The sequence below is a fragment of the Rhinatrema bivittatum genome, chromosome 15 (genome assembly GCF_901001135.1).
Source record: "Rhinatrema bivittatum chromosome 15, aRhiBiv1.1, whole genome shotgun sequence".
NCBI lineage: Eukaryota > Metazoa > Chordata > Amphibia > Gymnophiona > Rhinatrematidae > Rhinatrema > Rhinatrema bivittatum.
In genome coordinates, this window is record NC_042629.1 from 39,940,582 (window position 1) to 40,084,760 (window position 144,179).

Below are 144,179 nucleotides of genomic sequence, written 5' to 3' on the forward strand. Positions count from 1 at the left end.
AATGAGACAGAAATACCGGGCAGCCAAAGTGACTCTAGAGTCTGGTTCAGAAACCATAATTAGAAATGCAATTACAGGTTCTTTTTGCAGATGCTTGAAATTTCTTTCAGGGGGTTTCTTGCTCATCAAAGCTGGATGTCATTGAGAATTTTTTTTTTCTGTAGTCTCCTGTTTCCCTGACAACAGGTTGGTGATGCAGGATGCTGGAATGTGCTGCGTCTTCTTCTCTACTATGTGGCAATGCTGGTACAGTCGCTGACATACTCCAAACGCCAGCTGTGATGAATGCTGTGTTCTGCCAAACAGCCCTTGCCGCTGTTTCTATAAATGATGTAGAAAACATAAAAGCCTCGGATGAAACTTTTACCCTAGGCTTATTTGGAAACCATGCTGTCTTTTTGTAGTTAATAGTGTCTCTAGTTTTGAAATTGAGATATTTCAGTAGTCACAGACATACGTCTTGCATGATAGGGTTTAGATCAGCAGTTACAAGTAGGAAGATTGTCTCTGTCATAACCTAATGGATTCTGGAGTAACGTTTCTCATCTGTGGAGTATGGTGTTAGGCACATCTCCACCACCTCCAAAAAAACTAAGTACACAGTTCTCACTGGATAATACTCTGGACCAGAGGCAGACTACTGCTTGCTTGGGTCATCTACTGCTCTTGATAACAATAATGATAAACAGTACTGTTACAGTACTGCAGTCATAACGGTGATGGTGGAAAACATCAAGGCACAGAACACCAGTGCGACAACATTACCAATGGTGAAGATCCATTTTTCCTTCTCGGTTTCACAGCCAGTCTTGGATTTAAGCACAGGCAATACTGGCAACTGCCTAGGGCCCAAATGTTGAAGGACAAAATGGAGCCTGCTCCCGCTTGCTTTAGGGCCGTGCATGGTCGCTGTTTCCAAAATGGAGCTGTCGTTGCCCTCTGACCAGCTTCCTCCACATGCCCCCTCTCCCGGATCTCCAGTCTCCAAGGACTACCTACCTCTCACCCTCCTGAACTCTCCAGTTCTGTATAAGAGCACCAAAATCTTAAATCCAACTTAGTCCACATCTGTATAACTAATTTGTTGGTACTGACTGGTACCTGCTTAGTTCCAGTTCCTATCTGTACATCACATCAATTTGTTGTAGGAGGAGGCAAATGATTTCTCACAATTTTCTCCTGATGTATCCCTTGATAAATGGTGGGAGATCCCTACTGCTGGAGGAACACCAAGGTTAACTTCTTCTAACAATTCATTATTTTTTACATCAAATCCTGGTTGCCAGTGGGGTGAGGAGGGAGGGTGCTTAACTGACTTTCTTATTATTCTTTCACCCTCCTGTTTTGTTTTGAACAGTAGACTTCAAATAAAAAAAGGACAATTAAAAGATTATATGTGGAAAGGGAATGAACATAATCAACAGAGAAGATAGGTTTCCTCCTTGTATGCTGGCATATATTGCAACAGAAGAGTGCCTCTGGGATTCATTTCTACAATAGAAAGAAATACCTCCCTATAAAACAAGGATTTCTAAAATACAAGAAAGGCAGCATTGCGCATTTGATTACATTTTTTATTACTCTAATGTAGGAGGAAATCACATAGTTACATGGTTGGTTAGTTTAAAATAAGACCAGAGGTCAGTGGAGTCCAGTCTTCTAATTGTTGCATAGATTTCCACATGGTGATCCGGAGGGAGGCCCACATGCCTCTACCAGTTCTGCAGAACTCTGTTAAACTGAGCAGTATAGTAAAACTTTAGAATTTATTTTACAGCATATAATATAGAAAAATAAGGAAAGGTAAAACATGTTATAAGTCTATCAACCCCAGTAACAGGAAGTATAATTCAAATCAGAGGTAGTATCCGCAGCTCCCAGGCAGATAGGGTGCCTGGCTGTCACTCTGCAGTGACACCTGCTGGCCAGTACAAAGTGCACGTGTATAGGACTCCAAAGGGAGCCAATGTCCATGTCTGCGATGACCAGGTGAGAAGGAGGATGGGTGGGAGTAGAAAAATTAGGGGGGGGGGGGAAATCCTGCGGCTGATGGCAGATGGCCCGAGAACAAAATTTTACAGCACTCAAGAAGTTCTCCAGAGCCAAAGAGCCCAACAACGGGTGGTAGGAAGCTGCAGGTAGTAAACAGAATGGGGTACAAATGAAATGCCATTGAAATGATCTCCTATGTGGACTGGGGGAAAATCAATTCAAAAGATAAACTATTTAATTAGATGGCAACAAAATACTTGAGGTTTAAGCCTATCCAAGCAGCTTTTCAAAAGCAGCGGGCATGCACAAGTGGGCCCAGTGAAAACAGCAGGGCCCACTGCATCTTTCTGTGTACAACAGGGATGTGATTTTGTTTGAAATGAAATTTTCTATTTTGTTTTTGAAAAATGAAACAAAAGAAAAAAAAGCAAACTAAATTTCATTCAGTTTTTGTTTTAAAGTCAAGAGCAGCCAGCCCGGGAGCCCCACCCCCCCTCCCCCGTTCCCTGCTGCAAAAATCACAATTCTAAAAAAAAGTAAAAGCCCCGCTGGGCCTTTTCCCTGTCCCCCTGTCCCCCTACCCACCTAGACCCCTTACCCCAACCACACCCGCCTTACCCACAATCGTAAGCATCATCAGAGGGCAGGAGTGATCCCCAGACGCTCCTGCTCCCCCCCCTGCCCTCTGATGATGCTTACGATTGTGGGTAAGGCGGGTGTGGTTGGGGTAAGGGATCTAGGTGGGTAGGGGGACAGGGAAAAGGCCCAGCGGGGCTTTATGTTTCAGAATTATGAATTTTGCAGCAGGGGAGAGGGCTCTGGGACTGGCTGCTACTGCCTTTTTAAACTTAACAACATGATTAATGATAGGTGGAATAAAGAATTTTGATGTGCAGCTTGTATAGATGGGGGGGGGGGGGGGGGGGGGGGAGGACAGATGTATCTCAGGCAAAATCAGTTTTCAGCAGGGAAGTAATGAGAAGTCTCCATAGAGTTCTCTTTTTGTTTTCTGCACAGAAAGAATCTATGAAAGCTATAATTTGTTGCATGCTGAGAAAATTTCACATCTGTTCTAATAATAATATTGCCCTGGATTGAACAGTGTTTAGAAGATGAGAAAGAACAGACAAATCTTCCCATTTTCAATTGCACCCGTTTAATTTGCATTGAGGATTTTTTTTTTCCTAGTGGTCAGTTAAATGTGAAGCAACAGGTTTTTTCCAACCTGTAATACTGGACTACCCCCCAAAATATGTGTGTCTGAAACATAGAAGCATACGTGACAACGGCTAGTCCTTGGTAAGAGAGGCTAACAGGAACATGCCAGCAATCGGGAGCAGTGCATGATAGAAGGGTTCTTCCCTAGGCACTGGGAGGAGATCTCTGGAGTCTGATTAGGAGGTGGCAGTGTTGGGTTTTGCACAGAGTGGGCGCAGGGCGGGGCAGCAAGGAGCTGTGTCCTAGCTTGGAGGTTCCAGTTTTGCATCTGGAAGCGAGAGAGAGGATCTCTTCTGCAAGAGGCGAAGGTTGGCTCGAGAATGTAAGTCCACAAGATCTGTCTTGGGCCGGCCAGCCAGCCAGTTTGTGAGTACTTTGAGAAACTTCAAGGACACTCTTGTTTCAGCCTTAGCGGTGGGCCGGGGCAGGGAGTTTAAGCAGAAGAAACAAAAGACTGGCGAGAAATTGTAAGGGGTCCAGTGATTAAGCAGGGTAGGAACTGTGTCTGCACAAGTGATTTTGGAAGTTTTCCTTGTATTTGCTGGAATGCTTGACCATTATCATTTTTTTTCCAGTAAACTTTCCTTCTATCTTGGAACACAAATTTTGGAGCAGACTGTTTTAATTTTGTGGACTGTCTGAACCCCTTAGTGGTCCTGCCAGGTATATTCCTACTCCCCAGTCCACAGAACCTGTGTCCCCTGGACTGCACCGAGTGATTCAGTGCTCTGCAGCACTGAAAGTCCCGGTGCAGTGGGCATTTACACACAGAATGCGATGGCAAATAAGGATTGTGAGGCCCATCCAGTCTGTCCCATGTAATTCCTGGTGCAGTTGCATAGCCTCCAATTGATCTCTGGCTTACCCTGGCTTCTTCACAGCTAAGGCTCCTCTGTGCTTATCACGTGCTTTGTTGAATTCTCTTACATGCCTCCATTACCTCCACTCTTAAATACTATCCCATGTAATATAAACATTAGAAACATAGAAATGATGGCAGAAGAAGACCAAACGGTCCATCCAGTCTGCCCAGCAAGCTTTCACACTTATTTTTTTTTCATACTTTTTTGTTACTCTTTTTTGGTTCTATTTCCCTTCCACCCCTGCCATTGTAGATAGCAGTGCTGGATCTGCATCTAAGTGAAGTATCCAGCTAATTGGTTTGGGGTAATAACCGCCGTAATAAGCAAGCTACTCCCATGCTTGTTTACCCAGCCTGTGCAACTCAGTCCTTGTTGGTTGTTTGAATACAAATCCTCTTTTCTTCATTCCCCCTGCCATTGAAGCAGTGAGCTGCGCTGGATATGTATTCTAAGTGAAGTATCAGGCTTGATTCGGAGTAGTAAACGCCGTAACAAGCAAGCTACACCCATGCTTATTTGTTTTACCCAGACTAATTCAGACCTTGTTGGTAGTTGTCTGAATATAAATCATCTTTTCTTTGGTGGGGAGGGGAAGGGGGGAGAAGCAAGCAGGGGAATTGCCCAAGGGCTCCAATGCCTCCTGCCCAATTTGAATGATGTCACAGAAGTAGAGCTTCACGGTGCCTGTTACTGGCCAAAACCACTCCTTAGTTTCTGCCCTGGGCCCCGCTGTGTCCACACCAGCTCTGACAAGAATTAAAATCAGTGTTATCCAGTTTTAGAGGCTTTTTCTTAATGCTTTGAAAGCTGAGGGAGGGTAAATTTTTAAAAACATTCCTGTGGGTAAAGCCCACAGTGGTTCTGCCCCTTACAAACATGCAATCTGTGGCTTCAGATGGCCCTCAGTCTGTGACAGAGGTCTCACTAGGCCTTGCCGTAATGGGACATCAGAGTGTGTCAGGGAGGTGTACCACTCCCCCATTGGGAAGGGGTGTGAGCAGGATATTTATTTATTTAAAAACTTTTCTATACCGTTGTTAAGTACCATCACAACGGTTTACAGTAAAGTACATAAATTAATGCTGAATAAGTGTATAGAACCATATAATCTAAACAGGTGCCATAAAAGTTCGGTTCATAATTTTGTGATAAATACTATTTGGTGAATGTGATAAATCTTGTCCTTTTATAGCTGTATCATATTTAATAACAAGTATAATTTTAAAAACTGAATCTTTCTTTTAGTAATGAGATAAAATAAAAAAAATACGCACATATTGGGTTAGGTGCTGTGCGTGGATGTTCTACTGCCCGCTCCCTACTCCTTCCTGTTTTCTATTCTCCATTTTCTTTGTGATAAGCTTGTTTAAAGAGCCAGGTTTTTAAACAAGTTTTGATGTCTCTTTGTAATCTGATCTCTAGAGGCATGGTGTTCCATAGTATAGGTCCTGCTAATGATAATGCCCTTTCTCTTACTTGGGTTAGTTTTGCTGTTCTGACGGAAGGTACAGTTAGCAGTGCTTTGTTGGCTGATCTCAGGTTTCTATGAGGGACATGTACACGAAATGCTGTGTTCAACCATTCTGCTTTTTCGTTATGTATTAATTTGTGTATAGTGCATAGTGTTTTGTACTGTATTCTGTGCTCAATGGGTAACCAGTGTAATTCAGCCAGGGTTTTGGTAATGTGGTCTCTGCACCCATGCAATGCAAGAGGAGCACTCAGGAGCGAGAAAGGAGTCCAAGAACCAGGGCTCTGCTTGGCTGATGTCTCTTCAGAGTGGTGCCAGTGCCCCTGTTCCTCCACAGAGGAAGGTTAGAAAGGAAGAGAAGGTGGCTGGGATTTGAGGAAGAGATTGGCCAGGCCTTACTAAGAGGAAGGAGTTCCAGAGAGTTTTAAGGGAAGAATCGCTCCTGAAGAAAAATCGGAGAGATGTATTCCTTGGGATATGTAGGATGAGGGTACTGGGAGATTTCAGGAGGAAGCCTGCCCGGGAAAATCCAGAGTGCTTGCCCGATCGAGAAAAACCTGCCACAGCTCATTAAGGGGGTCATTTTTCAAAGCGATTGCACGCGAAAAGTCCCTTTTCGCATGCGATCACTAAAAAGGGGCGGCGTCAAGACCGGAACAGGAGGAGTCGGGGCGGCACCAGGGCGGACGCCGCAAAGACATGGCGGACAGCGAAAAGGTAAGAACCCTTTTTGCTGCCTATTTCGCGCCCAATAGTGCCACCTTTTATGATGGCGCTATTGGGTGCGAAAGCCGGCAGCGGTCACACCGCAGAGGCGCTATCGCAGCCAGCTTTCACAGGCCCGCCCCCCCGCTTCGCCTCCCTGCCCCCCTGTACCGCGTGATTCACGCCGCCGCGGTGTCTTAGAAAATCTAGGCCTAAGAGAAGAGGAACAGAGAAAAGAAAAGATCTGCAATACCCAAAAGGTACCGGAATGACCCAGGGTGGAAGGGTAACTGGCTCTAGGAGCTTACCTGTTTGGGGAGAGTGGGGAAAAGAGAGGGGACTGTATCTGGATCTTTGAGTTGCTGGAGTGCACCTTTTATTTATTTATTTATTTAAAGACTTTCATTTAAACAACACCCGCGGGAGAGGAGAGCGGTGTGTGGAGTGAAGAGAACGAAATTCTAAGGGCCTTGAACAGACTGGCTTTTTTCCCCTGTCCGGGAACCCTGGGAGGTCAAGGGGCTGAGCACTGTATTTGACCCTTTCCATGTGCCCCTGTGCTCAGAGCCAGCCGGGACAGGGGCTACACTTTCTAAAGTATCATAAGATGTAGAAAATGAAAGTTTTAGGAAAGTGTGATTGCTGTGCTAGTCCAATACGTACAATTAAAGATCAACTAACAAAAAAAATACTTGAGGAGGTACTATTTTTTTTTTATTGGGCTAGCTTATTACATTTCTTGATTAGCTTTCGGAAGCGTAGCCGAAAGCTAGTCAAGAAATGTAATAAGTTTGTCCAATAAAAAGGTATCATCTTATATATATATATATATATATATTTTTTTTTTTTTTGTTTGCTGATCTTTCTTTCTGGATATTATTTAGAAATCACTAACACAGTGCTCTGCCTACATAGAAGGACACGCAAAGTAAATCAGACCTCATAACAGACGTTCACTGAATCCACTGCAGTCTGCTCCTCGGAGTTGTAATAGCTTCAGGCTCAGTTGCAGCTCAGTTCTGCAAACCGTCTCTCTTGCAATGGCCTTAATGGGGCCTTCCTAGGCTTCTAAAGTGACTTAGCTATAAACATGTTCCTTTGCAGCATGAAAAAAGCTAAAAGCGCGCTTTCCCCTTTGATCAGGAGCGAAGTTGCTGCTGATTTAGCAAAAGCACGCCCAGTGTGTGACAATTTTCTGATTCTTTCATTTTGTGTCCTCACCTCATTCCATTTCGGTTTTTCGAGCTGTGTTTGCCTTTTCATTTTCCCTTGCATAGAGTTTGTTTCTTTGCATTATGAAGTCAATATTCAAAATGGTTTGTCCGGTTAATTTCAAGACTTAGCCAGACAAACCTGGTGGTTTTAAAAATTTCTCCCTGCCGACCAGATGGGTAATGATTTACTCAGCTAAAACCTAACTAATGCTTATCCGTATAAAAAAAAAACCAAAACAGAGGAGTTCCAGGGATGAAGTTTAAACTTATGGGGGTAATGTTCAATATCAACATTTTCCAACTAAATTTATCTGGTTAACTCTGATCAGCTCAGAGAAGGTCTAAAGTCATCAAGGTATGTGTACCCCGATAAATTTATCCGTAATCAGCTATATTCAGAAAATTTCACCAATAAAAGATAAGTACTTGTTTATGTGCAAAAATGTCAAAAAAATATGAAAGGATTGGAGCTGTGATTATTTATAAAGCTAAGGAAGCACATGTATGCTGATAGAGCCTAATATGAGGTCCAAACAGAATAATTTTTGTTGGAGATAACTTTGTTGGAGATAATGTTGGTTGTTAAAAAGTTTTATCACACTACAATAACTAGAGGATTTCCTGCATACATATACACACACACATACATCCCTTGGGTCTGACATTTTGTATAATTAGAATAAAATAACCCTTCCAGATATTGTTACATTTTAGGGAAAAATTCAGCTGTATTTGTATTAGGGATGTGAATCGTTTTTGAACGATTAAAATTATCGTCCGATAATTTTAAAATCGTTCTAAACCGTTAGAGTACACGGTACAATACAAATGCCCACGATTTATCGTCAGAAGCATTTATATTGTATCGTTAAATAGGGCACGGGAATTATTTGGGGAAGGGTGGGAAAACCGGCACACCAACACAACCTCTAAACCCACCCCGACCTTTTAAAACAAATTCCTTACAGTCCCCCACCCTCCCGAACCCCCCCAAAATGTTAAATTACCTGGTGGTCCGGGGGGGGGGGGGTCCCCGGCGCGATCTCCCGCTCTCGGGCCATCGGCGCCATTTTGGCTACCACTGATAAAAAGGCACCGATGGCCCGAAAAAAACCCCCACCCCGACCCTTTTCAAATTACCCCTTTGCTTCTCCCACCCTCCCGACCCCCCCAAAAACCTTTTAGATGTACCTGGTGGTCTAGCGGGGGGTCCAGGAGCTATCCCTTCAATTGTGCCGGTGCCGGTGCTGGAGGTTTCAAAATGGCGCCAATCGCCTTTGCCCTTAACTTGTCACAGGGAGCGACCGTCGCTCCAGTATGAACTGCACTTGGTACTATACTCAAAAACATTTAAGAAAATGTTAAAAACCTATTTATTTAATTCTGTATTTGGATGATGCCTGTTCTTATTTTTTTTTAATTTTATGTACCATTTTATTTTTTAACTTTTTATGACGTTTTTAGTAATTTAATGTACTTGAGCAAATTTTATCTGTTTTTTAATTTTTTTCTGTCAAGTTTGTATTAAATATTTTGAATGTTTTATTATGTGAACCGCCCTGAGTTGTAGCAGGGGGCGGTATATAAATTTTAATAAAGATAAAGATGTATTTATTTAACATAGTAAATACCAGCAGAAAATGACGCAAATGGCCCATACTTTACATAGAAACATAGAAATGACGGCAGAAGAAGACCAAATGGCCCATCCAGTCTGCCCAGCAAGTTTTGCACTTTTTTTTTTTCTCATTCTTATCTGGTAACTGCTGCTGTGTACAGGTTACACCCAGACCTTCTGTTTAAGCTTGTAACTGCCCCTCCGCGCCTGTTAGTCCGGCGTTTCATTATCATCTTGCACATCTTTCCTCTCCTCTTAAAGACCCATCCTCACACCCTCGCCATCTCCCAACTTCCAAACATTCACTAGAACCGTAGCTTTTCTTTTCTCCTGTGCCATTAAAAATTGAGAAAGATTACTACTTTCACGGTGTTTCCAAATCCCAGTTGAAAACCCCTCATTTCCCCATTGAGGTCCGGTGCTCCCCATTGCCCTTCCTGAAATGGCTGCATGGTCTGGTGGCAGTAAAGTTCTTGGTCAGCCACCACCGTGGCTCCTGGCATCTTTTGAAATCCAAAATGTGAGCTAGATGGTTTGTTATATTTTATATGACATATTTGTTACACAGGCTTTTACAGAAATATGTGTGTGTAGGCATCCCTGTCTCTCCCAGGAGCTCTATGATGAGCTCTGCAAGGGTTCTTTCCATAGGGGGCAAGCTACAGCTCCTAGGATTTACTGCTGAATACATTTCATATCTTGGCTCTACATGCAGATCGAGACATCGAGTCTCTGTATTCTCAAAGATTTTTTTATTTTTTTTTTATTATTCAATTAACTCCAACAACAAGTAAGGTGCAGTAGACAACAGAGAGAGGCAGAATCATCTAAGCTTAGTTGTGGGATAAGAATGTCCTTAAAAAATGATCTTTTACAGGCAGCAGGAATCGGTTGTGCCTTTTCTTTATTCACACTTCTGGAAGGTGACACAGATATCAGATAATGGTATAGAAATCTCTTATTTTCCATTCCTTGGAACACAGCTAGCCAATCAAGGTTTCAGGATATCCACTGTGAATATTCATGAGGTAGTTTTGCATATAGTGAGAATAGTGCATGCAGATCTGTTCCATGCATCTTTATTGTGGATATCCTGAAAACCAGACATGTTTGTGGCTCTGGAGGACCGGAATTGGCCGCCCCTTGCACTAGAGGTTGTAACACCCACAGCAAGTTACCGGGATATCCTTCAGTGTATTGCGCTTGCTGCCTTCCTTGCAGGCAAGTCCACAAAGATGGTACATTTGAACTCCGGAGTTTGTATTGGGTTTAATCAAACTCCTACTTGAGATTTCGGCTCTTTTTCCTCTTCTTCAGCAGCTTCCCCCGGGACCTGCTGAAGAAGTCTCCTTACAGGGAACTGGGTTTTTGCCAGCGATTTCTGACTTGCAGCACACTCCAGGGAGCTGCTGGAGAGCTCTCCTTACCCCTCGCTGGCTAGAGGGAAACCACTTACTACCCTCTATGCCTCTTTACTTCCAAAAGGGAGGGTTTCCAGCCCTCTTAGCCTCTTCCTGGAGGATCAAGCATGCTCCCTTCTCTGCTTCTTTTTGTGTTCCTAAGGCAACAGCTACTCTAGGGGGTCTCTATTCCTCCTCCTAATGTCACAGATCATTTACACCCCTGCAGCAGGGACGCATCAACTCAAGCAATGTCGTTTCTCACCTGGCTCTGCATGGGACACTTCACTGCTAGTAAGGACACTGGGTCTCTCCATATACGTGTGTGTGTGTGTGTGAGTGAGTGTGTGTGTGAGAGAGAGAGAGAGAGAGAGAGAAAAAAAAATGAGAATAGCCTAGTGGTTAGAGCAGTGGGCTACAAAACCAGGAGACCAGCGTTCAAGTCCTGCTATTGCTCCTTGTGACCTTGGGCAAGTCACTTTACCCTCGATTGCCTCAGGTACAACAACCCTTGTAAGTCCCTCTGGGGATAGGGAAATACCTACAGTACCTAAATGTAAAACTGATGTGATATCTCAGATCAAATGTCAGTAAATAAAAATAATAAATAAAATATTCTAAATTATTGATTCTCATCCAGTTGCAACTATGGCAAAGTGTTGAAACTTCAGACTGGTTTCCCCATGCTGAAAGTATTTGTACGGTTTTTAAACTGATTCCCCATTGGGCAGGCCTCGCAGCATTCTTTTTTAAATCTCGCTATAGGATGATGGTGGGGGGAGAGAGCGCATTAACAAAAGGATAAAGAAAGCTTGTGTCCAAGCTGGGGCCTTAGCTCTCAGGTCACCATACTGACTGCTTTTGCTACTGCCACTTTTGGGCAGAAGGACTGAATCGTAAACCACAGAGAGTGATGTCGGAGAGAATAGTGGCCAAAAGGTGTGCAGGTGACTAAGAGACGGGTTTCTTTAAAATGTTTGCCTGTGGGAACCAGCCACCCAGCTTAGGCAGGCCCTGAAACTGAAAAAAAAACCCTGCACTTTCACCCAGTGTACATACCACTGTTTCTCAAGCTACTTGGAGTAACCAGTCACTAGCCAGTGCGATTTTCACATAACCTCAATAAATATGCATGAAATAGATCTACAAGCAATAGGAGAAGTGTGTGCAAATCTATCTCATTCATAGTCATTGTAGATATCCTGGACACCAGACTGGCTAGGAGGTATTCCAGGATTGACTTGACAAATACTACCGTGCACATCATATGATGCCACAAACTGGAAGACAAATTTTTCTCCTGCTCCTCCCCATCAGGCACCTCCTTTTTCTGTTCCCCTTCTCTATTAGGCACCCCTCATCTCCTATTCCCCTCTCCACCCACTTACCCCATCAGGTACACCACCAACCTCATAAGAGACTCCCCCCCATCCCATATTAAGCACTCTCTTTCTCCTCTCCTTCCCCCTTTTCTGCCCCATCAGACACTCCTCCTCCCCCCCAACCTTCTCCATCAGGCACTCCGTATCCTCCTCCTCATGGAGTTTTTGCCTCTGTTTTCCCCTTCACTGTTCCAGCATTAGAAGAATGCCGCAGCTCTCATGTGATCCAATGACCTTTGAACTGTGTGGGGCTCTGGTACTTATGGAGCCAAGCATAGGTCAAACAGAATATCATTGAACTACATGGGAGGAGGAGATAGCAGCAATGATGCCTTCCAGACTTGCTCTTCCTCCCCACTGAGGAAATCCATGAGTGCCGCTGAACTCCCACACACTGGGGAACTACATGCAGTGACCGACAGTGGGGCATCGTGCTAGGGCACCTTTCCTGCACCAGGACCTAGTACCAAGGCCATATTGGCCATAGGCAATCTACAGAACTGGCTGGAGTTAGGCCTTTTAAGTTTGTTACTGAGAGTCAGTAACTTTGTAAAACTTCCGGACTTTTCCATAAAGGAATCATCGCATACATTTTGCACTGAACTTCCAAGTCCTTGGCTGCCTTTTATTGCCTCCAGGAACAAAAAGGAGGCTTTTAGGTAGGCGGGGGATATGCCCTCCCCACTCATCCTATTCTATTGAGCTCTTTATTTTGTACCAAGAGGACCCCTAGAAACAGAATGCACTGAGATCAGAATTATGAAACAATGAATTAATTTATTGTTCCTGGTGAGACACCATCAATTTGGTCAACTAGCTAAAATAACAAAGATTTCATCTGTCCAAAGATTTTATGATTTGGATTTATTTCAACAGAGAAACCAGACTACTGTTAATACCACAATGCTTGGAGATAGCACTTTGAAAATTCAGGAAGATCCCTGGTAGCTGGGCCGCTACCCAACACATCTAATACCTTGTATAGGACAATTTGGCAGTCTTAGTATTAAGAAAAAAAAACCAAACCCAAAATGCTGCTTTTATGTTTTCACAAGTTTCTCTCTGTTCCTTTCCAGCTGGCCTAGTATATAAAGTGCTAAACCAAGCTGGTAATATCGTTCGCTACTGAAAATCCTGCAAATTCAATAGAACCCTGAGCGAGTTTAGCTCCACGCCTCGAATGGCTCAGTATATGGAGCTGAAGCATTCCACCAAAGAGAGAGAAAAAATACTGCAGGGAGATGTCACACACTCTGAAAAAAAAAAAGGCATTCAAATATTCAATAAAGATAATTTAGAAATAATATTTATAAGGCATGATTTTATATGTAAGGCCGTGATTAATCAATTAAGGTTTGTTTGTAGAGAGCTCTGAATAGCTTTGCTGCTGCTGCTCCTGCTCATTTTCCTGCCAGATCATGCAGCTGCTTCACCCATCTTTGCCTTTCCATGGCTACTCTATGATTAACTGTTAGGGTGCCAGGCTGCTGGCAAATAACTAGTAGGGCGGCAGGTTGATGGGTAGGGGAGAAGGGCAAGTAGGAAGGCCAGAGACTCTCAATCGAGGAGAACCTTGCTTTGGATTCATTCCTGTCTTTCCATATTTATCTAGTCTGTCTGTGCCATTAAAGCATATAAATCTCCCCTTTCTATATAACAGGACATCTTTCGTCTGTTACTTAATCACAGTTAACTGATATGTAATCTTTCTGAGTCATCCAGGTCTGATATTTAGGAAGGTGCAGTGATGGAAATCTATGGGCATGGATGATGCGGGAAAGAGGTACTTTAGCAGGAAATACCATTGAGCTCTATAGGGGTGGAATCAGGCCGCTGTAAGGGTATTAGGCGCCCTGAATCTTCAGCCATTTTTCCCTCTCCTCCCCTGTTGCAGAAGTGGACTCTTGAGCCAAGGGGGATTTGGCGCAACCTGCAGGGAGGAGCCCTGCAGGTCCCCACTGTCAGCAGGCAGAGCTGGCTAAAGCAGAGGCCCAAATGGAGCTTCACCACTACCTGCCCTCGTTCCCCTTAGGTTGAGCCCTCGGTGCCAGGACCAGCTGAACTTAGGCGCTGGCCTCTGTGGGGGTGAAGATTCGTCGGATGAAGCTGTGGTGGCTAGCAAAGGAAAGTGGAGTCCGTTTGGGCAGAGGTTGGGACAGGCAGCAGGCAAATAGAATAGGTTCAGGCTGAGGTCAAGGTAGGCAGAGTACACTCAGGGTTGAGGTCCAAGCAGAGGATGAGGCCAGGTGGAGTTCAGTCAACAATGAAAAACAAGCAGGGATCAGAGGCAGGTGGAGATAATTTCTAAATTATCTATTGAATATTTGAATGCCTATTTTTTTTTCCAGAGTGTGTGACAACTTCCTGCAGTATTTTTTTTCTCTCTTTGGTAACGGGGTGGAATGCTTCAGCTCCATTTACTGAGCCATTCGTGCCGTGGAACTAAACTCACTCCAGGTTTTATTGAATTTGCAGGAATTTCAGTAGCGAATGATTTTACCAACTTGTTTTAGCACTTTCTATTCTAGGCCAGTGGGAAAAAAAAAAGAGAGAAACTTGTGAAAACATATAAGCAACATTTTGTTTTTCTTTCTTAAGACTGCCAAATGATCCTATACAAGGTATCAGATGTGTTGGTAGCAGCCCAGCTACCAGGGTTCTTCCTGACTTTTCAAAGTACTATCTCCAAGCAAAGTCAAGTCCAAGCCGAGGTCAAGCCAGAAGTCCAATCTGAGCAGATGAAGAAACGAAAGGAGAACAAGGAGTCACAGGAACAAAGAGGAACACTGAAGGCAGACAAGGAGAACTGACCAGGAAGACAAGAACTCAGGACCAAGCACAGGAATATAGGAGCACAGCAGGAACCAGGAACAGACATCAGGAGTGAGGAACGCTGAGGCAAAGCACTATTCCAAAGAGGTGACCTATTGCCGTGGCATTGGAGGGGCATCCAAGAAGGCCTTTTATCCCATAGGAGCTTTGATGTCATCAGGAGTCATCTCTGCTGTATTCCCCACCACTAGCCCTTTAAGGGAGCTCAGTCGGGCACCCATGCGCCTATGGGAAGCCCAGGAGGCAGCGCTGGAGGAAGGTTATCGGCATCGGAAGCATTGCGACAGGTCCCAGGGCTGGCAGCACCTCCACTGTGGATGGTGATGCAGCACACAGGGATCCACCCCCAGGTACCGGGACGCAGCACACCCGCATGGCCAGCCAGGTGGTGAGAGTGGTGGTCCGCGGGAATAATCTTGGACCACCAAGCATAACATCCCCTGAGTTGTTTTTTTTTTAAACTCTTTATGACTTTTCCAAACTTGACAACTCATTAGTACATAGAAAAAGAGGAACCTCAGGTAACACAGCAAGCATTATAAAGAAAACATTCACCATCCTAGTACAAAAAAGAAAAACAAAGTAGGCAAACTATCCACTCTCCTGCCACACCCAGTATGGCCCCCAAATATCTTGATATCTCTCCGACTGTTTTTTTCACAGAGAAAGTAAGCTTCTCCATAAGAGCAATACCCATTATCTTAGATTCCCGACAGGAGGGAGTAGGAGAACTCTTCCATTGATGGACCACCGTCAAATGTGCAGCATCTAGCAGGTGACCCACCAACGTTTTGCAGCCACACATTTCCCATCTACTAGACCATTGCCCCATCAAAAAAAGGGCCATTTGTGGCCGCACCTCCTGGCCACAAATGGCAGAGATACCTGCTGCCACATGAGCCCAGAACTCCTGAATAGCTGGGCACGCCCACCACATGTGTAGAAAGTGCCTGAAAAACCACAACAAGCTGAACTGACATTACTAAACTTAGCATAAAAAGCTGGAGTGCGATAAAGTCTGTTCAACAATTTATATTGCATCTCTTGCCCCTTGTAACAGATAGTTATTTATTTGTTGGGATCTTTTCCAATTAGATTTCCAATCTATACTATACAAAACAACATCCATATCCTCATTCCATAACTGAATAAGCTTGGGTGAGGAGTCCTTTACCACACAGAATAGCCTGAATGGAGGCTGATGCAAGTGGAATCTATGAAGATGAATGATAGGGTCAAGAGGAGGAAATAAATAAATAAATACTACCGAAGTCTCTAGAGGCGAATGACATGGTGACGATGGAGATGAAATTAAGCCGATTGAGTTGCATGACGTGGTTAGAAGGGAATCAAAGATTAACAAATAAAATGAAAAAAATATGTAAGCAATACCTTTTTATTGGACTAATCTAATACATTTCTTGACTAGCTTTCGGGAGCTAATTCTCTTCTTCTTAGGTCAGAATAGAATGAGCTAAAGGTGACATTATCAAAAACTATAAGTGAATTATTAAAGACATTTCAATGTTAATTGTAGAGATGAAGGATGTGGTTAGGAAAAGAATGCCACTGAATTCCCTGGAAGTTAATGGCATTATTAGGAGGGTGTTACCACTGAAGTTTGTGGAAGTGAATGATGTGGTTGGGAGGGTGATACCTTTCTCTGGCCATATTCAACTTCAATCTAAAACTCATCTTTTTTAGGTTGCTTCTAATCCTGAACGCTTCTCTACAATAAATACACTTCCTGTACACTCTTACTTCTCATACATATTTATCTTGACTAGACTGTAAGCTCCACAGGGAAGGGACCGTCTCATGTGTGTGTCCTTACAGCATTGTGAATATGACTAGTAATGCTTTCGAGATGATATATAGTAATAGTGGAATGCCATTAATGTATACAAAGAAGAATGATGTGACGTGGCGGGCAGGTGTCTTAATGAAAGTGAGCTGCTAGAGATAAAACTATCAGTTCCAAGTATATTCCTACAGCATAAACATGTATAATTTTACTCATAAATAAATAACTCCTGGTTTCAAGTACTAGTGATAATCATTTTCAAGCCATGAAAGGAATAAATAAAACACACATGTGACTTTTTGGAGTCATGTATTCCAAATATCTTGTACAGTGTGTGTTTACATTGAAACATGAAAGCAGAAAACAACATATGACCTATCTAGTCTGTCCAGCCACACAACTGCCACTCCTTCAGAGATCCTCTGTGGTTTATCTCATACTTTTTTGAATTCAGATGTCATCCTGGTCCCCACCACATCTGCTGGGAAGGCTGCACCTTGCACCCACCACCCTCTCTGTAAAGAAATATTTCTTTAGGTTACTCCTGAGTCTACCCCCTTTTACCTCATCCCATGACCTCTCATTCCAGAGACTTTTCTATTGAAAGAGACTCACCTCCTGTACATTTATGCCCTGGAGGTATTTAAATATTTCTGTCCTCTCTCTCCTTTCTTGCCTTTCCTGCCTTTCCTCTAAGGCATACGTGTTTCGCTTTTTAAGTTTCTCATCATGTGCTTTACAATAAAGATCAACACTAATAATGCTGCTTTGTGTTATGAAATTAAGACACTCTAAATGTTTATAAAGTATTAGTACAAAGCTGATATTTGATTTCTGATTGTGATTTCTGGTAAGCATCTAGATAAGGCACAATTTACCCTTTCTACCTGGCTGCATATTGAGGCCAGAAGAAGGATGATTGCCTGATGAGTGGCTAGAAAAAGCAAAAAGGTCCTGATGCTCAGTTGAAAGCAACCATGGTTTGTGCAGAGCTGTTCTGTAGGTAGCAGTCTAAGGGTGTCATTTATCAAAATGCACTAAGGCTTTTTTGCATGTGATGCAAATAGGAGGTGAGGTTTGCCTGTCTGTGAAGAGCTATTGCACAGACTTAATGTGTGATAGCTGCTGTAAGGTTTTATTCCCTTGTACAAGAAGAGAAAGAGAGAGAGAGTGTGAGAGAGCAAGTGAGTGAGCCTAACCATAATGTCACCTCCCTAGATAGGTATTTGTATCCCTATAGTAGGCCCACCTAGTAACTCGAGATGAGGTTTAGGTATCAGTGTAGGGGTTAGAGGTTCCTTTGACATTCAATGTGAGACGTACGAACAGAACAGTGGTCTCTTGTGAACATTTGATGACCCTCGGAGGGGGGAAACTCACTCCAAGATGAGATTTGTACAATGTTCTCGCCACCTAGCTTGATGTTACCCAGGTAGAGAGTCCATCAAGCTAGGTGGAGAGAACACTGTACAAATCTCATCTTGGAGTGAGTTTCCTCACTCCGAGGGTCATCAAATGTTCAGAGACCACTGTTCTGTTCATACATCTAACATTGAATGTCAAAGGGGCCCCTAACCCCCTACACTGATACCTAAACCTCACCTCGAGTTACTAGGTGGGCCTACTATAGGGATACAAATACCTATCTAGGGAGGTGACATTATGGCCATGCTCACTCACTTGCTCTCTCACACTTTCTCCCTTCCTATCACAAAACCTGATAATGTTATCACAATTTGCACTAACTTAGCTCTTTGCATAGGCAATTAGCACAAATTGTAATAAAATGAATATTTGCATAAACCACACCCCTTTTGCTATCACATGCAATACTTACCACATTTTGATAAATACAGGCCTAAGAAGCCAACCCCATCTATTCCTCCTCCCCAAAGTGGGTGCATGTCTAACAACGGGATGTACTCCTGAGTTCAGCAAATATTAACTGAACAAAAATATGTTATTTGAAATTCATAGAAGGTCTTGTTTCTGCAGACCAGCACGGAAGGGTCACCACTCTGCTGCACTTCAAAGAGCACAGACTAATACAGGCCTGGTTGCATTTATTCCTCTGTGTGCCATTCATTTCCTCATATTTAGATTTAAAAGCCTAATTTTTTTTTAGCTTATCCTTATAATTTCCACATATTTCAGTTCCTTTTTTGCTGAGGCCCCAGTCTTCGGTTTTATTTGACGTTTCATTTTAATTGTTCCTTGGGGGAAGGCACTGTTTGCTTCCCCCTATGCACTAGCTGCAGCCTCTCCCTTCCTCCCATGGTTAGCTTTAGGGTTTCTTACCTTTGAGGTCAAAAGCACCAGAGAGAGGCCCCAATGCAAAAAAACCCCAAAAAACAGCAGCAAGTGTGCCTCTCCCAAACCTCCCTCCTCTTTGGTCCCCCTCCTCGGCAGTTGCTAGCACTCCAGCTGTTGCAAGGCTCTCTACTCAAAAATCATTTGTACCTTTGGAGGCCAAGATCATCGTTATCCTGATATTGCTAGGACCCGCACTGTCAATACCATCAAAGCACACCCCTACACCCTCAGCATGACTGCAGACACCCACCACACTGAAACAACCCATAGCGGGTTATCAGAGATCCCCCAGAGCAGGGATGGGCAATTCCGGTCCTCGAGGGCTGCAAACCGGTCGGGTTTTCAGGATATCCCTAATGAATATGCATGAAAAAGATTTACATATGATTGAGGCAGAGTGCATGCAAATCTCTCTCGTGCATATTCATTAGCGCTATCCTGAAAACCTGACCGGTTTGCGGCCCTCGAGGACTGGAATTGCCCATCCCTGCCCCAGAGTCACCACAGGTGCACCTTCTGCTGCTGCTTCTGATGGTAAAGTGGTAATTTTCCTGCATACCCAAGAAAGCAAATCAGGAAGACAAACAGGGCGTGCTAGAATGAGTATAAGTTTGCAGTCTGTCCATCTACTACCTCAAAGAGAACTGCCCATCACCTTAGCATCCCTGAGGAAAGTTGCCCCAGCAAATGTGAAAATGCAGTGGGGATGTGCAGGCCCCAAATTTTCATTTTGGTTCATTTCAGTGGGGCTTTTCGTTTCAGTTTGATATTTTCCAGTTTTTCATTTTCAGCAATTTTTGCGCACTGTTCTGTAGCTTGTACATACATTGTAGTTGCATGCACAATATGTACTGAACTGTGTGCACAAATTGCCAAAAACAAATGAAAAAAGTTTTCATTCCATTTAGGCGCACTGGCCATTCTGGTCATCCCATTCTAGAACAAACTATAAATGGCCAATTTTGTTTTGAATTAATCATTCGTTTTAAATGAATGCACATTACTAAAATGCAGCAGGCTCTCTAGTGATGTCACATAAGAGGAGCTATGCAGGGTCAGACCAAGGTCTATCGAGCCCAGCATCCTGTTTCCGACAATGATCAGTCCGGATCACAAGTACCCAGAAGGTCCCAAAAAGTTTCTTATTACACCCTCCCTGCGATAGCTTTCCCTAGTCTACCTAGCTAATGTGTTATGGACTTTTCTTCCAGTAACTTGTCCAAGCCTCTTTTAAATCCAGCTATGCTAGTTGCCTTGATCAAGTCCTCTGGTAATAGATTCCACAGCTTGACTATGCATTGAGTGAAAATACTTTTTATGATTTGTTTTAAATCTGCTGGTTGTTAGTTTCATGCAACCCCCCCTGTTTTAGTATTATTGGAAAGGGTAAATAACCATCCCCTACTTACCCATTCCACCCCAGTCATTATTTTATAAACTTCTGTCATATCCTCTGTCACGGCTTCTCCAAGCTGAAGAGCCCTAATCTGTTTATCCTTTCTTTATAAAGTTGCTGTTCCATCCCTTTTATTTATTTATTTATTTATTTATTTATTTATTAATTTTCTTGATTTTTCTAAACCGATGTTGGTATAAACCTTCACACCGGTGTACAATGTTTCTTTATAATAAAATCAACATAAAAATACAGAGTTGCAAAACAACAAGGAAAACAATCATAAAATCTAAAACTAACTTAACATAGCATATGGAGTAAAAATTTGATTAAGAACTAAACATTAAGGGGCAGATTTTCAGAGCCCTGCTCGCCTAAATCCGCCCAAAACCGGGCGGATTTAGGCGAGCAGGGCCCTGCGCACCGGTGAGCCTATTTTACATAGGCCTACCGGCGCGCGCAGAGCCCCGGGACTCGGGTAAGTCCCGGGGTTCTCCGAGGGGGGTGTGTCGGGGGCGTGTCGGGGGGGGCGGGCCCGGTCGTCGCTGCGTTTCGGGGGCGTGTCGGCAGCGTTTTGGGGGCAGGTACGGGGGCGTGGCTACGGCCCGGGGCGGTCCGGGGGCGTGGCCACGCCCTCCATACCCGCCCCCAGGTCGTGGCCCGGCGCGCAGGAGGCCCGCTGGCACGCGGGGATTTACTTCTCCCTCCGGGAGGCATAAATCCCCGGAGAAAGGTAAGGGGGGGGGGGTGTAGACAGGGCCGGGCGGGTGGGTTAGATAGAGGAAGGGAGGGGAAGATGAGGGGAGGGCGTTAGAGGATTCCCTCCGAGGCCGCTCCGATTTCAGAGCGGCCTTGGAGGGAATGGGGGTAGGCAGTGCGGCTCGGCGCGCGCCGGCTATACAGAATTCATAGCCTTGCGCGCGCTGATCCAGGATTTTAGTGGATATGCGCGGCTCCGCGCGTATCTACTAAAATCCCGCGTACTTTTGTTGGCGCCTGGAGCGCCAACAAAAGTACGCCAACGCGCCTTGTTTGAAAATCTACCCCTAAATGTACCTAGTAAAATAACATATTAAAATTAAAAATAAAATAAAATGTTAAAACATGATTAATAAAATAATAAGGAAAACATTTTTTTAATTGGCTTCAACTTGGAACGCTTCTGCATATAGCCAGGTTTTTAATACTTTCTTAAACTCTTTCATGTTACTCTGAAGTCTTAATTCAATGGGTAATGCATTCAAAAGGCCTGGGCCTGCCAATGAGAGAGCCCTATCTCTGACGGATGTAAGTCTGGCCGTGGTAACAGAGGGAATGGTAAGAAATCCCTTTCCAGCTGAGCGCAAATTTCGTTGTGGTGTGTGTATGCGTATAACAGCATTCATCCAGTCTACATGATCTGCGTAGATTGTTTTATGGAGAAGGCATAAGGTCTTAAATTTCATTCTGTATAGATCGCTGTCCGCTCAAGTGAGGAAACTGGCGCCCTTGGGTGGCCCCTAGTGCCTGTGCTTCGCGGGCCGGCTGGCCTGGATGTGGGTTCTTGACCGACTCGGTCTTGGTCACCAGGTTGGTGCCACGCACGCATTGTCCAGAGATTCCCTTGGGGTGGTTGGGAGGGGCGGGGGGGGGTGGGAGGGGCATGGGGGGAGATATTGAAAAGCTTTCAGGGTGACACCGCTGTATTGTATTGTTGTTTTGTTTGTTCCTTGTGCCTGATTCACACAATAAATATATTTTGAAAAAAAAAAAAAATTTAATTCTGTATTCTACTAGGAGCCAATGTAGAGCAGCCAAAACGGGAGTAATATGATCTCTTTTATTTGTGCCTGAGAGTAGCCTGGCAGCCGAATTTTACAGAACCTGCAACGGTCTAATAGAAGCCTTTGGGAGACCAAGCAATAAGGAATTGCAGTAATCTACATTCGTAAATATCATTTTTGGTGCCCTTCTCTGCACCTTTTCTAATTCCAATATGTTTTTGTTTTTTTGGGATGGGATGACCAGAACTGTACACAATACTCAAGGTGCGGTTGCACCATGGCTTGATACAGATGAAATATGATATTTCCAGTTTAATTCTCCATTCCTTTTTGGATCATTCTTAACATTCTGTTTGCTTTTTTGACTGCTGCCACACTAAGCTAAAGATTTCAATGTATTGTCCACAAGGACTCTAAGGTCCTTTTCCTAGGTGGTGACTCCCAAAATGAAACTCAGCATTCTGTACCTGTTGTTGGGATTTTTTTCCCCTATGTGTATCAATTTTCACTTTTCCACATTAAATTTCACCTGCCATTCAGATGCCTGCCTCCTAGTCTCGCAAGGTCCTTCTGCAGTTCCTCACAATCAGCTGCTATTTTAACAACTTTGAATAATTTTGTATCTTTTGCAAACTTGATCATCTCACTTGTTGATCCCTTTGCCAGGTCACGTAAGACTGTGTTAAATAGCACAGGTCCCAGTACACATCCCTGAGGTACTCCAATAATGACCTTTCTCCATCTGCAGAGGAGTCAACTACCCCTCCAGTTCCTCTGAGTGCAAGGCTGGCTTTGGCACCCATAGTCATGATTGTAGGGTGAAGGCAGTGCTCCCCCTGTAAACTTGGACAGTGGGAATTTCACCACCAAAGATTGAGGGAAGGGCTGTTTGGCCAGGGTGACAGAATGATGCCTCTTTGAATTGCTAATGGTGCATAAACCTAAAGTAAGCAGAAGAAGGCTTCTCTTAGATCTGGATTTTTGGCACCCTAGGTAGTTGCTTATGTTGTCTATTTCTGAATACCTGAGAGGACAAAACCACCTCTGTTCATGTGGCTGATGCTGAGGAGACAGAGCACAGACAAGAAGTGTCTGAGGTCTCCAGACACATGCAAGTCCTGCCACTATAATACCCCATACCATTCCCCATGGAAATATCCACTTCTCCCAGTTCAAGTCCTGTTCCCTCTCCGCTTGATAATATCTCAACTGACATGAAAGGATGTGAAAAGTAGGGGAAAACAAAGAGATGGAAGACAGGGCAGAGAGATGAGTGTGGGGAAACTGCTGTCCAGAAGGTTGGTAGGAAGTTACTGATCCCTTACAGGATATAAAACTCAAGTTCAGACCTTAGAGTATCCAGGCCCAACTACTAAAAAAGGCCTGAATTTAAGGCCAAGAAGTATCAGTGCCCCAAGCAGATACTCCATCAGAGGTCTGATTCTTGGAACATCATTTCTCCTGGGTGGAAGAAGTCCCCCAGCGGCTATCATTTGTTGACTTCTCCTGATACTTTCATATTCCTTTAGGGGAGAGAATTCTTCTCCAGATGAGACTGCCGAGGGACCAGTTGGCCCATAGGTTTCCAGGCCTTGGGTGGTTGAAGAGGAGAGGGCTGCTAGCTGATTAGGGTGGGAAGTCTGGCCAGACCTCAGTGGTAGATACTAGGGTGGAATTGTTCAGCAGGGCTTATGAGTCCTTGGGAGAGAGAGCCAGAGGGAATGGCTAAAGAGACATTGGTTTTCAGATTCTATGAGACCTCTGACCTGGCCATGGAATCTGGATCCATGGAAGCATCAACTGCTGGGACAAGGGAAAGAGAGAAAACGCCTGCAGCCTCTTTGGAGGTTGCTCCTCCTCTCCCTGGTGAGAATTTATTTATAAATAATTTTTTAATCACCTAACTGATAAATAAATCTTTCTAAATGACGTACAACATGAAGAAAAACAAAATCAGCACAAATCTTATTCAATTACATAACTATTCTCCCAACAAAAAGATCCCTCCTCAGGAATATTACGCAGAAAACAGTTGTTCAAAATAAATAACTCAACCTTCAGAAACATTACTCATGAACTAGGTTTTTAGTAGTTTCTGAAACCTGAAAAGATCTTTCTCTTCCAAGATACCAGTGATATTGACCATGAACCCTCCAGAAGTATTAGTGGAGAGAGTACATTGCTGGAGGCATTCTTCCCAGCAACGGAGGTTTCCAAAGGAAGGGAGGTAGGGGAAGCAGCATGAAGTACATCATCAAGCTCCTGCTGCAATGGCAAGGCCCAGGCTTCAATTAATGGTGGCCTGGTTCAGTCCTGCTGCTTTCACTCCTCAAAATTGTGATGCTCTAGGTGGCTGTCTAATCCGCTTAGTGCTTCCATTGGTACTGCCCCTCATGATTGTTGGAGTTCATCCTATCATGTCTCTAAGAACATAAGAACATAAGAAACTGCCATGCTGGGTCATACCAAGGGTCAATCAAGCCCAGCATCCTGTTTCCAACAGAGGCCAAACCAGGCCACAAGAACCTGGCAATTACCCAAACACCAAGAAGATCCCATGCTACTGATGCAATTAATAGCAGTGGCTATTCCCTAAGTAAACTTGATTAATAGCAGTTAATGGACTTCTCCTCCAAGAACTTATCCAAACCTTTTTTGAACCCAGCTACACTAACTGTACTAACCACATCATTTGGCAAAAAATTCCAGAGCTTTATTGTGCATTGAGTGAAAAAGAATTTTCTCTGATTAGTCTTAAATGTGCTACTTGCTAACTTCTTGGAATGCCCCCTAGTCTGTACTGTGTTAAGGTGGAAACTTTACTCGCTTGTGCTGGTGTGATGCTCTCCTGCCATCTGAGGGCAGGGACCCTCAGTGGGAATCCTTCTATTCTCAGCTGATCCAGAGACCCACTAAAAACAAACTGTAGAATTCGGCAAGGCATAAATATTCATGAAGTTTTAGGCTGATTCATGGACTCCTCACTCTCTTGTCCATTCTGTGGGAAGGCAGAGTTTGTTTTCCAAGTCGTTATTTGAGTTGTACCACACTGCTGCAGCAGTGGTTTCATTTATTCATTTTTGGATGCACCATGTCCAGAATCCCAGTGTACAGAGCAAGGGACCTCCCCTTGGCTCATGCGAAGATGACAATTTACAAGACTAGGAGGCAGCTCTGGACAGAGAGAAGCCCTTGGATTGCAAAGTCCTGTTCCAGGAGTGATGATGCGCTTGCATCTGAGTGGGGCAAGACATTTCAGTGACTACTGCTTTCAGTGGATGCCTTCATTGATCAGTGTGCACTGAATGGCATGATCTGCTCAGCCCCCATCTCCCAGGATTATGTTTTGAAGTTAAATATTTAATTTTCCCCTTGCACTGTATTTCTTTATTTGAATTGCAATCACATTCTCACTGCTTTTCATTTTTACTTAGTTTAGACTGATTCTTTTTGGTTTTTTTCCTCCCTAAGGGAACTCAATTGATGTTCATGACTGGTCCCATCACCAGATGGGATCAGTTGAAATGGTGTAAAATAGATCTGATTTTCTTTGTGAAAGCAGAGGACAATTAGAACCGCAAGTCCAGGCACTTGATAGGGCAAAAAACCAGGACTGGCTCAGCCTGTTCCTTAGGAGCAGGTGGCAGCCTTGTCTGGATGATGTGCAAACATCATTGTAAAATAAAGCAACAAACATTCACAGGCCAGAAATAGAGACCTCACATGGAAGAATCAGCTCCTTCTAAAATATTCCACATCAAGCTAAAATAGGTCAGACACGGGATGGTTTCTTTTCTGACTATCAGCACCAATGACACAAATTCTCATGCTGTAATTTCAAGGCAGTTCCTATCTATTAAAGATATAGGAAAGGAAAGAATTACCATTCCTGCCTACTCCTGAATTCTGAAGCATGCAGAAGCAGCCTTGGTTTTATCTGCCTCATTCCTTGTCCGTTGTACAGCGACCTCTCAACCCTGTCCTCAAGATCCCACAGCTAGACTGGTTCTCAGAATATCTACCACGAATATGCATGAAATACATTTGTATTACGCTGACCCTCAAGAGTATGCAAATTTTATCTCATGCATATTCATGATGGATATTCTGAGAACTCGACCAGTCGTGGGCTTCCCAGGAGAGCTCTGTGAAGTCCCTGCTGTAGCACAAGTAGGGTTTGTCACCTCACTCAGGTCAGCCCAAATGGGCCAAAGTTGTCCTGGTTTTACTCCATTGCATGCAAGGAGATGTAGCTTTGATTTCCTTAAGAAAAGTAGGGCTACATCTTCATGCATGCAACGGGCCATGGAGGAATGGATCAGCCTCTTTCAGATGATCTGGGTGAGGAGGTAGCAACTCTGGGTACAAGGAGGAAGGTTCCTACCAAACAGGAAGTTGAATACCTGCGCTGTTTAATGCATTCATAAATGATATAGAAATGGGAATAATGTGTGAAATGATTACATTTGTCAATGACACAGAATTATTCAAAGCAGCAGATTGTGAGGAACTGCAGAAGGACCATGTGAGATTAGGAGACTGGGCAACTGAATGGCAGATGAAATTTAATGTAGAAAAGCGCAAAGCAATGTCCATAGAGAAAATATAATCCCAACTACAGGTACATGATGCTTTATTAGGAGTCACCACCCATGAAAGGGACCTCGGAGTTCTTGTGGACAATACGTTGAAATCCTCGGCTCTGTGTGTTCCAGCAGCAGTCAAAATGCTGAGTGTTAGGAATGGAGAATAAAACCGTGAAAATTATATTGCCTCTGTATTGAGCCATATTGCGACTGCACCTTGAGTATTGTGTGCAGATTTGATCACCCCATCTATCACATGATGGGGAAAAGGCTGGTTGATGCCATTTTGTAAGATGACATCGACTGACCCGGAGACTAGGGGGTGCTCTGGGCCCCACTAGACAACAAGGATTTCTTCTAAAGGTATGGGGGGGGAGGGGGCGCACTAGACTACCAGGGACTACGTCTTATGTTGGGATGTTCTTAGGAGGGTAGGATGCCTTTGGAGGGGGAGAGAACCTGAGGGGATTTTTTTCGGAAGGGGAGGGGTTTGGGTAGGGACAGCAGGGTGTTGCCATGTGATTTTAAATGTGAAATTGTGATTTTCTTTTCTTTTAAGCCGCCTCTAGAAGTGGTGAGGTTTGTGGGCGGGGCTCTTCCAAGACCTCTGGGGAAGGGTTTTACACATTGGGGGGGGGGGGGTAGTTTAGAGCCGATGCTAGCCGTTTCAGAAGATGGCGACCCCTTTGCAAAGGGGGCTGCCGTCACAGTTTTTGCCTTTTCCCCACAATACTTTTTATTGCGTTTTTTTTCAGGCCCCCAAGATATTTTTCCCCTCCCATGGTAAAATATGGCATTATAGTAAATGATCCCCTAAGTTTGTATCTGCGTAGGTCAGCAACATGGATAGTTTTACCACGCATCTTCACAGGTGTTCCCGTGGTAAGTTCATGCAGGTACATTTCAGGGGGCAATAATTTTTTTGCAAAACTACCCCCATTCTAGGCCACACTTCCATGTTAATCCATTTTAGAGTCACTGGAACACTGATCCATTGCGACAGGTCCATGTGTGTGTTTGTCCCCCTTCTTTCTTTTTATTTTTTTTTAATTTGGAAGAGAGACTGGTAAGGCTTTCAGTGTTTTCCTAGCCTCTTATTTTGAGCAAACGGGCCATCTCTGTGTCCACACGGCTTGCTTTGTGGAGGTTAATGGGCCACACAACTTTTGTATTAATGTAGGTGTGCCTTGTGCTTGAAAAGGTTGTGAGGCGCTGTTCTATATTATTGAAGCCTAATACATATTTTAATGTTTCTGTCTTAGAAGTGGAGGAGTATCCTAATGATTAGAGCAATGGGCTGCAAAACCAGGGAAGCCAGGGTTCAAATCCCAGATCCTCCTTGTGACCTTGGGCAAAGCCACTTCACCCTCCATTGCCTCAGGTACAAACTAAGGCAGTCATTTACTAAATATTTTTCCCATAGATACAAAATGGGAGAAAAGACGCAGTAGACTGCAAACTCTCTGAGGACAGGGAAATACCTATGGTACCAGGAATGGAATCTACTTTGAAGTGCTTTAAGGCAGATTATAAATAAATATCCCCCCTTTTTCCTTCTTTCCTCCAGTGAGTATGCTTATGAGTTCTTAAGAGTCTGTGGAAGTCAGTAGAATAGTAGATGAGATCAGAAAAAGACCAGTTGCCCAGTCTAGGCTGCACAGTTATTCTAGGCTACATTGCTAAGGAGATACCCTAGCTGCCTGCCCTAGTTTTTCCAGCCTTCCTCTTTGGCTCTCCAGCATTCCAGCCAGACTTGTATATACTGAAAGTTCCTGCACCCAATCCAACACCCATCCCCCCCCCCCCCTTTATCTCATCTCCAAGCCCTGCAACATTCCAAGCAGTTTACCAAAACCAAGGAGTCCACTGCCCAAATATCTGTCATTTTGGTCCTCGAATTGCACAAAGTCACCACCAAACTTCTGGTCGGTTTCTGGGAAACTTGAGCCTGTTGATACCAGCCCAGCTACCCTGTGACTTATGGTATTGTTTGCTCATAGCCTTTTTTCTTTGCCACTTGTTTTCTACTCCTCACCTTGTTGGACAGTAACTGACCACTACCAACCTTGTGGCTGGCTGGTGCCAACTTGGCTACCCCACTACATGCTGTGTCATCAGGTTTACCCAATTCCTACCACTGCCTTCAAAATCTGACCCAAGCATATCCAGGTTCCTTTACATGTAGGGGCAGATTTTAAAAGCCCTACGCACGTAAATCCAGCTGGGGTTATGCGCGCTGAGCCTATTTTGCATAGGCCCGGTGACATGCATATGTCCCGGGGCTTGAAAAAAGGGGTGGGGCGGGGGCGTGGCCAGAGGCCTCCGTAGGGCCTCCAGGCTGGCAGGCGCAACTTGCAAAACAAAGGTTAGGGGTGGGGTTTAGGTAGGGCTGGGGGGCGGGTTAGGTAGGGGAAGGGAGGGGAAGGTGGGGGGGGGGGGGCAGAAGGAAAGTTCCCTCCAAGGCTGCTCCGAAGGGAAAGCCATTGGGGCTCCCCTAGAGCTCGGCATGCGCAAGGTGCACAAGTGTGCACCCCCTTGCGTGCGCCAACTCCGGATTTTATAATATGCGTGCAGCTGCGCACGCATGTTATAAAATCGGGCATAGATTTGTGCACGCATGGGTTGCGCGCACAAATCTACGCCCACGCGTAGGTATTAAAATCTGTCCCGTAATTCCTCCTCCACCTCTGCTGGTAGGATATTCCAAGCTTTCTCATATTCCTCTGATTTTTACAATCATATTTAATTTAGCAATCAGGCACTCTTCCATGTCTTACCAGCAAGTTTTGTAACATTCATAGAGCCACCACAGCTAATGAGGCCATTTTTCAAAATTATCCATCCTCCTCTTGCTCGCTGTTTGGGTTTTAACCGTATGTCTTTCAGGCTCTATATCGTTGTAATAGCCTTTCTCTGAACTGCTTCCATTCTCTCAATGTCCTTCTAAAGTTATGGCCTCCAGAAATGAATACAGTGCTCAAGGTGAGGCCTCACCAGGCACCTTGATAGAGGCAATGTTACCTCCTTTTCCCTACTGATACCTCTACTTATGCACCCAAGCATACTGTTAGCTTCCTCAGTTGCTTTATTACATTGCCTGACAACCTTCATGTCATCTGAGATGATTCTCTTGAGTTCTTTTTCCTGTTTAATAGTTCTTGCCTTAATTGATAAGTGGCTAGTGGATTGTTGTGCCTCTGATATATGATTTTAAACTTTTTTTTTTTTTTTGCATAGTAACGAACCTTCCAAATCTTGGACCATTCTTTCTTTTTTTTTTCCCAAATTGCCTTTTTTTTTTTTCCATCCCTCCAGGGGTGTCTATCGTGTTATAGATTTTTTTTGTATGAATACAATAGCAGCGTAGTTGATAGCACCGTAATCACATTTCTTTATCTTTCCATTATTCTGCCATAGGAATGTCAAAAAATGAATGCAACCATGGTTTGCGGACTTGAAAAAGGATGCATGAAGATTCAGCTGCGTCATTACCCTACGTATGGTCACAGAAACACATGCCTGTTTCACAGCCCTACATCCCACTCCCCTTACCTGTGCACATCACTAAATACACACACACACACATATATATTCACACACACACACACACACTGAAGACTGCATAGCTCTCTTTAATGCAGAAAACTCTGTACTTCCTTGACTCGATTTATGCTTTGACTGGTCTAATGGTAAAGCAGGAGTAATGCAAAATGCAAAAAAAAAAAAAAAAAAAAAAAAAGGGGGGGGGGGTAGATAGGGTGTGGTGGGATGGGGGAATATCCCTGTTCAGTTTCAGTGTATATAGTGGTAACCTCAGTGGGCAACTGGTATAGATTGGAGGTGTTTAAATATTCATGAGGCTAGCAAGGGACAGGGAGTGGGTGGCTGTCTAGAATGGGGTTGGGGGGAGAGAAAGAAGGAGGGGTGCAGTCATTGAGAGCTAGTGAATAAGTCTTGGAAAGATATCGAGAGAGAGAGAGAGAGAGAGAGAGAGAGAGACAGCGTTTGCATGTGTGATGAGCACAGGCAGCGGACCTTACAGTTGCTGCTAACTGCCCTGGTGTATGTGTGTGTGTGCATGTGTGTGTGTGTGTGAAAGAGAGCGAGAAGAAAGGCGTGGAGAGGGGGGAATCAGAAAGGGAGAGTGTGAGGAGGACGCAAGGAAGGAAGAAGAAAGGAAGGGGACAAGACCGATCATGCTGTGCTGTATGAGAAGAACAAAACAGGTAGATGATTTTTGGATTCTCTCTGCTGAGGAGCTGCAAGCTTGGGTGAGGGGACGATGCTGGGGGATCCTTTAACTGCTTCAGAGCTAAAGCACTGCTCGCTCGCTCTCTCTCTCTCCAACTGAGTTAAAGACTCTCAAAAAGACTCGTCTTTTTCTTCATTACCTTTTACGCATTGTCTTTCCTGCATTGGGAAGGTAAATAATTGCAATCCCTGTTTTCAGAAAGGGGTTGAGTCCTTAGATGCGGCTGCCCCGCTATTGAAGCGCTGTGACTTGTCTGCCTGTGGTTTCGGAGGAGGGTGTGGGGTGTGTGGCTGAGGGATGTGAGAATGCAGGCAGAGGTTAGTCTGACTAGGTGTCTCTGTCTTTATGCTGGAGAATCCTGCCCGTGCAGAAAAGAAGCCTGACACCTCCTGTTCTTTTCTTTTTGTGTGGGGTTTTTAATGCATGAATTATATACGAACTGTATATACACGGAGACAGCAGCATGTCTCACTCACTTCCTTTTTGTCTACCTTCTGCCTTTGGAATAGCGAGTTGGTGCTTTAGGAAAGGGTAGGGGCTAAGAGTCTAAAAACCTATTATTTTATTGAGGAAAGAACCGTTAACAGAAAAAAAAACTGCAATTAAAATCAAAATATCTTTAAAACAAGCAGGCTGAATAGCTGGGCAGCAGCTGGTAAAGGCGGACCCCACCCCTATTAACGCTGAGCACGGAGGGAAAGCCCAGTGGGGTACCTGTTGGAAACCAGCTCATTATCTGTACAGGTTCCTGCACTGCACCATTAGTGGGCAGATGCATTTTCAAGGTAAAAGAGGGTTTCTTTCTGCTAATTTAAACAAAGAGCTTGCAACTACGGTTCCACCCGGTTTTTTTTTTTATTGAAGATCTTTTCACTTGCTGAATTCATGGCACGGATGCACAGCTTATATGATGTGCACCTGGGCAGTACCGAGAGCCTGAGTGTGCACGGGGAGGTGGTCCTGGTCTGTATAATTCTTTTAATGTGCCTGTGCAATTGCAGTGTGTGGCGGTCATAGGGGGGGGGGGGGGACGACTCGATTAGAATTCCATATGACTAAAACTGAAGGCGACTATGTTTCAAGATAGCCCTTGCACATCCAGCAGCATTGGGATGGGGAAAAGCCAAGATACAGCAGGAAGGAAGGCAGGCAGGCAGGAAAACAGGACGAAAGGAAAACAAAACCAAAAAGAAGAGTAAGAGAGGGATGGAGGATAGAAGGAACAGAATGCATAGTCCTGTGCACTGTAGCACACTGTACTCTGGATGGCTTGGAAAAGCCCCAGGCTACGTTCTCAGATACTTTGGTCACAGCCTGGCAATCTCCCAGGCTTTTTTTTTTTTTCCTGTCCTTTGATTCTTTAGTTGACAAAAAATGTAGACGTAGAGACAGATAGTTTGGATGAAAAAGGGAGCCATATAGTTGGGGGACAACGAGCTTGGAGGGAGATTCTGCCATGAGGAAAAGGCATCATTCCAGAGCCTTACTGCTCTGTGGCAGAGACAAGAAGACTGAACAGAACTGTATAAGAAAAGTGTTTGAAACTGCCAGAGGGCCCTGCCACCTTCTCTGCCCTGGTACCAACCAATGTCTGATATTGCAAGGTGCTACACCCTGAAAATAAAGACAGGAAACGCATTCATATGTGGGCCCTGTCTTTAAAAGGGCTTCTTCTGTTACGTGCCCATGGGAGAAAACTGTAAGAATATGATATATGCAATATATTATACAATAACTACCTGAATTCCCAAATATATAGACCAATATATTTCATTAGCCTTGCATAAAATACACCAGAAGAAGCAACTTTTGAGATCATTCTTGTATAGAGTCTATACATGAGACTGATATTGTCTACACAGATAAAATATGGATTGATCACAATAGCATGTTTAATTAGATTTATTTTAACATACGATGTTTAATTAAACATGATAAAAGGAGAGAGTGTATGATGAGTATGATACATGCAAGGTCTAGCAATGTTTTAATCTCTTTTTTCCCCCTCCCCAAGGAAGAAAAGGACAGGTTTCCTAGGTTTTATTATATTCACCCTCCCAAAGATTTTCTGATTACAATGGGAAAAGCCCTATGGGAGTGCAAAGGCAATCTTGCACATTGCCACGCCCATGAAATCAAGCAGAAAGGCCCAAATGATGTTTCATGATCTATCCACATGTGTATAGTGAAGAAAAAGATAGAGATAGAGAGAGAGAGAGAGAGCTGCAATAATCCAACTAGCATCTTCTTATGCTGCCTATGGCAGGTGAAATGGCATTAATGTTTCACCAATTAGTCTGCTTGCATGGCATCTATCCATGCCGAGAGAGAGAGAGAGAGAATGTGAGACAGACCCAGAGGCAGCGGGAAAGGGATATGAATTAAGCATCTTTAGTAGCTGGGATTTTATCGCTTCAGGATATAAAATGTCTCCAGCCTCCTCTGGGGATATAAACATAACTTAATCACTCTGCAGATGCTTAACTTGATGATGGTATGTTCTTACCTTTTTATGCTTATAAAATAAATTAACATCTCAGAGGGTTTTTATCCCTTGAAAGATTGCACCAGTTGACCTGAAGTGAAAAGCACCCCTTTGCTTTACTGTACTCTGTTTGTCACAACCATACATCAAAATTATTGGCTGCACTGGAAATATCTGCCTATCTGGCTCCTTAATCTCCATTAGCAAGAAACTGGCTAAAAGGAAGAAAGAGTAGCAGAGTAATCCATGACCAGTTTGGGTTATACAACTCACATTCCAAAACATATTGGAGTTGTCTAGGTCTGCTTAGTTGGTTTGTAAGTAAAGGGCCTGGTTTAGTAAGCTTTATTTCCCGTATTTTACTAAAGCTTTTCTCCCATTCTGTGTCGCGGGGGGGGGAAAGCTTAGCAAATTCAGTCCAGGCAAATGAGAAAGAAATGTTTGGAAATTTGGCAAGACTAGAATCAGGACCCCCCCCCCCCCTTCAAAGAAAAAAAAATATTTCAAATTACATTTCAAGATGTAGTTAGTTGCTCAGCTTAATCAGAAAATGACCTCGCTGTTGGTTTTGGCAAGGTTCGTACTCTGGCTGCTGCCTTGCAACTTGCTGCTCTTTGTCACAAGGGGTCCTCAAGGTCCGCACCACCAATGGCAATTGCTATGGGCGTGTATATGGGAGGAGGGGGGAAGGATGAAAGAATGAGAGAATAAAGGGGATGAAGGAGCTGAGTAGGACAGGTTTTCTACATTTATTACAAAAAAAAAAAAATCAGTACGGAGGATAATTTTGTTTCTCTCCTTCCTTGAATACTGAAATGGGTAGTATGTTTGAAATTTCATTTAAGCCATGGTCTGCTAAAGGGCTAAAGCAGCCTATATTGACCAGATAGAGAGCTGGGGAAGGAAGTAATGGGGGGAGGGGATTGAAAGGAAGTTATTTCAGGTCCTTTTAGCAAAAGCAATGAGAAAAGGCGGGGCAGTAATGTGTTTAATAGGGGAGAGAGCAAGGATGCCTGCTAGACACCATGGACATCCCTAGACTGGATTGGCAGGCAAATGGAGGATAGTAGCAGGGAGGCCCTGGATCCATGTAAAGAAGACCAGACCCTGGTTTGTGATTTAGTATGGTTGACACAACTTAGGAAACATGCAAAAGGTCTAAGTTGGGAAACAGGAAGCCAGTGGTGTGAAATGGTGCACTGGAATAAAACTTTGGCCTGTGTTTTGTACTGTAAGCCATGCTCTCTGAGTGCTTGCTCCAAGGGTGGAGCAGAGGCGGGGCGTGGGGAAAAGGATATATGGAGGATGGGGTGGGAGGGAAAGGGATGTGAAGTAAGACGTGTCAGTGTTATAAATCTTTCTATTCAGCTGTCTTCCCTTACTTTAAAGAAGATCCTGTCCATGATATGGATTTCTCCTCCTCTGCATCATTTAACCAATCACCCACTCCCAATTAACTACAAGCTTCCTGTGCTAAGTAGCCAGAGGCAGTCACAGGGTAATTAAGGAGGCCAGCGATTGCCACTACCTATATGGAAAAACTGCCAGCAGCAGCTGAAGGGTGCTCTATCCTAGTGACATTAAATCCCATTGACAACAGCATTACCCCATCTCATTATTCACCAGATGCACGAGAGCGTCCCTCTCGCTTTCTGTCAGAAGGGAAAAAGCTTAGATCTTTTTTCATGATGACTGAGAAAAAGGTTAACAAATGAACATTTGATTCTGGACTTATTCTGTCCACCCCTTACTTCCTGAGTTTTAGAAAGCTGCTGGTATGATTATAATTTAATCCTCCTCCCCTAAATGTTCTCCTGTCTGATAGAAAGGGCTTTCTGGCTTGTCAAAAAGGCATGGTTTGGTTTCTCTTATCTCATGCCGTAAGACTTATTTTTCAGAGAATGTGGGCTCGACCCCCATAAAATTACTGAGCTATGTAAATGGCTCCTACTGCAAAATAGTTATTTGCTTCTGTCTCCTGTCATCTGCATAACTTTTCACAGTTCTCTAATACAGGCCCTTGAGTTCCACAGCATACCAAGAGGCTTCATTTTTCCTTCCCAGTACTGCTGGTGGAAAGCCAGAATCTTGTAGGTCCCATACTGAAAGGGTGCGTTTCACCCCCTGAGTCCTACCACCTGGCATTTACTGAGATCCAGTGCTTGAACCTATTGCTCTTATCTGTCCCATACTGAGGGAGCTATGTTGAATCCCCGAGTCCCACCAGCCTCATTTTGAGGTTTAACTCCTGAATTCCTTTGACTCATACCGAGTTTATGTCCTTTACCATCTGGTCAGTATTAATGTGGCCTGAGAAGGCATCCAGCAACATATTGTCTTGTCTTCTGGGCCATAATCAGACATAAGTAAAATGTGAGTTGCTTCTGTCCAGTTCCTCAGCAACAGGTGTTCACACAACTACAACTGTTATTGGAGCCAGCACCCTTGTTTGCAGTTTCAGCAAGGATTGAATTGGCCTGGGCCCAGTTTGGCCTTTCCCGCCTTTGAAGCAGTCCTTCCATGTTGTATGCATTCTGTGGATAAACGGAGAATCCCAGCACTTGTCACCAGCACTGATTACATTATCTTTAGGTGGAAAAGAAGGAAGGAAATATTGGCCATTGATAACAGGTGTCCCATATGTATTCAAGTGATTATTATCCTGGCCCGGTTTGTGCTCCTTAGCTTATTTTACTTTTCAGTCTCTGATGTGTTTCCCGCTCAGTAACTGTTCTTATCAGATCGTTATGCCTGTCTCCTCACCTCCCCCAATAACCTTTAAACTGTTCGTCCAGTCTTATTCAAGCTTCTATCATAGACATTAGATCACTTCGTGACCCCAGTACTTAAACTCCCTTTCCTTTTTATTTTCTATAGGGAAACAGGCAAGTTGAAATCTCAGGTAGATCACAGCACATTGTGATGTCATAGCACATTTTGAAAGCTGCCCCCATTGGATGGTAATCATAAACATATTTCTGAACCAAATAAGGAAACTAGACATCATGAAACATTCACCTACCTCCCTGTTTCAGGACAGGATGGTCCATTGCATGTAGGGACTTATAGTTCTGATCTTCCTAAAAGAACGTGGTAACACAATAAAAGATGGTAACACAATAAAAGATGGCAGATAAAGACCAACTGGCTCCTCCTAGTCTGCCCATTTGAGATTCTTCCTTTGGTTTTCTACCATTCTGGGTTTGATGAGTTTACAAATTCCCATTCACCAATCAATATCAGCTGCCACCCCATGTCTTCCACTTGACTTCTCACCACTGTCCTTCTTCAAGTCTGTCCCAAACATTTCCAAAATCTGCCAAAGTTCTAACCTCTATCACCTCTACTGGTGGGCCACGGTATTGAAAGCTGCCAAGAGGTCTAACAGAATCAGTATGAAAGATTGTCCTTTGTCGAGACCCAAAATAAGGTAGTCTGACAGTGATATGAGGAGAGATTCTGTACTGGAAGCTTTGCGGAACCCGTATTGGGAAGGGAAGAGGAGTTTGTTATCTTCGATGTAGTCTGAGATTTGAGTGTTAACTAGTTTTTCCATGATCTTAGCTATGAGAGGTAGGTTGGCGATCGGTCGGAAGTTGTTCGGGTCAGCAGGGTCTAAGTTTGGCTTCTTTAGAAGTGGTTTGAGAGAAGCCAGTTTGAGATTGTCTGGGTAAAAGCCTTGAGATAGAGAGCAGTTTATGATGTCCGCCAGCATTTGAGAGATGGAGTCCGGGATAGTCATGAGAAGTTTGGTAGGGATATGGTCTGCAGGATGAGAGGAGGGCTTCATTTTCTTTAAAAGTGACTGGATCTCTTTGGCTGAGATGGGTTCGAACGAATCAAGATATATAGTTTTGTTGTTTGTTAGTTGGAGTGAACTCAGGTAAGGAAGGGTGGAGTTGGGCAACTGAGTTAAGAGATTAATGATTTTGTTACGGAAGAACAGGGCCAGTTCTTCAGCTTTTGATTATGCTTGATTGATAGGGATAACTGGTGCGTTGATTTGGGTTAGATTGGAAACAAAGGCAAAGAGCGCTTTGGCGTCGAAGACGAGGTCATGGATCTTGTGCGCATAGAAGTTCCTTTTGGATCTGGAGGTGGAGGTCTTGTACTGGTGGAGTGCCAATTTATAGGCGGAGAGTGTGCTCATACATGGGGCTTTACGCCATTTGCTCTCTTTCTGTCTTAAGCTTTGTTTCAGATTTCTGAGTTCGTTGGTAAACCAGGGGTGTCTTTTGGGCGAGTTGGTGTTGGGTTTTTTTGTTACAAGGGGACATAGATTGTTAGCTATGGATTCAGTTATTTTGTTCCAGGATAGGAGAGCTGTGTTGGGGTTGGTAAGATCTATGCGAGTAAGTTGTGAGGTTAGTTGATTGCTGAGGTCTTCCGATGAGCATGCTCGTCTATATTGGAAGGAGGGTTGGGGTACGTGGACCGATATGGTTTCGTTTATTGTGATCCTGGTGGAAATTAGTGTATGGTCTGACCAGGGGACCTTCTTGCAATTCAGATGCGAAGAATGCTTGATGCCTGAGTTGACGAAGATTAGATCCAGCGTATGGCCTGCTTTGTGTGTGGGTTTGTTGACTATCTGATTGAATCCCAAGGCTGATAAGGCAGTGAGGAAAGCTTCGCAGCTGGGTGAGAGAGTGAGGTCATCTACGTGTAGATTGAAATCTCCCAGAATTATTGCTGGGGCGTCCAAATTGATAGTGATAGTGATTAATTCAATGATAGGAGAAGTGTCTGTTTCCAAAAGGCCCGGGGGGGCGTAGACTAAAAGGATTTGAAGATGGTCTGATGTGAAGAAGCCGATTTCTAGTTTAGGGTCTGATATGATCGAGTGTTGAGTGAATCCGAGGCCTTTTTTTTGTTGCTAATAAGATGCCCCCTCCTCTTTTTTTCAGTCTGGGGAGGGAGAAGATGTTGTAGGTCTGTGTTGGTAATTGATTTATTATTGCAGTATCTGTGGGTTTTAGCCATGTTTCAGTTATAGCACATATGTCTGGCTTGGTGTCTAGAAGGTAATCATTGAGTATCAAAGATTTTTTGGTAAGGGATTGCGCATTAAAAAGAGTTAGGGTGAATAGAGTAATGCCTAGAAGTTGAGTGATTGGTGCAATTAGGATAGGCGTAAGGGTTATTAATGAGCGCTGTCGGGCTTGCCTGGTGGGATTACCTGTTGTGGGTGTATGGCGTTGAAGGATAGGGATAGTGGAGGCTGGACGCATTTTGGCTTGTTGTGCCTGAAAGAGGTAGACTGGCTGTGTGGTTCAGTGGAGCGCTGGGCCGAACATGGTAGGTTAAGGTTATATGGCAGTAAAGAAGACTGGAGTAAGTGCTTAAGGGGAGAAATTGTATGCGGTCAGGCAAGGGATGAGATGGCACTACGGTGCTGCATGAAGGGGCGCACAAAGGGGCGCGACGCCTAGCAGCCGCGTGTGTTTAAAGGGCTCCAGGGCTCTCTCCTGATTGGCTGCCCTGCGGATGGTCTGGATTGGTTGCCGGCCCAGAAGTGGGCTGGAGACGATGCGTCTGTGGGCAAATAAGGACTATTTGCCCATCTAGTCTGGCCAATTCACCCCTTGTTGCAATGCCACATAGCCCAGCTGATCTCTGGCTCTCTCCTCACATTTTTTCCACTAGGGATCCTCTGTGTTTATCCCATGTTATTGGTTTTTTTTCTAAAAATTCAGTTAATGTTTAGTCCATTTTGGGTATCCACCATACTTTCCAAGAAGAAATATTTTCTGATGCTGCTCCTCATTCTACTCCTACTAGAGACTCATATTATGGCTTCTTGTCCTAGAGAAATTTTGCTCTGAAAAATTTTCTCTCTCTGTGTCACATTTATATCTTTAACGTATTTGAATGTTTCTATCATATCTGCACTGCCTCTCTTCTCCTCTCCTCTAGGGTGTTCATATTTGTCTCACATCACATGGTTTTTGGTACAGACCTCACATCATTTTGGTAGCCTTTTTGTGGGCCACCTCCAACCTGTCTATATTCTCTTGGAGATACAGCCTCCAGAACTGGATGCAGTATTCTAAGTGAGGTTTCACCCACAATTTATACAGAGGCATTATTACTTCCTTTTTTCTACTGGTTATGCCTCCTTCTATGCATGCTAGCATCCTTCCGGCTCTAGCCATCACCTTATCATGCTGTTATTCTACCTTAAGATCATCAGATATGATCACCCTGCGGCAGGTTTGGTGCTTCCATTAGGCAAACTAGGCAGTCGCCTAGAGCGCCAAAGGTTTGGGGGAAGCAAAATCCCACCCAGAGAGGAAAAGCCAATGCTACCAAAAAAGGGAGTGCTGTGCTGGAGCTGCCACCAATAAGTAAGTTGGAGATACATGACCGAAGCTTTGCCTAGGGCACCAAATACTCTTGTACTGGCCTTGCCCTGCAGTCTCTCATCTGGTCAATGCACAACAGTTTCACATTCCCAAACATGCTCAGCTCCCTTGGATTTCTGCATCCTAAAAGATGACTATACTTTCTTGCACTGAATCTTAACTGCCCATCACTCAAATACTTACTAGATTTTCTCATTCTGACTACTTCCTCAGATGTATCCACTCTGTTACAGATCTTCATATCATCCACAAAAAAGCAAACTTTCCCTTCTAATTCCAAAGAACTGGCCCCAGGACTGATCCCTGATGCATTCCATTACACTATCTATCACTCAACCAGTTTCTAATCCAGTCTACTACCATGGGACCCACCCCTCCATGCTGCTCAGTTTATTTATTATCTTCCTATGCAGGACAATATCAAAAGCTTTGCTGAAATCGAAGTAACCCACATCTACCACATGCCTTTGATCTAATGCTCTAGTCACCCAATCAAAGAAATTTATCAGTTTTTTTTACATGATCCCCCTTAAATAAAACCATACTAATCCAGAATCTGCAACCAGCTAGACTCCATTTATTTCACTATCCTTTTCTTCAGTAGATTCTCCATTAATTTTCCCACCACCCAGGTAAGACTGACTGAGTTGTAGTCTCCACTTTTATAAAGAAGGATTTTCTCCAGTCTCGCAGAACCACTTCCCTTTTCAAATATTTATTGAAGAGTACCTTCAAGTGGACCCTCAAAAACTTCTCTGAACTCCCTAAACATCAAAGAATTTATCTCATCAGGCCCCATGGCTTTGTCCTTTTGCGGTTTTGCTAGCTCTTCGTAAACCCTTTCTTTCATAAATGGTGTTGCAACATCTATTGTCTTTTGGTTGCCAACCACCTCCTCCTCAGGTTGAGCCCTCAGGTGCAGGTAGCCAGTGAGGCATGAGAACAGGGGTAGTCCCTGATACAAACAAGAAGAAAGAAGCCTAAGCAGGAGGCTGGAGCACACCAGAAAACCAGGAACATGAAAGAGATCAAGCAGGATTGCTGAAGGCATCCGAATTCAGGTTAAAAGGATGGAGCCAGAGTACAAGGATCAGGAAGTAGGATCAAGCTCTGGCAACTGACCGATGAAAAGCCTGTCTAGGCAAGAAACCAGATAGCCGCTGGAAGGAAGTGAGGAGGCACAAGGCAGGGAGAACTGGATAGATAGACCGAGCAGCTCACGGCGCCACCTGAAAGCTGGAGGTAAAGTTGGCAATGGATCCTCACAGATGTAGCCTCTACCCCATTATCATATGTACCCCTATCAACAAATCAGCAGCCGATCACCAATCCCTTCTTCAGTAAATACCAAACAAAAGTATTTGTTTAGCATTTCTATGTTTTCTCTATTACACTCAACAGAATTCTCCTTTTTCGCCTCCTATAATCCACCTTTCACTGACCTACCTGAAAAAGTCTTGCAGCCTCATTTTACCATCTTCGATATCCTTTCTTCTGTTTTTGCCTTCATTCTCCTGACCACTTTCACCACTTTGTTCAGCTTTACCAGATATCATATGTTCTTCTTTGTGAGATCCGTTGTACTTTTTTGAATGCTCATCTTTTTGCCCTAACTTTATCAGTCAGCTCTTTGGCAAAACCATGCCAGTTCCTTTTTCTATGACTTTTATTAGTTTTCCTGACATGGGGATTTGTTGTCCTTATTACAACTCCTTTTTATTTAGCCCACTGTTTTTCCAATTTGTCTACCACTCCCAGCCAGCATCTCTTCAAAATGCTTCCCCATTTTACCAAAGTTAGTATTTTTGAAATTCAGTACTTTGAACGTCGTGTGGCTCTCCTCTCTGTCTTAGCCCATTATATCAAATCATACTTTCTGATGATCAGTAGTGCTCAGGCGGGCGCCTATCTGGACAGTAGAAACGCTTTCTGCATTTGTAAGTGACAGATCCAGTACTGAATGTTGCGTCCGTCGGTGCTAGACGGCTTCACCCCATTTGCCTCACCTTGTTCACGGCTCCTCCCGCTTCCCTTGGGAAAATGGCTACCACCGTGTCTACAAGCCGACCTCTCTGGCGTCCCCGGAACGGCTATGGTGCTGCCTCCCACCATGCTCCTCTCAAGGGCCTACGAGGATGCGCGTGTGCATGCCACCCACGTCTTTATTCCAGCATTGGCGCGAACCTCGGGGGCGTTCCCCTCTACTGACTTCACGCCATCCAGGTACATAGCCTGTACTAAGTTGCTAGCTCGTTGAGTTAGCAAAGGATTGGTCTCGGCCAGTCTAAGCTACTCTGCCGCTTCCGTGCTGCCGCTGGAAGCTCTATCTCTGCCCTTCGAGATATTGCTAACCTGGGTACCCGCTCCTCGGGGGCTCTCTGCTTTATTTCAGGTGCCTTACAGGGATCAGGTACTCGCTCCTCAAGGGCCTGCTCTCCCTACCTCGGTGCCTGTACCATCTTTTTCTACCTGGTGGAATCGCATACCTACAGCAACCATCTAGTGAGTAATCTAACTCTCAGTCTATCTCATCCATAGTACTGCCTTGCTGGGAAACCTACACCGGAATTCCCCTATACCAACGAGGTGAGAAGGGTCCCCTCTGCCGAGGGTATCTGAGACTGCTACATCCAGACTACCTCACTACTGCCACCTCTGTTGGTATACTTCAAGCTGTATAAATAGAGAACTAACTCTGTGTTTGTGCATCCTGCGTTTATCCCAGTACTGTGGTGCCTCACAGGGCTCTTCCCCATGGGCGTGGTCATCTGCCACAGTACCCAAGAATCCACCCAAACACCGCTTAACCATAACAGATTGCTAACTCCATGGATTCGGCTCAGCTCACCGCATTGCAGGCGATTCCAGGCCTGGCCCAGCGAATCTCCGAACAGCAGAATGTGCTGGAGAGTTTGACTACTGCATTCAACTTGCTGCACACAGATGAATTTACACACCACCACAGGTAAAGAAGCTACACCGCCAGAAGTGACTGTCAAGACTATTGTACCTCTATCTGCACTTACATGCTTCTTGGGGGAAGTTTGGAGATGCAGAGGTTTTATTAATCAGTGTTGCATGCACTTTTCCCTGCAACCTAGCCATTTCCCCACAGCTTATGCCAAGACCACTTAAATCTTGTCTTATCTGGACGGAAGAGCGTTGACTTGGGCCTCTTCGCTGTGGGAGTGCAAGGATCCTATTCTACATGACACTGAAGGATTCCTCGAGCTGTTCAAATCAGTTTTTGATGACCCTGCCCGGTATACCACTGCAGGATCTTCTTTGGTTCACCCGAAGCAAGATAATAAACCTTTAGCTGACTTCGCTATAGAATTCAAGACACTGGCTTCTGAATTACATTGGGACCCTAAATGCCTGAGGACCCTCTTCTTTGAAGGACTGAACTCTCGTCTGAATGACGAGCTTGCTGCTCGTGAAATGCCTGAGACCTTGGCTGAACTAGTGAAATTGGCAACAAGGATTGATCGCTGACTTTGTGACAAGGTTCAGGAGACCAAGACTCCCAGAAGACTCTTTCAGGGTGAAACTCGAGTTAAGTCCACACCCAGGCCTGTTCCCCCGGTTCCAGTTGCTGGCAAGGAAGAACCAATGCAATTAGGCTGCAGCCATCTGATAGCTAAAGAGAGAAGAACAAGGAAGAAACTGGGGCTGTGTATGTACTGTGGACAAGCTGGCCATGCTGTTCAAACATGCCCTATATGTCCAGGAAACTGGCAGACCTAAGTCCTGCGGGAGGACTCTTCTTAGGTCTTACTGCCCCCTCTCTTCCGTTCTCTCTTCCTGTATCCTTGCTCTGCGGACCTTTAGAGTATCAGACTCTTGGCCTAGTGGACTCGGGGGGGCAGGAGGTAATTTCATTCTTCAGCGATTAGTGGAGCACTTGCGGATTCCCACTACCTTTATGACGTCTCCACTACAATTCATGGAGAGCCCTTGCCGGGCGAAATAACCCAGGTCACAAAACCAGTATGTCTGTGGACTGGTGCTCTCCATTCTGAAACTATCTCCCTCTTTGTTTTAGAGAAGGTAATGCACCCTATAGTACTGGGGCTACCGTGGCTGCAGCAGCATATGCCTCAATTCAATTGGGCTACTCTGGAGCTTTCATGATGGGGCCCAGATTGTCATGGTAAATGCCTGATGGAGGTCGCTCCTATTCCCTGCATGCCAACTACCCCAGTGATGCCAGGGTTGCTGCCTCAATATGCATTGTTCCAAGATGTTTTTTCTAAAGAAGCTGCAGATGTACTACCGCCTCACAGATCCTATGACTACGCTATTAATCTGAAGTCGAACATTGATCCACCCAAGGGATGGGTGTACCCTCTCTCCGTGGCAGAGAATAAAGCCATGTCTGAATATATTCAGGAAAACCTTCAAAAAGGCTTCATAAGACCCTCCAAGTCTCCTGCTGGCGCAGGCTTCTTCTTTGTGGGGAAGAAGGATGGAACATTACGTCCATGTATAGATTACAGAGGTCTCAACGAGATAACTGTGAAAGATCGTTACCCGCTACCTCTCATCTCAGAGCTATTTGACAGACTTCAAGGAGCCAAGATCTTCTCCAAGCTTGATCTTAAAGGAGCCTACAACTTACTTCACATTCGCTCAGGCGACGAATGGAAGACGGCCTTCAACACCCGGGATGGTCACTTTGAATATTTAGTGATGCCCTTTGGCCTGTGCAACGCCTTGACTGTCTTCCAAAATTTAATGAATGACATTTTCAGGGATCTCCTCTACAAATGTGTCGTCATATACTTAGATGACATCTTGATATTCTCCCAAGACATGACCACTCATCTGGAGGATGTCAAAAGAGTGCTGCAAAGACTCCGTGAGAATCATCTATACGCTAAGTTGTCTAAGTGCGAATTCCACAAAGAATCAGTGCCTTTCTTGGGCTACCTTGTTTCCAACCAAGGTTTCCAAATGGATCCACAGAAACTGGAGAGCATAAAAAATTGGGCTCAACCCACTGGTCTGAAAGCTATCAGACATTTCTTAGGTTTCACCAACTATTACAGGATTTTCATCAAGAAATACTCCTCACTCACTGTTCCGCTTACAGCGATGACGAAAAAAGGTACCCATGTTGCTAATTGGTCTATGGAGGCAATAACTGCCTTTCAGAAATTAAAAGACGCCTTCTCGAGCAAGTCATGTCTCCGACACCCAGACCCCACTAAGCCCTTCATCGTTGAGGTCGATGCCTCAGACGTAGGCTTAGGGGCCATGCTAAGCCAGGCTGGTGATTCCAAGGCCTTACACTCATGCTCATTCTTCTCTCGTCGCTTCTCTCCAGCAGAGAAAAATTACGGAATAGGAGATAAAAAGCTCCTGACAATAAAGATGGCATTCGAGGTGTGGCGCCCTTGGCTCGAAGGAGCGCAACATCAAGTCACAGTCTTTACAGACCATAAGAATTTGGAGAACCTCCACCATGCACAGCGCCTAAACCATAGGCAAGCGAGATGGTCTCTGTTTTTCAACAGATTTGACTTTGTGCTGAAATACCGCCCTGGAGATAAAAACATCAAAGCAGATGCCTTATCTCGCTCATTCCTCTCTGAGGATATCCCAGAGGAACTGCAACACATCATCGACCCAAAAAGAGTTATTTTGGCAGCTACTCACTCAGTACCTGCAGGTAAAACTATCATATCCAAGAACCTCAGGAAAAAGCTGTTAGCATGGGCTCACGACTCCAAACTGGCTGGATACCCTGGACAATGCAGAACTCTGTCTAAACTGCAAAGGTTTTACTGGTGGCACACCATGAAGGAAGACACATTCTCCTATGTTGTTTCCTGCGCAAATTGTGCCAGACAGAAGATGCCACCCGGTCGTCCTTGGGGTCTACTCCAACCCTTACGAGCCATGGACACACATTGCTACAGATTTTGTGGTGGACTTACCACTCTCAGGAGGAAACAACACGATTTGGGTAACTGTAGATTGGTTCTCAAAGATGGCTCACTTTGTGGCTCTCCCTGGTTTACCCACAGATATGGAGCTTGCTAAGCTCTTCATCACACACATCTTCAGCCTACACGGCATTCCCAAGCACATAGTCTCCGATCATGGAGTCCAATTCACACCTAAATTCTGGAAGGCATTGTGCAAGAAGTTTGACATTTCTCTCGACTTCACCTCGGCATACCATCCTCAATCTAACGGGCAAACAGAGAGGATGAACAGGACACTCAAGCAGTTCATTTGTGCCTTCGTAAACACTCACCAGAATGATTGGGCAGAACTGTTGCCCTGGGCTGAATTCGCCATCAACTCTCATCCAGCTACATCCACTGGATCAACACCATTCGAAGTGGTTTACGGACTACTATTGCCACCACTGCCACTTCCACTATCAGTGTTGTCCCTGGCAGCTCAATCTACTTCCAAAGATATTCAACAACTCTGGACAGACCAAAGAGATGCTTCTCAAAGCAGGACTTCGAGCTAAGAAAGGATACGATGCTCACCACTGCAAGGCTCCAGATTTCTAGCCTGGTGATAAAGTCTGGCTATCCACTAAGCACTTAAGACTTAAATTACCTTCAGCTCGCTTCGCTCCACGCTTCGTTGGACCTTTTTCTATTCTCCGATGATTAGGCAATCTCACCTATAGTCTTAAGCTACCTCCTACATTGAAGATTCATAATGCGTTCCACATCTCACTATTGAAGCCACTGATCCTTAGTGAGTTCTCTAACAAGACACCAGAACCTACACCAGTAGATGCAGAAGAGGACATCAAGTACAAGGTAGTTGCTGTCCTTGACATAAGAAAAAGGGGCAGAGTATGGGAAAACTTCCTGTCATGGGAAGGTTATGGACCTGAAGATAACTCTTGGACACCTTTGGCTAATATACTGGATAAAGAGATGCTACAAGAATTCCACAAGATGCATCCTCAGAAATCAAGACCAATTAGGAAGTCCGGAGGATGCCCCTTGAAGGGGGTTACTGTTGCGTCTGTCAGTGCTAGACGGCTTTGCCCCATTTGCCTCACCTTGTTCATGGCTCCTCCCGCTTCCCTTGGGAAAATGGCTACCGCCGCGTCTACAAGCCGACCTCTCCGGCATCCCTGGAACAGCTATGGTGCTGCCTCCTGCCATGCTCCTCCCAAGGGCCTACTAGGGTGCGCGCGCACACGCCACCCACGTCTTTACTCCTGCATTGGCGCGAACCTCGGGGGCGTTCCCCTCTACTGACATCACGCCATCTGGGTATATACCCTGTACTAAGTTGCTAGCTCGTTGAGTTAGGAAAGGATTGGTCTCGGCCGGTCTAAGCTACTCTGCCGCTTCCGTGCTTCCGCTGGAAGCTCTCTCTTTGCCCTTCGGGGTATTGCTAACCTGGGTACCCGCTCCTCGGGGGCCCTCTGCTTTATTTTAGGTGCTTTACAGGGATCAGGTACTCGCTCCTCGAGGGCCTGCTCTCCCTGCCTCAGTGCCTGTACCATCTTCTTCTACCTGGTGGAATCGCATACCTACAGCAATCATCTAGTGAGTAATCTAACTCTCAGTCTATCTCATCCACAGTACTGCCTTGCTGGGAAACCTACACCGGAATTCCCCTTTACCAACGGGGTGAGAAGGATCCTCTCTGCCAAGGGTCCTGAGATTGCTACATCCAGACTACTCTGGTGGTATACTTCAAGCTGTATAAATAAAGAACTAACTCTGTGTTTGTGCATCCTGCATTTAGTCCAGTACTGTGGCGCCTCACGGGGCTCCTCCCCATGGGCGCGGTTGTCTGCCACAGTACCCAAGAATCCACCCAAACACTGCTTAACCATAACACTGAACCAGTACTGTACCAAGTTCAGGCCTGCTAAAACAGAAGAACACCTTCCAATCCCTCTAACTCCAGCATCATGGGCGCTGTGCCAGGCTCAGCAACCTGTGCTTGCTTCCAGCCTCCATGGTCAGGTGCTGTAGGCTTACTCTTAGTGGTTTGCAATCAAGCAATATGAGAATCAAGAGATGTTATGATGAGGCAATATGCCCTAGTCATGACTAAAGCCGGCAATCATCTGTTCTGCTGATAGCAGCTCTGTCAAGTGACCTAAAAGAGAGCACAGCAGAAGGGATGTGCAGTGGAAGGTCTGCGTCTATTCCCAGCTGCAGCTCCTTCCTCCTACCATTAGAGGATACCTGACAGTACCTCTTTTTTTTTTATTATTAGACATGAATTAAGTACAATCTGACTGAAGGAACAGCTAAACAAAGCTGAATATTTCTTGCTGCTCAAACTTGCATATCACGTGTCTTAATCCTGAAATACATTGCAGGACATGCTAACTTACTATAGATTGTAAAAACAAATAATAATAATCCATACCAATACATTCACATTATTCTCCTCCCCCCATTCACAAACTGAGCAGTGGAATAGTCCTGGAGATGGAATGTAGGGAAAACATTTCATATGTGCTATAAGGCAACGTTCGTGCACAGAATAAGAGGTCTTCAATTCCAACAAGCTATTAATGTTATTGATTAAGAAGGAAAGCATGATTAATGGTTTGAATGCTATCTTATTGAAAGTTTGATACAATGTAATACCATTTCATTTTCTGTCTGTCTTTAAATACTTGCTACTTGCTTACTCAAACATTCAGACCGATGCAATATCATGCGCAGAGCCTAGCGCACAGGTTAACGACCGCTTGAATGTGCGTTTTGGACGTGCATCCATAACCCCTGATGCAATAAGGGGATCAGTGCGTCCAAAATGCTCTTAGCTAACAGCGCTCATCACATGTAAATTCCCTGTAGATGAGTCTATTAGCTATTACCCCTGCAAAAAAATTCCTGTGTGCCCAACCCGTCAGTCTTCTCACACATCAAGGGCTCACCTTAAAAAAAAAACCAACCAAAAAAACCTTTTCTGTGGTTCTTCCTACTTATTATTGTGATGATGACCATGCAAAAACATTTCTTGACCTAAAAAAAAATAAATTTCAGGGCGCACAATATACACCCACAATATACATGCTCAGGACCATGTATATTGTGAGTGCGTATCATGCAGGAAAATTAGCTGCTGCGGGATAAAATGGACTCAGTTGGTAACCTGCACACACAGGGCACTTAATATTAATTTATTCACTACTTCATTTACTGCCGATTGGTCCATTCACTGTCACATGTCAGTGAAAGGCCAATCCCCTTTCAGAAGGCTGTCAGTGAAAAGGATAAGTAGGGAACGGCCCTGCCAAAGGGTGGGGAGAGAGCTCTGGCCAGGATGTTGTGGACGCACAACCACTTTCTTGGGTGCCCGATGCAGAGCACTAGGGATGCACAAATTATCCACTGTGCATCTCTTTTAGCACAGCAGCTCCTTTGCATATTGCATCGAGTGCCCAGGAGAACTGGATGTGCACGCATTAAAAAAACATACATCCACTTTGGACGCATTTATTTTTATGCGCATGATACTGCATTGGCCTGTTTGTGCTCAAAGCAAGGTACAGACAAATAACCAACAATCTAAAATGGCAATAAATGGATAAAATAATTAAAATTATATAAAACAATACTCAATAATACCCAATTCAAATATGTCATAAATATACATAAAACAAATTATAGCCCAGTATGGCAATAAGAGACCGTGCCTAGGCACAAAAATGCTACTTCTACCACATAAGTCAGGGTATTTTAAAAGGGGCACGCATCCACGCCATTGCTGGTTTCACCAGTCTGTTCACCAGTTCGCCCAGTTATGAGTTAGGTCTTCCAAACCCCCCTGATTTAGTAGCCTGCACGACCCCCAGGTACCCCAGACCCTTCTGAAACAGATATTTGTTTTCTGACTTACACCTCCCTCCACAGCAGAAGTAATGTACGTGGCAGGGGACCTGGGCATATGCCCAGGCACGCAGGTAGATATGTGCATGTCTCTTGGCCCCTGCCTCAGGATGTCCGTGCCCCACCCATACCCTTTTTTGACGCTCAGTAAGAAGTGCACACGGCCAGGCATAAGCTCTCCAGAGTTGGAGAAGCTGATGAGAGGAAAAAAGAAAGCTATCTTCACAGCGAGTATTAAGGAGGGTCCAGAGGGAAGGATGTTTCAGAAGGGCAGTTTTATGGCTGCAAAAGTGGGTGAGCTTTATTTTTTTGTGCTGTTTCAGAATGAATGTTGCTGTTTGGTGCACTAGCAATTGGTGTATCATTATTTTGAAGTCTGTTTTACCTGCCATTGGTGTCAATACATAACGTTTTATTTTTTTAACAAAAGTCCTGGTATCTTAGTGGTGTTTTTTGTACCTGGGCTGGGCTGATGAGCAGAAAATCCCCAGTGAAGAAAAATTTATTAAGACAGGTTTCTTTTCCCCTTTACCTCCTCCCCCCTTTGTGGGAACCCCAGGAGCTCTTGGGGGCCTGTGCTTTGGCCGTGAGACTCCTCAGAAACCCCTGCGCCCAGGACCTTATTGGGACATGGGCTACATCTACGTGGCATAACTTTTCCTCTCCCTTTCCGTGAACAGGTAAATACCTCTGAAAAAGTTATGGTCTTTACCATGTACAAAAAACATCTTCACACATTAATGCAGAAAAGCATCTCCCCTCCCACAAAAATTCGAACATGGCAGCTTCTCTATTCCTTATATCCAACGGACACCCTTTGACTGACACCCATTAACTTTGCTGCATCATGTGTTCTAGCTTGCAGTATTGCAAGTATTAAGATAGCCTAAAAATTGCAAAGCAATTCATTAAGTAAGAGAAGAAAAGGGATGTAAAACAGAAATCAGCTTTGAGCTTTTCTTTCTGTTATGACCTGAGAACTCAGGACACGGTCTGAAAGCATGGTTGCTAGGTCATAGTTCTGGCATTTAGTACAAGCCTGGTTCACAAATGCTTGATTGAATCGTCTTTCCTTTTCTTACCCTCCAAAATTTTCTTTGCAAAGCATAGAAGGAGAATTTGTTGAAGAAAGAGAGTGACATCTTAGTGCCACATTGAAATACAGTGGAGTAATACAGCATGGACAGGAGAATGATGAAAAATGGTCCAGTTTCTTGAACTAGAATCTCCCTCCTAAAAAGAGGAGGCTTGCTCGATTTCTTAATATTTTTCAAATTAAGGAGGTCTAAGCAGGCCTGTGGTCCTCCAAGAGCAGGATCAGAGGGTATAATGGCTAATAATTTTTAATTGCTTGCATGCCCTCTAGTGATTGGTTTTGGAACAGCACTGCAGGCTCAGAGATGCCAGGCAAGTCCTTTGACTGTAAATGTATTTATTTTCAGGGCCTTGCTGTGAAGCTTTGTGGTTATGTACCACACACATCTCTGGAGAATCCAGGTGGTTTTTCCTTCCGCACAGTTCTCTCTGTGTGTGCGCTCATTGTACATGTTAACATGTGAACTCTCAAGTGAGGTTTGGAGGTAGGAAAAGGGAGTTGCAATAATTTCTCACTGACATGCTCCAATGTAAAGGACATGTGGAAGGGAAGATGAAATGTGATTACTATTAGGGCCAATTAAGCCATCGATTCTCTAATGGAGAACTGGGAAAACTGTGAGGATGATGCCCTAAGTGGAAATCTTCTTCCCATTATTATTCCTAGAGTTGCTGCCCTGCCAAAGATCAACGGAGCAAGCTGATTCAGCTCTACCTTTGCGCCAGTGCACCCCACGCATGGAATATAGTTCTGAATTTCCCATCGACGGCCCTAGGAAAATCAGAACTACAAATCCATGCAAGCAATGGGGCAAAAAACAGAAGCGGATTGATCTGTTTGGTTGACCTGGGGTGAGATAACATCCCTAATTATGCCATTATTTGCATTCACCAGTTTAAGGGCATCTCCTTCATCAATATCTGCATACAATATCTTTTGTTAGGCTAAAGAAGGGTCTGAAGTCCCTAATGCCCAGCCTTTCTGTTCCTCCCATATGAGGAAGCTTAAATTTCAAGATCCTGGGACGGTTGGGAACAGTTAAAATACACTTTGGAATCACCTCAAATAATTCATAGTAACACCAGCTGATTGTTCCCAAATCTGTGCTCTTTACTTCACACTATGATTAGAAGAAGATTTTTTAGAAAAAATAAGCATTTACAGTCTGTTTAGAGTCTGTCCAATGTCCTATTGGATGGATAAACCCATCACCAAAGTCTTTAGTGCTGTTGTGCAAAACTGCCAGACTAACCACAGGAAATGCCTGCCTCTGTCCCTGGTGCCTCTTCAGAAGCCTTTTCCAGTACCGAGTAATTACCACTTGACTCCAATACACTCAGCTAAGGAAAATAATTATTACCCGGCCATTCATGGATCACTCTAGGATTATCTTCTCTCTCCCAGAGGAATATTATTACTGGACACGCCTGGATTTCTGCTCCCAGAGAGTGAAATCCTAGAGATCCCATAGTCTCTGTTGTTCCCACTCTCCTAGTTACCCAAGGCAGGTGAAGCTGTGTTGTCTCCTCACAGAGTTGGGGGGGAGGGGAGGGGTTTGAAATGTATTTCTAGCCATTGCTCTCTGAATAAAACAATTCTCAGTTCCCTCTCAGCTACATCCTATTGTCGACTCCTGTACCACTTTCTCCCTCTACTGGTTCATTTCATGCACACACTCATCCCAGGGGTGGAATGTATCACATCATCCCTTTGCTATTATTATTAAGCTAATGAGGCTATAGGCATTACATAGGGTTGAAAGATGGTTCCGCCCATTCTATTTTTCTTCCTGGCTTCCTTCAAAAAAATAATCTAGCTTTAAGGTGCTCTTTAAAAAAATGACTTTATAGCTGTCTACCTTTACTGTAAGCCTCATCCAGGAAGGTATTTATTTCTATATGCACTGCGTAATAAATGCACAACAATATTTTCCACTAAATCTCAGCTGTTTGTATTTTATGTCTGGAAAAAAAAAAAAGCTTGTCCACCATACATTTTAGTGCAGAGATTTTGGATGATTTTTACAACATTCATGTATCCCTTTTCTTTATGTTCAATTAAAAAAAAAGGCAAAGTGACTTTTGAACTAGCAGACTTCATATTTTTCCAGCTTTCATGCCATAATCTGCATGGAGTGGTCTACCAAAATGATAAGGGGAATGGAACAACTCCCCTATGAGGAAAGACTAAAGAGGTTAGGACTTTTCAGCTTGGAGAAGAGACGACTGAGGGGGGATATGATAGAGGTGTTTAAAATCATGAGAGGTCTAGAACGGGTAGATGTGAATCGGTTATTTACTCTTTCGGATAGTAGAAGGACTAGGGGACACTCCATGAAGTTAGCATGGGGCACATTTAAAACTAATCGGAGAAAGTTCTTTTTTACTCAACGCACAATTAAACTCTGGAATTTGTTGCCAGAGAATGTGGTTCGTGCAGTTAGTATAGCTGTGTTTAAAAAAGGATTGGATAAGTTCTTGGAGGAGAAGTCCATTACCTGCTATTAAGTTCACTTAGAGAATAGCCACTGCCATTAGCAATGGTTACATGGAATAGACTTAGTTTTTGGGTACTTGCCAGGTTCTTATGGCCTGGATTGGCCACTGTTGGAAACAGGATGCTGGGCTTGATGGACCCTTGGTCTGACCCAGTATGGCATTTTCTTATGTTCTTATGTTCTTATGGTTCAAACCTAACACGAATGGGCATGGGGTGGCTGGGAGATTCAGACAACAACCACACTAGTTTTGGTGGTAAGACATGAGAGGGGCCTGGGTATTGGATTAAGTATGGGTCTTTGAATAACCAAAGAAGACTACAATAATGCTTTGCTTTGGATGCCCCATTAGCGAAGGTGATCATTTACTATGTCAGTTTGCTTGCTTGTTTTTAATAGCCTGCTAGGTCATATCTGCAATGTGACTTTAACTAGGTAGAAATGCTCCCAAGTGACAGCCATTAAGTATTGATCTCATCTGGGGTTGCCTCCTCACTGAGGTCAATCTGAAGAGGTCAGAGTTGCCTCCTCATCCAGGTAAATCCAGTCTTGCAGATGAACTTCTGATTTCCCTTCAAAAGGTAGGACTACATGTCCATGCAATGGGGCATAAGAAGGATTGGATCAGCCTTTTTGCATTGACCTTAGTGAGCAAGATATCCTAATCTCATCCTGGAATAGTATTTCCAAATAGGTTAATTTTGCATATAGCATGACAGGAATGAACCTCACCCATAAACCAAGATATGCTGGATATGACCTCAGTCTCTCCAAATTTACTGCTAGTGTTCTTCTTAATACTTGCATTGTTCCTAATAGAGTCTCCTTCTGGAGTTCATAGGGTGTAATATGTACAGGCAACATATCAAGGTACCCTTGGAAGTTCTTAACTAAACTGGTAGCACCCAATACACCTGGAAACGTTTTTGAATCTTTCTGCCACATTTTCATGATCTCGCTTCGTGCTTGATGATCTTCTCTCTCCATATGTAATACATTCTCATCACTGAATGGACATGCATATGTCCTGTCATTAGTTCGATATTGGTGCCTGTACTTTTAATGTCTCTTTTATTTCTCGAGGTTATGCTACAGTTTTAAAAGTCCTTTGAAATATGGTTTTATTGAATTTTAATTTCTCTGGCTGTTTAGTTATTGCTATTATTTAATGATTGTAAGGAACTTAGCTATTTGCAACCTAATGATTTACCAGTGCATTATGCTCACCTGGGAACCGAGCAATAGTATTGTAGTTTAGAGCTGCTGTGGATTTCACTTCTGACAATAATTAAATAATAATTTGGATGTCTCCAGTATCTTTCACTCAAATGTTAGCTTAGCTACAGCTGGAAACACAGGGACAGCTTGGTACACTGCCCAAGGCTACAAGGGGGTCAAGAATAGAATCGGGTTTTTTGATCACATTTTAAGACTTCTCACTCACAAATGAAAGCTCTAACCAGGAGACCACACCTCTTTAATTACCTGCAATTCTCAAGGGTCTTTCTTTTATCATTTTCTTGGGGTTTTTTTTTTTTTTGCTTTTCCCTATTATTTTCTACACAGAACAGTAGTGTGGGGTAAGACATTGTGGATCTTTCATATTATCCTCTTGTAATAATAGCCCAAGCTCCTTTTTATTTTGCACTGTATATCAAATTCTCTGGTGATCCTTTGGGGGGAAAAAAAAGAATACAAAGGGAATAACTTTCACAGCTGTTTACACACATAAATTGCTCATTCTAAGATTGTGCATGGGTCATGTGCATAAATGTATGTGTCTGACTTGATTCTGTGCATAATGTTTATGTGCACAAAAACAGACATTTGGGGGGGAAGGGCCACAATTGGGATTTACATGCATATTTGAGATTTTAAAGAGGGTAATGCTCAGCAGTCTGCACAGGGCTATGTGCAAAATACATGTAGACGTCAGCCTGAATTTTGAAAGAAAACTTATACACATAATTGTGTATTCAAAAAAGGAGGGGTATAAATCCAAGTAATAAATAAATAAATAAATAAGTTCGCTTTGAGCATTAGTCGGAACACAATATGGCATATGTGCATATGGAAAGTCGCTGGCTATCTGGGCAGGCCGGTTTAAGTATTAGAGCAGAGTGATGTCATCTGGAAGGGACGCCCCCGAGGTTCCTGCCATGATGTGGTTAAAGCTGGTTGGGAAGCGCACGCGCCTAAGGAACCCCCACAGGTAAGATGGCGGTCGGGAGCTTCCATGCTGCTCGGATAGGCCCAGAAATGGAGGCCAGAAGGCCGGTGGTAGCTTGCCGAAGCCGCGAGTTCGCCCAACTGAGCCAAAGTTGTAAAAAGGGAGGTGAGCAATGGCGGCCGCAGCAGTCTGTGGCCGTGGAGCGTAACAGTACCCCCCCTTCTTAGGGCCCCTCCCCGGGGATTTGGGTTTTCTAGGATGAGACACATGAAACTGTCTGATCAGTTCTTTATCAAGAATGTTCGCTACTGGCTCCCAACTGTTTTCTTCTGGCCCAAAGCCTTCCCAAGATAACAAGTATTCCCATAGTCTTCCTCTTTTCTGTATATCCAAGATGTCTTGCACCTGATAAGTGATATCCTCCTCAAAGGCTAGAGGTTGCGGTTCAGGCGGTTTCTTGGAAAACTCGGAGAGAACAAGAGGTTTAAGTAAGGAGACGTGGAAGGCGTTATGTATCTTGAGTTAGGTAGGCAGGCGTAGACCTTCTGTAACTGGGTGTTGGTAAATTTTCTTAGTTCATTCTTGATTCTTGGTCCTCCTTTCTGAAACACACTTGGACAATACAGCCACCTGAATCTTTTATTTTGTGATCATTTCCTCCCCTAAGAATACATCTATCATTGTTTATTTGCAGGACTCTCTTACCCTTTCACCCATTCTGGCATATCAATAAGGGGAAAAACCCATAGCACAGCAGAATGCACTCTAACCTGTAGTGCAGATGATAAGTACTAACTGCTGAGCTCCTGTATTTTCATATGCTGAAAATTTTGAGATCAGCAACTTATAAGTAGAAGTCTGCACATTATAGATGAGATTCAGGATTAAAGCAGCAGTACTACATATATGAAAGCAAGTATTTACACATGTTGACTTTCAGTGCAGTCACCTGCTTTAAATGAATAGTTAGGACTGTATAGGCTCTATGAGGCTTTGCTAACATGTAATCCCTATATACAATACTGTGAGCATATGCACATATGTAGCCTTAAAGGGATATAAATAAAAAATACATTAAAAAAAGAAAAAATAAATTAAAGGATCACCATATTTCAAAGAATATGAAAATAAATGCATCTATTTATATAATTATTATGCTGTACATATGTACCTCCTCTCTAACTCTCTGTATATTTGAAATAAAAGGAAAATTTTAGCACACTGATAAGCTAAAAATAAGGAGATCCATATTCAGTAGGCCTGTTAGTAGACAAGTAATCCTGATAAAGTTAGCTGATAACTTATCCCATATATTCAGCGGATTAAATTGCCCGCTGAATATACTTGCTAAAGTTAGCTGGCTACATGTAGCCAGATAACTTAAAAACATAACTGGCTATGTTTGAATATAGCTGTTTAGGTTTTTAAGTTATCTGGCTACATGTCACTGCTGGTACCCTTTTGCCCCTTTATAATGCCTTAGGCCATTCATGTCACTTTTGGTGCCATTTTGCCACAGTCTTGGTGCCTTAGAGATATTTTCCCCTTATGTTGTTTACCTACAAGTTTCATTAGGATTGATTGGCAAACTCCAATTTTGAAGCCCAAAATAGGCTGCATTGCTTCCCTCCCTGGCGTTAATGGCAAATGATTGAAATGAATATATACATTTTTTTTGTTTGAATCTAATGAATCAAATGGATGTGACCTACAAAATGAATGAATGAACCAAAACAAAACTTTTGCCCCTGCACATCCCTAAGAGCTCTTTAAACTGTGCAAGGAAGGAAATTACACTGATAATGTTTTTTCCTCCATGGCACTTTCTGACCTATCATGCTTATTCTTTGCTCTGAACCCTGGAGAGGCACTGTTAATTTTTCTGCTGTTTTATTTTGTTTATAGCTTTTAAGCAGGAAACTGCTTGGATAAGAAAACCATGCGATTGCCTGCAGCTTGCTCATCAATTATCTCATTGAAAGGGGGGAGGGGGCTGGCATGTTGGCACTGCCCTAAGATTGTCTTCCAAGCCTGCCAGGATGTGGAAAGGTATAGCTGAAAGAATCATGTGGCTCTGCTCCAGTCCACGGATGGTTCTGGTGTGCGGGCCAGTAAGACAAGATAAATTGTGCTCAGAGCTACTGCAACAGAGTGATGCAGTACATTTTGGCAGAAAAAGACCCAAGAGCTCTATCCAGTCTGCCCAGCAAGTTGTTTAGGGTAATAAATGCCGCTCCATGCAGGTTACCCCAGTGCCTTGTGTTAAGGGTAGGACCTGCTGCTCCATGGAGGTTACCCAAGTTAACACAGTTTACCCGAATAAAATTATGGCTTGATTATTGCCCCATTTCTGCATGGCTAAAAGTATGTGCACTTGCAGGATCTTATTCATCTGGCCCATACTGGTTTTGCTAAGGGCTGGCACTCTATGAATAACTTACTATTAAACAGTAGGTGAAGCAAAGATTATATACTGGAATATGTTGATCAATAAACACTTAATGACTACACCAACACTCTTCCAATTTTAAACAAAATTCAAAGACGCTACTCCAAAAATCCTGTTTTATCTTAATATCATGACCATCATACTAGGCCTCATCGTATAAGCTCACGCTATTTGGACTCAGCCTTATTTATAATCATAGGTCATTCTTTGTTGGAAAATCCAGACAATCCCTATTTTTTTGAAAAAAAATGTTTATGCAATTAAAACTCTAAAATATGAAGTACTTAACTTCAGATGTTCTAATGTTCAATATTCATGACGGTCCCAAGAGACGAAGGACTGTCATGAATATTGAACATTAGAACATCTGAAGTTAAGTACTTCATATTTTAGAGTTTTAATTGCATAAAAATTTTTTTTTCAAAAAAATAGAGATTGTCGGGACTTTCCAACAAAGAATGACCTATGATAATAAATAAGGCTGAGTCCAAATAGCGTGAGCTTATACGATGAGGCCTAGTATGATGGTCATGATATTAAGATAAAACAGGATTTTTGGAGTAGCGTCTTCGAATTTTGTTTAAAATTGGAAGACTATGAATAACACTAGGAGGATTTTCAACATAATGGCAGTAGCAGGGAAGAGTGTCCAGTACAGGGCCATAGTGGTGCTGGATGTGGAAAACCATTTGATCGCTTACACTGGCCCTTCTTATTCGCCACGCTGGGGAAGTTTGGGATTGGCCCTTCATACACAGAGTGGGTGAGAGAAAGGCGAGTACCGACTAATGGCGATCTCTCAGACCTATTCCCTATCCAGAGAGGCATGAGACAGGGTTGTCCCTCTATCCTCTCTCCTCTTTGACCTGGCTATAGAGGCGTTGGTGCACACGGTACGACAGGACTCACTGATAGCACAGCAGAAGTAAATTTACACGGCAGTGGACCTGGGAGTGCGCAGGGTGCAAAAGTAATTTACGTGCACATCTCTTGTCTATGCCCTTGAATGCCCTTGCCCCACCCAGCGCCGTCCTTTTTTTAAATCAAATGAGATGAGCGCAGCAGGAGATACGCACGCATATAGTCAGCTTTAAAAATTTGATGAGTGTGTGTGAGCCTGACTTGTGCATGCATCTCATGATTTTGGCGCACGTTGGGCTTTTAAAATTCACCTTTTAAAGTGCACTTACGTGTGTAAAACCTATTGAAAATGCAATGGCATATATTGTAGCAATTTTCAAAAGCCCACTTACATGCATAAAGTGCATTTACATGTGTAAAACCCGGTTTTAAGCATGTAAATGCTTTTGAAAATTACCTCCTAAGAAGGAAGAGGAGAAAAATTGTCCTGGGTAAGCAGTGACATCTTACAAGTGGTCATATTCTAAGGCTGGCAGCTGAGATATATCTTTAACAATAAGGACCGAAATAACTGAGCAGACTAGATGAAAGAATTAGTCTTATTATCTGCCATCATCTACTGTGTTAATGTGTTATTATCGTTGCTATGTTTAGTAAATTAAACAGATACGATGTGAAAATCAGGGGAGGCACGCATGCAGCCCTGAGGCCTGCATTTATCAAATGTTTTACTGACCTGTTACTTTTTTTGAGCATTAAGGATAAGACATCTACAGTAAGCCTTCAAACTGTCCTCAGCTCAAAGGTTGCATGTTTAAATCTTTTTCTTTTCATTTTCAAGGTTGAAAAAAATGACGAGGCAGACCAAAAGATTGAGCAAGATGGCACCAACAAACCAGAGGACAAAGCCCACAAGGCAGCTACTAAAATCCAAGCCAGCTTCCGTGGACACATAATCAGGAAAAAGCTGAAGGGGGACAAGAAGGAGAATGGCCCTGAGATCAATGGCGACGTTGGTGAGAAGAAGAATGAAATCCGTGCTGAGGTAGAGAATCATAAGAATGAGGCACCCGTAACAGGAGTGGCTCAGTCTGACGGTCCCCAGTCCGTAGAAGGTAAGAAAACCAACAGCTCTCCGACAGAGGAGAGAAAGCAGGAGAAGGAAGGGGCACTAGATGCTGCCGCTAAACCTGTGGAGCAGTCTCCGGCCACCCCTTCGGAAGAGAAGCAGGCTGCAGCCGAAACGGACACCACCACGCAGGTTACCAGTGAAACCTTGCATCCTTCAGATGCTGACGGAACCCCAGCAAAGGAGGAGTCCAAACAAGCCGACGTGCCTGCCGCTACCACGGCTACGGATGCTGCCAAGGTGAAAGAGCAGCCCCAAACTGAGACAGCAGATGCAAGCCAAGTGGAGGAGAAAAAGACAGGTAAGCACCTTTACCACGGAAAATCAGATGTGATGGGTTTCCTTTTCTTCAGGTTTTATTCTTCATGTTTAGATTTCTTTTTTTTTGTAAAAAATATTTTCTAGGAATCTTTGAATTAGATTTTTTGCAGGGTGTGATGCCAAGAATTAGATTTGCTATAAGCCAAAACCACAAGCATTTTTATTGTTTTAAATTGTACATTTAGGGGTAAATTCTCAAAGGCTTAGACAGAAATTAATAGAAGGTAGAATTAACCCACCTAAATCAGTCATAGCCAGTTAACTGAATTTCTAGCCACTACAAAGTATTTGCAGACCTCCTTAACATACTTACTTTTGGTTGCATGGAAAAGATGCATTCTGGGGAGGGTGCTGTGGATGCAAAATGTGCACGCCCGGTAAGCACACCATCAAAACGAGTACTTTATGCCATTGTTGAGCATGGTGTAAGTGTACCCACGTACTTTTAGCCACATAGCAAACTGTTCTTCGACCACAAAGTATACGGATCTTTTGCATTTGGAAATCAGTTGAGCTTGTGTGGACCAAAACGTGCATATGTGCATTGCCAGTTAGCTGTTTTATGGAAAATGTATCCCTTAATGAAAGTTATACTAAAGAAAAAGGCCATGAGCTAAAGCCTGAAAAGTATACTGACTAAAGACATTGGTTACAGTCACTTATTCCGAGTGGTACCTAGACCTAGATGCCCGTCTGGTGTGTTTCAGGATCAGAGGGCTGCACTTTTGCTGTTCCACAGCTCATGGGCAGGATATATCACTTGTTGATGTACTTCATATCCAATGAAAAACTGTGAAACTCTTAAGGAGGTAATGTTCAGTCACTGACTGGACTGCAAAGTTAGGCAGATAGATTTATCCAGCTAACTTTGGAGGGAAATTCAGTGGTGCAGCTGCACTATTGAAGATAGCTTGCTGTCTTAAAGATAGCTGGTTACGTTTTTCTGGCTATCTTTAGCACTATTCTATAGCACAACTAGAGCTAGCTGGATAACTTAGCTGGCTGATTTAACCTCATTCAGGAACATCCCCAGAACAGCCATATATAATCTAGCAAAACTTTAGATCGATAATTTATCTGACTAAATTTATTATTTTGTTATTTTACATTGTTTTGAAGTTATAATTGTGTATGTCCTGTTGTACCCTGCTGAGATTTATGGATCAACGGGGTACAATAATAAATAATTATATATATAAATAAGTGGGGGAAATGTAAAAAAAAAAAATCAGCATTTAACTGGATAACTAACAAGTTATCCAGCTAAATGCCACTGAATACTGACCCTTAAAAGTAAATTTAGAAAAAAAATAGAGAAAATAAAGAAAACTGAAAGGTCTTAATTATCCATAATCAGGGATAATGGATCTCGGTACCATACTGAATATAATACACTAATAAAAGCCTCAGAGCCAAAGCGAGTGGATTCCTGAAGAACTGTCCTCCCTTGGTGCCTTTGCAATACCAATGTGAGGGGAGTTTTCAATAGAGCGCCAACATGAGAATTTCAGGGTTTGTTTTTTGAGTGCCCAGGGCTGTGGTATGCACTTTGCAGGAGGGGGCACAGAGACTCAGTCTTCAGCAGAGAGAAAGTGAAGAGAAGTAACAATTCTCAAGTTTCCATCATCAAGCTTGAACTCTAGGCCACTCCTCTCTCTCTCTTCCCCGTTATCCCTTCCTCCCCTCCAGCTTGATCTCTGCTCCTCTTCTGTCCCTCTCACCTTCATTTTTTTCACTCCTCTCATGGATCTAATCCAGCCCAATTCTCTTATAGGCAAGTGGTTTGGCAGCAGTACTCATCCCATTCCCATGCCACTCTTCCTTCATAGCTTCCTTGTAACTATCACTAAGATCCCTCCTCTCCCAGCCAAATAAAATTTTATGAAATGACCCAGATACATAGGAAAGGTCAGAAAACAACTATTTGTATAAAGTAAAATAAAGACTACCTTAATATGTAAATGTATGCAAATGCACCACAAAGTCCTAAGCTTTATTTCTATAAATAGTGTGAACAAACAGAAAATAATAATGTAAAGTGATACCTTTTTATTGGACCTGAGGAAAGGAGCGTCAGCTCCTGACAGCTAGGCCAGAAATAGCAAATGTTGCTTACCTGATGTAACAGGTGTTCTCACAGGACAGCAGGATGTTAGTCCTCACAAATGGGTGACATCGAGGATGGAGCCCACCACGGAAAACTTCTGTCAAAGTTTAAACAGAACTTTGACTGGCCCCTACTGGGCATGCCCAGCAAGGCACTGACCCTGCAGCCAGCAGGGGTCTCCCTTCAGTCTGATTTTCAAAGCTACAGGCAGTGCCTAAAAAGTAAAAATAAAACGAACCCAACACCGCGGGGTGGCGGGCGGGTTTCGTGAGGACTAACATCCTGCTGTCCTGTGAGAACACCTGTTACATCAGGTAAGCAACATTTGCTTTCTCACAGGACAAGCAGGATGGTTGTCCTCACAAATGGGTGAGTACCGAGCTGAGGATGTCCCGACTTGCACCAAATGTACCCAACGGTGTGCAGCAGGCACAATAAGTGAGGAGAAATTTGGGAAAGGGCATCCGCACCCAACCGGGTAGGTGGAAGGGTGTTGGTACATCAGGTTGGAAAAAGGTTACGCAAGACGGACTGGCCGAAGATGGAGTCCTGTCTTCCAGCCTTGTCCAAACAATAGTGGGCTGCAAAGGTATGGAGAGAACTCCAGGTTGCAGCCTTACAGATGTCAGGAAGCGGCACCGATCGAAGGTGTGCTACTGAAGTCGCCATGGCCCTCACAGAGTGTGCTTTGACACGGTCTTGGAAAGGAATGCCAGCTTGCTGATAACAGAAGGAAATGCAGTCCGCCAACCAGGAGGAAAGAGCCTGCTTACCCACAGGTTGTCCTAACTTGTTAGGATGGAAGGAGACAAACAATTGAGTACTCTTTCTGTGAGCAACTGTACGGTCTAGATAAAACGCTAGAGCTCGTTTACAGTCTAGGGTATGCAGAGTCTGTTCCCCAGAGTTGGAATGGGGCCTGGGAAAAAAGATAGGTAGTATGATGGATTGATTGATATGAAATTCAGAAACTACCTTGGGTAAAAATTTAGGGTGAGTGCGGAGTACCGCCCTGTCCTGCAGGAGTTTAGTGTAAGGCGGATAGGTGACTAAGGCCTGTAACTCACTAACCCTGCGAGCTGAAGTAATAGCCAACAGGAATAATACTTTCCATGTGAGATACTTCAATTCACAGGAGTGCAGAGGTTCGAAAGGAGGTTTCATAAGACGACCAAGAACCAGATTAAGGTCCCAAGATGGGGCCGGAGGACGTAAGGGTGGCTTCAGATGGAGCAAGCCTTTAAGAAAGCGTGTCACCAGGGGTTGTACTGAAATAGGGACACCCTCTATACCTTTATGGAAGGCGGCTACTGCACTGACATGCATACTAATGGAAGAGGTCTTTAGACCGGATTCTGATAGGTGCCATAAATAGTCCAAGAACTTAGAGATTGGACAGGAAAGGGGATCAAGGGACTGAGAAGTGCACCATGATGTGTACCTTTTCCATTTGTATGAGTAAGACTTTCTTGTGGAAGGCTTTCGTGAAGCTATCAGGACCCGAGAAACTGAATCTGAAAGGTTAAATGGTTGAAGGACTAACCTTTCAACATCCATGCCGTCAGGGACAAGGCTTGGAGGTTGGGATGGAGGAGGCATCCGTCGTTTTGAGTGAGAAGATGCGGGTCCATTCCCAGAGGAATGTGCCTGCGGATGGAGAGATCCTGGAGTATTGGAAACCATACTTGGCGTGGCCAGTAAGGTGCTATCAGGATCATGGTTCCTCCGTCCTGGCGTAGCTTCACGAGAGTCTTTGACACAAGAGGAAGTGGAGGGAATGCATAGAGCAGACCGGTTGTCCACTTGAGGGAGAATGCATCCCTCGGCCGAGAGTGCTGGCTCCGAATGAGAGAGCAGTAATTGTCCACTTTGTGGTTCTGAGGGGACGCAAAGAGGTCTATGCGGGGAGAACCCCACTTGTGAAACAGAGTGGTCGCTACCAGAGGATCGAGTGACCACTCGTGTGGTTGGAAGACACGGCTCAGCTGGTCTGCCAATACATTGTCTACTCCCGGCAGGTAAGTGGCCCTGAGGTACATGGAGTGGGAGAGGGCTTCCGCCCAGATCTGCGCAGCTTCCTGACACAGAAGGAAGGAGCCTGTGCCTCCCTGCTTGTTTATGTACCACATGGCCACTTGGTTGTCCGTCTGGATTAAGATTATCTGATGGAATAGATGATCTTTGAAAGTTCGGAGCGCATAGCGGATTGCTCGAAGTTCCAGGAAATTTATCTGGTGTTCGGCTTCCTCTTTGGACCATAAGCCTTGGGTTTGGAAGTCGTCCACATGGGCTCCCCAACCGATGTGAGAAGCGTCGGTGGTTAGGATTACTTGCGGATCCGGTGGAAGAAAGGGTAAGCCCTGAAGGAGGTTGACCTGAGTCGTCCACCAGGTTAAGGATAGGCGTAGCGCCTGTGTGACTGTGATAATGGAGGACAGAGGCTGAAAAGCTTGAATCCATTGGTGTCGTAGAGTCCATTGTGTTACTCTCATGGCTAGTCGGGTCATGGGAGTGACTTGAACCGAGGATGCCATGTGTCCTAGGAGAATGAGGAACTGGCGAGCCGTGGCAGTGTGTTGCGACTGGAGCTGGCGAGCTAAGGACATGAGAGTGTGGACTCGTTGAATTGGAAGGTAGGCTTTTGCCTGTAAGGTGTCCAAGTCTGCCCCAATGAAGGATAAGGTCTGAGATGGGACCAAGCAGGATTTCTCGTAATTGACAAGAAACCCTAAGGAAAGGAGTGTGTGAATTGTTAATTTTAGGGAGGATTGAGCAAACTGAGGGGTAGAGGCCCTGATGAGCCAATCGTCCAGATAGGGGTAGACGTGGACACCTTCCTTCCTGAGAAATGCTGCTACTACTATGAGACACTTGGTAAAGACTCGTGGAGCAGATGCCAGACCGAAAGGTAGGACCCGGTATTGATAATGGTCGTGGCCTATCAGAAAACGCAGATACTTGCGATGAGATTGTGTTATCGCAATGTGGGTATAAGCGTCCTTCAGGTCGAGAGAGCACAGCCAATCCCCCTTTTGCAACAGAGGGAGCAAGGCGCCCAGGGTTACCATCTTGAACTTTTCTTTTTGCAGATACTTGTTGAGGGCCCGAAGGTCCAGAATTGGACGAAGCCCCCCTGATTTCTTTGGTATTAGGAAGTACCTGGAATAGAATCCTTTCCCTTGTTGACAAGGAGGGACGGGTTCTATAGCATTTGATTGTAGAAGAAGGAATACTTCTTGTTGTAATTGAGTCAAATGGCTGGTTAGACTCCATGCCTGAAGGGGCGGGGAGTCTGGCGGAAGTGTTATAAAGTTGAGGTGGTAACCCTGTGCGATAATTGCTAGCACCCACTGATCTGAGGTGATCTGTTTCCAACGGTGTAAGAAGTGGTACAGACGACCTCCCACAGGGATGTGTGGAAGAGGGAGTTGGCTTGTGCTCAATACAGGGAAGTCAAAGGCCCGCCGCAGGCCCAGGAGGTGGGACTACAGTAGGCCTTTGCTTTCTCGGCTGACGAGTCTGAGGCCTGTTAGAGGACCGTGCAGGACGAGCCCTAGTTGACGGAGGGTAGTAGCGGCGTGGTCGAAAGAACGACTTTTTAGAGTCCTTCTTTTGCGGTTGCTTGGAGATCACCTCAGGTGGGATAGACGAGAGTTGTTTCAACGTCTCATGGTGGTCTTTTAACTCTGCCACAATCTGTTGAATTTGTTCTCCAAACAAATTGTCGCCTAAGCAGGGTAAATCAGCAAGACGATCTTGGACCTATGGGCGAAGGTTGGATGACTTTAACCAAGCCCAACGTCTAGCTGAGATGGCTGTGGCTGAAACCTTCGTGGAAGCATCGAATATATCGTAGGCAGTCCTAATCTCGTGCTTCCCTGCCTCAAATCCCTTGTGAAGAAGGGCTTGAAGTTGCGGTTGGTACTGGTCCGGCAACGTGTCAGCGTAGTCTTGCATCTGCTTAAGGATAGCTCTGTTGTATTGAGTCATATAGAGTTGATATGAAGCTATGCGTGAAATCAACATAGCTCCATGGTACACTTTTCGTCCCACACTATCCAGGAATTTGTTGTCCCTGGTAGGTGGGGTAGAAGAGTGCGGCTTAAGACGCTTGGCCTTCTTCTGTGCAGACTCAACTACAACAGAGCGATGATCCAGTTGAGGCTTTTGGAAACCTGGTGCTGACTGGACAAGGTATGTGGAGTCAGCTTTCTTATTAACTGGAGACACCGATGAAGGAGATTCCCAGTTTTTCTTGAGCAGATCCAAAAACACCTGGTGTATAGGGATGGAAGCGATGATTTTTGGCGCATCCAGAAATTGAAGGAGTTCCATCATTTGGTGTCTATCATCGGCTTCAGATTATAACTGAAAAGGTACAACTTCTGACATCTCTTTTACAAAATTAATAAAAGAGAGATCCTCAGGAGGAGATCTTTTTCTACTCTCTGTAGGAGATGGCGGCGACGGCAAATCTGTGTCAGAAGATGTATCATCATCATCACCCCAGGTATCGTAGGGATCATGTGGGGCTTGTAGCCCTGATGGACCTGGCTGAGGTTCTGAGGGCACCGATGGAAACCGAGGTGGAATCGGTGCCGTAGGTGGAATCAGAAATGGCATCGATGGCTTCGGTGCTGCCGATGGAATCGGTGTCTGGCGCGGAATCGATGGAGCCGAAGGATATATCGGTGGAGATATGCCAGGAGGTACCGATGGAACCACCCCGGAAGGGGGAATCCGAAACGGTGTTTCTCCTGCCGATGAGAATCCAGTCGGAGATGGTGGTGTTGTCGATGGCACTGGAATCACCGATGGAAGGGCCATCATGAGCGCCTCCATACGGCTGAGTAGCGGTGCTAACGCTTGTATCAACGGCTCGGTGGTCGGTTCCCTCCTCGGTGGCGAAGCCGGTGCCGGTGTCGGTGCTGGGGGCGGCACTGGAACCGGTGCCGGAGACGGTGCCGATGGAGGTTGTAATTTCTTCATCGCTTTCTCGATGGCCTCCTGGACCAGCCGGTCCAGTTCTGCCCGGAGACCAGGGGTAACCATACCCGGCTCGACGGGAGAGGGAGGCTGAGGCAGGGCCGGAAGTACCACCGTAACCGGTGGGATCACGGCCCCCGCACCCCGGGAGGGTGAGGGTTTCCTCGATGCCAACGAACAAGTCATGGAGGATGTCTGGTCTGTTCGCGGCTTCTTTGTCGGTGGCTCGGCTTGAACAGAGGTCGATGGCTGTGGATCCTCGACAGGCCGAGACTTGTGCCGTCGATGGCGATGCTTTTCTGTCCGGTCCCCTCGCCCATCCGGGGAAGGAACGGGAGTCGATGGCCGAGAAGCGATCGATGGCGGACGGTCACCGGAGGGTTGGCGATGATTGTACAACTTCGACGGTGCCGGTTCCGATGACGTCGATGCTATCGATGTCATTGGGGTGGGTGCATGGAAGAGGAGCCCCATCTTCTCCATCCTGGCTTTGCGACCCTTGGGTGTCATTAAGGCACATTTGGTGCAAGTCAGGACATCATGCTCACTACCCAAACACATTACACAAACCCTATGGGGGTCTGTGATGGACATAGTCCGGGTACAATCCGGACAACGGCGGAACCCCGTTGCCATGGCTGGAAGCCAAAATTTAGGCTGGGGATCGGTAAGTGCCAACAGGCCTCAAGGGCCAGAATCGACGGCAGTCGATGGAAGAAGGCAAAAAACTTACCGGGTTCCGAAAGATGACTAAAAAATTTGTCGAAGGGAGACCCCTGAGGGGCAAATTTTCTTAGGAAATTAATTTCCAAATTCCTGTCAGGAACGTGGTTAGAGAGCTCCTTTCACCGCGTGGCAACTGCTGCGCGGAATAAAGAAGACTGAAGGGAGACCCCTGCTGGCTGCAGGGTCAGTGCCTTGCTGGGCATGCCCAGTAGGGGCCAGTCAAAGTTCTGTTAAACTTTGACAGAAGTTTTCCGTGGTGGTGGGCTCCATCCTCGATGTCACCCATTTGTGAGGACAACCATCCTGCTTGTCCTGTGAGAAATATTGTTAGTGCAACAAAAAAGTACCACCTTATGTTATATTTTTATTTGTTTAACTTGTATTTCCATGCATTTAAGTGAACTAACACCACAACCACATTACTTTATCCACAGAATTTTCTGACTTTTGCTACAGAAGGTACCTCTGAGCTGCTGAAGGAAACAGGGGGGGGGGGGGGGGGGGGGGAATATGCTCTTCAGTAATTCTTTCTGCTCCACCTCTTCCATGTCCTTTTCTTTGCTGTGAATCCCCTAGCTGCACCTACTCTTTTCCTCCCACTGTATTTGGAAATGCTGCTGCCCAATCAGAAAGGCAGTCGGGAGAATAGGCACCTGTAAGGAAATTAGGAGCAGTGCCCCATCCAGGACACCAGGCCCGCCATAGCCAGAAGCAGACCCATACATTCCTATCACTGCTTAACGGGAAGGGAACTATAATTCAGCGTCCCTCCTCACTCTCGAGTTGTGCTTGTGAGATTAGGCTGTCTGTTACCCTGTCCCACCCAGGAGATTAATAGCCTTGCCATCCAAGGTGTCCCAGACATAGAGAAAACACGCTAAACTCTGCCTCCTTGGTATTTATTACAGAGTGAAAGGCTTCCCCAACATCGCTCTGGATTGTAGGGCAGAGCTGCTCGGCTTAAATCCAGTCCTCATTTTTCCTTCCTGAAACTATGTCGTATAATTATGGAGATCATAAAAAATGAACTTGGAAAGCAGTAAGTTGGCATTATCAGCACTGTAAAAAAAAAAACAAAAAAAAAACTGCCAACGAAAATAAAACATGTAAAATAACCACCAAAATCAAATTGGCCACTATCCAGTGGGCTCTTCGCCATGACATATTTGGGCACTGCTACTATATAAAGCTTATCACAAAGGGTAATACAATAAAGAATCATTGCATTTTTTTTCTTTAGCTTCCTAGTCTTTCCTTGAAAGACCTCAGCAGTCCTTATTTCAGTGTGGTTGGTAATCTACCATTCAATTGATAGCTACCCACCTATCATGGGGGCCCCTAAGACTCAGTAGAGATCATTCATGTACATTCTTTGGTCTTTCCTTCCCCTCTTCCAAATGGCACTAAAGTGACCTCCTGTTGTAGGTGAGGTATACACAATTGCTTTTATAATAAAAAAATATACTTTATTGTAAGAATTTTCCAATGTAAGGAAACAATTACAATTACAGAGAATAGAGGTTATACATAATGAAAGACTGACTTCTCAGAAGAAAGTACATAATGATATGCTGTTATCTATGGAGTATACCTTTCAATATAGCCCTTTATCATAGCTTTTAATTTATTACAATACAGAGTGAGATCGGCATCTTTAAGGCACATAGCAGAAATATGCCAGCTTTCGACAGATGGTGAAATATTTGATTTCCAAAACTGAAAGAAAATTCTCCTGGCAGCCAATAAGATTCAGTGCATGAAAATTATATTTTCTTTTTCATATATGATCTCATATATGTGATCTCCAAACAGGCATAATCAAGTTTTTGTGTTAAGCATCTTGTAGGTCTCTCTATAAATTCTCTTTTAACCAGGTTTGAGTTTTGATAGGATCCTCTTTCTCCTGGGTCTGACATAGAGGCAAATGCCAAGGTTTCAAGCCTAGCTACTGGATCATCACTTTAATAATGTGCATCAAAATATACTTTTAACTAAATTGGAGAACCTAAAATCCTTAACAGAACTAGTAAGGTTAGGAACCCGTATATCGGCTGGAAATTGTAGCAGGATCTGTGGAAATGCAAGATTTCACCTACATTTTTGTGTTTTTAGCACTCTTTCAGTCAGCTTCCTAGCAACTTTAAAATATGTGCTCTATCCTCTAGATCTCATTTCCCTTCCAGCAGGTCATGCAGTAGCTAAGACTGAAGCCTTGATGATTGCCGCTGCTCCTCACAAACTTCAAGCTTAGACTAATTCAGTCCCTTTGGGGACTATGCAGTAAAACTTGTGCAAAAAACTTTTGTTTGCATATGTGTAGGCTAAAAAATGTAACTTGCATGCTAAAATGTCACTTGCTAAAAATCAGCCTCAATGCTATATAGACACTATTAATTTGGCCCACGGAATTGTAGCTTCTAAGCATTAATAGTTTCTGTGTGCTAAACAGCGTGTGAGGTTGCAACAAAAATAGCACGTGCTTGCTAAACTAAGCAAGTACAGACCTCTTATACTCATAGCTTAGCCCCCTTACTGTAACCCTGTATAAAGGCAAGCCCAGCACATGGAGTCCTTGTCAATGCTAAGGAGAGCATCTGGACCCTAGGAGAGGAGGCGAAAGAAGAGACTTTCAGGAGAGGAAAATCCTGACCAAAAGCATGTGATTCTGATGAGGAGGACTGCCATTACAAGGTGTTTTAGCCAACCCCAACATCAGTGCTCCCTTCAAGGAGAGGACTAGGTGCATGCAAATTTGTTTTTGTATGAGCAACAATTTTTTTAAACTAACAATTTTTAAGTGCAAGTATTAGCATTACATTTCTGTATATAGCACAAAGAAAAATGTATGTAAGCAATGTTCAGAAATGTGTGAGCATTTGCTTATGCACTCAGCTTAAAGGGAACTATTCCTTAAAATATCCATTCCATTGATGCCAAGGAGGGAACTTTTCCAGGCCTGAGTGAGAAAGCCATCTGCATCTGACCATGCCCCTTCTACAAGCATCCCACAATGTTGGGGCAGCAGTTCAAGCTGAAGCCTCAAACCAACCTCAGTAGTCTTTGGATCGACAAATCACAGCATTGACAGCTAATTTTAGCACATATCTGTTAACATGCTCAGGAACCCTCTCTAGTATGCATGCTAGGACCTTAAAGCTAGATTTTAAAACCCACGCATGTGCGTCCATGTGTGAGCGGTTCCCGGCACGCGCACGTGGACGTGGCTATTTTATAACATGCTCGCGTCGGCACGCGCATGTTATAAAATATGATTCCCACACACATAGGCACACCCAATTTTAATATTGGCGCATGCATGTATGGGCGGGTTGTGACTCACGCACGCAGGAGGGGGGAATTTTGTAAAGTATGCACAGTGATGCGATTGGGTCTTTGCCCAGTTCCCTTCCAGTTCGCTCCAATTAAGGAGCGGACTGGGAGGGAACTTTCCTATACCCCTACCTACCTTTCCTCCCTTATCCTCTTTCTTTCCCGACCCCTAAACTAACCCTATCTATCCCCAATATTTTTTGTTTACTTATTGCTTACTGCTTACTTCGGAGCAGAAGTAAGTCCCGGCGGGCCCCCCTCCTCACCCCTGTGGCCCACCCCTTTTTGATTTGCTGGCACGTCTGCGCAAACCAGCAGATATGGGCGTGGCTGAGCCATTTTAAAAATGTGCTCGGCGCGCTTGGCCCAGACGTGCGTATCTGCCAGGATCTGCAAACACCAGCATTTGAAAATTCGGGTGTAAGTGAACACAAAGATTTAGTGCATAGGCCCCCTCCCCTACCTGTTGGGCGGTATCCATCATGAGGACAATTTTCAAAGCTGTTTATTTAGGCAAACTGGCCTGTCTGAAAACTGCCCTTCCCTCCCTGACTAAAAGTATGTAAAGGATTTGATAGAGCGCGTTCTTTTAACCAGGATAAAAAAAGCGGTGCTCCTGGGGAAGAAAACAGCATGCACATATGTGATTGATGTGCACGCATGCTATTTTAGCCCTGCTTGGCCACCTGCACAAATAGCAGAAGCAAAACACATACTCTCTTTGACCGTGCATAGGGTGCACTAGCTAATTTTCAAAGAGAAAATTGCCTGTCATGTTCGTGCATATTCATGAGTACCACAAAAGAAAATGCTGTATGAACTTTACACATCATTGGGCCCTATTCACGAGTAATATGTTCCTCATACTCCATTTGGATTTTTACAAAGATGGAATGTCAAAGCCATGATGGAATAATTTTAGTATTAATGAGCTTGACACCCCCGCCCCCATTACAGTTTATTGAGACAAATGAGCTAGGTTGGAATGAGGCTGTCTGAAATGAAGGCTGAGTTATGTCTGCAGCAGCGTTACTTTAGAATTCCATATGGACCCACACAAGGAAACCATTTCCAAGACCATAGGGAGGGGGTATGGATGACACAGTGGCATAGGATGCGTCTTAGAGCTGTGAGTTTGGCACTTGCAGGTCCTTCCATAATTTCAATGAACGCATCCTCACCTGTAAGACATTGTTCTTCTCCATCGTACCTGTGGTGCAAACTCTGGCCAAACTAACAATGGAAAAGAAAAGGAGCAGGGTTTTTTTTGGTCACCCGAAACGTGATTGTTTCCTGAATTGATTCCATCTCAGACTGGAGGTAGACAGCTGCCTGTGGTTCCCATGACTACTTGGTTTACTGAGCCTGAAGCTGGATGGCTGAATCCCAGTTCATCAGTCTTACAGGAATTATTAATGGGCAGAGGACGGCAACAAGTCAACTGGCTCATTAAAGACACACTCGCATTTGACTGGGAAAGGGTTGGCAGGGGGGAACGCTATAGATCGTGCTGGTCTACCAAGCTGTCAGCGGTTTCTTCACTTGTCTGTCTGGAGTATGAACAGACCTACAGGCAGCGCAGAAATCTCCAAGGAGCTCCCGTCTGTCAAAAGCAGTCAGCAGAGGATATCAGGGCTCTCTATCCTTTTTCCCCTGCTGAGTTTTCTTAGCTTCCTTTACCAGCATGAGGACAGCCTATGACGTGAGATGTTCTTCCCAGCCATGGCATGCTGTACCTCCTTAAGAAGCACTTCTTGCACTATTTGTGTTTTCTGTCCTCCCTGTAACTGTATGCCCTGTGGTATAACTTTATAAAATCTGACAATTATAAGGAAAAGTAACTAGATAGCTTCCATGCCATAAGTGATAGGCAGAACCAATCCTGGTTTCACTCACATGGCACCCTATGAGCTTGTTCCAATTCCTCTAGATCTAGGAAAAACAGGAACTACAAGCCCCAAAATGCAATGGGGCTCAAACCAGGACTGGCATAGACTGGAACTTTTCACATACAGTTATTTGGTTACCATGTTTGTAACCAACAATCCCTTTGCTCCAGATTTGGCTGTGTGCTGAGTCAGTGAATCTTCCGATTTAGGAGGGAGATACCTTGTTGTTTGGGCTAGATAATTGACCATTTTCCATTTTCTCTTTCTGAAATGTCCTCCAAATTCAACAGTATGCAAAGACATTTCCCTCCGCTTTTTCCTGAAATCTGGCCTCTAGGAATGATTTTGGAGCATTATGAGGTCCAAATTCAAAAGCCATTTAAATAGCTAACGTAATAGCTATCAAAAAACCAAAAGGATTCTGCCAATAATGTTCAACAATGCTCAACACCAAATCAAAGATTGAATTTAAATTGTGTATGAAAAAAACGCATCAGCAAGCCTGACAACGTGTCCTGCAAAAAACAGAGCCGACTGGTCTTTGAATCATTTGCGGCTATAAAAGCTATCAAAAAGAGCACCAGCAAGTGCTTCCAGTAAATTTAAAAGAGAGATTTATAGAAAACATTTTTTAACAAAAATTGTTTAAATTTTTGTAACATATGTCCATCTGTACCGTTGATCAATATATTGACAGCTGACCAAACAGCGGTTGGTGTTTCGCAACAAAATAAGTTGCTTCCTCAGGAGTCAGTATGACAAGAAAATTTATCGCTAGATATATCTGTAAACGAATCATACAGGGTGGTCAGACATATTGTAACAAGTCAGGTCAGCTGTAAGTATATTGATCAACGGGTACAGATGGACATATGTTACAAAAATTTAAACAATTTTTATTAAAACTTTTTTCTATAAATCTCTCTCTTAAATTTACTGGAAGCACTTGCTGGTGCTCTTTTTGATAGATTTTATAGCCGCAAATGATTAAAAGACCGGACGGCTCTGTTTTTTGCAGGACACGTTATCAGGCTTCATGATGCGGTTTTTTCATACTCAATTTAAATTCAATCTTTGATTTGGTGTTGAGCGTTGTTGAACATTATTGGCGGAATCCTTTTGTGTTTTTGGTATTTTATATACAGGACCAATTTTGGCTCTTTTTTGTTGAATTGTAACGTAATAGTTATCTATCTAAATGGCTTACCAGGCTATATTCACCCCTTATCTGGCTAAATTCTAGCTGACTAATAAGTTAGGAAGTTAGACTGTGATACATTGCAGGAGGACCTTGCAAGACTTGAAGATTGGACATCCAAATGGCAGATGAAATTTAATGTGGACAAGTGCAAGGTGTTGCATATAGGGAAAAATAACCATTGCTGTAGTTACACGATGTTAGGTTCCATATTAGGAGCTACCACCCAGGAAAAAGATCTAGGCATCATAGTGGATAATACTTTAAAATCGTCAGCTCAGTGTGCTGCAGCAGTCAAAAAAGCAAATAGAATGTTAGGAATTATCAGGAAGGGAATGGTTAATAGAACGGAAAATGTCATAATGCCTCTATATCGCTCCATGGTGAGACCACACCTTGAATACTGTGTACAATTCTGGTCGCCGCATCTCAAAAAAGATATAGTTGCGATGGAGAAGGTACAGAGAAGGGCAACCAAAATGATAAAGGGGATGGAACAGCTTCCCTATGAGGATAGGCTGAAGAGATTAGGGCTGTTCAGCTTGGAGAAGAGACGGCTGAGGGGGGATATGATAGAGGTCTTTAAGATCATGAGAGGTCTTGAACGAGTAGATGTGACTCGGTTATTTTCACTTTCGAATAATAGAAGGAATAGGGGGCATTCCATGAAGTTAGCAAGTAGCACATTTAAGACTAATCGGAGAAAATTCTTTTTCACTCAACGCACAATAAAGCTCTGGAATTTGTTGCCAAAGGATGTGGTTAGTGCAGTTAGTGTAGCTGGGTTCAAAAAAGGTTTGGATAAGTTCTTGGAGGAGAAGTCCATTAATGGCTATTAATCAATTTTACTTAGGGAATAGCCACTGCTATTAATTGCATCAGTAGCATGGGATCTTCTTAGTGTTTGGGTAATTGCCAGGTTCTTGTGGCCTGGTTTTGGCCTCTGTTGGAAACAGATTGCTGGGCTTGATGGATCCTTGGTCTGACCCAGCATGGCAATTTCTTATGTTCTTATGTTCTTAGAATTTAGCTGGATAAGTTAGAGGTGGTCAAGGGGGCATAACTGGGAGGAGCTGAGTTAACCAGCTAAGGCCTGGATTTATCAAAATGCACTAAATATCGCATGTGATAGGAAAAGGGGTGTGTTTTATGGTACTAGGCAGTTTATCACAATTTGTGCTAATACCTATGAGAGAGAGAGAGAACCTAGCCATAATGTCTTCACACTAGATAGGTGGGCCTCCCATACAGATATAAATACTTAATAACTCGAGGTGACGTTTAGGCATTAGTGTAAGGGTTAGGGGCCACTTTGACATTCAAAGTGAGATGTATGAACAGAACAATTCAATGTGAGATGTATGAACAGAACAGTGCTCTTTTGAGTTTCCTCACTCTGAAGTTTATCAAATCTTCACAAGAGAGCACTATTCTGTTCATACGTCTCACTTTGAATGTCAAAGTGACCCCTAACCCCTACACTAATACCTAAACCTCACCTCGAGTTACTAGGTGGGCCTCCCATAGAGATATAACTATCTATCTAGTGTGAGGGTATTATGGCTAGTCTCTCTCTCCCTCCCTCCTTTTCCCTATTGCATGGCAAATTCCCTCCCCAATATCCTCCCCTTTTTTCTCATTTGCATCGCACCAAACGTTATGGTGCTTTCGCATGCATTAATGGTGTTTTTTGCATGTGAAAACACCTTAACGCATGCGAAATGCCATATAGCACTTTGATAAATGACCCCCTAAGTTAACTGGCTAGCTCCGATATTCAGAGTTAGCTGGATGACTTTGTTGGCTAACTCTGGTCAAATCAAAGAACTGTCCTAAAGTTAGCCAGCTATAGTTAGCTGGCTAACTAATTAAGATAGCTGACTATATTCAATAGTGTGGTTGCACTATTGAATATGCCTGCAAAGTTAGCCAGATAAGTTTATCCAGCTCACTTTGCTACCCGGACTGTGTCTGAATATAGACCTCACATAGTACACATGCTGCAAAAGAAGTGAAGAGAAGAGTGAAACAGATTAAATTGAGTGGAGAATATTGTGTGAAGATTTTAAAATGCAATCTGCGTGCATTATTTTCCTCCTCTGCCATAAATACACTCCCGGAATCATCTCCTCTACATACAGCAATAAAAAGTACTTGTGGGTGGAATAACGCACTTCATTTTTTAGCCTCATTGAGGAAAAGCCATATTCAGACAGCTAACTTATGCATTTAAATCATTTACAATTGTAAACTGCTTTGAAAAATTTCCCCTAAAATGTCAATTAAGCCATACAGAATTTTTGACATTCCAGGAAATCATAGCACAGATTTATTTTGCATGGCCGAAAAAAATTCAAAGTCCATCTGTTTTGAGGATTGTCAGTAGGCAGCTCTGGTTTTTAAAATCTTGCCTGCACTGTCCCTGGAATCCAAACTGTCTGACACCATCCCAGACGTGAGAGCACTACCATGTAGCTCACAAGCCACAAGATCTTTATCGCACAGCTAGCAAGGTCTGGATGGCTGCAGCACAGCTAGCAAGGTCTGAACGGCTGCAGCACGGAGGCTTCACTGGACTACACCTTCCTTCCAAGTGATAAATGTTGCTGGATTCTGCATCCCTTTCCAGCAGGACAGGATGATGGAAGAACTGTGAGCGGGTGGCTGAAGGGCCCCAGTGGTGGAAGGTGACGAAATTTTACATTTTTTTTCCCGCAAACCATTTGACAGGGGGGCAGTGGAAGACACGTGTCTGCACCCTGCCGCCAATTAATGCTGCCGCCGCATTAACAAGTCTGCTCTGGGTTTTCTGCAAAGAACCATAGCGAAAAGAAAACAAAACTTAATATATTTTCCCCCCGCCTCTCTCGGCCTGTGGAGAGTCTGCAACATCAGCTAAAGGTGGTGGGTTTCTATGGTAACCAAGCAGCTCCTGTCTAGACACTCTGAGATGTGCCTAGTAATTGAGCTCCCAGCTGGATTTCCCATCATGCTCCTTTGATGCACTGCTCCGGCTAGTGCACGCACACATGACAGCGCTTACCATCTCTCTGAGGGAGATGGGCTGTGACATCCAGACAATTAAAAAATTAAAAAAAAAAAAATCTTGTCTTGCGGCCACCTTGCTAAGCCGTCAGGCCTTGAAGACTTCAGAGATGGCAAGCAAAGACTGACACTTTCTTTTCTAAAGATTTAATTTCCTTAAAGTGCAATGCTTCTTTAATCAGGGAAAAAGATGTTGATAAGGATGTGCATGTAATGTCTGTTGGGGAGAGAGAGAGGACAATGCATTGGAAAAGTCGGTGTCAGAGGGAGGCTGTGTTGGTAGACTGCAAAGGAAGAGTGCATAAGGAAAACACCCCACGCCCTTATTTATCTCATCTCAGATAGAGGGCTTCAACACTGTATTGTGACAGAACATTTCTGCCAGATGGAAAAATGTGCTTGAACATTCATATTGGCAATAGTCATTGAAAAGGAAGGTAATAGTTTGAAAAGAAATCTTTTTCTTAAATTTTCAGTTTTCCATTTTCTGAAACTTAATCTTTTCTTCTGTAGGCTCTACCTTTAATAATTACTCTTGTCTCAATGCAGGAGCCTTCAGCTTCAACAAGGGCCTGGGTACTGACTTTCATCCCTTGGAAGTTACATCTTGTAACAGTGGCATTATCAGTTTAATTCCCCCTTGAATCATTGCTAGAACGCTATCTGGTTATAACAGTTAACATGTGCAGTTAAGCAGCACCCAGGGCCGATGTAACGTTAGGCAAATGAGGGAAGTGTCCACCGTGGCAAAATCTGGGGAGAAGCCCTGAAGCAGTGGTGTGCATGCTCCACCATGAATGTTAGTGCCAGGAGGAGGGCAGAGAGAATGGGATGCCAGCCCCAAGTGTCACGCCGAAAGAATGTCATGCCAATGGCTCCTGCTGCTCCCGGGCAGGGCCGGTGCTAGCCTTTTTGCTGTTTCCCTGCCCTGTGCGAACAATTATTATGCTGCCTCCCCCTCCCACATTTTCATTTAGTCTCTGTCTTGGGCCCACCAAAAACAGCCCGGCTCCTTCCAGCAAACTAAACTTTAAAAATTGTCAACCCCCCACCTCTGGGTCTTCACCCCCTCCCCTGGAACCCATGACCAGTGAAAGAGTATTAGGTGCCCTAGGCGAACCTTATACCCTTGCATCCCACACCCACCCTCTCCACACACACAGCTAAAATATGCATTCATAATAACAGATTTTACATGAAAAAGAATATTCAAAGTACAGTCTTCTGAGATTAAAAAAATATATATCACAACATATATATTATATTTACATGCACTGCTATGGTGCCAAGCAGAAAACCCTACAAAAAAAGACACTTAGAACCCATATGGCATTAGGACTACTGTAACATGTGTTAGATGTGGGATTGACCCTGAGAAAGCTATGGGGTAGATTTTCAAACGGTTACGCGCGTAACCCCCGAAAACCTACCCCTGCACACGCCAAGCCTATTTTGCATAGGCTTGGCGGCGCGTGCAAGCCCGATTTCAGAGCGGCCTTGGAGAGAACGGGGAAAACCATCGGGGCTCCCCTTGGGTTCGGCGCATGCAAGGTGCACAAGTGTGCACCCTCTTGCATGCACTGACCCCGGATTTTATAACATGCGTGCGCATGTTATAAAATTGTGTGTACATTTGTGCGCGCGCTGGGTAGCGCGCACAAATGTACCCCGCATGCGTAAAATTTTAAATCGGCCCCTATGAGTAAATTACAATTAAAATATAATAAGCCTCCCGTACCAAAACAGCACTAACTGCCAGCACTTAAAAAGTAAGAACCTTATCAATGAGAAGGCAGCACTGCAAATATTACACTAGGCCCTAAAACACCAACACACCTTCTATTAGGAAAACAGAACAAACCAAGCTGCTATAGCTCCCTAAATGCTAGCAGAATACCTCTCCTTGGTCACACATGCAGAACCCAGGCAAACCATCACTAAATACAGAAAAAAGAAACCATAAAGTATAAATAGAAACATGCAGGCAAAAACTGAATTGGAAACCACAAGTCAGACTCTGTATGCAGTGCAACAATGGAAAAACAGAACCATCACCGATCCCCAGCCATTAAACAATAACATTTATTTATTTATTTATTTATAATTTTTATATACCGACATTCTTACATCAAATGCAAATCATACCGGTTTACATAAAACAGAAAAAGCAGGAAATATATTTCCATAGTCAAATACAATGAACATTTATAAAAATTGTTAACAAGCCATAAGGTAAGAACTTGGAAAAAAGTTAATTAACAGAAAAAATAAATGAAAGAATTTAAATGAAGCACAAAGGGTTGCACGAAGGGGTGCAAGAAATATAATAAATACATAAATCATAATAGTATAAACATACTAATAAAAAGAATTTTTCAAAACAGCTGATGAATGGTAGATCCAATAATTAAAAACTCATATAAAATTTGTTTAAATTGCCCAAATATCAATAAAATATTTCAAAACAGCAGACATATCAAATAATATCCAAAAATTAAAACTAATAACTAATAAAGATAAGGATTCATGCTCTCAATACCTGGGAATATTGTATTTCCAATCACCCTGGGATTGTCGTAGATTTGTGGGAGATTGTTGTACAAGCTTTCTCTTCCCTCTCTCATAGACATAGATATCTATACATATACACACAAACATACAATCATATGTTCTCTCTCATACCTACGCTCCCTTTCACATACACACATGCTCCCTCTTATACACACACAAACACAAGATCTCTCTGTCAATTCTACACGCTCAGACACATACATATGCTCTCACACATGCTCCATCTCTCACATACACATGCTCAGACACATTCAGCCTCTCTCTCACACACCACATGCATGCTGACACACACATGATCCCTTGCATGCATTCCAATGATCGCTTACTTCTAAAAAGAACATTTTTTCCACGATCAATTCTTGTGTTGGTCACATGACAGCTTCACAACCAGCCAAGAATGCAGTCTGGCACAGTGAAACTTTTTAGTTTGATGAATGCAGGAATCCTTGCACTCGACAAGAACTATGCATGCTCCCTCGCTGCTGGAAAAGAGCTACATGCAACGCAGGAGATAAAACCCAAGTTTGCAGCTGGGGAAGAGAGGAAGGAAAGGGCGCATGTAAAGCCTGCACGGGAAATACTAACTAGTGGAAGTTACTGCAAGGAACCTGTAAAAGAGAGAACACTGACACTTCATTTCCTACCTTTCGGAAGTGACATCTTGCAGCTGGTGCAGCCACAGGCTCAGACCTGAGAGCCGGGGCGGCTGCTCTCATTCCCAGGCCCCCCTTCGCACCCCACCCCACCACGGAACTCGCCTCACGCCCGGAATGACTGAGCACGCCTCTTGCAGGCTCTCGCTTCCACTGCCTTAGGAAAGCACCTGTGACGTCAGGCAGTAGGTTGGGCATGCCGGGCAGCCCCACAGCTCCTTCCGCTCAGCTGCGTGGCGGGTTGGGAACCACCGCATGACAGCAGCCTCTTCCGGTTCTTGGCCTCCTGGTGGGGTAGGCATTGGGTCTGACTGTACCCCCAGGTCATCACCCTGTGTAAGTGCATGGCTTGCACAGTGGGTTGCACTGGCCCTGCTTCCGGGCAGTATGCTCATAAGTGCCATTAGCAACAGAGTGCACTAGTTGCACCTGTGCAGGAGTTTTGCCTTCTGATGACCACTGGAGGAGCTGCTGCGTTTACCATGCACAGAGTCTACTTATGTGAGTAAATGCCAATTTTATGCACTCATGCTCCATGTAAGTCTTTTAAAATGACCCCCCTAAATTGCACAAAACATTGTCCTGAAAAAATGTGTTTATACAGTTTGCTAAACCGGAAGCACAGAACGTAAAATTCTAAATTCTAATGTGCATTTCCTGCAGCATACATCCTGTGAAAAGTGTAGAATAAATTGGAGAAGAATGTGTCTTCAGTATTGCATTGTCCTTTCTCAAATAAAATTGTGTTATAAATGCAGAATTTTTAGTCATACTAATGCATGATATTACTTTTCAAAAGTTAATTGTGTGTAGGGAGGCAGTGGTGGGGGAGCAGGGGAAGACAGAACGCTGAAGGTTTGCCTAGGGTACTTAATGCCCTTGCAGTGGCTACCATTTGGGAGGTGATATGGTGGAGGGGTTGGAACACTGAAGCACTTTTCTGAAGTTTTGTGGCAAATTTAGATTTCATGAAACAATGGACTTTCTCTATGACATTGCTTATTTTTCTAAGTAGGAGGTTTCTGATTCTCCTGCTCTGGCAATGATCGTTACTTCATTGTATCCCCTCTGGGGATGGATGACAGAGCATTAAATCTCCCTTGCCCCCATCCTCCAATATTTGTACAGGTTCTCAATCTCGGCCAAAAAGTCAAGAAGAGACTGTCCTCAGCTTAGAGCTTAGACCCCGCACTTAGATCTTAGCCAAAATAATTGATGTTCCAGTGCCTCAGTTTATATAACTGTAATTAGGTAATAATGATACTGTACCTCTGCCCCTCACCTCTTTGAAAGCTTTTATATTGTCAAGTGCTAGGAATGTGATATCACACAGAGGTGACTGCATCAAAATGCACTGAAGTTTTTAGGATTAGGTTGCCAACTGGCTCCATTTTTACCAAGCTAGGCTGATCCAGTCCTGGTTTTACCCCATTGCATGCTGGGACTTGTAGTTTTGCTTTTCTTAAGGCCATCAATAAGAAAATCTGAACTACAAGTCTGTGCATATAAAAGAAGGATTGGATCAATTTATCCTGAAAAAGAGAGTCAGTGGGCAATCCTAGTTTCAGGTTACTGTTGGGATTTCCATGGCACTTTCATCATATGGGAGGTAATTTTCAAAGGAGTTATATGCATAAATGTAACTATTATCATAGCAATTTTCAAAAGCCATTCATTCGAGTAAAGTGCACTTACATGAGTAAATCCTATGGACAATTCAATGGAATATATTGTAGCAATTTTTAAAAGCCCATTTACTCAAGTAAAATACATTTTAAAATTAGGCCCAAAAGGTTTAACATTTTAATATGGATCCCCAAAATGAGTTAAAATGATTCCAGGTTAGTGCTGGGGTTTACAAATTTTGCAAGACATCGTCCTTGTCCTTAGCTGCTAATAAAATGCAATGAATTGCCTAATATTTTTTTTTTTTGGTCACAGAGTGGAGGAGGAGGGGAAGGGAAGGAGAACAAAATGGAAAAGGATATATATGTTTTCAATCAAAAAGGGCTGGTACCCCCTGCAGTGGGTATAGTTCCTTTCCATTAATAATGAAGGTTGGGAACAATCAAACTAAAAAAAGATTCAATGGGTAAAATGCAACATGAAATAAAGTGAAAAGAAATGGCGCACATGGAAAATCAATTTGTGGAGGGCTTTGATTTGTGCAGGATAGGATCAAAGTATTAGAGATGATTGATGACACAGGAGGGTGTGTCAGCTCCTTCCCCTGATAATATACAGATGTGGTTGTCTGCAGACTAATACTTGAGAGGTGCTGGAAGAGAAGGATGGCTGCAGCCTGGTCGCCATGTCAGACCACTTGAATGCACAGAAATCAAGGTTAACAAAAAGAAAAAAAAATAAGGTGATAACTTTTATATTGGACTAATTGAAGGCAAGGAGCCTTCCTCTGGAAAGGAGCACTAGACTCTAAGACAATGGGCAGAATATTCTTGAGTACTGTGACTCTCTGAACTATAATGGATGGAGAAATGGTGCACATCATGCATGTGGACAAGTAGAAATACGATTCTCAGTCACACAGATTGATAACGTGCAGACGCTCTTCATGTATAATCTAGGAACACTGAGCTATCATACTGCCAAGCATTGAGAGAAGTGTGGCACAGGTGTTGATGATATTTGTTTTTGTGTGCCTTTTTTAAAATATTCATCTGACAGTGTTATGTTATTTAGAAAACATTTCAAGATGTAACATGCAGCAGAAGGAACATGACAGTAGCTCTCCAAGGGTTTCTTAGCATTAGCCTTATGAAGATCGTTCATATGAACATATTTCATGCTTCGTTATTTTAATCATAGTAATGAAAAGACCTACTAAAAACAGAAAAATAATAATCAGGTTGCTGCTGCTTAATGGGGTCAGCAGGAGTTGGTTGTGCCACATAAGTGACTCACTGAAGCCCAAATAAGAGGAATAATGCCTGCCACTACCATGTCACTACCTCAGCCAGCCATAGAGCAGCACTGAGTCTGTCTTGTGGGAGGATTTCCTTCCTGCCCCTTAGGAATGTCAAAGGTACTTGGCCTTGCCATCTGGGAGTGGAGAAGATATAGAAAGGGGGATTTTCTAACCTCTGGGAGCTAGTAAGCAGATAAGAAAATAGTTATTTATAGCGCTAGTTTAGGCCACCATATCATCCAAAGTAGACTACTGTAATGCTCTTCTCCTAGGACTCCCTTACTCTTCCATCAAACCTCTACAAATGTTACAACATGCCACAGCGAGACTCATTGCAAACTCTCGTAAACACGACCACATCACCCCCATCCTCAAAGACCTACACTGGCTCCCCATAGCTTCTCGTATTATCTACAAAACACTCACCATAATGCATAAAGCAATTTACACCCACAACTCCAACTGGCTAAACCTACCCTTCACAACCACCCAGTCCAATCGACCGACTAGAACGACCAATAAAGGCACCCTAGTTGTGCCCTCCCTCAAAGCAGCCCATCTCACCTCCACACGTGACCGTGCTCTGTCCATAGCAGGTCCCACTCACTGGAACACCCTGCCGCCTGACCTACGCCTCGAACCATGTATGAACAACTTCAAAAAGAAATTGAAAACATGGTTGTTTAAACATGCCTACCCAGAATAAAATCCCACACCTCCTCCAATAAAAATAGACCACATTGCGTCTGTTACATCTTCCTCATACTGAGGAACCATATGTTGCTATCCTCTCTCCTCGTTCACACCGAGGAACCATGTTAATGTTTATGTTACTATTATTTCTCGTCTATCCTATCTAATTATCTACCCTCCTCCCAGTTTCGAATTCCCTGTTAATATGTAAATTCCATACTTTACCAGTTTTTGATGTAAACCGGCATTATGTCCACAACTAATGCCGGTATATAAAAATGTTTAAATAAATAAATAAAAATAAATAATTCTCATTATTCCTTTATTGAACAATGAAATCTCATAAAACTTGATTTGCAGACCATTTTATGCCTAATGTAAGTATTCTTTTGGGATCCAAAACACTAAGGGTTGCTAACATGTAATATGCACTAAATTTCACACTATTCACTAATAATTTAGCATAGGCAAAAGCCTATACAAAATGGAGCATGTGCACACTCAAAGTTACTATGTAGACATGCAAAATGAGTGCATTCGTTTTTGTCACCTTAGTCACTAACTCCTGCTAAGTTTACAAACTCTGTTGGCGCCTGCCAAATTAGCACCAGCAGGGGATTAGGTGATAAATGCTAGTGTGCTGGAAGGGCCATGATTTAGTAAAATAGGAAGCTCCATTTCGAATTGTCTGACATGGCTGGCAGGAAGTCAATTGCCACCCTCTTGTCAGCAAAGATTTGGGGAGGGGGAAACAGTGCCAACAAGTTAATATGTTATAACACTTTCTGTTGCTTCTATTTTATACCTATTTGTTCACCTATTATACTCACTGTTGAAACCCTGATGTAACTTTGTCTACCTATTATGATTACTGTAAACTGTTATGATGGCAAAACCGAATGACGGTATACAAAACATGTTAAAGAAATAAAGAAATAAAAAACATATCAGGGTTAAGGGGGACCTGGAGGTATGAGGCTTCTTTGGGGAGGAGGGATGCAGTTTTCTAGGGGGCCTTGTTCAGGTGTGTCACTCCCCTGCACAAACCAGCCCTTGTACTTTGAGGATTTAAATATGATGAGCATGAAGCCATTAACAGAGATACATTCCCTTTAATGTGGTCCTAAAGATGCACGTGCTCTGAATGCATTTAGCTTAGGCCACTAATCTGAATTTTAGCATGCATGGTAAAATTGTGTAGAGACGCCTAGGTCTCAACTAGTCTTTTTTTCCTAGCTGAGCTTAGGCTAGGATTTTTGTAGGGAGAGAGTAGTTTGCAGACCATCTCTGCAGGCACCTTCACAGAAGTTTGTCTGGATTGGTCAGCAGTGCACCATAACAGTAGGCTATGCTTAAGGAGCAGTGTAGTTTTTGGTTTTGTATTTTGAGTTGCAGTTTTGAGTAGCGGGAGAGATTGTTGGAGTGTTCCCTATCTGTTGGTTCCCACAGCCTGACACAGGGGAAGTAGAATCTTTTTTTTGGGGGGGGGGGGGGGAGGGGGGGGCAAGATTTGGAGGATAAGGAGAGTAGCTGGAGATATTTCTCATACTGGGCCCCCAGTCTGGAACTAGGGGAAGACACTCTTCTTTGGCCAGTACCCCATGGTCCGGAAAGGATTATCTGGAAGGAGTGGAAGAGGAGTTTATGAGAGAGCTGTTTGTGTTTTTTTCCTGAGAGTTTTGGTTTTTTTGGATCCTGCTCTTGCCTGAGGAGGCTTTGTCATCCCTGTCTGGATGGTCAGGATAAGGTGCGGTGATTCCTTCCACCCAGCTAAGGAGGGACAGCAGTGACTTGACAGAGAGAAGGATTTTTCTAGAGAGTTTTGTTCCTGTTGTTTTGGGATTAATTATTTTGCCCTCAGTTCCTGCTTACTGAGAAGAGATTTGGATTTTGAACACTTTTGGGAGCTGCTGCCACCAGTTTTTACCATTAGAGAAAGAGATAAGAGATCCCAGCCCCACTAAGAGCCTATTCTAAATCACTCAGGAGGGCTGGGTCTCTACCTAATGCTTGCATCCCAAAGGACACTGACTCAGCTTATAAACCTGAGGAAAGAGGTACCTTCACATTGTTTATTTTTGTGTGAAGATAAGTTGAGGAATTTTATTTTGTTGTGAATGGGACTTCAAGTATTTTGGGCTGCAGTAAAATTTTCTTGAACATCCCACCAGAGTGTCCAGCCTCTTCATTCAATGGTACCCTCAAGAAAGGACATCAGAAAGCAAATGTTGCTTACCTGATGTAACAGGTGTTCTCACAGGACAGCAGGATGTTAGTCCTCACAAATGGGTGACATCGAGGATGGAGCCCACCACGGAAAACTTCTGTCAAAGTTTAAACAGAACTTTGACTGGCCCCTACTGGGCATGCCCAGCAAGGCACTGACCCTGCAGCCAGCAGGGGTCTCCCTTCAGTCTGATTTTCAAAGCTACAGGCAGTGCCTAGAAAGTAAGAATAAAACGAACCCAACACCGCGGGGAGGCGGGCGGGTTTCGTGAGGACTAACATCCTGCTGTCCTGTGAGAACACCTGTTACATCAGGTAAGCAACATTTGCTTTCTCACAGGACAAGCAGGATGGTTGTCCTCACAAATGGGTGAGTACCGAGCTGAGGATGTCCCGACTTGCACCAAATGTACCCAACGGTGTGCAGCAAGCACAATAAGTGAGGAGAAATTTGGGAAAGGGCATCCGCACCCAACCGGGTAGGTGGAAGGGTGTTGGTACATCAGGTTGGAAAAAGGTTACGCAAGACAGACTGGCCGAAGATGGAGTCCTGTCTTCCAGCCTTGTCCAAACAATAATGGGCTGCAAAGGTATGGAGAGAACTCCAGGTTGCAGCTTTGCAGATGTCAGGAAGCGGCACCGATCGAAGGTGTGCCACTGACGTCGCCATGGCCCTCACAGAGTGTGCTTTAACACGGTCTTGAAAAGGAATGCCAGCTTGCTCATAGCAAAAAGAAATGCAGTCCGCCAACCAGGAAGAAAGAGCCTGTTTACCCACAGGTTGTCCCAACTTATTAGGATGGAAAGAGACGAATAATTGAGTGCTCTTCCTATGGGAAACTGTACGGTCTAGGTAAAAAGCTAGAGCTCGTTTACAGTCTAGGGTATGCAGGGTCTGCTCTCCAGAGTTGGAGTGGGGCCTGGGAAAAAAGATAGGTAGTATGATGGATTGATTGATATGAAACTCAGAAACTACCTTAGGTAAAAATTTAGGATGAGTGCGGAGTACCGCGCGGTCCTGCAGGAGCTTAGTGTAAGGCGGATAGGTAACTAGGGCCTGTAATTCACTAACCCTGCGAGCTGAAGTAATAGCCAAAAGGAATAACACTTTCCAAGTGAGATATTTAAAGTCACAGGAGTGCAGAGGTTCGAAAGGAGGTTTCATAAGACGACCAAGAACCAGGTTAAGGTCCCAGGATGGGGCCGGAGGACGCAAGGGCGGCTTTAGATGGAGCAAGCCCTTAAGAAAGCGTGTTACTAGGGGTTGTACTGAAATAGAATTACCCCCAATACCCTTATGGAACGCGGCTACCGCACTGACATGCATTCTGATAGAAGAGGTTTTAAGACCTGATTCAGAGAGATGCCATAAATAGTCCAAGAATTTGGAGATTGGACAGGAAAGGGGATCAAGGGACTGAGAAGTGCACCATGATGTGTACCTTTTCCATTTGTATGAGTAAGACTTTCTTGTGGAAGGCTTTCGTGAAGCTATCAGGACCCGAGAAACGGAATCTGAAAGGTTGAAAGGCTGAAGGACTAACCTTTCAACATCCATGCCGTCAGGGACAAGACTTGGAGGTTGGGATGGAGGAGGCATCCGTCGTTTTGAGTGAGCAGATGCGGGTCCTTTCCCAGAGGAATGTGCCTGCGGATGGAGAGATCCTGGAGTATTGGAAACCATACTTGGCGTGGCCAGTAAGGTGCTATCAGGATCATGGTTCCTCCGTCCTGGCGTAGCTTCACGAGAGTCTTTGACACAAGAGGGAGTGGAGGGAATGCATAGAGCAGACCGGTTGTCCACTTGAGGGAGAATGCATCCCTCGGCCGAGAGTGCTGGCTCCGAATGAGAGAGCAGTAATCGTCCACTTTGTGGTTCTGAGGGGACGCAAAGAGGTCTATGCGGGGAGAACCCCACTTGTGAAACAGAGAGGTCGCTACCAGAGGATCGAGTGACAACTCGTGTGGTTGGAAGACACGGCTCAGCTGGTCTGCCAATACATTGTCTACTCCCGGCAGGTAAGTGGCCCTGAGGTACATGGAGTGGGAGAGGGCTTCCGCCCAGATCTGCGCAGCTTCCTGACACAGAAGGAAGGAGCCTGTGCCTCCCTGCTTGTTTATGTACCACATGGCCACTTGGTTGTCCGTCTGGATTAAGATTATCTGATGAAAGAGATGATCTTTGAAAGTGCGGAGCGCATAGCGGATTGCTCGAAGTTCCAGGAAATTGATCTGGTGTTCGGCTTCCTCTTTGGACCATAACCCTTGGGTTTGAAAGTCGTCCACGTGGGCTCCCCAACCGATGTGAGAAGCGTCGGTGGTTAGGATTACTTGCGGATCCGGTGGAAGAAAGGGTAAGCCCTGAAGGAGGTTGACCTGAGTCGTCCACCAGGTTAAGGATAGGCGCAGCGCTTGTGTGACTGTGACTATGGAGGACAGAGGCTGAAAAGCTTGAATCCATTGGTGTCGTAGAGTCCATTGTGTTACTCTCATGGCTAGTCGGGTCATGGGAGTGACTTGAACCGAGGATGCCATGTGCCCTAGGAGAATGAGGAACTGGCGAGACGTGGCAGTGTTCTGAGACTGGAGCTGGCGAGCCAGGGACATTAGGGTGTGGACCCTCTGAAGAGGAAGGTAAGCCTTTGCCTGTAAGGTGTCCAAGTCTGCTCCAATGAAGGATAAGGTTTGAGACGGGACTAAGCAAGATTTCTCGTAATTGACGAGAAACCCTAAGGAAAGGAGTGTTTGAATTGTCAATTTTAGGGAGGATTGAGCTATCTGTTGGGTGGAGGCCCTGATTAGCCAATCGTCCAGGTATGGGTAGACGTGGACACCTTCCTTCCTTAGGAATGCTGCTACCACTACGAGACATTTGGTAAAGACTCGTGGGGCAGAAGCTAGACCGAAAGGGAGGACACGGTATTGATAATGGTCGTGGCCTACTAGAAACCGCAGATATTTGCGATGGGATTGTGTGATCGCAATGTGGGTATAAGCGTCCTTGAGGTCGAGAGAGCACAGCCAATCCCCTCTTTGTAGCAGAGGGAGCAGCGCGCCTAGGGTTACCATTTTGAACTTCTCTTTTTGAAGGTATTTGTTGAGGGCTCGAAGGTCCAAAATGGGACGTAGTCCCCCTGATTTCTTTGGTATTAGGAAGTATCTGGAATAGAATCCCTTGCCTCGTTGAGAGGGAGGAACGGGTTCTATAGCATTTGATTGCAGAAGAAGGGATACTTCCTGTTGTAATTGAGCCAAATGGGTGGATAGACTCCACGTTTGAAGAGGCGGGGAGTCTGCCGGAAGAGTTATGAAGTTGAGGTGGTAACCCTGTGCGATAATTGTTAGCACCCACTGATCTGAGGTGATCTGCAACCAAGGTTGTAGAAAATGGTACAGTCGACCTCCTACAGGGATGTCCGGAAGAGGGGTTTGGCATGTGTTCCCTACAGGGGAGTCAAAGGCCAGCCGCAGGCCCAGGAGGAGGGGCTACAGTAGGCCTTTGTTTCCTAGGCTGACGCGGCTGAGGCCTAGTAGAGGATCGAGCTGGACGAGGCCTGGCTGATGGAGGGTAATAACGGCGTGGTCGAAAGAATGACTTCTTAGAGTCTTTCTTTTGCGGTTGCTTGGAGGTCAGCTCAGGTGGGACAGATGAGAGTTGTTTCAACGTCTCATGGTGGTCTTTTAACTCCGCCACAATCTGCTGAATTTGCTCTCCAAACAAATTATCGCCTAAGCAGGGTAAATCAGCAAGACGATCCTGAACCTCTGGGCGAAGGTTGGATGATTTTAACCAAGCCCAACGTCTGGCTGAGATGGCTGTGGCTGAAACTTTTGTGGAAGCATCGAATATGTCGTAGGCAGTCCTTATCTCGTGCTTCCCTGCCTCAAATCCCTTGTGAAGAAGGGCTTGAAGCTGCGGTTGGTATTGGTCTGGCAACGTGTCAGCATAGTCTTGCATCTGCTTAAGGATAGCTCTGTTGTACTGAGTCTTGTAAAGTTGATATGAAGCTATGCGTGAAATCAACATAGCTCCATGATAGACTTTCCGTCCAACACTATCTAGGAACTTGTTGTCCCTGGTAGGTGGGGTAGAAGAGTGTGGCTTAAGACGCTTGGCCTTCTTCTGCGCGGACTCAACCACAACAGAGCGATGATCCAGTTGAGGTTTTTGGAAACCTGGTGCTGACTGGACAAGGTAGGTGGAGTCAGCTTTTTTGTTAACTGGGGACACTGATGAAGGAGATTCCCAGTTTTTCTTGAGCAGATCCAAAAACACCTGGTGTATAGGGATGGAAGCGATGATTTTTGGAGGATCCAGAAATTGAAGGAGTTCCATCATCTGGTGTCTGTCATCAGCTTCAGATTGTAGTTGAAAAGGTACAACTTCTGACATCTCTTTCACAAAATTAATGAAAGATAGATCCTCAGGAGGAGATCTTTTTCTACTCTCTGTAGGAGATGGTGGCGAAGGTAAATCTGTGTCAGAAGATGTATCATCATCATCACCCCAGGTATCGTAGGGATCAAGTGGGGCTTGTAGCCCTGATGGACCTGGCTGAGGCTCTGAAGGCATCGATGGAAACCGAGGTGGAATCGGTGCCGTAGGTGGAACCAGAAATGGCATCGATGGCTTCGGTGCTGCCGTGGAATGGATGGAACCGAAGGATATATCGGTGGAGATATACCAGAAGGCACCGATGGAACCACCCCGGAAGGGGGAATCCGGAACGGTGTTTCTCCTGCCGATGAAAATCCAGTCGGAGACGGTGGTGTTGTCGATGGTACTGGAATCACCGATGGAAGGGCCGTCATGAGCGCCTCCATGCGGCTCAGTAGCGGTGCTAGCGCTTGTATCAACGGCTCGGTGGTCGGTTCCCTCCTCGGTGGGCGAAGCCGTGCCGTTGTCGGTGTCGGGGGCGGCACTGGAACCGGTGCCGGAGACGGTGCCGATGGAGGTTGCAATTTCTTCATCGCTTTCATCGATGGCCTCCTGGACCAGCCGGTCCAGTTCTGCCCGGAGACCAGGGTAACCATACCCGGCTCGACGGGAGAGGGAGGCTGAGGCAGGGCCGGAGGGACCACCGTAACCGGTGGGATCACGGCCCCCGCACCCCGGGAGGGTGAGGGTTTCCTCGATGCCGGCGAACGAGACGTGGAGGGTGTCCGGTCTGTTCGTGGCTTCTTTGTCGGTGGCTCGGCTTGAGCAGAGGTCGATGGCTGTGGATCCTCGACAGGCCGAGACTTGTGCCGTCGATGGCGGTGCTTTTCCTTCCGATCCCCTCGCCCATCCGGGGAAGGGACGGGAGTCGACGGCCGAGAAGCGATCGATGGCGGACGGTCACCGGAAGGTTGACGATGATGGTACAACTTCGACGGTGCCGGTTCCGATGACGTCGATGCTATCGATGGCGTTGGGGTGGGTGCATGGAAGAGGAACCCCATCTTCTCCATCCTGGCTTTGCGACCCTTGGGTGTCATTAAGGCACATTTGGTGCAAGTCAGGACATCATGCTCACTACCCAAACACATTACACAAACCCTGTGGGGGTCTGTGATGGACATAGTCCGGGTACAATCCGGACAACGGCGGAACCCCGTTGCCATGGCCTGAAGCCAAAATTTAGGCTGGGGATCGGTAAGTGCCAACAGGCCTCAAGGGCCAAAATCGACGGTAGTCGATGGAAAAAAGGCAAAAAACTTACCGGGTTCCGTAAGATGACTAAAAATTTGTCGAAGGGAGACCCCTGAGGGGCAAATTTTCTTAGGAAAGTAACTTCCAAATTCCTGTCAGGAACGTGGTTAGAGAGCTCCTTTCACCGCGTGGCAACTGCTGCGCGGAAAAAAGAAGACTGAAGGGAGACCCCTGCTGGCTGCAGGGTCAGTGCCTTGCTGGGCATGCCCAGTAGGGGCCAGTCAAAGTTCTGTTTAAACTTTGACAGAAGTTTTCCGTGGTGGGCTCCATCCTCGATGTCACCCATTTGTGAGGACAACCATCCTGCTTGTCCTGTGAGAATAGTGATTACATCTGAGAGAGCAACCAAAGGCAGACTGAAAGACTATGTGTTGGTATCTACCTGTGAGCCTAGGGTTCTGGAGGTTTATCCTCTTCCCTGCCTGAAAGAATCCAGCACTCTAGTGAATTGTGATGGTGTGAATTGAGAGGAGGAGACAGTGGCTCCCGGGACAACAGTGTGCCCCTGCATTACGGAAGAACCCTGAAGAGGGGCTTTACAATTGTTTAGTGCATCCTTTAGTGACTTATCCCCAAAATATCTTCTGCTTAGCTCTGAACAGAAAAAAAATGATTTTCCTGGTTCTTTTAATAATGAAGTTGTTAGTAGTCATAACCTGACTTTGAGGTACTTTTATTTGTTTTTTACTTTATTTTTATTGAATTTTCTAAAACATACACAAGAAGAACTTGCTACAGAAATCAGAAGACACCATAACAATACGAAATAAGAAAATTTAAAATGTAAAGAAGGTAAACAAAATTATTACCATCTATCAATTAAAGATCAGGTAGGTTCAGAGCCAGAAAGCAGGTTATCTCCTTAATACAAGCGCTAAGACATTAGAGGAACATCTAAGTTCCCTTAGAAGATTTCTTGGAATCTAAGAAACACAATTGTGCAGATTCAAAAAAACATACTTAGTATTATCTAACTGAAGCAGACACTTAAAAGAAAATCTAATCACAAGCAAAGCCCCAAGGGCCAATGCTTCTTGGCGCATTGCAAGAAATTTCTTTCTTCGAGTCTGATTGACCCTTAAAAGATCACGAAAAATCCAAATTATTTGTCCAAAGAAAAGGACGGTACTCTGCCTAAAGAAAAACTTCAGAACAGAATCACAAGAAAAGGCAAAAGTAACTAATAATGTCCCTCTTGTTGACATCTCAAGCTCAGCAGATCTTTCTAAAAAATCAGTCACATTCAAAGTAGCAACATGTTGCGTATCATGAGGTACCACCGATTGCAACCCTTCTTTCACCACTAATAGGAAAAAGAAAATCTTAATAGTAGGAGGGAGAGCTTCGGGAGGCATTAATAAAATCTTCCTTAAAGGTATGAACTGGAGTACACAAAGGGGGTAATTTTCAAAGGAGTTACGCGCATAAATGTAACTACTATTGTAGCAATTTTCAAAAGCCATTTACTCATGTAAAGTGCACTTATGCGAATAAATCCTATGGACGATTCAATGGCATATATTGTAGCAATTTTCAAAAGCCCACTTACTCGAGTAAAGTGCATTTACATGCGTAAAACCCAGATTTACGCATATAAATGCTTTTTAAAATCCGCCCCACAGAGCGTTTTGGAAAATTAACCAGGTTAAGATTTATATATTTAGAAGCATTCTCCAAACTCTCCAGTTTTCTCTGCGTCATTAAACTAATTTAAACCAATTCAGTCTAAACAGCAGAAATAGCCAGTGTGTTTTCTGAAGGCCCCAAGCCTTTCCTGTCATAAATTCAAAGACCTCTCACTGGTCTGAAAATTAGTATGAATGTCCGTTGTAATAGTAACCATAGAGGACATTGTCTTTTCTAATAAAGCCAAGACATTCCATAAAGTATCCAAAGTTATAATGGTGGGTTTTTCTAACGGTGGGGAGAGCTTCACATTACCAAAAGCAGAAAGCAGCATACCATTGCCCGAAGGAGAATTCACTGCACCAACAGTCCCCACTATAGCTTGAACTGACAAATTCTCAGGATGCTCCTCTGAAATAATCATCCCACAGGACCTCACATCACTGCAACTGCCTGGAATGGAGGAGAAGCGTTTCACCTGACGCTTCTTTCGGTTGCACAGGGAACGACAATGCACCTCCTCCTTCATTGTCCCCGGGGAACAGAGGGGTAGAATCCGCTGCCAGATCTAAAGATGTTTTGAGGTCAGACTACAGGTCGGCTCCAGTTCTATCAGTCAACGACAGGCTTGCGTGAACAACAATCCAAGCCTTAGCTAACAAACGGGCCGATACAGTACTGTGCGCTCCGATGGAGCGCACTGTTAACCCACCATTGGACACGCGTTTTCCCTTACCCCTTATTCAGTAAGGGGCTGAAAACGTGCGTCCAACTCGCCGAACCCAATAGCACCCTCAGCATGCAAATGCATGTTGATGGCCCTATTAGGTATTCCCGCGCGATTCAGAAAACAAAATGAGCAGCCAAGCCGCACATTTTTCTTTCAGAAATTAGCGCCTACCAAAAGGTAGGTGCTAATTTCTTCGGGCACCGGGAAAGTGCACAGAAAAGCAATAAAAACTGCTTTTCTATGCACCCTCTGACTTAATATCATGGCAATATTAAGTCGGAGGTCCCGAAGGGTAAAAAAAGTAAAAAAAAAAAATTTGAAGTTGGCCCGCGGCTGTCAGGTTGAAAACCGTATGCTCAGTTTTGCCGGCGTCCAGTTTCCGAGCCCATGCTGTCAGCGGGCTCGAAAACCGATGCCTGCAAAATTGAGCGTCGACTGTCAAACCCGCTGACAGCCACTGCTCCGGGCCAAAAGGAGGCGCTAGGGACGCGCTAGTGTCCCTAGCACCTCCTTTTGCCTGTTTTCTACCACCGGGCCTTATTTAAGTACAGAATCACGCGCACAGGCGAGTGGCCTGTTCGCCCACTCTCCTGCAGACTTTACTGAATCGGCCCGAAAGCTGGTATTGTTTGCTGTCTCAAAGGGGTCCCTCTAGGAGTAGCTGAAGAAACTTACCCAGACTCTCCCTTTTCTCTTTACCTTGGCCCCAAGAAGCAGCAAAACAAAGAGAAAGGTAAATTAGCAGCAGAGAGCTTCCAGCATGTCTTCCCTTCAAGTCCACTATGAGGTACTTTTGTGAAAATACATTAACTGGCAGCCAATATCCCTTTTAAATGCGTTGATGGATTAATTTGTCATTCAAAAGAACCATTTGTGGGAGAATGTATGGCACAATGCAAGCAATATAGGTTCACTTGTGATAAAAGGGTTTCTCCTATTTCACAACCATGGTAAAATATTTAGTACAAGTAGTCTATTGTGTTGGAAATAATTCAGTGAGTAATTAGAACAAATCACCTTTATGATTTTTCCTTTTTTTTTCCTGAGGTGAATTAGTGCTTGAAGGTTATAGGAGAATCTCTTTTTAAAATCAATTTCCACAGCCTCCTCCTAGCTCCTCTATGCTAGGAGGAAGCATTCTTAGTGGAGTATTTTGTCCTGGCATCAGTCAACACAGATGCCACAGTGATCACAGGTTGCAGCTCTTTGGGTGTTTGAGTGCTCCCAACTTTAGACAACTGCAGGGCCCTATGGAGTGCAGGGACCTGGAGCAATTCAACCAGTTCAAGCTCCTGTTTACCCCTCAAAGACTGACGAGCTGGGGGGGGGGGGGGGGGCCCTATCCATCTATGCCTGCAATTGCTGAGGTCTCCACCGCTGCTGTCCGCAGGCTGCTACAATTTGTGCTCCACTAGCAGATGGGAACAGGAAGTGATGTTGGACAAAGCAAATGAGAGTGTGGCTACTGTGGCAGTGCAGACCCCCCCCCCCCCCCCAAGTTCAGGGCCTAGGCAGGTAGCCCTGATTCTTCCCCCTCCCCCCATGCAGAAATGGCACTGCTACTATGTCACCTTTATAGCCTCTCAGCTGCTGCGGGTCCTAGAGACTGATGAGGTGACAAGAAAGGCATATCTGATAATGAGGAGCTCAAGGCTCTACAGCATCCATGGAATTGGCAACTATAATGGGGATCCAGGCCCTTGCTCTCATGCTATGGAAGGCAAGGAGCTGTGTTAATAATAATTAATGCAGCTTAATTGCCCCTCAATTCAGTCAAAAGTAGGCATGTTGTTTCATAACATGTGTGCTTCTGGCCATGATGATAAGGGGTGAGGTTGAACAGGGAAGGGAAAGTATGCATGAGGATATAATTTTGCATATGCAACCCCAGCCCACTTCAAAGGGAAGCTCCAGGGATAGTTTTGGTTTGAAAAGTAGCTCGCAGGTCCTCTGTCTATAGATGTGCAAGCTCCCTGGATAATATCAAAATTGCCCCTCTTGTGTTCTGATTGTTCAGGTTGGGCAGCTACAACATTATTCAGCCTAACCATAGAGTCATCCATTCACAGAGGAAGGGAACCTCTAATACTCATGCACACTAATTCACTCACATTTTTGGGACACCATAATAAATATGCATAGAATATATTTGCATACACGCTGCTTCATATATATGCAATTCTATCTCATGCATATTGATTAGGGATATTCTGAAAACCCAAATGGATTGGTGTCCATAAGGATTGGAGGTTGCTTATCCCTGTCCATTGAAAATGTTGGGCTGGTGCTGGGAATCTTACGAAAGATCCATTCACCTAAATGGAGGAAGATGTGGCTGCACATCTTCAGTGGTCAGCACTTTTTCTCATAAAAAGAATGGGTAAATAGTGTGAAAAGGGGAAAGGGCCAACAATGTAAAAGGAAGAACTGGACAATAGACTCAGATAATGGATATACATAAGAACATAAGAACATAAGAAAATGCCATACTGGGTCAGACCAAGGGTCCATCAAGCCCAGCATCCTGTTTCCAATAGTGGCCAATCCAGGCCATAAGAACCTGGCAATTACCCAAAAACTAAGTCTATTCCATGTTACCATTGCTAAAGGCAGTGGCTATTCTCTAAGTGAACTTAACAGCAGGTAATGGACTTCTCCTCCAAGAACTTATCCAATCCTTTTTTAAACACAGCTATACTAACTGCACTAACCACATCCTCTGGCAACAAATTCCAGAGTTTAATTGTGCGTTGAGTAAAAAAGAACTTTCTCCGATTAGTTTTAAATGTGCCCCATGCTAACTTCATGGAGTGCCCCCTAGTCTTTCTACTATCCGAAAGAGTAAATAACCGATTCACATCTACCCGTTCTAGACCTCTCATGATTTTAAATACCTCTATCATATCCCCCCTCAGTCGTCTCTTCTCCAAGCTGAAAAGTCCTAACCTCTTTAGTCTTTCCTATTAGGGGAGATGTTCCATTCCCCTTATCATTTTGGTAGCCCTTCTCTGTACCTTCTCCATCGCAATTATATCTTTTTTGAGATGCGGCGACCAGAATTGTACACAGTATTCAAGGTGCGGTCTCACCATGGAGCGATACAGAGGCATTATGACATTTTCCTTTTTATTCACCATTCCCTTTCTAATAATTCCCAACATTCTGTTTGCTTTTTTGACTGCCGCAGCACACTGTACCGACAATTTCAATGTGTTATCCACTATGACACCTAGATCTCTTTCTTGGGATGTAGCACCTAATATGGAACCCAACATTGTGTAATTATAGCATGGGTTATTTTTCCCTATATGCATCACCTTGCACTTATCCACATTAAATTTCATCTGCCATTTGGATGCCCAATTTTCCAGTCTCACAAGTTCTTCCTGTAATTTATCACAATCTGCTTGTGATTTAACTACTCTGAACAATTTTGTGTCATCTGCAAATTTGATTATCTCACTCGTCATATTTCTTTCCAGATCATTTATAAATATATTGAAAAGTAAGGGTCCCAATACAGATCCCTGAGGCACTCCACTGTCCACTCCCTTCCACTGAGAAAATTGCCCATTTAATCCTACTCTCTGTTTCCTGTCTTTTAGCCAGTTTGCAATCCACGAAAGGACATCGCCACCTATCCCATGACTTTTTACTTTTCCTAGAAGCCTCTCATGAAGAACTTTGTCAAACGCCTTCTGAAAATCCAAGTATACTATATCTACCGGTTCACCTTTATCCACATGTTTATTAACTCCTTCAAAAAAGTGAAGCAGATTTGTGAGGCAAGACTTGCCCTGGGTAAAGCCATGCTGACTTTGTTCCATTAAACCATGTCTTTCTATATGTTCTGTGATTTTGATGTTTAGAACACTTTCCACTATTTTTCCTGGCACTGAACTCAGGCTAACCGGTCTGTAGTTTCCCAGATCGCCCCTGGAGCCCTTTTTAAATATTGGGGTTACATTTGCTATCCTCCAGTCTTCAGGTACAATGGATGATTTTAATGATAGATTACAAATTTTTACTAATAGGTCTGAAATTTCATTTTTTAGTTCCTTCAGAACTCTGGGGTGTATACCATCCGGTCCAGGTGATTTACTACTCTTCAGTTTGTCAATCAGGCCTACCACATCTTCTAGGTTCACCGTGATTTGATTCAGTCCATCTGAATCATTGCCCATGAAAACCTTCTCCATTACGGGTACCTCCCCAACATCCTCTTCAGTAAATACCGAAGCAAAGAAATCATTTAATCTTTCCGCAATGGCCTTATCTTCTCTAAGTGCCCCTTTAACCCCTCGATCATCTAACGGTCCAACTGACTCCCTCACAGGCTTTCTGCTTCGGATATATTTAAAAAAAGTTTTCTGTGAGTTTTTGCCTCTATAGCCAACTTCTTTTCAAATTCTCTCTTAGCCTGTCTTATCAATGTCTTACATTTAACTTGCCAATGTTTATGCTTTACCCTATTTTCTTCTGTTGGATCCTTCTTCCAATTTTTTAATGAAGATCTTTTGGATAAAATAGCTTCTTTCACCTCCCCTTTTAACCATGCCGGTAATCGTTTTGCCTTCTTTCCACCTTTCTTAATGTGTGGAATACATCTGGACTGTGCTTCTAGAATGGTATTTTTTAACAATGACCACGCCTCTTGGACATTTTTACTTTTGTAGCTGCTCCTTTCAGTTTTTTTCTAACAATTTTTCTCATTTTATCAAAGTTTCCCTTTTGAAAGTTTAGCACGAGAGCCTTGGATTTGCACACTGTTCCTTTTCCAGTCATTAAATCAAATTTGATCATATTATTTATTTATTTAAAGTCTCTTCTATACCAATGTCCGTTCGCACATCGCATCGGTTCACAAAAAACAAGAACTTTTGGGCGGAGCCCTTACATATAACAGAAAAATACAATTAACTTTTGGGTGGAGTCCTATGATCACTATTGCCAAGCGGCCCCACCACCGTTACCTCTCTCACCAAGTCCTGTGCTCCACTGAGAATAGGATCTAAAAATGCTCCCTCTCTCGTCGGTTCCTGAACCAATTGCTCCATAAAGCTATCATTTATTCCATCCAGGAACGTTATCTCTCTAGCGTGACCCGATGATACATTTACCCAGTCTATATTGGGGTAATTGAAGTCTAAACACACCAAAGCAAGGTGCTGCACTACAAGACAATTAAAGAACGCAAAAGTGCAGAGCATAGAACTTTTAGTCCTGATCAAATGAGATTCCAATCATTTTATAAGCAGGTAAGTTCTGAATTTTATTGCGGCAACTCCACTGCATGAATGTTAACACAGCAAACAATTTTCAAGGTGCCCCAACACGGACCCGTGTTTCGCCAGAGGCTGCATCGGGGGGACCAACAGGAATTCAATCTACAAAGTTAGAATAAGTGAAAATCAGGACAGTAAATGATGGACTAACGCCGATGTATAAATTTAGACACATAAACAAACATACCTTGGTACAGTGTTCATATAGTAACAGGGAGTGCATTTACCCTTAGTCCAACCAGGTATTTTAAAGGCAGAATTAGGCGCCAAAATGCAGGTGAAGAAATCACCTTTCTCGCGGGAACCAATCATCGGTCCCCAAGAGGCATGTGCGCCAAATAGGTGCATAGACAGACAACCCCATATAAAAAATAAATGGAAGAATAAATGTTAGGAAAACAGGTGCCATTCAATCTCCCGGTTTAATCCTTTTGGAGACACTGTGTCCAATGTAAAAATCCATTTTTGTTCTTGTCGTCCCAAAAATTCTAAATAGTTACCACCCCGAGTGGGTTTTGAAACCACTTCAAGTACAGCATACCAAAGATCAGCAATGGTATGCGAGGAACTTATCCAGTGTGCTACTAGAGGTTCCTGCTCACGGGACGTGCGAATGTTTGAACAATGTTCAAAAATGCGAGTTTTAATTTTTCGTGAGGTTTTCCCAACATAGAGTAAGGGACACGGACACTTGATAACATAAATGACACCTTGCGATGTACAATCAGAGTTAGATCTAAAATAAAAAATTCTGTGAGTAATGGGATGTTGAAAGAATGAAAGAGACTCTGTGTGGGGACAAGCTGTGCAGTGACCACACGGCCGGTGTAAAAACTCTCCCGAGGAGGAGACGTCCACCCTCCCCTGATGTGCATGCACTAGTCTATCCCTTAAGTTGCGCCCTCTACGAAAAGTGAACCGTAGGGTGCCCTGAAACATCTGATGTAAAAACAAAGACTGCCAGTGTGTTCGAACAATTCTTACAACATCCCGACTTAAAGGGGAGAAGGGAAGTATGCAGTTGTTGGACGGCTCTGATGAAGTAGGCTGAGGTAAAAAGAGTAAATCCCGGTTCACGTATAATGCCCTTTTAAAAGCTCTCCGAATGACTGTTGTGGGATAGCCTCTAGCCAAAAAACGAGAAGTCATGATTTGTGCCTGTTTCAAAAATTCTTCACGGGTGGAACAGAGACGCCGTAATCTCAAAAATTGGCCAGTTGGAATGTTTTTACGAAGATTTCTTGGATGGCAACTGTCAAAGGATAATAAGGTGTTTCGATCTGTAATTTTTCGATAAATAGTGGTATGGAAAATATTATTCTGGACAAAGACCAGAATATCCAAAAAAGCAATAGAGGACGCGTCTATGACAAAATTGAACTGGAGGTGTTGATTGAGTGAGTTTAACCAATCTACAAACATAAAAAATTGTTACATTAGACATAGTGTCTCTATATTCCAACATCCCGCAGGCAGAAGCGTTACAAGTAATTGAAGAAGTTTTGGACTCCCGTCCTGCCCCTTGCCGTATTTCTACATCTTTTATTTTGAAGCTTGCTGAAATTGCCCTTACTAAAAACTTTTTTTGTTTTGAAGGACAATTTTACCAACAAGTCAAAGGTACAGCGATGGGGGCCACTATGGCCCCTAGTTTGGCGTGCCTGTACGTGGCCAAATTCGAGGAGACTCATATTTACCCTTCACATTGGTTTACACATATTGCATTATGGGTTCGGTTTATAGACGATATCTTTGTAATCTGGCGGGGCACTGATGTCCAATTTTTTATGTTTGTAGATTGGTTAAACTCACTCAATCAACACCTCCAGTTCAATTTTGTCATAGACGCGTCCTCTATTGCTTTTTTGGATATTCTGGTCTTTGTCCAGAATAATATTTTCCATACCACTATTTATCGAAAAATTACAGATCGAAACACCTTATTATCCTTTGACAGTTGCCATCCAAGAAATCTTCGTAAAAACATTCCAACTGGCCAATTTTTGAGATTACGGCGTCTCTGTTCCACCCGTGAAGAATTTTTGAAACAGGCACAAATCATGACTTCTCGTTTTTTGGCTAGAGGCTATCCCACAACAGTCATTCGGAGAGCTTTTAAAAGGGCATTATACGTGAACCGGGATTTACTCTTTTTACCTCAGCCTACTTCATCAGAGCCGTCCAACAACTGCATACTTCCCTTCTCCCCTTAAGTCGGGATGTTGTAAGAATTGTTCGAACACACTGGCAGTCTTTGTTTTACATCAGATGTTTCAGGGCACCCTACGGTTCACTTTTCGTAGAGGGCGCAACTTAAGGGATAGACTAGTGCATGCACATCAGGGGAGGGTGGACGTCTCCTCCTCGGGAGAGTTTTTACACCGGCCGTGTGGTCACTGCACAGCTTGTCCCCACACAGAGTCTCTTTCATTCTTTCAACATCCCATTACTCACAGAATTTTTTATTTTAGATCTAACTCTGATTGTACATCGCAAGGTGTCATTTATGTTATCAAGTGTCCGTGTCCCTTACTCTATGTTGGGAAAACCTCACGAAAAATTAAAACTCGCATTTTGAACATTGTTCAAACATTCGCACGTCCCGTGAGCAGGAACCTCTAGTAGCACACTGGATAAGTTCCTCGCATACCATTGCTGATCTTTGGTATGCTGTACTTGAAGTGGTTTCAAAACCCACTCGGGGTGGTAACTATTTAGAATTTTTGGGACGACAAGAACAAAAATGGATTTTTACATTGGACACAGTGTCTCCAAAAGGATTAAACCGGGAGATTGAATGGCACCTGTTTTCCTAACATTTATTCTTCCATTTATTTTTTATATGGGGTTGTCTGTCTATGCACCTATTTGGCTCGCATGCCTCTTGGGGACCGATGATTGGTTCCCGCGAGAAAGGTGATTTCTTCACCTGCATTTTGGCGCCTAATTCTGCCTTTAAAATACCTGGTTGGACTAAGGGTAAATGCACTCCCTGTTACTATATGAACACTGTACCAAGGTATGTTTGTTTATGTGTCTAAATTTATACATCGGCATTAGTCCATCATTTACTGTCCTGATTTTCACTTATTCTAACTTTGTAGATTGAATTCCTGTTGGTCCCCCCGATGCAGCCTCTGGCGAAACACGGGTCCGTGTTGGGGCACCTTGAAAATTGTTTGCTGTGTTAACATTCATGCAGTGGAGTTGCCGCAATAAAATTCAGAACTTACCTGCTTATAAAATGATTGGAATCTCATTTGATCAGGACTAAAAGTTCTATGCTCTGCACTTTTGCGTTCTTTAATCGGTAATTGAAGTCTCCCATTATTACTGCACTACCAATTTGGTTAGCTTCCCTAATTTCTCTTAGCATTTCACTGTCCGTCTCACCATCTTGACCAGGTGGACGGTAGTATACCCCTATCACTATAGTCTTCCCCGACACACAAGGGATTTCTACCCATAAAGATTCAATTTTGTATTTAGTCTCATGCAGGATGTTTATCCTGTTGGACTCTATGCCATCCCGGACATAAAGTGCCACACCTCCTCCCGAGTGCTCCTCTCTGTCATTGAGATATAATTTGTACCCCGGTATAGCAGTGTCCCATTGGTTATCCTCTTTCCACCATGTCTCTGAGATGCCAATTAAGTCTATGTCATCATTTACTGCTATATATTCTAATTCTCCCATCTTACTTCTTAGACTTCTGGCATTAGCATACAAACATTTCAAAGTTTGTTTTTTGTTTGTATTTTCATTCTGCTTTTTAATTGATAGGGATAAGTTAGAATTTTTTAGCTCAGGTGAGTTTTTAGTTACAGGCACTTGGACTACTTTTCTAATTATTGGAACCTCACTGTCGGGATGCTCTAATTCTAATGCATCATTAGTATCCTTTAAAGATACCTCTCTCCGAACCATGCGCTGCTGAGCGACTGTCGGCTTTCCCCTTTGTTCTAGTTTAAAAGCTGCTCTATCTCCTTTTTAAAGGTTAGCGCCAGCAGTCTGGTTCCACCCTGGTTAAGGTGCAGCCCATCCCTTCGGAAGAGACTCCCCCTTCCCCAAAAGGTTCCCCAGTTCCTAACAAAACTGAATCCCTCTTCCTTGCACCATCGTCTCATCCACGCATTGAGACTCCGGAGCTCTGCCTGCCTCTGGTGACCTGCACGTGGAACAGGGAGCATTTCAGAGAATGCTACCCTGGAGGTTCTGGATTTAAGCTTTCTACCTAAGAGCCTAAATTTGGCTTCCAGAACCTCCCTCCCACATTTTCCTATGTCGTTGGTGCCCACATGTACCACGACAGTCGGCTCCTCCACAGCACTGTCTAAAATCCTATCTAGGTGACGCGTGAGGTTCGCCACCTTCGCACCAGGTAGGCATGTTTCCAGGCGATCCTCACGCCCACCAGCCACCCAGCTATCTACATTCCTAATAATCGAATCACCAACTATGACGGCCGACCTAACCCTTCCCTCCTGGGCAGTATGCAAGAAGAAACATGAATTATTGCCAGAATGGAATTTGTGTGTGAAATAGCCAGAAATGCTCATTGCGAGCCACTGGATAGCAGTGTCGTAGTTATTCACATTACCATCTTAGGGCTGGATTTTCCAACGATGCAGAGCTCTCTGAATTTCGCGGTAATGGGGGGGCAGGCCTGCGAAAGCCGGAAGCGATCGCACCACCGCGGTGTTATCGCTGCCGGCTTTCGCACCCAATAGCGCCACCCGTGAAAGGTGGTGCTATGCGACGATAACGTGGCTTACCTTATCGCCACCAGCAAAGTTTCCGCAGCATCCGCCCCCCCCCCCCCCCCTTTCCGGTGCCAATGCCGCCCCTGTTTAGCTATCGCACGCAAAAAGGGACTTTTCGCGTACGATACGCTTACAAAATGACCCCCTTAGTCAGGAAAGAGAGAGAAGTATCTCCCTGGCTGGTCCAAAATTGTGGAATGAGATGCCTGTTGAGTTAAGGACCCAAGCAGAGAGAAAATCATTTAAAAAGAATTTGAAAACCTGGCTTTTTGGAACAGCATTTAGAGAGAATGACTAAGAGCTATTTTAATACTATTTTAAGTATTTATTTATATAACACGAGGCACTTAATTTTTTTAAATTCTTTATTTATGTGATTTTAATATGATATACAGAAAAAATTTCCTTTTTTCATACAATCATTAAAGAAAAACAAATAATTCAGGGAAATTATCATTCAAACAATTATTTCCTTCACTCTACCTCTATCATATTTAACTGTTAAGCTGAAATTTTGGGAGATCCAAGATTTAAAGGAACATTATCTTTATAGTAATTACAAATGAAGAAATTAAGGAGGACTCAAACATTCTTTCTGGCTTGAGACTTTTAGGCCTCACGTCCCCCATTCTTATGGCTATCCAAGAACACACAGGCTCAAAAAAAATGTAGCATGCATTATTCCAAATTAAAACACATTTACAGGGGTATCTTATAGTTATCCTGGCACCCATCATCCTTGCTTTCTGGCACATCTCAAGCATCTTTTTTCTCTGGATCTGTGTTGCCTTAGTAATGTCTGGGAACATCCAGATATTTTGCCCGTAGAACTTTTCCCTGTTTTGCAAAAGTAATTTCAAAATCATATCTCTATCCATGGAAAAGGCAAATGAAACTGAGACCGTTCCATGGGACTCAATTTGCTCCTCTATTGATGTTTATTTATTTATTATTATTTTTGATGTTTCAAGAAAAGCAGTTAATTTGTCACCAGCATTCAAGGGTGGGTTAGCAGCAATCAAATTCGTTATGTAGTAAATATTGGCAATCGGAGGAATTGCTTCTGATGGCACTTGCAGAATTCTCTGTTAAATATTTTTTGAATTGATCCTTCAAAGGGATCATCTTCACTTGTGGAAAATTTAAAACCCTTAGGTTCAAGTATCTTTGAAAATTCTCCAAGTTTTCTATCTTTCTGGAAGTTGCCAAATCAGATTTCACAAGATTCATTTGTACTTCTTGGAACGTAACCATTTTAGTATCCAATTCATTTATTTTGGCTTCATGCTGAGCTACACAAGATTCAGTCTTTTTAATACTCTCCTGGTTATTCGTTGAAGTCTGTGTTAACACTGCAATCGATTTTTCAAGAATTTTATTTATTTATTTAAGGCTTTTCTTTACCAACATTCGTCAGAGACATCATGCCGGTTTACAATGCAAAAACAGGGGGAAATAGAAAGAGAAAATCAGTTACAAAATAATATGGATCCGCAAATTGGGAGAAAAGAGCATGCAAAGAATAGCGAGATGGTGCTAGATGCATAGAGAGGCAGGGATAGATACATACATAGGAAATCATAAATAACTAAAAAACTAGGACAGCATTTTACAGTAGCAGAAGAGTTATGACAGTATAATCAATATAACAATATAATAGTAGAATTACCAGTGCACTCCATACCGACTCTAATGTTATTTCCCGTGGTTTAACCAACTTTTGAATGGTGTTTGTGCCTACCTTATCTCCTCAACAAACTTCTGAAACCCTTACAATTTCGTTAGTCGAGTCTTCTTCCCCCTTTAAGTTGGAAAGGATAGCACTCGGTTCCTCATTGGCCCGTCCCTCCATTATGGCCTTCAACTCCTGCTGTTCTTTCACTTCCAGAGTGCTGTCCACAACTGCACATGCTGCAGACAAACCGCTTCCTGCCTCCGCTGCCACACCTTTCTTCACTGCCTGCAGGCAGAGAGGCCAGCCCGGTTGCTGGTTGTTGCTGCGGGTCGGGGGTGAAGGCCCCTCGGGTGCTCTGGGACTCAGCGATGCTTGTATGTCCTGGGATATATTGGCGTGTTCCTCGCCCGGTATCCCCGCGGACCTCTCCCCTGGAGTAGAAACTGTAGTCGGTGCAAAGAAGCCCACTATTGTAGGTTGGGAGGGCGTCATCTCGGCAGGTACGGAGGAGTCCTGTCGGATCCTGCCTTTCCTCTTGGTATGAGCCATGAATAAACGCGGTATGAGGTCAAATAAGCGGAGCCAACTTTGCTACGACCTCTCCTTAGAAAGCCATCTTGGATCCGGCCGAGGCACTTAATTTTTAACAACTGAGAGGGAGAAATTTATAGCATATACATCTAGTATTTTAATGTATTTTAAAATTGTTTTAGTAGCATCGTATTTTACTGTGTTTTATCTGCCTATTGTATTTGATTTTGTTTTATTTACTATAGTTTAGGAACAATTGCTCTTTATCTAATTTATTGTTATTTATGTTTTATAAATGGTAACCATTGTAATGGCCAGTCTGAACGACGGTATATTAGAGCTTAATAAATAAATAAATAAATACCGTGGTCCATTTGGTGGTAATTTTCAGTCACTGGCTGGATTGCAAAGATATCTGGATAAACTTATCCAGCTAACTTTGGAGGGATATTCAGTGATACAGTTGAACTATCAAATATATCTTTAAGATAGCTGTATAAGTTCTGTATATGGTTCTGTTACACCACGCTCAACCATGGTCCAACCGCCTGGCACGCAGCCATTCTAGCTTCCCACAATTATTGCGTTTACCATAGATGTTGTTGAAGTGATTTCATGTTTAACCCAATGTTTTTGTTAGACTTTACTATTATATTATAATTTATCTTGTATTATATGTTCCTTGTACTTGCCCCCAAGGCGACAGTTCAGTTCTTATGTAAACCGGTGCGATATGTATTCTATACAGGAACATCGGTATATAAAAGTTAAAAATAAATAAATAAATAAATAAGTTCATCCTGGTATCTTTATGACTACTCTATGGCACAATTAGAGTTAGCTAGATAAATTATCTGGCTAATTCTGAAAATCAGAGTAAGCTGTACAAAATATCAGGTTAAATTAACTCCACCCCAGAATGTTCCTGGAGCAACTTTACATAATCTGGCTAAATTTTAGCTGGATAACTCATTATCCAGCGAAACATTAGCCAGATGAGGGAAAATACTGAAAAATAGGCATTTAGCTAGATCACTTGTGAGTTACCAGCTAAATGCTGCTGAATAGTGACCCCTATGTGTTTATGTCTGAACAGATAAAGCCAAAGGTGTATCCAAGGCCATTATATCATGAGGAGAAAGAAAGAACAGGGCATTTAAAGTTAAATAGATGTTGCTTTTTCCTTGCAAAAATGAGGTAATAGATAATATTAAGATAGAAAGACTAGTTAGTGACTCTGTATGCAGGAAAGATGGAGTTGCCTATTTCTGAGACAGGTGAGTAGTTATCTTTATGGTAACTCAGATGAGTTAGGGTGCAATACATAAGCAACGCAGTCAACTTCTAGTGGTTCTGGTGATTGAAGACTTCCCTAATGGTCCTGTCTAACAAGACAGCATCTGACCAGCTAGTGAACCTCATTCACAGATCACTTCTTGTGGGGGGTCTGCATCATTTTCCTACCAAGTGCTTAAGGGCTAATTAGATTGATGACTTGTTCTGTTTCATGGCTAATGGCTTTTGTTGTGTCAGGCGGCAGCAGAGAGGAACTACGAGGCCGTGTGCCAACGTGCATTTACTGTACCTCTGTCATGGACTGGCAACCAGTTCAGAAATTTACTTGATTGATTTCCGGAGCATTTGGGTGCACTGCTGGAGTGGTTTTCCTGACTGTACAAATACATTGAAATGTCTTGGAACAATTATCAGGCCAGTCTGCTGTAATTGCAGCTTGATTGAAAGCCACAAGTGCAGGACAGTCCTGATTTGATTTCCTATCAAATAAAGGTAAAAAAAAAAACCATGTTTTTGGTATTTAAAATAGTTGGGGCAAAATGCCATTGAATCTTTAAAAAGAACTTCATTTTCAAGAAAGCAGACTGAGACATCTACTAAAAAGGTTGTAAAAATACTCCAGCGGGGATCCTTGAAGAGCACTCCGCAGTCAGCATCCTGTTTAGGGATGACCAGAATAGTTTAGCGCCTGCTCACATTTTTTGGGCTTTAGCTTTAACTGTTATCTCACTTGAGTGGGGAAAACTGCGTTAGAACTGTGGGTAGAAGTCTGGACTGAACTGGCAAGTGTGCCCTAAAGTGGAAGTTGTGCAGTACCACCCTGCTAGCATGGACCTAGGATGTGGTGCGGCTATGCTGTTGACTGCCATGGCTGCACTACATGTAGACTACACAAATAACACTGCAGCAGGGAAGAATCTGCATTCAGGGCCAGCAGATTGACAGTGCCGATAATCTGTCAAGGGGCAAACTAAAAGAGTGCATTCGGCACCAATAAAATTGAAAAGTTGCCAGTTTACCACTAATTTGTGACTTCAGTTTAATTAAATTTAAACATTTGTGTTCTGCCTTATGGTGGAATACAAATGAGCAATGAGCCAGAGTCCAGTCTGTGGCTGGCCAGAGAACAGATTCAGGCTGGACTTTGATTACTGCTCATAGAGTTTTTATTAACTTGCAGAAAATACAAACAGCAACGGTGCTGCTTACTTCAGCAGTTTTCAAAAGCAAAAACACAGCATGTACTTCACAGCTAGTCAGTATTGGCTTTTCCTAGGCTCTGCTTTTCCCGGGGGCCCCTCGTTTTCCCTGGGCCTAGCTTATCATCCCCTTCTAAGGAAAATGCTATTAGAACAGAACTCCCTTCCTGTCTGTGGCTTAAGGTGGGCCAGGCTAAATATCTGGTCCTGGGCTTTTAAAGAGGGTCTATCATACACTCCTTTTTCTGACAATTTCTGACACAAAACAGATTACAATACGATTAATACAAAACAATTCATAGAAAGCAAACACATATGAACATAAGCTTTGCCATACCGGGTGAGATCAAAGGTCCATCAAGCCCAGTATCCTGTTTCTAACAGTGGCCAGTTCAGGTCACAAGTATGTGACAGGATCACAAAAAGTTGATAGATACCATGCTGCTTATCCCAGTGGATTTCTCCATGACCATCTTAATAATGGTTTATGGACTTTATTCCAGGAATTTGTACAAATCTTTTTTTAAACCCAGCTACATAAACTGTTTTTACCATATTCTCTGGAAACAGATTCCAAAGTTTAATTATGCATTGAATAAAAAAATATTTTCTCCTATTTGTTTTAAATCACTTACTAACTTCATTACGTGTCCCCTAGTCTTTGTAGCTGTTGAAAGAGTAAACAACCGATTCGCGTTTACCCATTCCACTCCACTCATTATTTTGTAGACCTCTATCACATCTCCCCTCAGCGATTTCTTCTCCAAGCTGAAGAGCCCAAACCTCTTTAGCTTTTCCTCATAGGGGAATCGTTACATCCCCCTTGTCATTTTGGTTGCTCTTCTCTGTACCTTTTCTAATTTTGCTTAATCTTTTTTTAGATGCGGTCACCAGAATTGCACAGAATACTCAAGCTGCAGTTGCACCATGAAGTGATACAGAGGCATTATGATATTCTATGTTTTATTCCCCATTCCTTTCCTAATAAATCATAGCATTCTATTTGCTTTCTTGCTCATTGCCAAATAATGAGCAGAGGATTTCAGCCTATCATCTGCAATGATGCCTAAATCCTTTTCCTGGGTTATGACTCCCAATATGGAAGCTTGCATTATGTAGCTATAATTTGGGATGCTCTTCCCTATGTGCATCATTTGCACTTGTCCACAATAAATGTCATCTACCAGTCTCACAAGGTCCTCTGGAAATTTTGTACAGTCCTCTTGTGAGTTAATAACTTTGAATTATTTTGTGTCATCAGTATGATCACCTCACCTGTGGTTCCCATCTCTAGGTCGTTTATAAAATGTTAAAAAGCTGTGGTCCAAATACAGATCTCTAGGGCATGCCAATATTCACCTTTCTTCAGTGAGAAAATTAACCATTTAGCTCTACTGTCTATTATCTCTTTTAACCAGTTCTCAATTCACAAAAGTACATTGCCTCCTAACCCATGATTTTTTAATTTCCTCGAGAGTCTATCATGAATTTGTTTTTCAAACACTTTCTGTAAATCTAGATACACTATATCAACTGGCTCACCTTTAACCACATATTTATTCACAGCTTTAAAAAAAAAGTAGCAGCTTGGTGAGTCTAAATCCATGTTGGCTTTGTTCCATTCAACTACGACTATTTATATGTTCATAAATTTTGTTCTTTATAATAGTTTCAACCATTTTTTCTAGTACTGACATCAGGCCCCACTGGTCTGCAGTTTCCTGAATCTGTTATGCTCAGGCTTGTGAACCTTTGGGCCGACGGGAGGATGGTGTACCTTAGGAGGAAGATCCGTAGGTTCTCCCGTTGAGTGGCGAGGCAGAACAGAAGATGTGACCCACTGACCCTCGGCACTGGAGACTGAGGCAACTGTGGAAGCAGATGAAGAGTCGTGATGTCAAAGAGAAGAACGGAGTCTTTGCCACTGGAAGTCCGCGGTCCCCCCAGGAGGAGCCCGTAGGGACCTGGACCGCTGGAACTTAGGTGGACCTCTGAGAGGTCAAGGAGTCCAAAGTTCAGTGCAAGGGCTAACTGGAGCTTCACCCCTGGAAGCCCGTGGTCCCCCCAGGAGGAGCCCATAGGGACCCGGGCCACTGGGACTTAGGTGGGCCCTTGAAGACGACGGTCCAGAAGTAGTCCGAGGTCACATGCCAGAGGGTCGTCGCTTACCAGTCCGAGGTCGTATACCAAGAGATCGCCACTTGCCAGTCTGAAGTCATACACCAGGAATCACCGCTTGCCAGTCCGACGTCAAACACCAGGAATCACCACTTTCCAGTCCGAAGTCAAACACCAGGAGTCACCGCTAGCTGATCCGAAGTCAGGAACCAGGAACACCAAGACAAGACAGGAACAAGATCCGAAGTACAAGAACTCACCGCAGCAAGCAGACCTGACTACATAGGACGTTGCCAAGTTGAGGAATGAGCAGAGGAAGCCTCCTTTTATACTTCCTCTGCTCTGGCTCATAGGGAACACGTGAGTGTAGTTAAAGGGATCAGGTCCCTTTAAATCTGAGGAGGAGGCGCGGCCTCGTGCCTAAAGATGGTGGCGGCCATCTTGGATTCTCTCCACGGAGAGAAACGCTGCTGGACGCCGCAAGGGAGGAGCAGGGACGGCTCCCGCCCGACGACCGTCACTGGGGCCCGTGCCAAAGCGACGGGCAAGGATCCGAGACCTCCCTCGGAGCTCCCGCGGCAGGTCGCCGTCGCAGGCATGGTAGGGGACCGCGGTCATGGCCTTCCATGGCCGCGGAACACAACAGAATCATCCCTGGAACCCTTTTTAGAAATTAGTGTTACGTTAACTACCCTCCAACCTTCAGGTACCGTAGCTGATTTTAATGATAGTTAATATTGGGTCTGCAATTTCATTTTTAAGTTTTTTCAGCACTCAGATATATTTACCATCTGATCCAGGTGATATCCTACTCTAGTTTATCAATTTGACCTATTACATCTTCCAGGTTCACTGAGATTTGTTTCAGATCCTCTGGATCACCTTTAAATATTTCTGGCATGGGTATCTGCCTTACATCTTCCTCAGATACCAAAGCAAATAATTCATTTATTCTCCCTGCTATGGTCTTGCCTTCCCTTAGTGTCCTTTTTACCTCTTGATCATCTGATGGTTCAGCTGACTCCCAATTCACCTTTTAACCATGGCGGAGGTCGTTTGGCCTTCCTTCCACCTTTTGTAATGTGTGGAATACACCTGGCGTAGGCTTCCAAGATTGTATTTTTAAACAGTGCCCATGCCTGATGTAAGTTGCTCCTTTCAGTTTTGTCCTAACAATTTTCCTCATTTTATTACACAGTAGTATCTCTTTTGAAAGTTAAATGATTTTGCAATTGATTTCCTTAATGTCCTCCTTTCAGTTATCAAGACAAATTTGAACATATTATAATCACTATTGCCAAGTGGCCCCACCATTACTTGTCACACCAAATCACGTGTTCCACTAAGGATTAGGTCTAAAATAGCTCCCCCTCTCATTATTAGAGATGTGAATCGTGTGCCCGATCGTTAAGACGATCGGGTTCGGCTGGAGGGAGAAAAAAATCTGATCGCTGGAGATGTGAACTGGAATCGGTTCTGATTCACATCGTTAATTTTTTTTTAGTGAGGCCCGACCCTTTAAAATTGACCCCTTACCTTCCCCCACCCCCCCAAACCCCCCCCAAAACTTTTTACGAGTACCTGGTGGTCCAGTGGGGGCGCGGGGACCAATCTCCAGCTCTCGGGCCATCGGCGCCATTTTGGCTGCCACTCAAAAATGGCGCCGATGGCCCGATTAAAAAAAACCCCACCCGACCCTTTAAAGATGACCCCTTAGCTTCTCCCACCCTCCCGATCCCCCCAAAACATTTTTAAATTACCTGGTGCTCTAGTGGTAGTCCCGGGAGCGATCTCCTGTTCTCGGGCCGTCGGCTGCCAATCATAAAGATGGTGCCAATGGCCCTTTGCCCTTACCATGTGACAGAGTATCCGTGCCATTGGCCGGCCCCTGTCACATGGTAGGAGCACTGGCTGGCCGACGGCCCGAGAACAGGAGATCGCTCCCGGGACTACCACTAGAGCACCAGGTAATTTAAAAATGTTTTGGGGGGATCGGGAGGGTGGGAGAAGCTAAGGGGTCATCTTTAAATGGTCAGGTGGGTTTTTTTTTAATTGGGCCATCGGCGCCATTTTTGAGTGGCAGCCAAAATGGCACCGATGGCCCGAGAGCGGGAGATCGGTCCCCACGCCCTCACTGGACCACCAGGTACTCGTAAAAAGTTTTGGGGGGGTTCGGGGGGGGGGAGGTAAGGGATTAGTTTTATAGGGTCGGGGTGGGTTTAGGGGTTGTTTTGGTGTGCCGGTTTTCCCGCCCTCCCCCCAAATAACCCCCGTTAGTGGACACTAACGGGAGTAACGATTTTTCACGATAAATCGTGAAAATTTCTATTGTATCACGCACTGTACCGATTTTTGACGATTTAAAAAATATCGGATGATTTTTTTAAATCATCAAAAAACGATTCACATCCCTACTCATTATATCTTGTACCAGTTGCTCCATGAAGCAGTTATTTATTTCATCTAGAAACTTTACTCCATTAGCATGTTCTAATGTGATATTTACCCAGTCAATACTGGGAAATTGAAATCACCCATTATTACTGTGATGGTAATTTTAATAGCTTCCCTAATTTGTTAGCATTTCATCATCTGTCTATTCATTCTGGCCAGGTGGATGGTAGAACTCCCCCACTGCTGTTGTATTCCCCTTCTCACATGGAATTTCTATCCCTAAAGATTTTACAGAGCATTTTGTTTCCTGAAGAACTTTTATCCTGTTTGACTCTATGCTCTCTTAAACATATAGCACTACTCCTCTACCAACTTGATCCATCCAATCATCGTGATATTATTTGTACCCTGCTATCACAGTGTCCCATTGGTTATCCTCTCTCCATCAGGTCTCTGAAATGCCAGTTATATCTACCTCTTCATTCAGTGTCATACATTCTAACTCTCCCATCTTATTTTTTTAAGATTTATAACATTTGTATACAGACATTTCATTTTTTTTTTGTATTAACAATCTGCCTATCAGTTGACAGGGATAATTTGGAATCTTTCTGCTCTGTCTGCTCTTTACTTAAAGGTACCTGGGCTACTTTAGCATTTATTGCAGTCTCTCTTTTGGGGTGCCCTAACTTCCTTGTTCCAAATCATGCACTTCTGAGCGACTATCGGCTTTATCCCATCATCTAATTTAAAAGCTGCTCTCTTTCTTTTTTAAAGGTTAGTACCAGCAACCTGGATCCTGCTGGAATAGGCTCCCCCTTCCCAAGAATGTTCACCAGTTCCTAACAAACCTAAAACCCTCTTCTCTATACCATCGCTTCATCCACACATTCAGAATCTGGAGCTTGGGCTGCTTCTGGGGTCCTGTGCATGGAACAGGAAGCATTTTTCAGGATGCAATCCTGAAGGTTCTGGATTTCAATTTCTTGTCTAAGATTCTAAATTTATCCTCCAGAACCTCCCTCCTGCACCTTTCTATGTCATCGATTCCCACATGTACCACCCAGCACTAAAATAAAATAAAAATAAAGTATTGTAAAAAATACAAACACATAAAAATAACATCCTAATTCATACTACAATCCATAACATCGGTCAATTACACAGATTTTTTAAAAATAAAATGAAGTGTATTATAATAACCAAATCCACCACCTGAGACCTTATAACCCACCTGACACTAGATATCCTGACCAAAACCCATTTAAATAAAAAAGAAATGCTGTAAAACTGAACAAATAGCCAACACAAGAGCCCTAAACCTGCAAGATGTAAAGGATTAATCTTGTAAACTAAGTGCTGGTGCAAATATTTTTTATTTATTTATTTATTTATTTATTTATAGTTTCTATATACCGACATTCATTTGAGATATCACATCGGTACCACAAAACTAGGAGCTCTGTGTATGCAATGATCATTTAAAGATGTGTTGGGTGACCCTGCATGACACACAGATTAATTAAAAGTTCTGGCTGCCTTCAATTGCAAATTATGAAAGCATTTCTATCAAAAAATATTGTGGTACATGTAATTAAAAACTGATTTTGTTAAGATGTCATTATAATGATCTTAAAAGACAATCAATGACTTTCAACTTCCATGAGCTCAAAAACAATCAATATAAACAACTTACTTTTAAAACATGATAGAAACGCTCTTTAACTTAGCTACAGTAAATCTCTCAAAAGAAAAGATTTTATAAATATTTCAAACTAATAAAGAGGTTATTAAAAATAATACTGATAGTATTAACTACTTGTATTGGTAATACCCCTGGCACAGACATACTAATTTTGTTGATCTCCAGGTGTAATAGTGCATTCAAAATTTGCCATGGAAAGGCTATCCAGCAGAAAGCTTTGATAAGCCTTTCTCTTGCTGTTTACTGAGTCATCAGAGCTCCTATGTTCATTGTTCAGATTCTTTTCTATGGTTTATTAGTGCTTTTGATTACGGGATACAAAAGTGCTACAGCAATGTTTCAATCCATCTCTTGGTCTATCGATCTGTATTTGGATTTTTTTTTTTAGATTTGATTACTCACCTTTCCAAATCCTAGCTCAAGGCAAGTTATATTTCAGGTACAGTATGTGTTCCCTGTCTCAGAGGGCTTACAATCTAAGGGGGTATATTTACCAAAGGTTTCCTTCCACTGTGTGTCTGTGGGGAAAATGCTTAGAAAACAGGGCCCTAAGTTTGTTCCTGAGGCGATGGAAGGTGAAGTGATTTGCCCAAGGTCATGAGGAGCATTCGTGAAAGGAAGCAGGATTTGAACCCTGGCTTCCCTGGTTCTCAACCTGCTGCATTAACCACTAAGGCCACTCCTCCACTCTGTAGGCATGATAACTTCTGCCAAACTTGCGTGTAGTCCATCCTGGGCCTACAAATTACACTATTGAAAGTGTCTAAAGTCTGATGAGATTCAGTTCATTTTCAAGAGGATAATATTGAGTGACTTTAGAAAATTCAGGCACAAGCATGGTTTTTAATTCCTCCACTGTTTTTGTTTTTTTACGTGGGTTAAAGCAGATCTCTGATGTATGGTTATTATTTAACAGCTGTGTACACAAGGGCCAATATTCGGATGGATCTAGCCACCTAATGTTAGAATGCTAGATCGTCTGAGTGAAATTTTTACTCCACTGAACAGCTACATCTAGATTTAGCCAATTAACACCTAGGCGGGATTAGGCTGAGGAGCCAAGCTTAACTGCCTAACCCTGAGTGTCCTAATAGCAGGCTTAAATCTAGCTGAAAGCTTTTGATGATTAGATTTAAATCTGTATTCAGCTGCAGTTTAACTTAGCTGGCAAACAGACTGATACAGTAAAGTCCGCGGTAAAAACGGGCAAAAGGAGGCGCTAGGGACACGCTAGTGTCCCTAGTGACTCCTTTTTGACAGGAGCAGCGGCTGTCAGTGGGTTTTGACAGCCGACGCTCAATTTTGCTGGCGTCGGTTCTCAAACCCACTGACAGCCACGGGCTCGGAAATCGGATGCCGGCAAAATTGAGCGTCCGGTTTTCGGCCCGACAGCCGCGGGCCGAATTCAAATTTTTTTAGCTTTTTTTTTACTCTTCAGGACCTCTGACTTAATATCGCCATGATATTAAGTCAGAGGGTGCACAGAAAAGCAGTTTTTACTGCTTTTCTGTGCACTTTCCTGGTGCCGGAAGAAATTAGCGCCGACCTTCGGCTATACACATGCAGACTGTTGTTAGCCTAGGACCTGTCGTTCAAATATTCATTCAGTAGTTATCCATTTCTGATTTTCACATTGTTTAATTGTTGGCCACAATGCAGCACTATGCAAGATGTTTCTGGAAGCTGCAGTCCATTAACCATAGAAGGCTATCAAAGGCCATCAACATGGCCCTGTATACATGCTGTGATGCTTTGTTAAAAGGCCTTAAAATCTGGGACCACATCCAGGACTGTCGCTGGTCAAGATGGTGCTTCAGATGGCTGAGGGGAAAAGCAGAGAGTGGTGGGTTCTCCCTTTGATGATACAGCCAGCCCCACTGATGAGAGTGGCTTGCAGGGGCATTCCTTTGCATTTGGACTGCCTCTGGCAGCATAACACCCCTTGGTCTGGTTCCCCAGGTGAGCAACAGTCTTGCTTGCTCCTTGCGACTGCCCTGATTAGACCCTCTGTCACAGTAAAGAATTGACAGGTCATCCAGCGCTCATGGTCTCTACTGCACGGTGTCAGATCAGAATGCACCTTGTGCTCCGAGTTGTGCTAAGTAGCATTGCAAACTGTAGTGAGTACACTATTAACAATTATGACGACTGCAGCACCACGGGAAAGCAAAGCAGAAACTTCTAAGAATTCAAGGCCTCTCACCAGCACGTTGTTTGCAGGAATCTACAATACTGTGATGCAAGTCACAAAGGTCCCCTACCTTCTTCTTTTAATCCTCTCTGGAAGTGAAGGACTAGAGACTATGAAAAGGTGGATTTTCAAAAGGAATTAGCCAACTAGATCTGTCGGGCTGAAAACGTATTCCTGATGAAAGAGGAGTTATATGTGAAGGAAGAGGTGGGGGAGGGGGAACCTCACATGACTGAGGGCTTTCAGCTGCTATTCATTCAAAATCTGGAATAAAGTACCATTACCCCTCTATATTGAATCATGCTACTCTACTTTCCAGAAAAAAATTAAAAGCTTGGCTGATCAACGAGCCTTGAGCAGGACGGAGCTCCCCAGCTTTCCCTCCAAGCCCACCTCCCCTATTCCTTCTTTCTCTGTTTCTGTGGATAACACGGTCATCGTCCCTGTCCCATCTGCTCGTAACCTTGGACTCCAACTTCTCTCTCTCCTCCTCTACACATATCCAAAAGACTGCTAAAACGTGTCGTTTTTTTCTTTATAACATTTCTAAAATCCATCCCTTCCTTTCTGAATGCACTACCAGAACGCTTATCCACTCTCCCATCTCCTCCCGCTTAGACTATTGCGTCCTGCTCCTCACAGATCTTCTGGCAAGTCATCTCTTTCCACTGCAATCTGTCCTAAATTCAGCTGCGCGACTTATCTTTCACCAAAGTCGCTATGCTCACATAGGCCCTCTTCTGAAGACACTGCATTGGCTCACTATCTGCTCCTGTATACAGTTCGAGCTCCACTTTCTCACCAACAAATGCCTTCACTCTGCAGCACCTCACTACCTCTCCTCTCTTATCTCTCTCTACACCTCTCCTTGAACATGCTGCTCGTTGGATAAGTCACTCCTATCTGTGCCCTTCTCCTCTACTGCCAATTCCAGACTCCATGCTTTCCACCTGGCTGCGCCATGTGCTTGGAATAGTCTTCCTGAACTGTTCCCTCTCTCGCCCTGTTTAAATCCCATCTAAAGAACCACCTTTTTGAAACTGCTTTTAAATCTTATTTCTGATTGTCTGCTTTTAGTCTTGACTAACTTTCCTTTTTTTTAACCAATTCTCTTGTCCTAGATTGTAAGCTCTATTGAGCAGGGACTGTCTTTTTGTATGTTTGTACAGCACTGCGTATGTCATGTAGCACTATAAAAATATTAAGTGGTAGCAGTAGTAATAGGTCTGTTAGTTAATAAAGTATTAATATCCACTATACCCGGACATTCATGCAAGGTTGACTGCACATGACACTATAATGTATGTTACTGCTATTGTATCTGTTAATCCAGTTTAAACTGATTGTAATCCGCTTTGAGACCATTACTATTTATTGAATATTTTATTGTATTTCCTAAATGTTTTTAAACTGTAAACCATTATGAAGGCAACGGCTAATGTGACAGTATATAAAACAATAAAACCATAAACCATTCTTGCTAAACAGCATAATATCAAATGTTTGCAAATAGATATATTACATTTTCAAACATAAGGGCATTCTTTCCAGTGTGTAGTCCATCTGCAGATATAGCAGGTGCAAGATATGTGGCTACTTTTGTAGCCAGTCAAAGAGAAACTCTCTGTGTATCTTGCCGCTAGACATCTTAATGAAAAATGCAGTGAAGAAATTACAAGGTGGATTTACATGGATTCATGTTAAGTCTAGTCTTGGGCAGGAAAACGTCTGCTTTTCTTCCTCTTAATTAGGTCAAAACTTCTTCATTTAAGAGGGGGAGGGACTGCTTAATTTAAAACCAGATAGTACTCCTCCTGAGATTATAATCTCTCTTTATCTTCTTTGTGTTTTCCCAGATGCTGTAGTAGAAGAAACCAAACCTACTCAAAGTGCCCAGCAGGAAGAGGTCAAAGACGGAGAAAGCAAGGGGGACCAAGAAAATGCCTGAACACAAATGAAATGTTTCCTTCCCCTCCCCATTCGCTACCCACCTCTCCTCTCTTTGTCCTCCTTCTTCACATGAACCTCTCCCACCCTTCCCTTTTTCTCTCTGTGTGGCAAAACATGTTAAAGGCAGGAAAGATTTCCGTCAAACAGTGTGGCTTAAACATTTTAAGTGTTTCTTGGTGTTGTTAATGGCGAGTTCTATGGTCTGATCCAATCATTTTGGAGATTCTCTTGCACTGTATACGAGTTTTATTCTGGCGCGCGCGCGTGCTCTCTCTCTCTCTCTCTGTTCCAATGTGTGCAATGTTCCGTTAACCTAAAGGAGTTTCAAAACTATCGAGTAAAATTCAAAATCGTCTTATTTTACCTCCTCTTCAGTGTGATGGAATGAACTTAAAAAAAAAAAATTACAGTACCCTCCTTCACCCAAGTTTGTTTTAAAAAATAAAGCAATGTGCCAATTAGCGTATAGCATAGGGTTCCTGAGTCTTCTTGGATGGATGACATCTTCTGTCCTTGCTAACATAAGTTTGCAAATGAAAATGGTTCATTGTTGAAAGAGGTGATCAATTTATTTAGCTGATTGGCTAAAGAATCAAAAAAATTAAATAAGCCTGCAAGGCCTGTGAACTCATTAGATGTACCTAAAAGCACTGGAAGACTATGGGTAGAGGTTTCACAAAATGCGGTGATCTAAGCAGAAAATAATATCCTTCCCCGGAAAAGAGTAAAGATTTATTGTACTGTAGTCAAATAGAACCTTTTTCATCCACTATACTACAATTCTTTCTTGCAGGAATTTTCTTATGTGAGCCCGAAATGGTGGTTTCACTCCAAAATAGGTACACAATGGTTCAGTGGATTAGTAGAGAGGAACAGAGCCTTTCATGCATAGGTCATCCATTTAAGTATAAAATGGGCTGATGGTCTCTGTAAAACGAGCCGACAGTTTTTGTCCCATTTCCCCACGGACCCTTCTGGCAAGAAGGGTGTCAATTAATGCAGTCTCAGCTGAGAGGAAGTGGAATTACCATACCATCTTTAGAAACTGCTCTCACCAGGGCAGCACTGAGGAGAGGAAAAAGTCTAGTTTAGGAATCCTTGCATGCCCCCTGAATGGACCAAAGCAAGGTTTCAGCGTCTAGTGCTTTCAGTCCTTTTCACAAGCACCAGGCTTCACTAGCAAAAAAAAAAAAAAAGTTAAGATCTATATTAAAACCGTGTGATGAGCTGCCTTTATCGTAGTGTGTTCCTTTGCCCTCTGGTTCGAATTGCTTTCAAAAGCATGGCAAATAGAATTAAAGTTCTATATACACTGAATAATAATACCCCGCATACTGAATGATTCGCAGTGCAATCTATCAATTCTGTGTGGTGGAAAATTCACAGCTCACAGAAGAGCTGCTGGAAGGATGTTCTGTTATATATCACAAGCTATCACTTGCTAGCAGCATTGTATTGACAATAGTTATTGGTGTAATATACTGCGGCTAGGCATTTTCACCAAATGCTTCAAAGTCTTTATATTTTAAATTTAGCTCTCACCTTTTCATTGATAGCTCAAGGCAAGTTACATTCAGGTACGGTAGATACTTCCCTGTCCCCAGAGAGCTTGGAATCTCAGGGGGCCATTAACTAAGCTGTATAAGGACTTTACTATACCTAAATGCAAAGATAATGGATGGTATTTCAAATGCCGAGCATTATCTTCCTCATGTATTAAAATGAGCTGATTTGTGTGCAAATACAGTTCATTACATGTTGTGCTTATCAAATAACGCGCTTTGCCTCAAAATTTGCAAGCTTGAAAGTTAGCTATAACTCAAGAGGTGTAGTTAACTTTCTCCAGGAACATCAGGATGTTAAAGCATGTGCCAAGGCTTCTGGGATGTAACAGGGCCAGCGTGGCCCACATCCTGAAGCCACCTTCACCTGAGTAAAATAGCTGGAGGTCTATCGAGAGACCTCCTTTCCCATCCCACCCTCCCCCTGCTATCCCTTGAGGTGGCCAAAGTTGTAAAAACATAAAACAAAATATTGCAGGCATGACCCTACTCTCTTAGGGGTGAATTTTAAAAGCCTGCGTGGTAGAGGTCGGCATTTGCACGCACACGCATGCGCGCCCATATAAAACTGTGCACAAATGTACACGTGTACAGCCTATTTTATAGGATGGGCACAAATACACGTGTACGCTATAATATGGCTGCGTCCTTTGGTGTGAGCCAGCATATGCCTGTACATGTGCCCGCGCAGCTGTTTCAAAGTTACCGTCCCTGTCCCAAACCCAGCCCCCCTCTGAGTTTCAAAACTAACTCCCACCTCACCATCAGGCCCACGTGGCCAACTATCTTTAAGACCCTGATGGTCCAGCAGGTCTGATAGCACTTCTTCAATGTGTAGGTCCAGCTCCACCATTTTCAAAACGGCACTGGCTAGACAAAGGCATACTTTTGCCCGTTACAGAAAAAAAGCAGGTGCACACATCCGCGAGGAATTTGTACCCACATTAAGTTTCACAGTGAAAATACACATGTACTTTCGCTTTGAGACCTGGTGCTAGATTTTGTGGGAGAAAACGACCTGCAGACTTTGGCCCAATGTGGACAGTTTGAGAATTGCCTTCCAAGTTCTGTAAAACTGAGTTGCACAAATCCCCAGCAGCGGAGCATGGAGCATTTTATGTAAGAATTTAATTGCATTGGCAAATTTATTAGGCTGAGTCACCAGTGATACCAAGAGGTGTTGCAGGCTAGCTGAGATCCATTTCTAGAATTCTTTCTTTGTATATATAAAGTTGGTTAGGAGGGTGGTGGTGGTGGAGGAGAAGAGAGGGTTATGTCAGCCCTGCACTGGAATACAGGGAGAATTAGAGGTCAGGGCTGCAGGGCAGGTCACCAGTGCTGGTTCTAATAGTCAGGTGAATATACCCTCTCTGTCTCTCGCCCCAGAATGTCTACACAACTAAGGTTGGAAGGATTTCCCATTGCTGAGAAAAAGTTGATACATTTTCCATCTGACATTAGGGCAGCAATGGTTCTTTGGATATTTCCTACAGCACTCAGAGTCCTGCACCACCCTCACTGGCAGAGCCACCATTAATAAATATTTTTAGGCAGCTTGCCGTTTCTAGGATGAATGCTTTAAAAACTCTGCTCCCCTAGGCCCATTAGAGGGATAGCCTGTTTCTGCAGGAACATACCTTCTTTAAGACTATGTCTGGATGGGTTGCTCCTGGAAATATGGGGGCTGTTTGTAGAATGTAATAAGCATGTGGGGGAGAGACAGAGTGTGGTGGGTGTGTATTAACTGAGAAAAGGTTACTTGGGCATATTAGGTGGAATTTCTTTCAAATGGTGTGTAATGTATATCATTGACATTTGCCCCTATATTTTGTATATGAATCTTCTACTGTACATGTTTGGCTCTTGACCTATAGCAGACAAGTAGTAGGTGTATGGCAGGGCCAGCGCATCCCAATAGGTGAACTAGGTTGTCGCCTAAGGCGCCAGCCATTAGGGAGCGGCAAAGAGCAGCCATATGGGGCCGCGAGTGGAGCCCAACCCATTCATGGCCAAGAGGAGTAGAGACTCGGCAGGCCGCGAATGCAGCCTATCCTGCTTGCAGCCAAGAGGAGTAGAGAATCAGTGGGCCACGAGTGGCAAAGACTCGGCGGACCGCGAGCAGCACCTATCCTGCTCACGGTCAAGAGAAGCAGAGTCTCAGCAGGCCACCTCTGTTTGTGTGTGTGTGTGAGGAATTGTGTGTGTATGAGAGAGCAATGATGTTAGTGAGAGAGAGGGAGGGAACCTGTGTATGGGTGCATGGTGAATGAGACAAGAAACCTAAGTGTGTGTAGGAGAGGGGGGACTGCCTGAGTGAATGAGGTTGGGGCTGGAGCCAGGGCCTTAACCGAGGGGGGGTGGGGGGGGCGGGCATAAGGCAGAAGGTTTGCCTAGGGCGCCTAATACCCTTGCATCAACCCTGGTGTATGGCAATTCCAACATCGATGATGAAAATTCTCTGGTATGGATCTGGCATTTCCCACCCATCCAATCTCGAGATCCTCTGTGTTGTCTGGCTTATGTAGTACTCACTTGGCTTGATTAGTACAGTACTTTTTATGATCATTTCCTTTTCCATTAGACGTAGCAAATAAAGAGATGAGGACTGGCTTATTAATTTAAAGGGACACGTTTCAGGTTAAACAATTAAGATAAATGATGCATTTGAAATGCTGGAAATCAGGTTGCAGCCACACCAACATACGAGCTCCCCACCACCCCCCAGGTGCTAGACACACCCAAATCCTACCCCTTGCTTTGATGGCAGCCATACCCAATTCCTGTCCTTTCCCTTGAGGCTAACTATATCCATATACCACTCCCAGGTGCCAATCGCACCCAGACATCATCCCTTTCCAGATGCCAGTCACATTCTGACCGCACACCATTCCCACATATCAGCCACTCATAGATACCAATCCATTCTCTGGGGGTTAATTACACTCAGATTCCAGTCCACCAGGGGCTAACAATACCCAGACTCCACACTTCCCGGTTGCTAGTCACACTAAAATACTAATCCTCTTCCCAGGAGCTAGACCACAGCCACATACCACCCTTCTTCCAAGAGACTGGCACCTTGAATTTGTCTCAGTGCATTTAATGCAAAATAACTGGGTAACTTGCAAATAACTGGGTAACTTGCAAGTTACCCAGTTATTTGCAAGTTTTGTTCTCCAAATAATCCTGCAACTTCTAGACCACTTTCACTATTTTAAAATTTTATAACATTTTGCTGGTGGTTTTAACAGCATGGCCATTTTTATTTGCATCGAGTTCATAAAAAATAAGGATTTTTATCTTCTTGCAGTAGCGCTTGATCAGCTTCATCAGATATTAGGGATGTCCTTTTATTTTGAATGAATACAAAACATGTAACAAATTAGGCCATTTTCAGTTCGTACGAATGATATGAACCAAAAATAAACCTCGGACAAATATTGGTATTCGTTCTCTTATAAAAAAAACCAAACAAACAAACAAAAACCAAAAACAAATGGATCTTCAGTGAATGCAGGCCTTTGCTTACTCATCCCCAGGGCCCGGCTGAGGCCAGGTCCCAGTCACCAATTCCCAGGCTGGGTTCTTTCGCCAAGGCTTGAGCCTGGACCTAGGCCCAATGCTTGGATCCAGTAACCAAGGCCCAGACAGAAGCCTGACACCAGATCTTGGTCAGGTCTCATTGCCGAGACCCATGCCTTGGCCTGGGCCTCAGGTCAGGGCCAGGGCTGTGTCCCATCGCCAAGACCTGGATCTCATGCAAGTTGAGTTTTGGTTGCCAAGGCTCAGGCCCAGGTCTGATGCTGGTGCCTGACCAAGGGTAGGTCCCAGTCTCTGAGGCCCAGGCCTAGGTCTAAGGCTATGCCTTGGCATCGGATCTAGGCCTAGGCCTGGGACTCAGCAACCAGGAGCCAGCCTTGTGCTGGGTCGTGGCATGGGCCTGGGATATGGCCTCAGCTGAGCCTCAGAATCAGATCCGGGCCTAGGCCAGGCCTGGGAATGGGCATTGGTCATGAAACCCAGTGTTGGGTCTATTATTTTTTTTTCTAGAGAAGTCATTGGGGCTTTCCTCCATTGATTTCATTGTAAAATGAAGAATTTAACATAGTAAAATAGTAAAGACAGCAGAAAAAAACCAAATAGTCCATCCAATCTGCCAGCAAGTTTCTTATGGTAGTAACTGCCACTTTGTAGAGGATACCCCCATGCTTCTGTTAAGAGTAGTAATAATAGCAAACAAAACCTTGCAATGGTTAAACCCATAACAAAATTACGACTAGCAACATTTTACAAGTGAGCAGCCTACTTGGTAATTCATACAGTGCTGCTGCTTGAATGTGCTTTGCATTTGGACTTGGCCATGGAAGTAGTCTTGCACTACTACATATTCAGAACCTTCAGCCTCTCCTCATAAGTCTTCCAATACAGATTCCACATTATTTTGGTCACCCTTCTCTGGACCACCTCCATCCTGTCTCTATCCTTTTAGAGATATGGTCTCCAGAACTGAACAAAGTACTCCAGGTAAGGCCTCACCAAGGACCTATACAAGGGCATTATCACCTCTTTTTTCATACTGGTTATTCCTCTCTCTATGCAGCCCAATATTCTTCTAGCTTTAGTTATTGCCTTGTCACATTGCTTTGCCGCTGTTGCATCTGTTGGACTCACATGGCTTCGTCCCACATGCCTCACCTCAATATTTACTTTCTCCACCAGCCTCGGGAAGATGGCGACCGCCGCGTCTGCTTGCCGCATTCTCCGGCATCCCCGGAACGGCTATGGCAAGGCATTCCGCCATGATTCACCCGAGGGCCTCCTAGGGTGCGCATGCGCTACCCACGTCTTTATTCCAACACTGGCGTGAACCTCGGGGGCATCCCCCTCGAGTGACGTTACTACATCCGGGTATTTAGGTTGCCCATTTGCTGACTGACTTTGAGTTAGCAAGGATTGGACTTGTCCGGTCTAAGCTGCTCTGCCGCTTCTTGCTGCTGCTGGAAGCTCTCTTTACCCTCCGGGGTTCTACTAACTTGGGTACCCGCTCCTCGGGGGCCCTATGCTTCTTTCCAGGTGCCTATCCAGTATCCAGGTACTCGCTCCTTGAGGGCCTGAGTTGTCTACCTTGGTGCCTGCTACCAATACTTCTACCTGCTGGGAACTCCACCATTACAGCTACAAGAGTGTGAGTAATCTAACATCTACCAGTCTGTCTCACCTACAGCTCCTCATTGAAATCCTGCATCGGAGCTCCCTATATCACCATAGTGGAATGGGTCTCCTCAGCCTAGGACCCAAGACTGCTGATGCAGGAATCTGCTCACTACTGCCAGCTCTGGTGAACTCTACAAGCTGTACAATAAAACTTCTCTGTGTGTTTGTGCATCTGAGTCTAGCCTGGTGCTGCAGTTCCCCGCGGGGCTCCTCCCCGTGGCAGTGGCCATCACTGCAGCACCTAAGAATCCACCAAACACCTCAAGACCCTAACAGCCGTTTTCAGATTGCCAGACACAATCACTCCCAAGGTCCATCTTCCAATCTCTGCACATTAGTCTTTCACCCTCCCATCACATCCAGCTCTTTTGGATTACCGCATCCCAGATGCATGACTCTGCACTTCTTGGCATTGAATCCCAGCTAATTCTTTGACCACTCTTCAAGCTTTTTCAATTCACTTTTCATTCTTTAAGCATGTCCACTCTGTTGCAGATCTTAGTATCATCCGCAAATATACAAACTTTACCTTCCACAATATCACTCACAATGATATTGAACAAAACTTGTCCTAAAGCTGATCCCTGTTCCACTCCACTTAACACTGTTCTCTCTTCAGAGTAGGTTCCATTTACCATTGCATGTTGTCCCCTGTCAGTCAACCAGTTGGTAGTCCACTCAACCACCTTGGCGCCGAGTCCCAAGCTTAACATATTACTCACTAGCCTCCTATGCAGGACCATGTCAAAAACTTTGCTAAAATCCAAGTAAATCACATCGAGCACACTTACTTGATCCAATTCTCTAGTCTTCTTTAGCAAATACCGAACCAAAGTATTTGTTTAATATTTCTGTCATTTCTTTGTCTCTTTCTACATGTTGTTCCTTGTCACCTTTCAGTTTCACTATACCACTCTGTGCCTCCCTGCTTTCTCTGAGAAATGTTTTGTCACCTTGCTTTACCTCTTTGGCAGTCCTTTATTCTGCCTGACATTTTGCTTTCCTTATTTCTTTCTTTGTCTCCCTCAGTTTCACTAGGTATTCTTCCCTGTGTTTCTCTTTTTGAGATCCTTTATCTTCTTGAATGCTGTTTTTTTTTTTACCTTTATTTCATCCACCTCCTTTGAGAACCAGATCAGTTTCTTTTTCTTCTTACTTTTGTTTATTTTTCTAACATAAGGATTTGTGGCCTTACCAATAGCTCCTTTTAATTTAGCCCACTGTTGTTCCACCTCGCCCATTTTCTCCCAGTCATCTAGTTCTTCCTCCAAAAATCTCTCTGTTTTGACAAAGTTCATATTTTTGAAATAGAAAACTCAGGTCTTTGTGCGACTTCTCTACCAGAGGAGGAAACAAGGCATGAAATGTTCATCCTTTAAAATTTGTGCTGGATTCCTGTAATAGTATGACAGATAGAACCTGTCTTCTGATGTCACTGCAGGAACACAACTCCACAAATGGAACTGCAATGGTGTCACTGAAAGAGTTTCATGATTACAGCAACATTAAAAAGAAAGTTCCCATTGCTTACTTATAAAGATTTCTAACTTTCGCATCCACAGTTATGGACTGGATAGAATAATATATTCAAAAGATAAAAGCAAATTATACATAAACACCACCTCCTATTCCATAGGAAGGGCAAATGCTGACTGCTCCCCAAGGTGACTATACTGGCCTTCAGTTGAATCGGCCTAATTAATATGTACCCGGACCTAATTCTAACACTATCACAGTATTCCTTTAGAAATATAGTAAAGAAATATTGCATTTTACAATAGACACTTGTTTCCAAAATCTCAGCACCTGAAGTAAGTGAATCCATAGTTCACTTCATTTACAGTTATATTCTTTTTTTTTTTTAAATCCACAATGATCCTCCTCAAGATTCATCACAAGACTTTAATGCTTAAGAATTTAGGGGCGGATTTTAAAAGCCCTGCGTGCGTAAATCCTTCTGGATTTACGTACGCAGGGCCCCGGCGCGCCTATTTTGCATAGGCCGCCGGCGCGCGTAAAGCCCCGGGACGCGCATAAGTCCCAGGGCTTTCAAAAAGGGGTGGGAGGGGGCGTGTCCGGGGGCATTCCCGAAATGACGCGGCGTTTCGGGGGCGTGCCGTGGCGTTTCGGGGGCGGTCCCAGGGGCGTGGCGCCGGCCCGGGGACATGGTCGAGGCCTCCGGACCAGCCCCCGGGACCGAAGGACGGAGCGGGGCTGCCGGCCGACAGGCGTAACTTTGCCGACAAAGGTAGGGGAGGGGTTAGATAGGGCCGGGGGGGGGGTGGGGGTGGGTTAGGTAGGGGAAGGGAGGGGAAGGTGGGGGGAGGGTGAAGGAAAGTTCCCTCCGAGGCCGCTCTGAAATTGGAGCGGCCTCGGAGGGAACAGGCAGCGTGCGCTGGGCTCGGCGCGCGCAGGTTGCACAAATGTGCAGCCCCTTGCGCCCGCCGACCCCGGAATTTATAAGATAAGCGCGGCTACGCACATATCTTATAAAATCCAGCGTACTTTTGTTCGCACCTGGTGCATGAACAAAAGTACGCGATCACATATTTTTTAAAGATCTACCTCTTAGGGGCGGATTTTAAAAGCCCTGCGCACCGGCACGCCTATTTTGCATAGGCCGCAGGCACGCGTAAAGCCCCAGGACGTGCGTAAGTCCCGGGGCTTTACGTGCGTATTTTTTAAAGATCTACCCCTATGTGATAAAGATCAACTAAAAGTTAAGTGAGATGTTTGTAGAAATCCAGCAGAGTGCTTGTTCTCCAAGAGATTTATTTTCAGCATATTATTATACAAGAATTATTTGGGTTTATAAATTTGAAGCTTTACCTTCTTAAGCGGAAAATGACTCCCACCTCCCAATTTTCTTAGAGCCATGCCCTCTGCTGCTACTGAGCATGGATTCAGCTTTTCCCCCTGGTGTTTGGCTCTTTCACCCCAGACCTCCAGGATATAATCACTTCCTTGCTGTGAATCAGCACTTCTACCTATATCCCTAGGACCTGTTCCTTTGAAAGTCATCTGTGTGAAGATGCTGTAGGTTCTAGGAATGTGAATCGTTTTTGAACGATTAAAATTATTGTCAGATAATTTTAAAATCGTCCTAAATCGTCAGAGTGCACGATACAATACAAATGCCCCCGATTTATCGTCATAAATTGTCCTAAATCGTTAAATAGGGCACGGGAATTATTTGGGGGAGGGCGGGAAAACCGGCACACCAAAGCAACCCCTAAACCCACCCTGACCCTTTAAAACCAATTCCTTACCCTCCCCCACCCTCCCGAACCCCCCCAAAATGTTAAATTACCTGGTGGTCCAATGGGGGGGGGGGGGGGTGTCCCGGCGCAATCTCCCGATCTCGGGCCATCGGCGCCATTTTGGCTGCCACTAATTAAAATGGCGCCGATGGCCCGATAAAAAGAAAAACCACCCAACCCTTTAAATTGACCCCCCTTAGCCTCCCCCACCCTCCCGACCCCCCAAAACCTTTTAACATTACCTGGTGGTCCAGGGGGGCCTCGGGGGACGATTTCCCGTTCCCAGGCATCAGCTGCGCTAAAAATAAAATGGCGCCGATGCCCCTTTGCCCTTACCATGTGACAGGGTATCCGTGCCATCTTATGGCGCCGGCCATCCAGTGCTCCTACCATGTGACAGGGGCCAGCCAATGGCACGGATACCCTGTCACATGGTAAGGGCAAAGGGGCATCGGTGCCATTTTATTTTAGCGCAGCTGATGCCTGGGAACGGGAAATCGTCCCCCGAGGCCCCCCTGGACCACCAGGTAATGTTAAAAGGTTTTTGGGGGGGGGGGGGCGGGAGGCTAAGGGGGGTCGATTTAAAGGGTTGGGTGGGTTTTGTTTTTTTTGCTGCACGGGCCTCCCTAAAAAAAAAAATTAGCGATGTGAATTGGAATCGGAAACTATTCCAATTCACGTATCTTAACGATCAGATTTCCACCCCCCCCCCCCCCAGCCGAATCTGATCGTTAAGACGATCTGGCACACGAATCACATCTCTAGTAGGTTCCAATACAGAATCCCCTGCATAAAAGATAATATTCCAAGGAAAATATTATCAATCAATATATCAGTGCCACTGTTTTTTTTCTCCAAAATATTTTACAGGAAACAATTTTAGTTGTTTGCTTCCAAAACATGGCCAAGACAGGACTTGTTTTCTCCTTGAACTAGTTATTTTTTTTTTCTGTACTTGCTGTGATTTCTGTTTATTTGAGCTTATTTATTGCATTTTATAGATTATTAAATGGTTGTTATTTTATAATTCATTTTGTGATATATATTATCAGATCTCCAGCATCCTACCTTATTTTTATCCATGATTTTCACCACCTTTTCCTTTTGGTTTCTTCTCTGTGATGCTAGTACCTCTTTTTTGGTCTACATGAGAAATGACAACTACAGTAGCCCACAATTTGTCTAGGGATGACAGAGACCTATTTATATGAAAGCACAGTTGTCAAAAAGATTGCTTAACCCGCCTATTTGCCACTTGCCTACGGTGCCACTGCAGACCTCATCATTTTTCACTGTTTATTTTGAGCATGCTTAAAGTCTGTCTCTGTTTTGGTTACTACTATCAGGACTCTCATTGGACACAGTGACACTCCGGAGGTGGTGGTATTGGGGGTTGACCCTCTCCAATTACACAGTGGGCCTGGGAGAGGGGAAGCCCCTTCCAATGATGCAGCTAGCTCTGCTGATAAAAGCAGCTATGGGCTGTGCAAGAACATAACACCAACAGCGGTGGTGGTTCCCTGGGTGAGGTGCTTGTTTTGCCTGTCCCCTGCAATGGCCTCGACTACCACTTAACTAGTTGGCTACTCTAAGCCTTCATTTCCCTCTTAGTAAAACAATATTTCCTCTGAGCCTTCCTTCTTGCTTTATACCACAACCCCTTGACCTTCAATTTATTTTTCTATGGAAAATGCCTTCTTCAGGTGTATTCCCAGATTGTCTTACAACCATACAGATATAGGGGAAGCAGTTGGGCTCATTCTGCATCCACTTCTGAGCTAACAATTATTTATTTAAAAACATACTACTATCTCCATGGGTTGTTTGATGCAGTTTACAAGTAAAAGAAACATATATAATTGATATAAAATAACAAATCCCTAATTCCTTTGAATACTGGACCTTGATGATACATGTTGTATTTTATAACACCAAGCAATCTTTGCAAATGTACTGCTGAAAAAGCAGGTGAGGTTTTAGCCAATATGAAAAAATAAATCCCTCAGCTTCTACACATTCACCTTTTCAGTCAAATATTTAATCAAGTGTCAACACAAATGACTAATAGCATGATTATTAATATTAATAATAATAAACATTTCTGTTAGTGCTACAAGATATATGCAGCACTGTAAAGATAGATACACATAGGAGCCACTCCCTGCTCTCTGGAGCTTCCAATCTGGTCATTTCAGAAACAAAGCAAACTCAAGATTTCAGGAACTTTAATTGGTATGGAAACTGGTTCAAAACAAGACCATGATCAGGAAGAACAGGTTTTAGGACTTAAAAGCATCATCTGAAATGTTTTTTTCCTTTTAGGAGGCTGGCAATTTCTTCCTGCTGCTTAGCACTTCCAGCTTAGTTGGAACCAGGGCTGATCTGGAACCATGAATCCTTCGTTCACAACTACCAGGAGATTTTCTATATTTTATATCCTCTCCCAGCTTACTTAGTCCAGTATTGTAAATGACAGTTCTTGGCTGCAAGTCATGAAATGGAGCTCCTACCAGCCACTGCCATTATGGACCCTAAATATGGCCACTAAGTGTGTGTGGGAGGGGCAAGTCACCACTGGGCAATAACTGTGATGTTCTCCCTCTAGAGGCAACTGTGAATGTTGCCTCCACAGCAAATCCAGCTCTGGCCATCCTGGGGAATGGAAGACCTGAATCAGGAACTGAATCCAAATCTCTATACATGGTAGTGCCCAGCCATGTCTTCAGACCCTCTCCCTAAAGTGTCTTTTTTTAAGGCAGGATTTGAATGCAGCCAGACAGTAGCATGGTGCACCAATCCAAGAAGACTGCAGAAAGCATGGGGTAGGGAATTGGCAGTGGGGGAAAAGAGAACAAGTAAGTTCAAATTCCACGAGGTATGGCATTTAGGAGGATGAGTGTAGGGAGAGAGAAAAGGGAATGAGGGAGAAGGAGAATCTTGAACTGTGCACAAAAACAGATGGTGAGCCAATTTAATGATTTGAGAAGTGGGTTTATAGGGTTATAGTGACACATGGAAGGTTTTGAATAGATAGTAATAGTGAGTTAAGATTTGGTGGGAGACCTATGAGGAGCAGGTTGCAGTTGTCTAAGCTTAGCTGGAGGTGATGAGAGAGTGGAGAAAAATTTGGTAGTGCGTTCACAGAAATAAAGATTAATGCACAAAAACAAATATATATATATATATAAAGTGATACCTTTTTATTGGACTAACTTAATACATTTCTGGACTTGCTTTCAGGAGTTAACACTCCCTTACTCAGGTCTGAACAGAATGAGCAGAAGATGACATTATTGGTCTGATCAAAAAAGAAGGGACAGATTGGGATGATATTCAGAGAGGGGAATAGCACATTAGCAGTACTTTGGATGAGTGCAGAGAAGGAAAGAGCGGAAATGAAGATAACCCTGAGGTTGTAAGCTAAGAGTAGGGATGTGCTGTCATCATTCTTACATTTTGGGTCTTTTCCCATCTGAAACTGCAGAAAAAAAGAACATATGCTAAAGCAATTTAATGCATATAAAATGTTGATATAAAACACAATTTTAAAAAGAAAAGAAACCTGTAAATTAAATGAAAAACAAATGAGTTTTTCCAGGCACACCCCAAGGGAGGGGGGGAGGGGAGAGCTGGAAGGATGATGTTACCAGCAGATATGGAAAAGGAAGGTAGAAGTGGGTTTGGGGGAAATCATAGAAAACTCTGTTTTTCCTTTGTTAAACTTCAGATGTCAGGTAGTGATATTAGACAAGTAAGCTGAGATTTGGGCCACTGCAGAGTACTTAATATTCCTATAATGTATCTATGTTCATTCCAATTACCTGGAATAATATTCATTACCTCCTGTACAGGCCCTGAAATTGCACTGTGCTAACTGGCCAGGGACAACTGATCCAAGGGAAATCCTCTCATGTTTCAAATCTCCCTGCCCCAAAACAAGATCCCTGATAGCCCAATTGTTCCCTCCCCTCTGTAATTGTGATGTGGGATATAAAGTTCAATAGTCCAGCATGGCAGGGTGCCCTGGGAAATAATAAAGAAGTTTAAGGTTCCTGTTCAGACTGTGTGATCAAGTACCTCTGGGACAGGAGCTAGTTATACCTAAATAACCTATAAATAACAGTCATGATGTCAAAGGTTTGAACCTCAGGTGAGTCTGAAAACATCTTTGCAGACTGCTGCTGCTGCTGCCTCAACTTTGCTGATCTGACATCCTGGGCTGACTGATGCCAGCAGTTTGCCAGGTACAGGATGGCAACTAAGATGCATGCAGAGGATGTTGCAATGAGCACATTCTTACATTATGTGGCTCAACACATCCAGGCCATTTGTGTTCCAGGCTGAGGGTGACAGAACAGATATGAGAAAGTCCTGGAAAAGTAAGAGGCACATTTCATCTCCAAGCACAATGTAAACTATAAGAAAGCAAGGTTCTACCAGTCATCCCAAACTCAAGGAGGAACTGATGGAAGCTTTCAGTAGGCAACTCTACAAATGTGATAATGTTGGACAGCCCATAGTTTTAGGGAGGGTGCCGGAAGACAGAAATGGTCTGGATTCTGGATTTTCCAACAGAAAATACTTTTATTATTTGCACAAACAGAAAAGCAGCACAAATAAGCTTGCTTTCCTCAATAATACTATAGCAGCCATCAGGTAATAAAACATACAGGGTTCTAGCCTAATTCCTGGTGCTTTCTCTCCTGGTCTGGGCCTTCCTGTTCCTCCCTTGGCTTTGGTATTTATTCTCCTCCTCAGGAAAATGCCCTGCCAGCTTTTGGCTGGATCTTAAGGTAGACTCACTAGACTAATTACCTGGTCCTGGCCTTTTATGTGTTCCTGGGATTTAAAGCAGATACTCCTTTACAGTAAGTGTAATTTTGGAGTCAACAAAGAGGACCAGATCTGGGACAGGCTGGTGATTAGAATTCAGAACCAAGGTATTTCAGAGAGGCTGCAGAAAGACCTGATGTTGTCCATAGCCAGATAAGTTCAGATAAAGATTCTGCTTTTTCTGCATAATAACGATATGCGTGAAAACCTTTATAAAAATCAAAAAATGTAAACTACGTGGTTACCGATGATTATAATAATGGGAGCATAGTCCTAAGATATTGTGAGTGACATGCATAGCAGTACATAAACACACTGCATACCCCACACCTGAGGCGTTTTGAAAATACCGGTAGCCCTTGTGAAATATATGAGGTACCCACAAGATACATACAAAAAACCACTATATTCAGCATTTTTACATTGGTGTTTTTGTATTACTAGAGTTTGAGTATACACCAGTATATACAGTTTTTTGTTTTAGGTGTAATCAATGACAGCCAGCTCATCACTGATGAAGTAGATCCTGTACCAAAGCAGGAGAGGATACCAGACCCAGTACTCAAAACAGTGATCTGCAAAAGAATATACCAGATCAGGCCATATGAAACTTGCAGTTAGACTGTATTTAAAGTCTGGAGATGGGCATCTGGGAGAGAATAATCTGTTTACTCCATGGGATATATGACAATATACTTATTGACCCTAGGTCTGTTCAGAAATGTTCATTTGTTTTCTCATTTATTTATTTATTTATTTATTTATTTATTTATTTAATTTAAACATTTTTATATACCGGTATTAGTTGTGGACATCATACCGGTTTACATAGAACGAATCAAGTATGGAAATTACATTATAACAGGGAAAGGCAAACTGGGAGAGAGGGGTAACCAGAGGCAGCTAAGAAGAAAAGATTAACGGAAGATTAACTAAACAACTGGGTCCTCAATGTGAGGAGCGCTGAAGCACCATGTGGTGATGCATAATTTGACATGTTTGTGGGCCGTCTATTCTGGGTAAGCTTGTTTAAATAAGAAAGTTTTTAATTTGTTTTTGAATTTGATCGCACATGGTTCCAAGCGTAGGATGGGCGGCAGGGTGTTCCAGAGAGAGGGACCTGCGATCGAGAGGGCACGGTCGCGTGCAGAGGAGAGATGGGCTATTTTAAGTGAGGGCACGAGGAGGGTGCCTTTGTTGGTAGTTCTAGTAGGTCGAGCGGACTGGGGAGCAGTGAAGGGAAGGTCTAACCATTTGGAGTTGTGGGTGTGAATGGTTTTATGTATTATGGTTAGGGTTTTGTAGTGTATGCGGGAGGGTATGGGGAGCCAGTGAAGGTCTCTGAGGATGGGAGTAATTTGTTCATGTTTACGGGAATTTGCAATGAGTATCGCTGTGGCATTTTGCAACATTTGTAGTGGTTTAATAGTGGAGTGTGGTAGCCCTAGGCGGAGAGCATTACTGTAGTCCAATTTGGACGAAATGGTGGCCTGGATCACTGTACGGAAATCTTGAGTGTGTAGGAGGGGTCTGAGTTTTTTGAGTACGTTAAGTTTGAAGAAGCCAGCTTTAAGAATAGAGTTGACGTAGTTCTTCATGCTTAGTTGGTGGTCGATGAGTACTCCGAGGTCCTTTACAGAAGGCTGTCTTGATAAAAGTTTGTGTTTGGGGTTGTTAGACAGTGAGAGGGAAGGGGAGGACTGGGTGGAAATAAGTAGGAGTTCCGTTTTGTTTGTGTTAAGGGCAAGATGGAGGTCAGTGAGCAGGGAGTTGACAGCTGCAAGGCAGCTTTCCCAGTGTTCTAGGGCATCGGAGATAGAATTTTGAATAGGGATGATGATCTGTACATCATCAGCGTAAAGATAGAACTTAAGTTTGAGCTCAGAGAGGAGATGGCAGAGTGGGGTGATGTAGACGTTGAAGAGGGTGGGCGAAAGTGATGAGCCTTGAGGGACTCCTTGCTGTAAGGGCTGAGGGGCAGATGCGGAGTTACCAATTTTAATAGAGAACTTTCTGCTTGAAAGGAAGGATGTGAACCAGGCAAGGGCAAGGCCTGAGATGCCAATACTTTCGAGGCATGACAGTAGGTGCTGGTGGCTAATGGTGTCAAAAGCTGCTGATATATCGAGGAGGGCAAGGAGGTAGCTGTGGCCTTGGCCCATGCCTCTGAGGAGGTAGTCTGATAGGGAGAGGAGTAGTGATTCGGTATTGAAATGTTTTTGGAAACCAAATTGGGAGGGATGGAGAATCATATGGTCTTCGAGATAGTCTATGAGTTGTGAGTTAACAACTCTTTCGAGTAGCTTGGCAATGAATGGGAGGTTAGAGATGGGGCGGAAGTTGGAAGGGTCTTTAGGGTCTAGGGAGGGTTTTTTAAGGAGGGGTTTGACTACCGCGTGTTTGAGCGTGTCTGGGACAGATCCATGAGCGAGTGAGCAGTTGATGATATCTGCTATAGCTCTGACTATGGTGTTAGGGATGGCTAGTAGTGCTTTGGATGGATAGTGTCTTCAGGATGGGAGGAGGGTTTGAGTTTTTTGAGGATGTTCTCAACTTCTTTGGTGGAGGTAGGGTCGAGGGTGATCATTGAGGGTTGGGAGGGTGTGGGGAGGATGGGCATGGAGTGGGGGTGACTGTTAGTAGCAGAGGGGAATCTTAATAGGAGAGTTGCAATTTTACTGTGGAAGTATTTGGCTAGTTCTTCACATTTAGAAGATGCGTCCGAGTCTGGTATGGTGGGGGAGATGGGGGTTGTAAGGCTTGAGATGTAGGAAAAGAGCACTTTGGGGTTGAATCTGTAGTCATGGATTATTTTAGCGTAGAAGTCGCGTTTGTGTTTTAGGGTAGAGAGTCTGTAGTTGTGTAGTGCTGTTTTATAGATGGAGGAGTTTTGTGAGGTAGGGTCCTTACGCCATTGTCTCTCCTTTTGCCTGAGAGTGTTTTTTAGGGTTTTAAGTTCAGGTGTGTACCATGGTTTGGTGGGTTTCGAGGTGGTACTTATGACTCATTTGGTGACTGGACAGAGTCTATTGGCGAAGTCTCCTGTAAGGTTATTCCAGGTTGCTAGTGCTGTGTCAGGATCTGAGCAAATTAGATTGGATAAGGAAGTGGAGAGTGCATTTGCTAGTTCGATGCTAGGGCAGGGTTTTCTGAATATTATAGTAGTGCTATTGGTATTGTTGCTTGGGGGAGAGATGTTGGTGGAAAGTAGGCATTCTATAAGGTGATGGTCAGACCAGGGAACAGGGGTGGGTATGGGATGGTTGGTGGAAAGGAGGTTAGAGTTGATAAACATCAAGTCCAATGTATGTCCGGCTTTGTGGGTGGGAGAGGCTATGATTTGCCGGTATCCTAATGCGTGGAAGGATTGAAGGAGAGTTTCACATGATGTGGATCATGGAAGGGAGTCAACGTGGAGATTAAAGTCTCCAAGGATAATGGAGGGGATGTCGGGTTTTGTCCAATCAACGATGAACTCGATTAGGGGTGAGGGGTTGGACTCTAGGCAGGTGGGGGGAGCATATACAAGGCAGATTTGCAGGGCAGCTGACCTGAAGAGGCCTATTTCTAGCTTGGGTGGGGTGGCTATGTGGATAGGTTTGAGGTTTAGACATTTCTTAGATGCCAGCAAAAGGCCTCCTCCTCTTTTATTTGTGAAAGTGTTCACAATAAAAAGGGAGAATATGTGATGTGAAGTATAATGTTCAGTAGTTCAGATGTGTAAGTGTTCAGCCAGAGATCATGTTAATAAAGTTGTCAATAAAGGTTAAAGGGCACCAGAGGGTGCACTGGGAAATAATTTAGTTCACTGTATCTGTTCACATTGTGGGAATGGGACCTAATTGGACCTAAATAACCTGTACATAATGTGACAGACATAACCCTCTGGTGTCTTCAAAAAAGTGCCCCATGATGAACTGGCTAGAGAAGAATCCTTTACCTCCTCCTGGTTTGATGTCAATTTTTGATATGGCACCTTGAAATTTGATTAGATCAATGGTGTCATAGTTTATGGGTGAATTATGAAAACCAATATACAGTTTTCTTCTTATAGTGTACTTGAAATATTAATGGACCATAATAATAAGCTTTATTGGTATATCACCTTCATTTAATCATTGGTCATAGTTAAACCAAGATCTTTGTTTTTAATTTTTTTGTATGCAAATAAGATTGTCTATGAAAACATTTTATGGATTACCTCATTTTAAATCCATGCTTGTACTGTAGTTATATTCTTAATACATTTTTTAGTTCTCAAAACCACTATCTTGTACCATCATTATCCACAAACTGAACATGTGTTTTGAACCTCAATCTGTGTCAGGAATATCACTTGAATTCTTCTTAGCCTTTTACCATAAAGAAGAATTTCTAGATTGGGTACTATATTCAACATATGAAATTCCACCAATTGTACCTCAAAAAATGATATTTATGCAATTGAATGTCCTTGCAAGCTTCTATATATAGGAAGAACAAAGCATATGATAAGAACACGGTTTACAGAACATAAGAGCTTTCTAGCGACTTGCAAGCAGAATGCTCCATTAGTCCACTATTTTGTTGCTTTTTCACATACATTTTAGACTTAAAGTGGTGGATTATTGAACAAATAGACATGTCCCCTAGGGAAGAAGTATGTCAGTACAAATTTGTGTTTCATGAACAATTGTGGATTTTTAAATTGAATACTGTCATTCAGATCGATTAAATGCTGAATCAGACTGGTATTCATTGATTTGAGTACATACTCGGCAAGCATACTATGGATATTCTTGTCATCACATTGAAAAGAATTTGAAATTGGTGATGATTACCTATGTTGATGAGATAAAAAACATTTAAAAATAGTTTTTTTGAGCGCTCTTCTAACAGCAGGATTCAATCTCGACACCATGACTAATCTTTTTTGAGCGTAGAGCAGTATGTGCAGCTATATCAGTTGTGCTAGAAGCTATTTTCATAAAAAATCCTAACATTATGATCTTCTTTATAGTAAAAGGATAAGAGTTCAACAAGTGATACTCCTTATGAAGACTGTGGTTCGAAACGCGTGTTGGGATAATGATGGTACAAGATAGGGATGTGAATCGTTTTCCATATCGTCTTAACGATAGAAATCGTGTGGCAGGGCAAGAAAATCGTCTTAGGCACGATTTTTTAGTTAAAAAATCGTTAAAAATCGTTTTTTCCGATTAGTGCGCACTAACTCGAGTTAGTGCGCACTAACGGGAGTTAGTGCGCACTAACTGGGAGTTAGTGCGCACTAACTGAAAATGATACAATTTGACACTTTTCAGGTCAGTTAAGGTCAGTTTAGGAATGAATATGTATTCCTATTGGCTGCCCTCTTATTTATTCATGTTACCAAGTTTCCTACTGACAGTATATGGGGGATGGGAAATGGAAACAGTTGGTAGCTTGACAAAACAAGTAATGTGATTAGTCAATGTGACTAGAACTTGTGCCCTAACCCTGATACCAGGGGTATTGTGATCTTCCTGCACACAGTGCCCTATCCCTATTAATACCAGGAGTGTTGTGATCTTCCTGCACACAGTGCCCTATCCCTAATACCAGGGGTGTTGTGATCTTCCTGCACACAGTGCCCTATTCCTGATACTGGGGGTGTTGTGATCTTCCTGCACACAGTGCCCTATTCCTGATACCGGGGGTGTTGTGATCTTCTTGCACACATCCCGATATCAGGGATAGGGCACTGCATGCAGGAAGATCACAACACTCCTGGTATTAATAGGGATAGGGCACTGCATGCAGGAAGATCACAACACCCCTGGTATCAGGGATAGGGCACTGTGTGCAGGAAGATCACAATACCCCGGAGGAGTGAGGGTCAGGCAGCTCCCCCCTGTCTGTGAAGCCAGCCTCTCACTAGTAATGCAGGGAGGGAGCTGTCTCAGACTTCACCATCCTCCCCCCCCCCCCTTTACCCACACACCATTCACTAGCTGGGACATGGGGGAAGTCAGGAGTGAGGGTCAGGCAGCTCCCCCCTGTCTGTGAAGCCAGCCTCTCACTAGTAATGCAGGGAGGGAGCTGTCTCAGACTTCACCATCCACCCCCCCCCCCCTCACCCACACACCATTCACTACCTGGGACATGGGGGAAGTCAGGAGTGAGGGACAGGCAGCTCCCCCCTGTCTGTGAAGCCAGCCTCTCACTAGTAATGCAGGGAGGGAGCTGTCTCAGACTTCACCATCCTCCCCCCCCCCTCACCCACACACCATTCACTAGCTGGGACATGGGGGAAGTCAGGAGTGAGGGTCAGGCAGCTCCCCCCTATCTGCGAAGCCAGCCTCTCACTAGTAATGCAGGGAGGGAGCTGTCTCAGACTTCACCATCCTCCCCCCCCCCCCCTCACCCACACACCATTCACTAGCTGGGACATGGGGGAAGTCAGGAGTGAGGGTCAGGCAGCTCCCCCCTGTCTGTGAAGCCAGCCTCTCACTAGTAATGCAGGGAGGGAGCTGTCTCAGACTTCACCATCCACCCCCCCCCCCTCACCCACACACCATTCACTAGCTGGGACATGGGGGAAGTCAGGAGTGAGGGTACAGGCAGCTCCCCCCTGTCTGTGAAGCCAGCCTCTCACTAGTAATGCAGGGAGGGAGCTGTCTCAGACTTCACCATCCCCCCCCCCCCCCCTCACCCACACACCATTCACTAGCTGGGACATGGGGGAAGTCAGGAGTGAGGGTCAGGCAGCTCCCCCCTGTCTGTGAAGCCAGCCTCTCACTAGTAATGCAGGGAGGGAGCTGTCTCAGACTTCACCATCTTCCCCCCCCCCCTCACCCACACACCATTCACTAGCTGGGACATGGGAGAAGTCAGGAGTGAGGGTCAGGCAGCTCCCCCCTGTCTGTGAAGCCAGCCTCTCACTAGTAATGCAGGGAGGGAGCTGTCTCAGACTGGTATCAGGGTTAGGGCACTGTGTGCAGGAAGATCACAACACTCCTGGTATTAATAGGGATAGGGCACTGTAAGAGATGACTGTAGTAGATTGAATAAAGATCTGATGTTTCTGCTCTCCTCACACCAAACAAAAACAACACACAAGCAGAGAAGCCCTTCTTACAAAGCTGAGCTAGTGAGTTAAGTAGGAGGAAAAGTAAACATACTGGTGCCAGTGTGGCTACTTAAAAAATACACTTACCAACAATCAATTACATATATTTGAACTGTGTACAGTTCCAGCCAGGACCACCTTTCTAAAATGCACAGTGATTGGCAAATTCAACATGCACTAGCATTTCAGGTGCCTGCTAACAAAAATAATAAACAAACAAGTTCTAGTCACGTGAGTGCTGATCATTACATTACTTTTTTTGTCAAGCTTCCAACTGTTTCCATTTCACATCCCCCCAACCATATTGGTAACATCAATAGATAAGAGCACAGCCAGCCAATAGGAATACATACATACATATTCATTCCTAAGTGACCTTTACTGACCTGGGAAGTGTGAACACTTTGTTTCATTTTCTGTTGGTGTTCGTTAGTTTCCAGTTCCATTTCCCATCCCCCCAACCATCACCTCAGTGGTAACCTTGGTAATATCAATAGATAAGAGGGCAGCCAGCCAATAGGAACACATATTCATTCCTAACTGACCTTCAGTGACCTGGAAAGTGTTTATTTGTATCATTTTCAGTTAGTGCGCACTAAATCGAGTTAGTGCGCACTAACTCCCCGTTAGTGCGCACTAACTCGAGTTAGTGCGCACTAACACGATTTAACGATTTTTAACGATAAATCGTTAGAATTTCTATTGTATCGTGTTCTATAACGATTTAAGACGATATAAACATTATCGGACGATAATTTTAATCGTTGAAAAACGATTCACATCCCTAGTACAAGATCATAGTTTTGAGAACTAAGAAAAGGAGTATCAAGAATATAAACTACAGTGTGTGCAAGCATGAATTTATAATGAGATAAGTAATCTATAAGATGCTTTCATAGACAATTTTATTTGCATACAAAAAAATTATAAACAAAGAACTTGGTTTAACAAGGACTGATGAAGCTATAAAGCTATCAAGGTGATATACTAGTAAAGTTTATTATGATGGTCCATTAATATTCGAAGTACACTATAAGAAGAAAACTTTATATTGGTTTGAATGGTTTACCTTTAAATTTGAACCACAAAGGTGAACACTAAGCTTGTGTGTAGTAGGCCTTAGTATATAGGATGCTAATGACTAATAAGGTCATTAGCATAGTATGTGCCTGTTTAGTGTATGCAGGCATATTAAAATTTAAGGTGCCTGCATATGTGCATTGATTAATATGTGCAAACAACTGTTGGTGCATACTTTAAATTTAATATACTTATGGGCCAATTTTAGAAGGCCCGTGCATGTGAAAATCGGGGGTTACGTGCGTGCCTGGGCCCTGTGCACACCGCATGCATTTTACAAAGGGCCCATTACACGCAGAAGTGCCGGGCCAAGTAAAAGGGGCAGGCCGGGGGCGTGGCCTGGGCAGGCCGGGACAGCGCCATAGACGCTGTCCCAGGGAAGTGTGCGCTAGTAGCTGGCCAGCGCGTGGAAGATACTTCTTCTCCAGAGGAGCAGTAAGTATTAAAATAAAAAAATTAGGGGCTAGGTAGTGTTAAGGTTAGGGGTTGGGAAGGAGAGGGAAATAGGGAGGAAGGAAAGGGTTGGGGAAGTTCCCTCCCAATCCGCTGCTTAATTGGAGCGGACTGGGAAGGAACTGGGAAAGGCCTACCTGCATCGCTGCATGTATTTTAAAAAAATCCTCCCTGTTGCGCGCATGACACCTGCCTCACATGCATGCGCCGATTATAAAATGAGCTTGCGCACCTTTTAAAATCGACCCTTTAGTATATAGATAATTGCAGCAACCTGGTCATAGAACATGTTCATTTTATAATTACCTCATTGCTGCCAATTACTAGAGCATACTGTACTGTGCCATAAAATCAATGCCAAACATTCTATTACTTATTTCTGCACAGACAGCATTTTGTGTGCATATTCATAGAAATTATAATTTGTGCATATAAACATGTTTTCTGTGCACAAAAAATGATTTTAGCATGCAAAAAACATGATTTGCGCACATAAACCCCGATTCCTGTGCAGAAAACAATTTATGTGCGCAAATCATGTTTTCCGTGCATACAACATGACTTGTGCACACAAAGATGGTAACTTTTAAACAGGTGCGCGGGTGCACATGTGCATGCGTTTGTCGTCCCATGCTGGAGAACGTGGACATTTTACAACATATGCGCATGTTATAAAATAGTCTGACCATGTGCAGATGTGGGCACAATTTTAAGTGGATATGCACCTATGTGCACTAATGCCTCTTCTACCGCGTAAGGGGGGGGGGGGTGTTTTAAAAGACACGCGCCAATGCCATTACCAGTTTTCCTAGTTCATTCCCAGTTCACCCACGTAGTCTAATTGCCTCCCTTTTCTCCTGTTATCCCCGCCCCCTAAAAGTCAGCCGATCTATTTATCTTTATTTTATTACTTACTCAGCATCCATTGCAGCAGTAAAGTTATGCGGCAGGGGAGCCTGGTGCGCGCTTGTGCGTGTATTTATGAGCTAATTTCAAGTTGAAATTCAGGAATGCCCATGCCCTGCCAAGATCACACCCCGCTTCTTTTTGGAACTTTTCATTTGCACCCATAGCAGGAGACACATGCATACTCGGGCTGCTTTTAAAATACTCTCGGCAGGCGCTGGCCTGACAGTATCTCTTGCTTTTGGCAC

The 144,179-nt window shown here is 43.9% G+C and overlaps 1 protein-coding gene across 1 annotated transcript; it reads left to right on the forward strand.

Annotated features, from left to right (window-relative positions):
* Window positions 1-30,519: 30,519 nt before the first annotated feature.
* Window positions 30,520-119,979, forward strand: GAP43 (growth associated protein 43). Its single transcript, XM_029579267.1, has 3 exons — window positions 30,520-30,783; window positions 59,419-60,007; window positions 119,440-119,979. The coding sequence occupies exons 1-3, from the start codon at window positions 30,622-30,624 to the stop codon at window positions 119,529-119,531; spliced, it is 843 nt and encodes a 280-aa protein (XP_029435127.1). The 5' UTR covers window positions 30,520-30,621; the 3' UTR covers window positions 119,532-119,979.
* Window positions 119,980-144,179: the final 24,200 nt, after the last annotated feature.

Excerpts from the sequence above, each read along its gene's own strand:
- GAP43 (XM_029579267.1), top strand. The coding sequence starts at position 30,622 with ATGTGTGTGTGTGCATGTGTGTGTGTGTGTGAAAGAGAGCGAGAAGAA. Across the intron at positions 30,784-59,418 it reads GTATGAGAAGAACAAAACAG|GTTGAAAAAAATGACGAGGC; the intron begins GTAGATGATTTT and ends TTCATTTTCAAG. Across the intron at positions 60,008-119,439 it reads AGTGGAGGAGAAAAAGACAG|ATGCTGTAGTAGAAGAAACC; the intron begins GTAAGCACCTTT and ends GTGTTTTCCCAG.